Source organism: Psittacula echo, assembly GCF_963264785.1.
Source record: "Psittacula echo genome assembly, chromosome: 3".
Lineage (NCBI taxonomy): Eukaryota > Metazoa > Chordata > Aves > Psittaciformes > Psittacidae > Psittacula > Psittacula echo.
Window position 1 is genome coordinate 98,576,820 of NC_137736.1, and position 124,076 is coordinate 98,700,895.

The following is a 124,076-nucleotide window of genomic DNA, read 5'->3' on the forward strand; positions in this document are numbered from 1 at the left end:
TTAAGTCACTGATGTCCTTCAGTGTCTATTTGCTTGTGTGACTGCCTCTACTCGCTAGAAAAGTGTTAATCTCCCTCCACCACTTCTCTCCTGAAATAGAGCAGAATTACAAGTCCCTATAAACTACTCCAGAACTGAAGAAGCCTTTATTCCCTCTGTCTCTGCAAGGGTTGTCCTTGTCACATCAATTACCAATGACGTTTCCCTCTTGAGTTTCCTGAGCTTTTTACAAGATCCTCGGTGGAATAGGCAGGTGCAGACATTTTCTGATATTATAAAACAGGGTAACATTGTCAGAAAATGGTAGCAAATTCCCATACTAGTTTACTGTATGCCACAGTATCATCACAGTGGAAGCTGGGGAAATTTTTAGGAGGTTAGAAGATGGCTGCTTAGAAACGTATCAAGATCTACACCGACAATATACCTAAGAAGAATCTTAAGAGATGAAAACAAAAATATAACCTTGTAAGAGTGCTCACTTTAAAATCCACTTTCAACTCACTTTACCGTTTATTTTAGTTTGCACTGCTGTAATTGTGCAAGGAGGTGGGAACTTAACGCATTTCAATCATATGGCCCTGGGACTCCAGCTGCAGACAAATGTGAGTCTAGTTCTGTAGTTTCTTGCCATGTGTCTTGGGTGCTCAGGGGCATCCGAAAAAGCATTACAGACCCATGTCTGGGCATCTTGTCTCACATGTAGATATTTTACAATGTGCAGCACCATAACACAAGATTTGGTTATTTGGATATTTTAGCTGTAAGAACATGTTTAAAACTGCTGACTTCAATGTACCATTACCTTCCTAAAGGACAGTGGATTTTCATACATCTTGAAATACCTGGCTGAACTGAGGCCTTTGATAACAACTCTATCAGAAAGCATCAATGTTTCATCAGAAACTGGTCATTAAAAATCCCATAGGCATGTCAGGAGTGCAGGGATAAGCTCAGAATTCAATGGTGAACTGGCTGAAGGAGAGAAGCCAGAGAGTTGTAGTCTATGGGGCGGAGTCTAGTTGGAGGCCTGTATCTAGTGGAGTGCCTCAAGGGTCAGTACTGGGACCAGTATTATTTAATATATTCATCAATGATTTAGATGAGGGAATTGAGTGTACTGTCAGCAAGTTTGCTGATGACACTAAGCTGGGAGGAGTGGCTGACACGCCAGAAGGCTGTGCTGCCATCCAGCGAGACCTGGACAGGCTGGAGAGTTGGGCAGGGAGAAACTTGATGAAATATAACAAGGGAAAGTGTAGAGTCCTGCATCTGGGCAGGAACAACCCCAGGTTCCAGTATAGGTTGGGGAACGACCTGTTAGACAGCAGTGTAAGGGAGGGTGTATTAGAAGGGGGGTGGTCAGTAGGTCGAGAGAGGTTCTCCTTCCCCTCTACTCTGCCCTGGTGAGACCGCATCTGGAATATTGTGTCCAGTTCTGGGCCCCTCAGTTCAAGAAGGACAGGGACCTGCTGGAGAGAGTCCAGCGCAGGGCAACTAAGATGATTAAGGGAGTGAAGCATCTCCCTTATGAGGAAAGACTGAGAGAGCTGGGTCTCTATAGTTTGGAGGACACTGAGGGGTGACCTTATTAGTGTATATAAATATATAAAGGGGGAGTGTCACGAGGATGGAGCCAGGCTCTTCTCAGTGGCAAACAATGATAGGACAAGGGGTAATGGGTACAAACTGGAACACAAGAGGTTCCACTTAAACTTGAGAAGAAACTTCTTCTCAGTGAGGGTGATGGAACACTGGAACAGGCTGCCCAGGGGGGTTGTGGAATCTCCTTCTCTGGAGACATTCAAAACCCGCCTGGACACATTCCTGTGTAACCTTATCTAGGTATTCCTGCTCCGGCAGGGGGATTGGACTAGATGATCTTTTGGGGTCCCTTCCAATCCCTAGCATACTGTGATACAATTCACTTTTATATATCCATGCACACACTTCTTTCTTTCTTTCTACTCTTCGAGGGATATCTAGAACTGCAGGTAAGGAAAGTCTGCAGCTCACAAAAATCACTTCCCTAGACCTCAATAACCAGCTAATCCTATGAGCAGCTGCCTGCCCAGCACACACAAGCTGCCAAGCACTTGCCTAGGGACGCAGGCAGATGCGGCAGCACGCCCCCAGCTGTAACTGCTTGAGTGAGCTGCAGCAAGACTGAGTCTGTCTCCAGGATCTGCCATTTATCCTTCAATAACCCTCATTTACCCTCATTGGATTTGTCTATGTGACACAAGGCCCTGAAAAATGCCATCATTAGGTACATTTTCTTCTCAAAAAAAGGTCTGTTCTGTTCCATATATGCTCTTGCTATTCCTTTGGAGGTCATTTCAATTTACTAAATACCATAAGACTATTTTGCAATGCTGAGTGTTTTAAACCTTCAGCTGTGAGCTTGCATGCTGATTTAGCATATTAGAGCACATGGTTTCAGCAAGTGCAGAGCTGTAGAATTACCTTTACAAATGTTGTTCATCTGTCTGAATGCTGGCCCTGTCCCTTATTACTGTGTTTTATTGCCACGCTGCTGACAGCAACAGCCCGTCATATATTGGCCATCCCATCATCAATCAGTTCAGCTACACAGCAGAAATTAATTCTGTTTGGGGAAGACATCATTCAGCCAGCCAGTACTGTCTGGGATTTTTTTTTTTTCCCTCATAGCTAATCAAGAATCTGACATGTGATGTGCTGCATTTATCTCACCTCCTAATAAGCTGAGAATAGGGATGTCTTCTTGTTCTGATTTTTGTGTAGTATATCCATGCTACAAATGCACTTAAGAGACACAGCAATTTATAACCCAAGGGCTTTAAACTACAGTAGGTTTTTTTAAGGGGTGCAACACTGGGAGCCGAGTTTGTTTCACACATCAGGAGTGTCATGGACATGCAGAGAAAGGGACTCAGTCAGAAACTCACAGACTTCCTGTAGAAAGTGGTGGTTAACAGCATGCTCTATATCAGCTTGTTGAAACCAAATATCAGGCAACATTTCAGGGCACACAAGGAGAGCTTGAAAGCCCTACTCATGGGCCAAGGAATCATGAGTACGGCTGCTGGGGAATCCTTGAGTGGTCTTGCAGAGGAGTAGCAGTGTAAAGGCTGAATATCAAAGCCACTGGAACATATCCTGGGAGAAGCCAAGAGAAGTGATGTACCAAGGGAAGCTTGAGGTACTCTCAGGTGGGAGGAAACATCAGATTGTTATCTGAACAGACACCAAGTGAAATGGTGGAGACAGAGAAAAAGTGGGGCACCTTCAGACATGAAGAACAAAGCTCATTGCTCAAAAAAGCCAACATGCACACTGCTTTTTAATTTTTCAGTCCAAATGTGAACCACTCTAAACTAACACCTTGGAGCTAGAAAGGACATGGGGAAAAAAAGAAAAAACAAACCCTATTGGCTCCTTCTCTTTTTTCAAATCCACTTTCATCATTATATGCCATAACCTACAATTTGGAGTATATATACTACAAATCAGGGTCTCTGAGTCTGGCCCTGTGTGACCTGGACAGCCATCACAGCATGATCAGACAGTCTGAAACTTAAGCCAAGGGAGACTTGCAAACAGCTTGCCACAACAACAACTTCACTTTGCACAGGGCCAGATGAACAGTACAATATCTGCCCCTGTGCATGAAGAGGCACATAAGTTTTCAAGGCATGAGAAGGAAAGACAGGAGTTTAGATGGCCTCCTACCTTTTGCAATGTGTTAAAAACCAGGTCATTTCTGCAGTACAGGGGCTGACAGACATGCAGGCATTAGTTATAACACCGTGATGCATTATTAAATCCTCCTGATAAATATAAAATAAATAATCCATTTCTCCAAAAGGTTTTTACCAGTTTTGGAAGTGAAAGTGTCAGCAAGATTCAGAAATTAAAACTTAACCATGTGCCTTTAAGGATAAAAATGAACTAGCTGGAATAGAAGTGCAAAACCACAGCTCTAAAATAGATGGATGAGAAAAAATATCTTGCAGAAAAAGATCCGTGAAACTTTTTAGAGAATGTTAAAATAAATTTTCTATGATCTAATGTATAAGTTCTGAAGGTTTAGCTATACTAACAGAGTTGATCTCTCCTTTTTGTTAGTTATGCTTACACTGTGATACTTGCAAAATTCTCAAGCACCGCTAAAGCTGATTTGAGATTATCATTTCCTTAATTAATGATAAAAAGTGATCCCTGGTGAAATAATGAAAGGAACTTGAAATATGTAATTTTGACTTCATTGTTAATAAAATCCTTTCACCCAGATCTTGGCTAATATAAGTGTCCTGGGTTCAGCAGTAGCAGTCATTTTTCTCCTTCTTAGTAGCTGGTGCAGTGCTGTGGTTTTGACTTTCAGCCTGGGAACAGAGCTGATAACACCGATGTTTTTAGTTGCTGCTCAGTAATGTTTACGCTGAGCAAGGACTTTGTGAGTCTCATGCTCTGCCAGGGAGGAGGGGAAGCTGGGAAGAAGCAGAGACAGGACACCTGACCCAAACTAGCCAAAGAGATATTCCATACCACAGCACGTCATGCCCGGGGATGTAGAACTGGGGGCAGTTACCTGAAAGGGCTGGATCACTGCTCGGTTGGGCTGGGTATAGGTCGGCGGGTGGTGAGCAGTTGTATTCTCTTCCCTTGTTATTTCCCTTATCATTATTATTATTGGTGGTAGCAGCAGTGGTTTGTGTTATACCTTAGTTACTGGGCTGTTCTTATCTCAACCCGTGGGAGTTACATTCTTTCAATTCTCCTCCCCATCCCTCCGAGAGCTGGGGGAGGAAGAAGAGGGAGTGAGTGAACAGCTGCATGGTTTCTGAGTGACAGTCTGGGCTTAAACCAGAGCAATAAGGAATCGTAGACTTCCATTAAGAAAGATAACTTGACTCTGTATGCCTAATCTGGAAATATGAATAGCCCTATTAGTTTCAAAGAAGGAACCTGATAAAAGAAAGTTATTTACTGGACTAAAGGTGGGAATATGATTACATACCTTTCTGGATGAGAACCATGGAAGCTCAGATGTCCCTCTACGGTAATTCCACCCACAACAGTAGATGTAAGCATGGGTAAGTTCCAGACTAACATACTCTAGCCTATTTTTGAAGCTCATATGCCACAAAGCATGTGATAGTTGTAACCAATGTTTGTAGGTACAATTGACAGACAATTGCATCCCACTATAGTGAAATTAGTGGCCTAAGGAAGGGAGGCAAAGGGAAGCAGGCTTCTGTTAATATGAACCTTCTCTCCAAGCTTAGCTAGGTTTAGAGGCAGCATCCACTCTAAGGTTTGAAATGTCTCTTATCTTATCTGGGGACAAAAATTAACAAACTCTGGCCCTGCAAAACCTTTTGTAGTAAAGATCTAGACCTGTGGTCAGTGGGGGAAAGGAATACATTGCCATCAGCGGAAACAAGCCAATTTGTTGCCCTTCATGGTCTGATCTCTACTCTCCAAGAATGCTACAAAGTGGGCCTTGCCAGGCAAATGATGCATACATTTTGCCAGAAGCAATCTTTCTGCTTGGACTCCTATCCGAGAATTATGCCTTAATCTTTAAAAAATTGCTTTATTTTTATGTAAATGCATTTGCTTGTATAACAGAAATCTATGTAAATGCTATAACTGCATCTAGTTGTCTCAAAAAAGATTATTTAGGTCCATTTTATCTTCTAGTTAATGGCATAAGACTTTAGATGTCAATTTCCTAACAGAAAATATCAGAAGCAGTTTTGCAGTGCTAATCAGCCCTAGAAGGCCTTACCCTTGAACTAGCACTGTGACATACCATATAGGGCAACACTTCTGTCATCACAGAAATTCAGAATATGTCTTGAAACATTAAGTCATCCACAGATTATATCAAAGTTCCTTGCATGGCTCATTTGAGGTTTCAGGAACAAGACCAAGCTCTTCATTTTCATGTAGCTAAGAGTAGGAGGAAGTCTGACTTGAGCTCAGACTTCATGTTGAATGAATCATAGAATCATAGAATGGTTTGAGTTGGAAAGGACCCTAACATCATACAGTTCCAACCCGCCTGCCATGGGCAGGAACACGTCACAGTAAACCATTTCGCCCAAGGCTCTGCCAAACTGGCCTTGAACACCACCAGGGATGGAGCATTCACGACTTCCCTGGGTGACACATTCAAGTGCCTCACCACCCTCACAGTAAAGAAATTTTTCCTTATATCCAATCTAAACTTCCCCTGTTTAAGTTTTAACCCATTACCCCTTGTCCTGTCACTACAGTCCCTAATGAAGGGTCCTTCCCCAGCATCCTTGTAGGCCCCCTTCAGATACTGGAAGGCTGCTATGAGGTCTCCACGCAGCCTTCTCTTCTCCAGGCTGAACAGCCTCAACTTTCTCAGCCTGTCTTCATACGGGAGGTGCTCCACTCCCCTGATCATCCTCGTGGCCCTCCTCTGGACTTGTTCCAACAGTTCCATGTCCTTTTTACGTTGAGGACACCAGAACTGCACACAATACTCCAAGTGAGGTCTCATGAGAGCAGAGTATAGAGGCAGGATCACCTCCTTTGACCTGCTGGTCATGCTCCTTTTGATGCAGCCCAGGATATGGTTGGCTTTCTGGGCTGCGAGCGCACACTGAAGCCGCTTCATGTTCATTTTCTCATTGACCAACACCCCCAAGTCCTTCTCTGCAGGGCTGCTCTGAATCTCTTCTCTGCCCAACCTGTAGCTGTGCCTCGGATTGCTGTGACCCAGGTGTAGGACCTTGCACTTGGCAAGGTTAAACTTCATAAGGTTGGCATCAGCCCACCTCACAAGCGTGTCAAGGTCCTTCTGGATGGCATCCCTTCCCTCTGGCATATCAACCAAACCACACAGCTTGGTGTCATTGGCAAACTTGCTGAGAGCGCACTCAATCCCACTGTCCATGTCACCGACAAAGATGTTGAACAAGACCGGTCCCAACACCGATCCCTGAGAGACACCACTCGTTACCGGTCTCCAGCTGGACATCGAGCCATTGACCACAGCTCTTTGCGTGCGGCCATCCAGCCAGTTCTTTATCCACCGAGTGGTCCACCCATCAAATTGACGTCTCTCCAATTTAGAGACAAGGATGTCGTGTGGGACAGTGTCAAAGGCTTTGCACAAGTCCAGGTAGATGACGTCAACTGCTCTGCCTTGTCCATCAGTTTCGTAGCCCCATCATAGAAGGCCACCAAATTGGTCAGGCAGGATTTCCCCTCAGTGAAGCCATGCTGGCTCTCAGCAACCACCTTGTTGTTCTTCATGTGCCTTAGCATGCCTTCCAGGAGAATCTGCTCCAAGAGTTTGCCAGGCACAGAGGTGAGACTGACTGCTCTGTAATTCCCCGCATCATCCATTTTCCCCTTCTTGAAAATGGGGGTTATATTTCCCTTTTTCCAGTCGCCGAGGCCTTTCACCTGACTGCCATGATTTTTCAAATATGATGGTCAGTGGCTTAGCAACTTCATTCGTCAGCTCCTTCAGGACCTGTGGATGGATTTCATCAGGTCCCATAGACTTGTGCACATTCAGGTTAAGATGGTCTCAAACCAGATTTGGCTAGGTTTGAAATAGAATAACATGTTTCTACTTCGACTAAATCTTGCACAACTTCTTTTTTGTTTTCTTCTCCATCATTTATGATCTCTGGTTGTTTTGGTCCACAAAGCAAGCCATTCATTTCTATTTCTTCTTCATATTCAGTGCTTCTCTAATGCCCAAGACAAGTAATGTCTATTAGGAGAAAAACTAGCAGCAATGGGAGAAAAGCACAACAGTCAGTAATCAAAACCAAAACTGGACATTTAACCCCAGTAACTCAAATGAAAGGGAACATCTTCAGTGTCCAAAAATAACAGCCCTCACATCCGCCATGGTTTTAAAGAGAAGGAAGAAGTCATCTGTTGCTAATGCTAAAGATATTCTTAGCTATGCTATGTTTCAACAAGAAGATAAACCAAACTGTCATTTCTTTATCATAACTGAGTGGTAAAAACCCCTTTAAACAAAAGTGTGTTAAATAAACTTCCATCAAAATCAAACAGATATTTAGTAGCACAAGCAAAGCACAGATAATAAGAGGACATCACATTCTTGCAACGATTTTCAGTGAATCTACAGCATGACAAGAAACAGAGTCCCCAGGTCTGCCTCCCTAGCCTGCATTTTTGTCCAAATTGAAATGATGGCACAAGCAGGAAGTCTCAGGGACATTGCATCTTCAGCTTCTAAACAGTCAAGCAAACTTGTTCATTTTAATTTTGATCCTTTCAAGAGGTGGGATGCAGATGTGAGGCAAATCAAACACAATTATGCTTTGGTGTAAGGGGGATACTCAGAAAGCGGGGAAAATTAAGGAGGCAATAGAAGGCTACCATGGGGAAAAGAGGAGTGAAAATTGGAGAAAGAGAAGCAAAAAGTAGAAATCATAGTGGTATTGGAGAGAAAATAGGATGTGGAAAGAAGTCGTAAGTAATCATAACAGGGAAGAATTTCAAATTTCAGGGGAGGAGATCCCCTGACAGAAAACAGCATCCCTGCACTCTAGGTGGACATAGCAGCAGCCAATTGCTCAAGTGAGTTTGGAAATGCTGTGGATGGCTGTGCTAATGAAAAGCTTGGCTGAAAGCAGGAAGAGGAGTGGTGCTCTAAACCTCCAGGGCAGAGGAAGGTGGTAATTACTGGAGCTAATGAGACCTAGCTCTGATTTCAATGGCATGTCATTATGCTGGCATATACCCCAAAAATGAGATACAAACAGGAGATAAAAACATAAAGCAGGAAGAGCAGATGCAGGATAATGTCTGTTGCATATGAAAACTAAGAAATGTAAGGGTGCATTGCCATTAACATCATTAACAGCAGCACAGTCATAAACTAAGATAAATTCACTAATCAAAACCTGCAGCTTTACAAGTGTGTCATGTAAGCAGGAGTAGTTAAGAGAACTGAACAGCAAAGACAGTTTTCTAATGTAACTAACTATGCAATTCATTTGAAGAGTTAATCACTTCATATGAGATTATCTTCTCTGCTGGATCTGAAAAATTAATTTATCCAGAACTCATCTTTAAAGGGAAATACAGCTTATTCATGAGAACTGAGAGGGAAAAGTGGTGATTCAATTAATCAACTAATCAGCTAAGAACAAAAGGTCTTTAGACAGGTATGAAAACCAGAGCAAGCAGTGGTCCAGGATGGACCAGTTCCATGCAAGATTTGCTCACTTAGTGCCCTGTCCAGGGATGTCAACGACATGCTGTGCCTCAGTACTTACTCACATGAAGACTTCTGCAAATATTTGAAATAAAATCCATCTCTAAGTCAGAATTTACTGTTTGTGCGATCTTGGATTTGCTTCAAGCTGATGGCTGACTTTTAAAGTCACTGCAGCATATGCTTGCAGAAGTATTTGGGCTGAAGTTCTTAAGGAAGCACAGAAAATTTCACTGTCAGTAACCACACAGACATCTTTCTTAAAGTAATTAGGAAGATGGGAATACTTTGGAGATGCTAGTGTTCTGCTCAAAAGACATTCCCTTTACAGTGATAGGTCTAGAAAGGCTCCAGGTGATGCTGAGTTTAGTCACCCAATTCTGCCAATCCTGTACAATGAGCTCTTGCACCTAATGCAATTTTGATTTCAATGCATAATTCTGAATTGATGCAAAATAGGCATTCACAAGATCTCATGTTAGCAGGAATATTTTAGTTGAATTTTTCTTGTGGTTTGAAATCTACACCAGCTTTACTTGCTACTTTTGTTATTCAAAACACTTTAGGTGGTTTTGTTGGGTGCTTTTACATTTGCAAACAAATCTGCTTCCTTTTGTTTATGGCACCTGCAGGAAAACAAACATGTTTAGGAAAAGAGTCTTTTTTTTCCAGCTGTACTATAACTAATCCCCTGAGTTTACTGGTAGCCTCTTGTAAAGAGACAGCTTTTCTCCAACCAGATTTGCCTATTTCACTTGCCCTTAGTCATCATGCTTGTAGTAAGTGTGGGTAATGCCCTTCCCAAATCTTCATTCTCAAAGCCAAGCCATCATCATCTCAGTCCTGTACTGATCATTGCTACTTCATTCAGCAGCCAGAGGAGGGTGTAAAATCCATGGGGCTAAAGCTCATGAAAACCAAATAGACATGTTTATTCCAGTGCCTTTCAAATGCAGCTCTGCAGAGCTGATCCAGTGATGTGATGATGTGTCTCCATCTCACACTTCTTTTAAATACAGGGAAGGCTATTCTAATGTTACTTACTGAGACCCTTAGGACGTTTGGCTAAACGTGGTATGCTTTACAGGCACAGAGTGGGAGCTGTACTCAGAGCACTGGTCACTGATAAAACCATGGAGCCTCATTGCAGTGAGCCGTTTTACACCAGGATTTGGGTATTTCTGCAGGATGAAGCAAAGTCTTACAAAAGCAGCCACCTTATTTTGAAACTAGCCAGCATGGGCACACACAGCAGCATGACCTGCAGGAGTAGGATGCTTATGGTACCTGGTGTCCCCACATGTCTTTTTGGAGTCCCCATGAGCTCTGTGCTGCAATCACTGTGATGTGAGGTGTCTAGCTCGAGGCTACAAAAAGTTACCTAAAGCAGACACAGTCACAGGTTTTGTTCAAGAAGCCTCAGAGAGAACAGGGCAATTCTGAGGTAGAACTTTGTACACTTTTCCCTAATGTAGCCAGGTTTACTCTTACTCTGGAGTATGCACTCAAGACATGGAACTGTTCCTGAAACTCCAGAGACATGTGGATGCAAGCATGTCTTTTTTATCAGTCAGGTGCTTTTTAGCAGTAAGAAATTACCCACAAGGTTGTAAATCTGAGATAGGGAGACAGACAACAGCAACAGAGAGGCTGTTATGATATATAGTACACTTCTGCCCTCTGCCTTGTGTAGCATACATACTTCAGCTTTGTAACTTCCCGTCGCAGCTTGTTCATGGTTTGCTTGTTTTATTGTTGCTTTATGTAGGGGCTTTTGAAAGTCCTTGCCAAGAGGAAAGATCTCCATGAAACACACTGAAGTACAAACATTAGGGAAAGTTCAGATAGAGAACCAGACAGGGCAATGCTGAAAGGACATCTCATGGAATAGAGGACAGGGACTCAAAAATCTGATGATGTTCCCAATGTTATAAATAAAGCCTCTAGCAGAACTGAAATAGAGTCCAAGATCTTAAGCCATAGCTTACTAGCTTAACCACAACAGTGTCTTTTCTGTCACTGGCAAATCCATCTTTTGCAGCAGAGAACAAATGATGGTGTTACAGTGGCAGATCCTGAGGCTTTTTCCTCCAATCCATTTCAAAATGACTGTTGAAGCTGAAATACCATGTCTAAAAGATAATGAAGTTACCTTGGCAGTTAATCAAATATTCAAAGCCTCTACTGAGATCCCAAGTTACATGTTTTTTTCTGTTTTAATCTTGCTCTTTCAGAGAGTTTCAGGTGAAGGTTAAGTATTTCTAACCCACACATACAAGCTGTGCTCTTGCATTGCCTGATACATTTTTAAAACACGTTCTTCATTGTAGAAATCCTTCTTCACTGTAGAAGAGGGATTAAAAGAGGTCGTTTCTACTTGTCACATGGTTTCCCTGAGTGTCTTTGTTGATTATATACCAAAAGCACCAAACCTTTTCTTCAGATGACAGAGTTTATGCACCTGTATTTTGGGCATAAAGGGAAAAAGCTTCATTGGTTATGAAGTGCCATGTATATCTCAGTCAGATGCATGGAAACAAATGCTAGTGTCTGTGGTAAGTTGACCCTGCCTGGACACCAGGCACCCCTGCTCCGGCAGCGAGGTCCTCCGCGACTGCAGGTGGATATCTACACCTCCATGGACCCCCATGGGCTGCAGGGAGACAGCCTGCCTCACCATGGTCTGCACCACAGACTACAGGGAACCTCTGCTCTGGCGCTTACAGCACCTCCTCCCCTCCTTCTGACCTTAGTGTCTGCAGAGCTGTTTCTGTCACACAACACATTCTCATGACTCTCTGAAGCTGCAATTGCTGTTGCACAGTTTTTATCCCTCTTCTTAAATACATTATCCCAGAGGCACTACCGCTGTTGCTGATGGGCTCAGCCTTGGCCATTGCTGGGTTTGTCTTAGATCCAGATAGCATTGGCTCTGTCAGACATGGGGGAAGTTTCTGGCCGCTTCTCACAGAAGCCACCCGTATAACCCCTGTGCTACCAAAACCTTCCCGCACACACCCAATACATTCCAACCCTCACCTCTGTGAATCACATATTTAAGAATTATCATTGAAATTCACATTCAGCACACAATGTCCACCAAATTCACTAACTTCACTACATCAACAAAAATAATTCCACACACCAAAATCAAAGCAACTGTTATCCCAGGTAGCTGAGGTGCCAGGGCACTGACAAGCATTGAGATCCTGTGCCTGGGGACTGAGCCCAGGATGGCTGTGAATGTGTCTCTATTCTCCTATGTATCAGATTAAAGACCTATTAAATAGAGAAGATCCTCTGCCCTTTGTAATGAAATTACTTGCTGTTGCTGCTACCTTTAGTTGCCATTATTAGTGACTAAGACACACAAAACTGTCTGGGATGCCTTCCTTGAGAATTTAGACTTGCTAATGAGATCTCTCAACAATTAAAAAATAAGTTGCGTTCAAATGACCATGGCTGGTGAATTCTTCAGCACTGGGTTAATTAGTTTGTATTCTCAAACATGTGCTGTCAGCCAACACCTAACATGCTGCAAGCGTATTTTGCATCTTGAAATCTGCTCAGTTAGGACCATTTACAACATGGTCATCAACAGTCCTTCTGCTCCCATTTCAGAAGGGTCACTAGGCTACTCCAAGCTTAGCTCACCTTTCACTCAAACAGGTAACAACGCTGCTGCAAAACCCACGTGGGGCTACAGCCACCAAAGCAAGGTTTTCAGCACTGAAGTACTGTTTAAATTATGTATTCAGCTAGATTAGCCCTGTGCAAGGTCTGCTGTATTTTGGGGGAGTGTTTTTTGTACTTACAGCTCCAGGACAGAGGCTGGAGCTACTCAGCTGGGCAGAGGGATATTTCTCTCTATATATCTTCCATAGTGGATGAACAGCTCCATGCCAGGTCATGGCTGGCAGCTAGTACCACGCATGGCTTCATCCCACAGGCTTGGGAGCCACTGGGGAGCCTCAGCAGCACCAACAAACACAATCAACAAAGGGCTGCTACAGTCTAGGCACCAGGGACACTTGGATTTGGATTCAGGAATAAAAATGCTGCCCAAGTCGCACTGGGGGTGTCTAATCTCTTCAGTGGCTTTTGTGGTTGTGAGGTTCAGTGGCGGGGTGAAGAGGCATGGTCTTTCACCTGCTGTTTGGTCAGCTTATCCCAGTGCTGGGAAGGGGAACAGTTCACCTGCCATTCAAGACTATTGGAATCTAAGCACTTTGCCTTTGGGGACATAGGACAGGGCAATGCACAGAGCCTGGTTCTTTGATAACAACAGTACCTAATTTGGGTTTTTTACCATTTTTATCATTCCGTCCTTTTCACGTCATTGTGAGCCCCAGGTATTATGCCACCTCAGCCACACACACAGAGGAGATGGACACGTGTGCTGGCAGCTCCAGTATTGTTGATTCTCACATCCGAGTGATGCTGCCCACGTGTGCCTGCCAGCACAGCAGTAGCCTAGAAACACTGCCTGCACCAAGGTGTGGACGTACAAAGTCCTGCTTGTTGTTAACAAAGAGAAAGGACAGATAGAATCAATCATGGTGTAATTAATACATACCTGTCATTCTCCACCATGCGGAGTTATTAATATCAGCCCTTTCAAACCAGAAAAGACAGGAAGTGATTAAAACTGATATTTAAAATTAAATAAGAAAAGCATCCATGGCTTAGGAAGATCAGAAGAAATACATAAAACATGCAGACACTGCTGACAGTGGTGTAATTTTATTTAATCAATAACAAGAAGATGTAGACAAGGAGGTACTTGATTGCAGCTGTGACACTTCACAGAAGACCTTGCATTCCCAGCTCAAAACCCCTCTACAGTACATAGCAGTATTTTACTACAGAAAGTTATTTACCTTGTAAGGCACTTGAAACAACATACATTGCCAAAAAGCAGACAGGGGAAATTACAGAGATAGAAAATTTCTTTACTGGGTAGCACCCCCTGAACGTTTCCCTCATTAAAGTAATTAGACATTTAAGACAAAGAAATGTAGAAACCCTTGAGGTGTGCACATTTCAAATACAGTTGACATTGTTTTAGTACACAATAGGATTTGATTAGTACTTGCAACACAGAGACCCACTACAGAGCATGAACAACATTTGCAATTACAAAACCTATGACAGGTAAATGCTATTCTTTAGTGGTGTTTCAAAATTCATGGAGGGGGTTAGGAAGTAGGCTGGGATATAGCCTTCAGCAAGCTGACCAGGTCCTGTGAGTCCAAAATGGAGTCACAATACATATACTAATAGCGGGTGATGTTCAGCGTGTTACAGTGCAATGAGTGATGTCTGTGTAGCTGTAGCTGGAGAAGCGACCTACTTTGGAAATGTTTTCACCTTGAAATTTTCCGTCTGGAATCGCAGCCATATCAAACGCAGCAATCAGCGCTCTTGTGAGCTTTCTGTTTTGCCTTGGATAAAGTTACAGGGTCTCATAGATACTAAGTGTAAAGAATGGACCTGGAACTGGCCTAACTCTTGGCAACATCACTTAAAATATTCAAATGTTTACTGTAATTTTCACTTGCTACGCAGCTGGTTATAAAGTGTGTAATTGTATCCCTTGGTTCAGCGAAGTGAAAGATAGTAATTCCAAGAAGACATTAAAAGAGTTCACCCGGACAGCTGCACATAAAACTGCTCTGTTGCCCACAGTGGAGCTGCAGCTGGAAATTGTGACAAATTGCTCAGAAAATGACCATACTCCTGTGAAAATTGAACTCCCATGCCTGTCAGCAAAGTGTATTTACAACTCGCACACTGCTCCAGCAGTTTGCCTCTTCTTTAGCATCCTTTATTGCTCCATGTCTGCTTGTGTTCAAATAAGCAGGTTTTAGAAGTAATTAAAGTCTAGGGGAGCAAGGGAAAAGAAAATTTTCTGCTTTAATTGTTTTCCTGAAGCATATAAAAGTACTACATTTCTTCTTTAGAATGTATAATAAACTCACAGTAATTGCTCACTGTATCATTTAACTTTCTTAATTGTTGCAATAAAAAAAATAATCCTTTTCTTACTAGAAAATAATTAGGTAAATAAAAAATGCCGGGAAGGAGTTTTTGTTTAGACCCACACTGATGAATCAGTCACAGCTGAAGTTTTGAGATTCAGGTGTGTTCCCCTCAAGAGAGTTGGGCACCTCCAAATTCCATTTTGGGAAGACAACCTATAATGGTGTACATAAAATGACATATGCTAGCTATGAATACACAGAGCTTTCAAAAAATATGTATAGATACTAAGGGTTCTAGAAGGATCTCTGTTAACCTCATATTGAGGCTGCTGAATATTTCAACTCAGGAAAGCACTTGAGCATATGTTGAATTTTTGATTCAGCCGTGTACCTAAGCAGGAGCTGAATTCAATGCTATTCAGATGTATCTGAAGTTTAACCCACACTTAAGTCTTGCCACAGCCATATTTTCCATTACTGCCGTCGTAGTGGCCATCTGAGCTCTGGCAGTGAACTGAAGAATTACGAAGCACAACCTAATCTCCACAGGATGGCAAGTATTTTGCTTGGACAAAAAGTGTGGAAGTGGCTGCTGAATGTGTTTTAAGAACCAGAGTTCACTCACTAAATGTATAGGGAATGCTGATGGATGTTTTCCTAAGTGCGATTTTGAAATATATTTTTAAAATATTATATACTTTTAAAAGTTAATTATAAATATAAAAATACATCAATAGAAATAGAAATTTACCTATTTCAATGGGATGAAGAGCACTGGATGTTATTGTAGCTTGAACTGTTATCCTATAAAAAGGATTATTAGTATTTTATGTAACATTAAGAAATAACAAAGTAAATATGTTTTTGTCATGGTTTAAGCTCAGCCATAAATCAGCCACTCCCCCCCACTTCTTCACTCCCCCCACTTCCAGAGGGATGGGGAGGAGAATCAAAAGAATGTAACTCCCACGGGTTGAAGTAAGAACAGCCCAGTAACTAAGGTATAATACAAATCACTACTGCTACCACCAATAATAATAATGATAAGGAAAATAACAAGGGAAGAGAATACAATACCACCCGCAGACCAATACCCAGCCTGATCCAGCAGTGATCTGGCCCTTCTGGGTAACTGCCCCCAGTTTACATCCTGGGCATGATGTGCTGTGGTATGGAATACCTCTTTGGCTAGTTTGGGTCAGGTGTCCTGTCCCTGCTTCCTCCCGGCTTCCCCTCCTCCCTGGCAGAGCATGAGACTCACAAAGTCCTTGATCAGAGTAAATATTTGAGCAGTAACTAAAAACATCGGTGTTATCAGCGCTGTTCCCAGGCCAAAAGTCGAAAACACAGCACTGCACCAGCTACTAAGAAGGAGAAAAAATGACTGCCACTGCTGAACCCAGGACAGTTTTACATTAAGAGTGTTAAAAATAAAAATAAGAATCAATAGAATTCAAAACTAAAAGCCTGAAGATTTGGCATCTTTTTTGTCTAGATTACTTTTTTTTTAGTCTCTTATTAGAAGCTGCAGCTTTTCCAGCAATTGTTAAGAGAATTGTTACCCTTCTCACATCTGTGTGTGATCTGAGCTCAGACAAAGCCTCTAGTATTGATAGACTTTCCGTGTTGTGGCCTATATTGCAGCAACAAAAAGAACGAGCTTACAGATGAATTTGTCCATCAGCTGTGTTGGCTACCCCACACTGCTTGTAATCGCACTTGACTCCTTTCTATATCAAATTATCCCACCTTTATAAAGGTGCCAACCTTTATATATTATGAGGACTGTGTGAATCACCCTCCTCCTTAAAGAGAATGCTTCCCACGAAATGTACTTTGAGGAAGGAGCCTATCTGTCGTGGTTTAAGCCCAGGCCGTAAATTAGAACCACACAGTCTACTTCCCTCCCACCCCCCCAGAGGGATGGGGAGGAGAATCGAAAGAATGTAACTCCCACGGGTTGAGATAAAAACAGTCCAGTAACTAAGGTATAACACAAACCACTGCTGCTACCACCAATAATAATAATGATAAGAGAAATAAGAAGGGAAGAGAATACGATACCGCCCGCCGGAAAAGAGCCCGACAGAAAAGAGGACGTGCCCTTTCAGGTAGCTCCCAGTTACATCCCCCAGCATGACGTGCTGTGGTATGGAATACCTCTTTGGCTAGTTTGGGTCAGGTGTCCTGACCCTGCTTCTTCCCAGCTTCCTCTCCTCCCTGGCAGAGCATAAGACTCACAAAGTCCTTGGTCAGGGTAAACATTCTGACCCACAACTGAAAACATCAGCTTTATTAGTATTATTCCCAGGCCAAAAGTCAAAACCACAGCACTGCACCAGCTACTAAGAAGGAGAAAAACTGACTGCTGCTGCTGAACCCAGGACACTATCATAGAAGAAAACCATCAAGGACCTTATAAGACATGCACGTCCTACCCCCCCACACAAAGAAAAAAATGTTGTGTTACTACCTTTGCTTTCCTTCCTCAAAGGGAGAAAAAGGTTGCTGAAGACTCCTGCTGAGCCCTTTCACTGGAGAAGGGAGGAGGCAGCCGTACTTGAATATGTCAGAAATTATGTTATATCTTTGACATGGGGTTTTTAATACCCTTATTCCAGATCCTTTTCCATTGTTTTCCTTCTGTCTACAAAGAAATAAGTAACATATCCTGTCTTTCAGGCTGTTTATCTGGTTTATCCTGATTTTCTCATTCTGTCCAGGCTGATTTCAGGTCCCTAGGTAAGGCAAGGCCAGGTGCTTTTCCAGGCTTAGGAAGATAAATTCAAATGGAAAAAGAGACACACATAACTGTTATTTTCTAAAGTGCTTTCTCCTCCTTTTTAGCTTGGAAAATATGAGCACAGCATTCACTTTCATTGCTGCCTGAAACCTGCAACGTGTTATTTTTAAAGTAACTAGCATTTTGTTTCTGATCTAGCTTTGAAGCTAGCCCTCCTCTGAGCAGGAGATTGGACTTGTTCCCTCCTAAGGTCCCTTCCAACCTGAATCATTCTGCATCTCTATTTGTTTGAACACTACCATTAAAAGCATCAGGAGGTGGTGTGGTTTAACCCAGCAGGCAGTTAAACACCACACACCCACTCCCTCATCCCCCCCACCCTGGGATGAGGGACACAATTGGTAAAACATGTAAAATTTGTGGGTTGAGATGAAGACAGTTTAATAGGACAGAAAAGGAAGGAAAATAATAATAATAAAGTAATAAACAAAACAAGTGATGTACAATACAATTGCTCACCACCAGCTGACTGATGCCCAGCCACTCCCTGAGCAGCTGCCTCCAGCCAACTTTCCTCCTAGTGGATATACTGAGCATGATACCACATTAGTAACAAATCAAGGCTGAAGGGGTCCCAAGTCTATGCACACAGATAGGGAAATGTCAACAGGGCAGCATTATGTGGAAAGCTCTCATGCCTTTTCTGCAAGAATGGAATGACTTGGTGCCTCTCTGAAGTGCCTGTATGCTAATGCACACAGCATGGGGAACAAAGAGGAGGAATTTGGGGCCTGTGTGTGATTAAAGGGCTGTGATCTATAATCTCTTTGGGATCACAGAGATGTGGTGGGATAGATCGTGTAACTGGAATGCTGCAGTGGTTGAATACGCTCTTTATGAAGTATGAAATGGTGAGGAAGGGGAATTGCCCTTCATGTGAGAATGCAGTAGGAATGCGTGTAGCTCTACTTGTTCATGGACTCATGAACATTTGGCTCCTATCCTGGTATGGAGTCAGGACAGAGCCAAAGTGCACATGTGGTCTTAGGAAGAGGAGAGCATTCCTGCTGTCATAGTTCAGCCAAGAAAGTTGTCTTTTGCTGTAAATTATCTTTTCTGTGTTAGGGGGATCAAGTCAGGAAGAGACACAGATCACAACTGGTATTTACTAAAAACCTTTCATCAGTAAAGCTGTTATTGATATGTTATTGATAGCAACTAGCAAAATAGTCAATTTAGTACATTCTCTTATTTTTTCATACAGTTAGCTCTTTTAAAGACACACACAACCACTCACAGTACCTCTTCTGGAGCACCATTTGAAATGCCCACCCAAGTTCACTCAGATGCTGATGGCCATATTGATATGCCAGTGTCTTCCAGACAGGTGTTCAGAAATCTTCAGAGGGTCATTTCCTTCCTCTATGTAGTCCTGTATTCTGCATACAGCAGCCACTGCCTTCTTGGATGTTGTCCAAGCTATTAACCGGAATTGCACTGATGGCCTTGTATAGATCTGGCTAACTTGCTGCCCTGAGTTTGTCTGTTCTTGCAGATCTCACAAGACCACAAGTCTCTAGCACTTACTGGTACTTGTGAGACTTTCATGTACAGACCTTTCTGGTCTTTTATTTTCTGCTCACTTTCTCCATCCCCAAACATAGGGGACTCAAAGGTGTTATTCCCACAACTTGTACAGAAAGTACCTTTTTGATATATTTACTCCTTGAGGAGTAAAAATCAGTCAAAACCAGCTTTTCTTCATTCATCTCAACATAGGCCTCGACAATTTCAGCCTGCTTGTGTATTATGCACACAAGTTTTGTCTGACAGGCAGGATGCTGTGATACTTCAGGCTTTTCTGTGTCTACTAATAGAGCCAGTCCCTTCTTCTCCTGAAAACCATAGGTAAGGGGTGCTCCTAAGTGCTTTCTATGAAGTTTCAATATAAGAGAAAGCAAACTGGAACTAGGTAATAAGTGAAGGCTAACTTCTGGTTTGATCATTATAGTCAGGGTATATATTCTGGAACACAAGAATCCAGTTCAACAGCACTACTGAAAGCCAAACCAGAACACGTAATTGTTCAGTAATGCAGTAAAGATGGATGAGCGGTGAGACATTGTACAGAGCTGGGGAGCAAACATCTGTCCAGCCTATCTATGGTCTGGACATGTCAGAGCTTCAGGCTAATGCTGGTCTTGCTGAAGCCACTGACAGGATTGCACCTGTATTTCAAATATGCATATTTTGTGCATCAGATAGATGAAAAGAGAGGCTTATTCTAAGCAGGTCTGCACTATGAAACGCTGGGGCAAAGACAACAGTGAATAACTGCAGTAACCTGCAAGTATTTGTGCTAGACCACTCTCAAGAAGGATAGAATGCAGTGTCCAAAATAGACTGTTATGAAATCTTTTCCAACCTAGTCAGCCTCTGGTTTAAATTCTTTTAGTTATAACATAGTTACATCTTACCCATGGTGCTTCCTTGCAATGCACTTTTGTCTTCAGGAAAAATTAGAGACCAAGCTCAGACATAAACTTTCCAAAGCAAAGTACTTTCCTCTCAAATTTTTCATTATGATATAACAATACAGATGCTTCATCATTTAATGAGAGAGGAAAAAACATGATATGTGTCCCTTATGTCTGGTCTCAGTCATTTTAATAACTCTTTTCTGGGATGCACAGGATATGGCAGAAAGCACCATCCTGCCAGCTGGTAATTTGCAGTCCATTCCCAGGCCCAGATTCTCCCGTTAAACTGACACTATTCCTTCATCATCTTTTTGTTGTCTGTCTCTGCGCTTTTATCCCTGTTGTAAATCTTCAGACATTGCAATGGCCAGCACGCTTTGGCACGACTGTCATATGGCAAAGAGAGAGGTGTTATTTATGTGTGCAGGCAGCACTGAGAAATGTGACACAGCTCACCCCTCTCCTTTCAGACATCATCTGTCATTCAGCTAGAAAAAGCATCAGCAGTAGCTGAGGAGCTGACAGGCTGCATGTGTTAGCAAGAGCATGCACCTGGTGGCTCCTGCATTGAGCTCTTCCTTGGCTTGGGACTCTCAAAATAGAGGACTGGCAGCTTTTATGTATGTGGTTTCTTTCCTAATGCGCTTGAGTTCTTTTAATCTCTCACTTAAAACTTTAAACTAAAAATGTTGTGGTGTGGGAAACACCAGATATGACACTGCAAAAGGGAAAGTTATCAGCCCCTCTTCCCTCCCTGCTTTCAGTTATGCCGTTGGCTGTAAATGTTTGCGGAGGAACCTACAATTCAGAAAGCAAAAAGTTTCCAATGCAGTTCTGCTTCTTTTTTATCATGTAACTCTATCAAAATCAGATGGGAGGTGAACCAGTAAACTGCTTTCCTGCTGGAGGTACACAGAGGAGTGGATTGACAGCAACCACCACCATTTGTGTCACCAAACAAGCTCTTCACAAGACGCAGCCTTCACACCTGCTCCTAACCCTGACAGGTCAGAATTGCTTCTAATTAGGAGATTCACAATTATTTTGTCATGCAAAAGCAGTTTAGTGGATTGATACAGGGTAATGATAATTAATGACTCCAGGGTAACCAAAATCTTTCCCTCATTCTTCTGGGTGTCATCTCCAGCAGCACCTGCAGGCTTTGCACTTCCCCAGTGCTAAGAGCTGAGGCTGGGAAAGCCAGGGAGCTCTCGCTATACCCTGGAGGGGGCACAGGGCTGTGAGAAGTCTTAAAGCACCATATGTATTATGTTCTATTTTCTCAAACTTCACTTTTAAAGGAAGATGCTTACAGACAAATGTAATTGTTCACACCAAAAGAATCATAAACTTTGGGTGAAAGCATCAAATACTGGGTATCCAGTGATGTTAAAATATTTCTTTCACTCCTCTACTGCTCCCTGTGGAAGTCCATGGACAAGTTCTGGGCAACCTGGCCTAGTTCAAGATGTCCCTGCTTGTGCAGGGGAGTTGGTCGAGATGACCTTTGATGGTCTCTTCCAACCCAAACTATTCCATGATTCTATAATTCTATGATTCTATTTTACATGGTTTCAGTATGGCATATACCATGCCATAATGTTTTTGCTTTTCCCTTTCAAGTCTCCAAATAATAACTTACACACTTAGTACACTTGAAAAGTTCTGGAAATGGCAAAAAAGATGGGATGAGATTAGAATTGTTTCTGAAATGAACTGCACAAATACAAACCCTTGCAGGATGGAGCAATTTATGCTATTTATTGGGTGAGTAAACTTGGAATAAAATGTTATTTACCCCCAAGTCCACAGAATGGTCTTTCACAGAAATGTCAGCAAATACATCATGCCAGGTTTTCAGCAATCACTTTGAGCTACACTGTAGAGCAAGGGACATTTCAGCAGTTATTCTGAGCAAAGCAATGCTTTGTATCTGCATGCTTTCGCCTAAGCTATTTTACTTGGGAGTTGATGGCATAAGATAATAGAGAGCATGTCTATAAAGCTTGCATGATGTGCACTTGATGTTTTCTGAATGTGAAAGCTACTCAGATTTGGAATATAGACAAACTCTTTAAATAGAAGTGTAAAAGTCAGAAAAGGTCAGAGAAGCAGAGGAACAACTTCAGCTGCCCCCTAATCCCTGAGATAGAGATGGGTAAAGTGGCGAAAATGCATTTTCAGTTACTGCTGAAAATTACACAGCAGGAGAAACAACCAGGAAAAGTCTCAGTTTGTGCCAATAAAAAAGTGCCACTTCATGACAGGTCAGATCTTTGTGCTATTTCCAACCCTGTATATTGCTGGGTCATCTTCTCTACTGTCTTGTCCTCCTCATTTGTGCCTTATGAGCTCCTAATTGCTTTGCAGAACCCACTTCTTTCATCCAGTCGGAGGCTCTGCCATGTGCACCTTGGCATCACTATTTGTTTCTCACTTCTGGTGGTTTTAGAAATCCTGTCACCCGCATTTTGCTCCTGCTTTTAAACCACCACGTTCCAGCCCACAGTGGCATGAGGCTAGGCTGAACAGATGTACTTCATTAGAGAGGCAGCCCTCCTTCTTTGCTCCGTGTCTAGCAGCTATCTGTCTGTGTTACTTTAGGTCTTGCATTCTAGATTTTATGCCCTTCTGTGGTGTCTAGATAACATACTTTAAATTTATTCTCAAAGGCATTTGAGTCAAAAACAATACATCTCAAGCACAGCTGACATTAGTTGCCTATGCTATGAAACAGCCTCAAACTATTTCAGTGAACAGGGGGAAATAAATGGAGCTATCTAATCAATATAGCAGGCTGAACTTGAAGTACCCATCCTTTATTTAAGCTTCTTTGCTGAGAGTCACTGTTTTATTAATCTTAATCCTGAGAACTGTAGTAAGTCGAAAGAAAGTAATTACTGATATTTGCTACACTTAGCCAGGAAAGCATTTCTCTATTAGGAGTTCTGCAGGAATACAGACATGCTTTCGGGAATGAAGGGTCATCAGCAAAGGTGTTTTTCATGAAAAAAGATAAACTGTCAGCAACAGAAACCAGCATCGGGTGGTAAACAACCATGGAGAGGCACATGGGAACATAGCACTGCGCTTGGTGACTACGTACAGCCACACCACTTCTTCCAGCCATACACAGCTCGCCTGCTGGGAAATACAGCTCTCAGGATCAGATCCTGCTTTGGGTCTAAGTGAAAACAGAGACAAATGCCAAGTGCTCAGGTGTGTAATCTTCAGCCACATGTTGTACCAGCTGTGCTTCACCAGGGTAGAAGTTTCTCTGGAAAAGCTTTCCTTGGACAAACCTGAGAGTAAATATTTGTGCAGCAGCAAGTACCAAGCTTGTGTCTGAGAGGAAGAAGGCTTTGCATCACTTTTCTCCTTCTTCTCAACAGTACAGAAGCAGAATAAGATCCTCTTTTAGACATTTCAGCCCATGGAAACGCAGCCTGCTCTATTGCTGCTCAGCCTTGAGCACAGTGTCTCTCATAACATGAGCAGAGGGGTTGCTGTGCATGAGTATGGAACATAAGAATTCCACTAAGCATCAGTTTGCAGAGAAGAAGTTCTAGACTGTGATGTGTTCCTCCAGAATATTAATCTAGCATGGGGTAGCAGTGATGCTGCCAAAATACCCAGTTACCCACCATCCTGGAGACATCCTTGGAGATGTTCAGGCCAGGCTGGATATGGTTCTGGGCAACTTGATCTAGTTCCAGATGCCACTGCTCATTGCAGGGGGATTGGATTAGATGACCTTTGAGGTCCCTTCCAACCCAAACTGTTCTATGATTCTATGATCCTGTGATCCAGCAGTCATCTTCACAGGTAGCTCATACCCAGGGTTAGGAAAAAGCTGAAACCTGGCTGGTGATACCACTGCCAGAATGCTGGCTGGGCCAATGCTTCAGCATTGGTTAAGAATGTATGGGGGTGGAATCTAAACCAAATGCTTTAAAAACTGTTTGAGGTGCCTTCGGTTGTGTTTGTCTCATGCCTTCATAAATGATCTTTTGTCCTTTCATACCAGATTTTCTAGGGGAGCTGTAAGTCTGGGATGGGGAGGAAGGGGACATCTTTGCACATCTATAAGCACAAGGAAGGATCAGTGCCCATTCCTCTTCATAGCACTGCCTGTGGTACACCTGCTAAACTGTGACTGGTGGCAATCTGAAAAAAAAAAAGGCACTGTGTGATTCATATGCCAAAAGGATCTTGAAAGCTCCCTTTTTAAGCGGATGTGTAGCAACTCCTCTGCTGTTACCCAGGTACTCATTTCTCTGATAGTACTGAAGGGCACAGCTTGATGATCAAAATAATCCTGCCAGCACTGAGCAAAGAGGGATAGAAAAGGTGCTCTCCTGCATGAAGTCTGTGGGGTGACTTCATCCCATGCATGAATGCTGGACTCCTGAACTGCTGGAGCGTCCAGCCATGTAGAGCTCAGAGGCTACAAAAAATGTGTTATTGACTCAATGTGAGAAAAGCAGTCAAATCCCTCTGTTAGACAATATAAAGCCAAATGGCTTGTTTCCTACAACATAGAGCAGCTAGGCAAAAAGGAATCCTTCCCTCTGCAATTGCCATGAAAAACTGAGAAATCTTTTCCTGGTTTGAAGTCCTGGGTAAGGACTTCTGCTTCAAGTGCCAGGGCCCCACAGAAAGCCCCTTCTAGAAATCTTTTATTTATGTATCTATTTATTTATTGTGGAAATACATTTGCAGGGCCTGGATGTCTGGGACTGGGAACCAGCTGTTTTCTCAGAGTTCAGTCCTAGCACCACGGCTGTCTCTGCAGCACAGGCAAGCTGGGGAGTGGCAAACTATCACCAAAACTCAGCCAAGCTCGCCTTTCTTTGTTAAATTTCACTGGGGAATTCATGTTTATGCATAGGAATCTAAGGGATCACCTGCCTCAGCCCCTTGGTATTAGGCAGCACCTTGAATGACAGAGACACTGGAGAGGTTTCCACCCCACTGACTGCAGCCAGCAGGATTCAAAGGAGAAAAAGTCCCAGTGGCTCCAATTTACTCCTGCCTGTCAAGCAGTAACCATCCCAGACACAGTGACAACTGAACCCCTGAAAGAGAGTACAGCACCACAGCAGTGTTCATTCTCCTAGCAACAGCATCAGCTGCACTCATCCAGGTATTAACAGTCCTTACATGCAGACCCAGTTGCCCTGAGGGATGTACTCACATGTGGAACAGTTTCAGGTCATAGAGCTGTGCAGAGAATTGCATCTGTACTGGGTAAGAAAGTCATAGTGACTGGCACAAATTTGCTCAGTCATTAAATGTGGCTCATTTCAGCTGATATATCTGAAGCAATGCTTGTTATTACATCTGCTCAACTCATGTATTAACTGATTCAGCAAGCCAAAACACAGTACAAGTATAAAGCCTCAAAAGAGTCCTCCAAAGAAGCAAGATTTTGGTAACAACTACAATTTGGAATCTTTCTGGGAAATTGGAAAAAGTCTGAACACTGAAAAAAAGCATTTGTAAAGGTCAGTCCAGCTATGGACAGTCTGAAAGAAAATAAATAAAGTTAGGGGAGATCATTTCCTCTTATCTTTATCCATCTAGAAAGTAGGTGTTCAGCCTAGATTTTTGTAGATGTAGACTCATCTACATTTATGTAGCCAGCAGTTCCTCATCTCATGTCCCAAGGCAGGTGGGATGACTTCTCTCTGGAACTGCTTATCTCTGCCATGTATTATGAAGGAAACTGAGAGAGGTGGTGGAATGTAAATGCCTGACTCTTAGGTAAAGCTGTGTGAGCCAAATCCTCTCTTTAGTGGTCATTAGCTCTTTCCTGCATGTCAGAAAACTTCTCAACTTGTGGAAGTCGTGATGCCTTAGTCTGATCATAACTATGTTCGTGACCACACATGACAACACAAAGGTTTATTTGCAGCTGCAAGGCTGAAGAGCAGCTAATGCTCCATCCCCAGCAGACTGGAGAGAACACAGTGTAAAGAGCTTTGGCAATGTTAACTTACAACTCTTGACTGGGCTGCACTGGTCAATAAGGGACTATGGGGCCATGTGCAGGCTGTGCTTCCATTTCCAATACTACATTTACTTGTAAAAGCAGCTCTGTTCCAGCAGCAGTGCTGCAGCGCATAACACAACATCCCGACCAGAGTCTGCTCTGAATGACGGCATCTTGCTTTTTAAGTACTTGCATGTTTCACCCTTCCTGGCATACTATATATTGCTAGCTTTATACTGAGGAAACAGCTCAAACTGCTGTAAACTGAGAAATACGTGCTCATGTGGTGTGGTGGGTTGGGGAGAGGGAAGGTTTGATGCTGTAGTGGAAATACAGCCGTGAGCATTGATAAATGCAACTTGAACATTATCTTTGGAAAAAGAGGTCTTTTTCAGTGTCCTAGCATACTGCCCCTGCCAAAGTCTGCTAAATAAATCCAGGGACTCTGTCAAAGGCAGATCCACAAAGCCATACCCACAAGGAGCTAATGCTGTAGTACAGTGCAGGACAGCTCCATCTGTAGAACGCTAAATTCCCTCTTGCCTGTCTTCATGCAGCTTGTAGGGCCAGGGAAATCACTTCTCCCTGAGATGCTGAAGACAAGCTTTTCCTCCTCTCCCTGCTCTGTCTCTCCATATGCTCCCACTCACATTTCTCACGCTATGCTCATCACCTCTTCATCTCACCACTGCTGGCTGTTCTCAGATCATTTCTAGTTTGCTGCCTGGTCACACCTGCAGGAAGACATAGTTAGGCTCTTCATTAGCACTTTCTGAAGCTAGATCTATGTATTGCCGTGGGTGAGAAGTACCTTATACCACTCTGTGATGCATTTGGATAGCACATCTGTGATCCTGGAAGAAAGATGAGAGCAGCAGCAAAGACAATTGCTATGCCTGCAGTACCATCCATATGTCTATAGCCTTCTGGACTGCAGAAACCCAGCTCTGGAGTTGATCAGTATTCACTTCATCCATTGCCTAACCCTGCATGCTTCAAAGAGTAACAAACCTTTCTCTCAGTGTGTTAATAATTCTGCTTCTCCATATGCTGAATGTTTCACACCCATTCTGGGATCCAGGAACTAAGAAATGTTACACATATATAAAATTTTACCCAAAAGAAATGTTGGTGTGTCACAGAAGCCAGAGTGCAGGAATGCCCTGCTTTGACTACCATGGGATCCAGGAAGGAAACATGATATTAACAGTAAACTTTCCAAAGTCCGACATTGCCCAGGGTACTCAAATTGCCTTCCAGGGCAGCAAAGCTAAATTTAATTGCAAATTACACCATTTCCAGGAGGAGAACGTAATGGGGGTTTACAGCGTTCAACAAATAAAATTGCCTGAAACACCCAACCTGATGCTTGTAGAGAAACACATCAGTGTTGTTTCATTCCAGTTATAAACATCCTAAATCCCAAATCACAGGATTTACCAATGGCATTTTCCTTCTTTAATGAGAGTCATCACTAAGGTGCAAAGTCATTCCAGCTAGCTTGAATCTTCTTAAATAGGAAGCTAACAGAAAGGCATGAGTTCTTTAGAGGACAATCCAGATCTTCACTGGAGTGAACTGCAGTCTCTTGAGGGGGAGAAATAGCACAAGCCTTCATAAAACCTCTGGTGACGGATTAGGAGCTATTGTCTGGAAATGATCCAACAAATTCACTACAAAGTATTGTTGTCAGCATGAAATAGAAATGTGATAATAAGAAAAGCTACAATAGCCCTCAGCTTATTTATGTTTAATATTTCTTACATACCTGCTTTCTGTTTCTGATTTTTGACTGCAAGTCCTTCTCTCTTTTTCCCTCACCCTCTTTCCCTACTTTACTTTCTGACACTCATTTATGTCCGGCACCAGATGCCTGTTCAATATCCTATGTTCTCGGGGCTTGCCTCTCTCCTCCCCTCCTCCTTCCGTTTGCTGTGAAAGCTGAGGGCCTCAGCCTGAACACTCCTCGTCCTTGTGAACAAGGGTCTGTGAAGCAATTTATGGGCATGTGCCCTAGGGAAAACACATTCCCCTCTCATAAAGCATACATGTAGAGAAGGAACAGGAGTTACAGGAAGAGGTGTAGGGGACAGTGCTGAGTGGTGAGCAAAGTTTCTCTGCAGCCATTGCCTCTAATGCCCGGAAATCACAGAACTGCTCTCCACAAGTTTTTTTCATAGACAAAAAGAATAAGGCACCTGTATGAGAAGTATCAGAAGACATCCAGAGAAATTCAGCTTTTTCTGTCATCCCTTGAGGTCTGAGGCAGGGGACAAGCCTTTCAGGATTTTTTCCCTTATTCCTGCTGTCCCATTGAAAACAACACCTCTCCTCATGCACTGCAACAGGGGCTGGTGTCCTCTCCACCCACTGTCATTCACACTCAAGCATGAACTCTTCATACTGCAAGACAAGTCAGTTTCCCCACTTTTTCTCTCATTCATGTCCCGCTTTTCTCATTTTCCTACACATTTTATGTCATGCAAAGACTTCCTGCCATGGCATTACAGACATGCATTTATACAGGATCCTTACAGATCATCAGCACACAATACATCTAGTTCAACTGTCCATCATCAACATCTGGCCACTCTGTGTGGATAGTCTCATCCTGGTAGGTTTTGGACTTGTGTCAATACCATAAGCTCCTGTTTCTCTATAGCCTATAAAAATTAAATCAGATGGAAAACATCATCAGCCTGAGGTGTTTCCCAGAAGGAAATATGCTTCTCCCTGCCCTCAGCTTATTACAAGCCAATCCCACAGAGAGGGTACATAACATCTCTCCTGATAATGTCCATGAATTCACTAGGACATCCTGCAGTTCCCAGCAGTTTTATGCCAGGCTCTCCGCAGGAAACTCCAGGACAGGAAGCCACAGTATAGCAGAAAGCAAAGGTACCCCGTCCTGTAAGAGGGCAGGAGGCAGCATGTCACACACACCGGTCAGAACACCCAGGGGGTAAGCCTTCTGCAGAAAAAACTGTCTGAGGAAGCATTGGCTGAACTGGGCCTTTACTACCTCCACTGCAAAGCCTTACCATAGCATTTGTTCAGGCTAGAAGTCATAACGGAAACTATCAAAATGGAAAAGTTGGCAGAGCAGAGGAGCTAGCAGCGATTTATCCATCAGTACACACTAAAATTGAACGAATAGAAAAAAAGCTTCCCTCTCCCAATAAGAAAGGTCAGATGAAAAATGAGTAAGATGAGAGAAAAGAAATTTTCAGTCCCTTCTGCAGCTCAGCAGTCATAAGCCTTACATTCATTTTAGTTATAGAGAGATGATGTATTAATTAGGTTTAGCTCAAGGCATGTCACTTTAATTAAGTATCTATTCAAACTAGGAAAACAAGAAAATGGTTTCTTTTCTTTCCTAATTCCTCATCAAGAGCTGAATATTTTCTTGTATCACTTCAAAGAATAACAAACGGTTCTTATTAGGACTGATGTCTGAAATCCTTAACGAGGCACGGAAATGAAATCAAAGCACAGACTTGTGCAATACACGGTTTACAAAGATTAGTCAGATACTAGACTGAGAAAATATCAGCTTGTTTAAATAGCTCTCTATTTCATAGCTGACACGTGACAAAATTCCCCACGGTATTTGAAATATCACAGTGCTTTCTGTGAGCCTTCTCTTGCAGAATTGCGCAATGATTGGTGCCGTATAAATGCTTCCAGGAGGATCTGACATGCTTCCGAATAGCAACCAGACAGCCTGCCAGGTAGAAGAAGAGTTTAAATTGCCAGGATATGACTCAGCTGGTTCGTTCCTACTGCCCTTGGCTATAAATACAAAAGCAGTGGAGGGATTCATTTCACATGCAGATTGTAGGTGCTTGAACTAGTCCCCTAAAATAAGGGCCAGAGCTCCCCACCTAGAGCACAGAGAAGGAGGCAGGTGTCCTCAAAGGTCTTCAGAGGAAAGAAGTCTGCCTATACAACTGTCTTACACAGCACTTATCTTATACTGATATCAGGCAGAAGTAATATTACCTCTGGAGGTCCTCAAATTAATTATTGCTTGACCTGTGGGACTTCTCCAATTCCTTTGTGAGAGCATTTTGATATAATCTCTATTTGGCATACAGAGAGAAATGAGTGGCCTGCTTGAAAAGGTTATTCCTGCCTCCACTGTTCTATTTACCTTGGGGTACCGTTAAACTTTATCAAGTTACCTGTGGGGAGGGGAGAGGAAGGCACATGTTTAGAGGAAAATAATTACAACTAAGGCAATATGTGCACAAGGTACACAAAAGCCAGGCTGCTTCACAAGCTGCTCATAGTTTTTATCATGTAAACTTGGAAGTCTACTTTGTTCTCCTTCGATTTTACATAGCACTTTGTGTGATGGAGACAGGAATCTTACAGAGATGTTCACATGATGTAAGTGATGAAGCCCTGAGCCTGAACTTCCGCAAAAATCTGCAGTTCACTTTAAACAGATTCACACTGACAGGAACATGCAAAACTTTAAATAGAAAATAAATGTGCTTTCCACTGTCCTGTTCTTGGGCGGGGAGGAAAGGATAAAAAACAAGCTACATGTAGAAAAATTACAGTCGCTGGTTAGAATAAAACTCTTTACAATGGAAGCTGAAGAGGGCCTGTACAAGGAGGCTGGTTGCAATGACTGTGATATATTGCATCTTTTCATGCTTTGCTTTTATTATTATAGTCTGACTTCATTTGTTTGGTCCTAACCATTCATGCCTTCAAAAGGCAGTTTGATTATTTGTATTTATTCCAAAGCAGGAGGATTTCAGTAAAGTTCATGAAAAAGAAACTAATAATAAAGGCTTGAGCCTTTTGGATCATGTAATCAAATCTGTTCTTGCAAGCTGTGTGTGAAATAGACTGGCAGCTCAAGGCTTATGAAGACGGTGAATATGTTTGGTCACAACACATCAACCACTGACTTTTTTCCCATGCATTTACCAGTAGGGAAGTTTTACAAAATCTTGTTGTTTGTGAGGCTTACAAAGCCAGCTTACAAAGGAGGTCACCTGTTAACAATGCAGATGAACTCTGAAACACTGTCTCTTTTCTCCAGCTATTGCAATATTGTGAATTTGTGCAGGAAGTTACCTCCTGAAGAATAGTGTAGAATGGAATAGAATTGAATAGAATGGAATATAATGGAATAGAGCAGTTAGGGTTGGAAAAGACCGTAAGATCATCTAGTTCCAAGCCAGGTCCGTGGGACCTGATGAAATCCATCCGCGGGTCCTGAAGGAGCTGGCGAATGAAGTTGCTAAGCCACTGGCCATCATATTTGAAAAATCATGGCAGTCAGGTGAAGTTCCTGACGACTGGAAAAAGGGAAATATAACCCCCATTTTCAAGAAGGGGACACTGGAAGACCCGGGGAATTACAGACCTCAGAGGAGTAGGGGGACTTCCTTGAGGACACCTGAGAGAGGAGGGTTTGAGACCAGTCCTTCAGATAGCAAGCCTGGGAGGTTACACAGGTGGGCAGAGGCACCAGGGATATTGCAGAACATGTGAGACCAATGGCTGGGAGTCAGAACACAGACAGAGCCTTGGGTGACATGGTTTAGTGTGAAATGTCCCTGCCCATGCCAGGGGCGTTGGAACTAGATGATCTTAAGGTCCTTTCCAACCCTAACTATTCTATGATTCTATGACCACCTACTGACATGAAAACAGGTACAAAGCGCAGATGTAAAAAAAAACCAAAGGATAAATTAGTATTTATGTATACATCCTGAAGAGCTGCTTTCTAAAATCTCTCAGTAGCATAAGCACGTAGATGCAATACCTCACTAGAGTTACAAAAGACACTGCACCTACCTGGGATCACAGCAGGAACTCATACCTCTGTGGTTTTGCCCAAAACACCTCAATTGCATTTCCAGTGTTTAAAAAATTGCTGTAAAACTGCAGTTGCAAGAGTGCTGTTTTGATATGTCATCTTCCCAGAAGCAGAAAGAACCTAGCCAGCATGACAGACATCAGTACTTAACTGATGTAAACTCAGAGGAGCTGTTCTGCACAGCAATTTGAACTCATAGGGTGATACTCAGAGCCAACAGCTGCAATCAGCTTCAGAGAGAATTTACACATCTACTCATAAAACTATTGCATTCATCCTCTGGTATAATTTGGTAAGTGAGATCTTTTTTGATCCATCAGCTTTGAAATAGAAAACCTTCCAACACACAATTCACCCTTTTCTCACCACATCTGTCTAGGTTCAGTTATTAAAGTCATTCAAACGAAGATGCTTTATCTTTTTTGATTCAGAGCTGGCTCCATTTCAAGTGCTCACACGTACCTTCTTACGGGGTTCTGAATCAAAAGAAGTTAAAGCATCTTCATTTTAATGACTTTAATAAGATCAAAAAAGGGTGGAATTGTCATACATGGAATCTCTTACTTTTTTGTGTTGTTCTAAAAGCAACACCCTTTGGGATCATCTCGCTTGGCAATGATTCAATGCAAGGAATTGCATAGTTAGGGATGTAATTGTACTCTGAAAGAGTTACAAGGAAGAGAAAGAAAGATAACTTTTCTGTTTAGAATGTTGCTTTTTAAAATTATCTACTACCTCCAATGAAAAATCTCTAATACAGAATAGCACAATAGTCCCAGAGATAACAGTGCTTACCTCTTAGGTTAATCAAACAAGGAATGCTCCGTACTGAGCAAGATATAGCAGCAGCATGCATAGTATTTTGTCAGTTATTTGCAGAATTGACTGGGTCATATACTCAAACATGACCTCATTACATAGATGTCTCAGAGTTATAAGAGATAGCTTGCCTGCTACATACAACATAATATATCAATACTGCTTTTTTTACTGGGCATTGTTCATGACTATGTAAAATCAAACCTGCTTCTTCACATCAGATTTGCAAGAATCCTTTGCTTCAGATGTACAATTTGTAAAGCATTAGGGATCCAAAATCAAATCAGCTACCTGTTCTTGAAACAGTTACCATCTTTACCTATACCTGGTCAGACAGTTTTCTCTCCATTTACCATCCACCTTGGATCACTCTGTGGGAGTAAACCGAATGAAAGACCTGACAAAAACTTGCAGCATTTTTTTCTGTAGGAACTCAGAGGAGTTCCACTGTAGAGATGTGCAAAACTTTCAAGAGCGAGTAATTAGAATGGCTGTCTCAGTACTTTGTGACCAACTTCAGATGTTTCTTACAGCTCTGATGTGAACATTTTGTTTTAGAAGTCAGCCCCTCCAGCAGGTCACAGGTAGGAAACCAACCTGTGCAATGGAAATAGCTGCTGAATAGTAATTGTTGCTGTCCTGCACACTTATGCAGAGGAGATGGCCAGTCTCAGTAGGAACAAAGAATTCTTTCTAAAGAATAATCAGTGAAGGAAAAGAGTAAGAATAAGCTAAATTGTGCCTGATACGAAATCAATGTTGACCATGCTTTGAGGAGGTTAGACTAAAGACCCCCTGACATTCCTTCAGCTTGCATCACCTATGATCTCTGCTCAATTCACATGGCTACAAGGCACAGGATGAGGGAAATTCACCCCAAATCAGCTCATAGCAGCAACTCTTGCTAGGCACAGGACTTGCCAGTACACTTCTCCTCTGCAAATGGAGAACTGGAGGGAAATGGATTACACCAATTAGTAGCCAGGCTGTGGGAAATGACCTGGAGCTCTTGGCATTTGGAACATACCTCCAAGGTCAAGCTGCATCATGAGTGGCCTGACTGACAGAAGGGTCAAAGGAGAGTCAGGAGAGAGGGGAGACTGCCATAGACAGTGCTTCAAACTCTGACATGGCTTGACACCTACTTACAGGTTTCCTTGTGAAGGACAGGTCCTTTGCCTTAACATGGCACTGCTTAGTGATCTGCAGTATTGACCTTCTTGAGAAGAGGAGTGAATTGCATTTCAATAACAACCAGCTTTTCAAAGAAAAAATAGGAAGGATGCCTCTATTTGAACACAAACCATCTTCCTGAACAACAACAAAAAGGATTCCACAGAACTGGTATGGATTTTACTGTGGGCTTCATGCTGCTATTCTGCTTCAAGCTCCATTGTACTTGTTTAAGTTTGATCCACTGCAGAGTAAATGTGTGTGTTTAAGTGAGACAGAAATTAAAGTAATGATTCTTAAACAACAGAGTAGCTTCTGATTTAGTTTCAGGCAATCTCAGAAAGATGAACACATCTGTGAATACTGCTGGTGAGAAACCATTCAAAATGAAATAACTGAAAACAATCTAGCTGGTCTGGCTCAAGCGTGCCACGGGTGGCCTGAGGAAAACTCTCTAATTTTTCTTTGAAATATTTCTGTAGAGATCTTTTGTAGCAGTCAGAATGGTTTAAAAACAATAAATTTTGAATGACTTCTCTTATTTTAGCAAATTTGTCTGTGTACCTGAGCTATAAGAGATGCTCGGCTATGCCAAGAGACGCTCTAGTATGCCAGAAAATGCAGAAAGGGCACATCAGCGGGTTTCAGGAAGGATGGAAACAAACACGGGAGGCTGGGTCGCACCAAGTGATGCATGTGCCCTGTGAGTGCAAAGCGAAGCACTGATTTGCAATCCTGAAGGCTTCAACAAAAAGTGGTTAAAGTGAATCACAGAAGATTGGAAAAATCTTAGAGTAAAACTTCTTATATGTTGTAAAAAATGTATATGTCTTTTTGTGCACATGGTTTTACTTTTTTCCCCTAATTCTCTCATATCCCACCGGGGGCAGGGAGTGAGCAAGTGGCTGTGTGGTGTTTAACTGCCTGCCTAGTTAAACCATAACAATGTCATTAAATCCTCGAGAAGAAAGCCAGGAAAATCAAAGTATGCTGGGGTGGGCTTGGAACTAGATGATCTTTAGATCCTTTCCAACCCTAACCATTCTATGATTCTATGATTGCCAGCAGCAGCTGTATTGCTCGAGAGCAGGGAAATGAGTGTGCACCTCTGCAACTGTCACCTTGTGGAACTGAGCTGCTGCCAGCAACTAAAAGTGTGAAGGGTGTAGCAGTCTTATCTCAAGAAGACAGCTGCAGTGAAAAGTGTGTTAGGCTTACAGAAATTTGAGGAATATGAGTTCAGACCATTGAACTCATTTGGATGCACACTTAGCAGTAGCAATGGATGCATGAATCAATATGCTTTGTCATCACAGGTGACACACAGAAAGCTGGAAAAGGACTTAGTCTTGTATTTTCTTAGCTGCCTTGCTTCCTGCTGTTCTTCTGGATTATTATTAGATTTATGTTAGGAAAGTCCATTGTAAGTGTAGGTTGTCTAGACTGTCTAATCTGGCCTGGAACTGGTCTGTAGCAATCGAGTTCACTAGTGAGGTGGGGACCTCATGAGGAGACTTTTCTGATATCTTTTTCCAGCATCTTTTTGAAACAATGCTGATTCCAGAATGGTACCTGGGATTCCAGTGTGGGTCTGACCGATCAGGCAATGGTAGAAACATGTCCCAGTTTGCTGGTTGAGGGACATCTCCAGTTCTCATCCCTTCACTTCTGCACAAAGCACAATGGCTTAAAGCTTGTTTGTTTTATTTTTTCCTAGAACAAAATGAAACATTCTTAATGTGTTCCTTTTATTTTTTAATAGTATTCACTATGCTACTCCAGTGACCTTAAAAAAAAAAAAAAAAAAGCATTAAAAATAGTCAGTGTGTACTGCAAAGCAACATTTCAAAATGACAGCAGTCTGTAACGGCTGGGGCATAGGACCTTGTGGACTCTTCCACCCCATCCATAATCAGGGTCAAATCTTTACATCTGGCTGCAATAATACCTGTCCTTTTTATTCCCTTTTCCTTAAAGACACTCTGTAAAAGCACCCCATTTCCTCCTCCTCTCTTCAGCAGCGTTTCTGAGCAAGCTGTAGCCTTGTGCAGCTTTATAGAGCAGCAGTTTTAGTGAGAAGTTTTACAAGAGGTGGAAACCATGAGCTCTTCCCACTTTTCATTTCCTTATTTGGAGAATCAAGAGTTTTGCTGTAAAATACAAAGAAAACAACAGTTCAGTAGTATTTAGCCTTGTGCCACCATGGGTGGGAAAAGGAAGGAATAACAAAAGTCACCAGGGTGAAGAAATACACAGTGCTTTTATAAAACAAATAACCAACCACAGAAAGAAAACTAACCCTCTGAACAGTTTTAAAGGAAAAAGAACTTTCAGATGTGGATGGGTCCAAAGAAACCAAAGACACGTATACAGTTACATGCCAGTCTGTTTGTAGCCATAAGAGCACAGATGAAGTCAACATGAAACAAATAAAGCCAGAAACTAATTTCAGGATACCCTTTGTTTCCTCAAGAGTCCATTGCTGCCCTAAGGGAGAACAGGCAGTGAACATTCAATAGCATCCCGGGGAAGCTGTACTAAATAACACAGCAAAGGCTGTTCACCTGTATCATACTGGTATTTAATCATGAAATTTTATGGGGTTTTTTTTGCCTTAGGACACTCACCTCACTCACTGCAGCAAGTCAACATGTGGCTCTCTTCTTGTTGCTCAGTTTACTCCTTGACACATAGGGTAGTATTTAAGCCATGCCCTGACCATCAAAATGTTTGTATGGATCAATCAGTATCACATGGAATTCTCCACACAAAACCCCTTTGTGTCAAGGGAGCTTTTTCCCATTTCACAGGCGGGAAGGGAAGAGACAAGACAAGATGCAGAGGGATATTTGCAAATTCTGAGTCCCCAGGTTGGGGGACCCAGAGCTGGATCTTTGAGGTCTCTGGTATTAAATAGCACTCAACATACATAGTCTGGGAAAAAAACAAACATCTTCCAGTGACGGAAGTTTCAGCTTTCAGCATGCAGGCTCTGAGTCACAGTTCAGCTATCCAGAAAATAAGGAGCATGAGAGCAAGGGAATGTCTGACTGAAAAACATTCATGTGTTGTGTCTATGGCAGGGACAGGGGCAGGATCCAACTCTCTGAGGAAGCACTGGGGCTCTTGGTGTGTGCTCATTGCTTTACCCATTGCACACCAGCCAACATCTCTCACAAAATGCAGACTATAGTCCAGTCCTTATGGGCTTTTCAGAAAGCATTGCAGAGAATTTGTCATCAAGGTTTCATATGTGTAATCCTGGAAAATACATATAAACCATTCCCCGCTGACTTTCAATGTATGTGAATATACAGTTCCCTGGTAGAATGAACATTTTAATGTGCAGATAAAACAAAAATGGGGAAACACTTCTCTTAATGTTTGGAAAACATGAAAATAATTTGCAATAATTCTACCTGTGTTCCTCACTTAGCATTAGCCTTAACCAGTGTTACACAAACAGACGGGGTTGGTGTAACACCTGCATTTCTTTTCTTTGGCAGACAAATAAATCCTCTGTCCTTCAGTGGTGACTTCTCAGTTCCTACAGAGAGACTGTGTCCCCTGGACTGTTCAGAGCTGGAAAGGATCTTCATGTCCATCCTGAAGACACTTCAAAGGCCTCTGAGCACACAGGCATTTGGCACCTCCATATCCAGCAGACTCCCAGTGCTTGAGTTAAAAGGAACATGGCGAGTGGTTACACTTCTGCAACAGCCCAAAATTTTAGTCTTGCCTTGGCACCTGTGGGACAGGGCAGGTTTTGCCTGGACCTTCGTGTAGTTCTAAGCTGCGCTCGTATCTTGGGATTTGCATGCTTTGTGGGTGACTTGTTTGTTCATCCATTTGTGTGAATAATACATGAATGAAAGACACTTGAGGCTCCCTCTGTCATAATGAGAATATGTCCATTGTAACCTGCTGATTGATTCTTGAATTCCAGCCTGGCAACACAAACAAACAAGGTAAACACTGCAAAAACAAAGCTGGAGATTACCAACTGGCACTCCTCCACTGCCCGCCTCTCAGAAACAGTGCTGGCATTTATGATTATCTCTGCAAGCCTCTCTCAAAGCCCCCATTCTGAGTTACTCTGTAGACTTTTGAATGCTTTCAGTGATGCCTTATTATTCACGAAATTAATTACTAAATAGCATACTCAAATGCCACTGTATGCACTTTGCATCTAAAATCATCTCTTTATTCAGTCCAACAGCCCACTCGGGTACATAACATCACCTCTCTTCCCATTTTTGCAACAAGAGAGACACAGGAGAGTTACTTTGAACTGTCAGCCTTGGATATCCATGACTGCTGTAGAGTCCTAATGTGAAAGCAGGGAATTGTATAATTCATGACCATGAGCCGTCTCCATTTGGAATTTTCTCCCGAGGACACTACTCAAACAATACAAAAGGCAAAGCATTTGCTATTGCAAGAACCTCATCTCCAGGCTGTACGCAGAAGATGCAGATCTCCCTCACCCCCCAGTAAAGCCATCTGAGGAATGAAGATACAGAAGCTGAGAGTGCTCAGGTCCTTCAGTGAGCCACCTGCACCACAAGCCTTCTGGCCAAAGAAAAAGACCTCTTTTCTTGCCATGTGATTTAGCTTTTCTGGCTTTTCTGGCCACTCCACACTGACTGCATTCTGTGGCTGGCTTGGCATCTGAAGCTGCACATTGTAAATTGAGCCATGGTACATGGCCAGTAAATGAAAAACATCACTGTAACGGATCAGTGAGCCCAGCACGCTGCAAACTAAACATGATTTTATAACCCATTTCAGTTGTCATTGTGTAATATGTCTCTGTTTTGAAGGCATGGTCATGCAGATGCTTTCAAGCACAAGATGCTGAGAAGCCCTGGGCACTGTATCAGTGTGTCTTAACTACATGTATCTTACCTTTCAATGGCTGATGTTCTGTCTGTTTAAGTGCTCAAAGCAGGCCAGTGCATGGCTGTGTGCTGTGCCACCACTTCCTTGTATTACCCACAGCCAGGCTTATCCTTTTCAGGCAAATATTCCTGCCACGGGATGTGGCTGGTGCTCTCTGTTCAGAGGGAGCTCAGTACTTGTGAAAGACAAGAGATGCCCTGTACATGGGAGCCTTGCAAGCCTGAGCAACCAGCAAAGGGCACAGGAGCTGCAAGGCAGGAGAACCTCCCAGCTCCCGCGCCTTCCTGCAGGTACCTGCATCAGGATCAATGCCTCCCAGCAGCTGTCAGCAGGATCTTCCTCCTGTGCAAACGGCCAGCTTGCAGTTATGCAAGGCAACAGCTCCTGCACAGACTCATAGCAGCTCCAGAGCCAAACCCTCATTCCAGCACTGTACTCTGCTCCATATTCTGTGGCTTAGTCACCTTGTCCTATCCCCTCAGGACGGAGAGCCCTCAGGGTTTGGGTTAAACATCCTGATGGATGCAAATGTTGAGGAACATCTCGACCTGGTTGAGAATGCAAGACAGAGGAGATCTCCTGAATGCACCTTCTGTCTCTTCCTATCACAGGTCTCCATCTCCTGAAATCTCTTTATACTTGCAACGTTATCATAATGCAGCCTTTGGAGCCAGCCTTTCCCGTGGGGTAAATGGCTAGCCTTGAGTGGCTTTTTTTTTTTTAGTTATTGTTGTCTGCAAGTTTGAGAAAAATGAGAAACAGGCAAGAACAGGTTCAAGCCTTTTCAAGTTAAAGAGGACTCAGAAACCGTGTTTCTTATTTCCTGAGAAAAAATAAATTACTAGAAAGAATTCAACCTTTTCTCATACCCTGCCTTCTAAGCCCCGACTTATCCGTATCAAGGAGCAGGTATAAATACCACAGCAGCAGGTGGACAGTTATTTCAGGAATACTTTCAGTTCTTTCTTATTCCCCCACTCAGACCGATGAAGGATGTTAGTCCCGCTTCTAGGCGCCCAGCTCTCCTTCCTTCTTCACTGGGGAGGTGTCACTCAGCCTTGTGAATTCCCCTTCTGGAGACAGCAGCTCCATTCTGGGCACTGCAGCACTTGAACATCACACTATGAAAGTCCACGTTTCACACCTTTCTTCAAACAGCCACAGGAACAGAGTTTTATTTTTGATGCTAAAGATGCTCCCCAGGCTTCTGGCTTGAAGCGTGTTGGCAAGGTCTACCAACCTGCGTGCGACAGGGGTGCCAGTAGAGAAGATAAAAATTCATGAAGTGGCTAAGTGGAAAAGGCTCTGTTTTAAGAGGAAATAAAGAAGCTGGTCTAGAAGAATAACTTCAGCTCTCCTGGTGACTGGGTTCTTGCTGCATTAAAAAAAAAAAAAAAAAAAAAAAAAAAGAGATTTTAGACATTATTTCCAGGTATCAGGAAAATAACATTGTAAATGCAAAGACTTCTCTGAATGTGAATGGGGCAGGTGGCAGAAGGAGGTAGAAGAGGGAAGAAAGGGAGAAATAGATGTAGAAGTGAATATGACATTTTCTTGTCCTGGGTGCAGAAGGCTCCACGCATAAGCACTCACATGAACACGTATTGAAGCAAAAAGCTTTTCTCCAGCTCCGTCAAACCCAGCACCTGATGCAGTCTGCAGTACCTTTGCGCTTCTCCACAGACACCAATGGCCCATAATTTGGGATGGAAGAGCTGTAGTTCTTTGAACCATGTTATTTAACTATTGCATGACTCCGCTTAAAGAAAAACTCAGCCTGGAGGAGCACACAGCCTCGCAGTCCTAACCTCATACCTTGTAGCATGTCACTACATTATTCATGAATAACAACCTCCTGCAGTGTGGTCAAGAACAGAGCTGTACAGGTAACACTGGGATGTGCCATAATGGTACAGCAAGGCTTCAGCACCAAGAACCTTAGAAAAGCCTTTAAGAGGTGAAGTGACACTTTGTTGATGGACAAAACTGGTGGTGGAAAGAATAGGAGGAGTTCTAGGAAGCAAGATAACAGTAAAGATTATGAATTGAAACTCATTTAACCTTATAGGAATTTGATCCCCCTTATCTGACTATTTTTTTCTTTCCCAGAAACTAGAGATTTTTCATTTCTGTTATTAACTGTGACTCTTTTACCACTTAAGTGAAAATTACATTGACTTTATACACAAGACCTCAGAAACTTTGTGTGTCATGAAACTCTAGCAGAGCAGGGCAGAAATACCCCAATAACACTAAGCCCATTAAGAACTGAGTTCTTACTGAATAAAACATGAGAATGAATAATGTAGTCTGCACAGTATTCCTTATGTTATTAATTTGACAGTAAGTTTAATTAACTTAATGCTGCCTTAAATTTTCCTTGTCCTTACTCTGCAGAATCTCAGGGTAGAAATTCCAAAGGACATTATAAGAGTTTCAGAGAAATCACCAGGTATTGGTGCGGGTGAAGAGGAGACCGCTGGTGTTGTTGGGAATGTAAGGCACAGGCGACTGTGCAGGAGAGTGGAGGACAAACTTTGGTACCTTGATCTTCCAAAACCATCAGCAATTAAACAATACACAAGGCTTCGGGGGAACCACAGATCTGATTTTTTCCACCAGCTGAGGTCAGATGAGGTAGATTGGGAGGATGTGAAGCGCCCTGTGAGCCTGTCCTTAAGGAGTGTTGCTGACGGAGATGTATGTCATTGGAGTCACACAATGATTATTGTTCCAATGAAAATTTACACTTCTCAACCCAGTTCAGTGGCTGACTCATCACAGAGTCCAGAGAGCTGCCAGGTGCCAGCAGGCAGCATGAGAGGCATCCATTGTGAGGAGAATCTCCAAAAGAAAGCATGCTGCAGCAGCAAGGGCCATCATTAATAAAACGGCATCTTGCCAGTTGCTCGGATGTGAGTGTCCTGCTGATGCTGTCTCTGAGATCTCAACAATGCCATGATCTGACAGGTTTCTCCTCTCAAACAATTCACACACAGGGCTGCAATCGTCCTCCTGTAGCTGGCACTGGCAGCTTTGTGTACCTTACATTCAGCCACTAAAGATCTGCTGTAGGGAACATTCTTCACTTGCTCTCCAGGCACAGATGCATTCCAGAAGGAGACATTCAGGAACTTCCCTTTGATCTATATGTTTATTTGGCAGGGCTTCAGGTATAGTGGGCTAGAACCAGTCTACCCTTATACAAAGGGCAAGAGCCTGATTGCCTTAAAGCCATGGAGGTCCAAGGTAGTTCAAAGGTTGTAAGTCATGGACAAAAGCACTCAGGGGAGAAGGGACCATGCAGAGTTACACTGCGTACTTTAGCTATTCCAGCAGCTAGATCTTGTATGGCCCAGTAAATCTGGGTACACAAAATTTACCTCTGTGATCCTTCACATTTTTAGTGGATTTTCTGTAGCAAGCACAGTGTGCTGTATTGCAGACCTGCTTTCTAGCAAACTTCACCCATTCCCTCAAAGTTTGCATTGGTAAATTGAGTAGCTAAGCTGCTGGCTGGCTGCCAAGCAGCTCTTTTCATTGCACCTACAAGACAGGATTGTCCTAAATAGGAGCTGTCACTGACACCCAGAAAATTACTTTTGTCCAGAAAACAGCACATGTATCTCTTTGAGGAGCCAACCTCAGGCCTGTGGAGCAAAATTCCAGCATCCTCATCCACATCTGCATCAGTGGGTTTTGATTCCCAGCCTTCATCCTTTCCAGCATCACAACAAGGGTGGTTGATCCCCCTCTGCAGCCAGATGGTGAGTCTCCTTCACTGTGAAGGAGAAAAGGCACCACAGTCCTCTCCTTCTTTCCCTTCAACAATGTATATATCCCTCTGCGGCACAGATAGCCTGGCAAGAAGTTGCTTACCCAAGGCTGGTTGATACTTCCATGAGGCAAGAAGGTACCAACATGCCTGGTCTCAGCCAGAAACTGGTAATAAACCTCTCACATTAATGCCTTGTATCCGTATGACTGGTATATAGCTTGCACAGTACTAAGAAACATAAGGTTCATAGCTAACAGGTGTTTCACTTTGCTATTTCCTTTGCTATTTCCACCTTACCTTCTCAGGAACAGAAGAACCTTTCAGCTCTTGGTGGATTAATAATTTGTTCATTATCTCTTCAAGAACCTAAGAGGACACCTGATCTGCCACAGAATGAGTGCTTCCCATATGGAGAAGGCATGACCTTCACCATGGGTGAACGATCTACCAGAAGCAGGTGTGAAGGAGGGACCTAGGGAAGATTAAATCTAAAAGAGATTCCATGAAGACCTCAAGAAAGGCTTAAATATGAGCATATTTAATCAGTCTTGAAATGCAAAGTGTGAGCTGGGCAAGCAAGCAAGACAGTGCAGAGTAAGGAGACATGATCTTGGAGTAAATCAGCAAAATGTAATTTTCTTCTGTTTTTCTTAAGATAGTTTTATAAATCTGTATGACAAGACTCCTCTGTTTTATGTCCATTAACTAACTACGTCATTTGCTTTAACTGGAACGTGGCTTGACTTTTAGGGGATTTCATTCGGTTTCCACCAGTAGAGGGACTGGTGTTCTGAGGGTGTTAGTGCAAAGCCCCTGAGGTCTCTCCCAGGCATCCAAGGGCACCACATTACACCTCCACCTGGCTAGACAATCTGGAGGACTTACCTCTGCTCCTGGTATTAGGTATTCCCCACTCCCAGTAAATACCAGGCATTTCTTCAGTAATTGGGTGGCATTCACAGTGAAACCAAAAAAGAGCAAAGGGCAGTTACCCAGCTAAGCTGCCAGGCACTGGTAGCTTCTGAAATCAAAGAGAGGTGTTAAGACTGTCGTATCATCGGTAGAGACAGGCTCCTCCTAAGCACAGTCTTAGGACAGGGGGCTGACTTTAGATCTCAGGCACCTTTGGAAAACCTGGAGTAAGGCTGCTGCTTCCCTTCATCAAGCTCAATTTTCCCATTTGATTATCAAAGAACCAGAGACTGGCTTCCTGCCACCGAAATTAGCTTTTTATCCCTTCCTCCTCCTAGTACAGCACCTACTTGCAGCTATATGGCCTGCAGTTCAGTGCAAAAAGCCCTCACATCCTAAAAGCAGACTTTCAAAATCTATAATGATGTATTTTAGCTCACTAACGTTTAGGTTCACTCCAGTATTAACTCCAGCACAAACAAGAGAAGATCTACCCACTGCACAGCTTTGCTTTATGTATTTCAAACGACTCTATTTGCAGTTATAACAGCAACGGTTTCCCTTAAAACAAACGTTTGCCACTTCTTTTAACATTTATTCTTTACATATAGTTCCTTTTGCTAGAGGCTGGTGGATATTCCTTCTCTTCACTGCTTCCACGGGAAGGTGAATAGCTCCCTCAAGTGCCCCATTTAGTCCTTCATCTATTGGAAAAGTAGAGTTGACACCTCCCTGGGGAATCTCTCTGTCTCTTTTACAATTCAAACTGCTTCTTATGACAAAGCAGCTGGAATATGAATCAAAAAAATCCATAGCCCAGGAGAGAAATTACCATCCAAGCTGCAGCCTTTCCCTCCCTCCTATTTAAGTGCAATAGAAATGGGAGAAATGCTCATCCAAAAATCTGGAAGTTTGGAGAAGGAGGCTTCTAAGTAGGGAAAGAAAAAAAACAAACAAAAAAAACCCCTAAGAACATGTTTAAAATAATTTCTTCATTGCAAGTAATTTTTTGTATCTCATTTTGTAAGCTTTCATTCCATGAAAAGTGACATTACAGACATCAGTGGTGTGAGAATCTCACACTTCAAGCCAACCTTTCTTTGTCTGGTAGGAAACCCTGTTAAAATAGATATGACAAACAATAAATACTGCTAAAAAAAACCCAGAACATTTGTCTCAATGAAACAGTATTCTTCACTTCAAGCTGAATTTGCTAGCATGCGAGTAACTATTTTCCACAAAGAATTCTTTCACCCACAAACCCTAGATGTTACTCAGGGCCATGTCCTGGCTGGTTTTGAATACCTCCAAGGATGGAGACTCAACAACCTCTCTGGGCAACTTACGTGAGTGTCTGACCCTCCTCACGGTAAAAGAGTCTTATGTTTAAACTTTATCCCTTTTTCTTTTATGGAAGACAGCATCGAAAGCCTTGCTAAAGTCAAGATCATATGCACTGCTCTACCCCTCTTCTCTGAGCTAGTAATTTCATCACAGAAGGCAACATTTGATCAGGTGTGACTTCTCAAACGTGTCCTCTCCATTTTGGAGGGTAAGAAGGTGTAAACAGCATGTGACAGCCACACCAGTTCGCCTCAGAGCCAGAGAGAGGTCCCAGGCATGTTTCATTGACTGTGTATACGTGGCCACAGAAGTTTAGGTAGGCTGTAGGAGTTTTCCTGGAGCAGGCATAGCTATGTGCTGTATTTGAATGCTGTTCAAATACTGCAAACAAGGGGACAAAATATGTCTCTACTTTTTCAGCTGCTGCCTAGCAGCTGCATGAACCTGGAGCATTTGGTCCATTTTCATGATCACTCCCAGAATAGTCCATTTGATCAGTATGCATATGTGCATGAACATCTCTGTGCATGAAACAAATGTATGATAACCAAGAAAAGGCAGTTGCTGACAACTGGAATGTGATCAGAAGCTCAGTCCTGAATTTAGTCAGAGATTCAGTTATTTGAACAAGACAAAAAGATGCAAAGAGGAAGGCAAGTGTCAAAACTTCACTGCTTCTGGCCTTAATCAGTTTGAACATTTATATTTGCTAACAGATTCAAAAATCATTTGGGCAGTGTTGCGTTTTGATTCACTCAGCATCATCTCAGTTCTAGTTTTGGGGGCAGAGACTCTTTTCACAGCCTTCTCCATTCCTTCAGAATGAACTTCTAATTCCTGAAGGTGCCCAGGAGAGCTCGGCCATGCTACCTTGGCCCGGAAGGTGCATGGGACCTTCGTGTGCAGGAGGTGTGGGACTCCAGAATGCAGGACTTGCAGGACAGCCACCTTCCCAGCAGGCTGGTGCTGCAAACAGAAGTGGTTTGACTGCACAAACCTCCTACAAGATGAAGGCTGGGACTGTCAAAACAGTTCTCCACAGCCTGGTTTCTATCTATCAAACACTCTGTTAACTTTGCAGACTGCAGCCAGATGAAAAACAAGACGGATCTACTTATTCCAAGGAACCATTGCCATACACTTGGTATTGGCTCATACCCAGGGCAGGAGGTACTGCCCAAAGCCACTAAAAGCTCCACTTGGCCAAGTCCCTACTAACCAGCCACCACCAAGTCCTGCATCCCCTGCAGCTCTTGAAATGGGTAAAATTCCTCAGAGTGGTCAAATACAGACTTGTCCAAATTAAAAGAGGACATGAAAAGTTGGTGAAGGTGGAAGAAAATTAACTTCGAAAATACGTAAGAGCTGCAAGTAAAGTTGTGTCTATGTATCAGTCTAATGGGTGAGGTAATTATAAGGTGCTTGTGAATGTTAACACAAAGTCACACAGCTCCAGCAGGTCTGGGCTGATTTTACTCCTCAGCGTGCATGTCAACTGGTGAGATTCCTTCAATGCAGAAACTACAGATCTGGTAGGAGAAGCTGTTCTAACACTAATAATAACTGATGAAGTTGCATAATTACAGGCAGGGACTAGTAAAACCTGGATGCTTCCAACTGACTTGCACCTTTTGGAGCAGTGAAAACAGACCCGCCAAGAAGCCACATTAGCCTCTGTGAATTATGAGAAACACTGAGACAGCAAATGGATAACACAGAGGAATGCAATATAGACTGTATAAAAGGGGAGGCAAACATCTCAGCTTTTGGACTGTTGGGTGATAGGAAATGATGTAATGTTCCCCCTGCCCCTGCTCTTGCTTGCATTTAACATGCCCACCTTCTGCTGCCAAGTGCACTACTTGAATGAGGGAAACCTGAGCCCCGCAGCCGTGCTGTCCAGGGGGGTACGTGGCCAGAGAGAGCTGACAGCAGAGTGCTAGGGCAGAGCCAGCCATCTGACAAGGTCACAGCTTCCCACAGTGAAGGACAGCAGAGCAATGCAAGCTGGGAAAACAGGAAAGACTTCAGTAAAACATTTGGAGAATACAACCCAAATATGATGCAGCTAAACCCAAAGGTCACCCAGCTGCAGTTCCAGCACACTCTCATCCATTTTTTCTGCATTATTTTTACATCACAACGGTGTTCTCTTCCTCTAAATCCTCTGTAATTAGGGAGTGCAGACTTGAGTGCTTGAAAGGAGCAGACTCAGAGGACTTGAAGGAATTTAATTCCTGCTGCCAAGAGACTGAGAATTTCAGGGATGCAATGGGTTTCCCTGACACCTAGGAACAAGGCAGCATGTTCAAACAAAGCATATGCTTCAGCAGAGAAGCAAGATCGGCTCTGCTAAACCAAATCAAGCTGAGGACCCCTCACTGCCCACCCTGATTACTTTTTCAGTCACTGTCTTTTTTGGTTCAGATCGCTCTAACCAGCTTTCTACAAGATGTATCTGTCCTAGAGGAAGGTAACCCAAAGAAGGGTCAATGTGAACCTATCACTGACTTTTAATTATGAGCACAGACATAACCAGAGAGATAAGCTGTCTTCAGCCATGCCCATCCTGGAAAAAAAAAGCTAATGAATTTTGTTCTTGTCTTCAAGTGCACATACAGCCTCTCCCAGCTCTATGCCATCTACACATTTAGTGAGCATATTCTCCCATCACAAATGGAAAACACCAGCTGGAGTAAGACCTCGGACAGACTACCACACAATCTAGGTCTCTGGGTCCTTCCACACTGCAGTGAACTGCTATGCCCTTGACTCTAGGCCTGCCCAGCTGCTAACTGGCTTCCATCAAACCAAGCTCCCTGGCTTGCATTGGAAAATACTGCATCGGACAGTGCCAGATGCCTCACAAAAGTTAAACAATGTGACATCTACAGTTTCTCTTTTATCTATAAAGCCTATTACTCTGCTACAGAGGAAATTGGATAGTTTGATGCAAGTCACCCAAGGCTATCGAAAGCCATCAGTACTTATTTTCCAGCATGTTTCACTGTGTTACATTCACATGCCATTAAGGCAGATCCAGGCTTCCCCTGAGCTGGGGGAGCATTTGTTTAATCACAGAATCAGCTAGGTTGGAAAAACCCTGGGCTGACCAGGGTAGCAGCTCTTCAAGGGGGTGTCTTCTATAAAGACACCACAACTACTTGAAGCAGCTACTCACCATGAAGGGAGGCCAGGCACATCCAATGCCTGGTGTGACTCCTTTTGGTGAAAAGATTTGATATTGCCTAGCTCAGGAAAGGTCAGAAGTGTGGAAAAAGAAAAGAGCTATTTTAGTGCTGGCTCCTAGGACTGAGGACCCCCAAGTCCTGGTTTTATCCCTCACGTACGCTGTTATTTTTCAGCGAACACAACTCCATTTTCTCTACAGCCTGAACTTCCCAAGGGCTGAGTGCACGGCTCAGTTCCAAAGCTACTGACAGATCTGCTGACCCAGACCTTTTGCAAGCAGCACTTAAACAGGTAACAAAGATAGTGGTAACAGAGATGGGTAGTGCAACAACAGCACATCACCCTCTCTCTTAAGTGATGCTCAAAACAAGAGGCAATACTGGCTCTTTTCCCCCAACCAATATATCTTTCCTGTTTAAATGTGCAATGAATAACAAGAACACTTACCACTAATAGTGTTACTTTGTATTGCAGTAAAACGATAAACACTGTTCCCAAACTCATATATAGTATGCTTATGCATACATAAGTCTAGACACACATGCACATATATACATACACAGAGATGCATACATGTAAGAACTACTGCCATGATCAGTCTCTCAGAATCCGGGTGAACTATAAAAGCAATACAAATAGTTTCACACTATTTGCAGTGAAGTCTTTTATTCAGGCTGTACCCATTCAGATCCCTTCTCGTTTTCCTCCACATGTTGCCCCCCAACATCTGCAGAAATCAGCCATCATTGCAAAGGAAAGGACAGACAGATGAAGATTTCAAGCAGCAGCAGAAGCTGCAACAGGAGAAACTGTAGGAAACAGGAACAGAAAGGCCCCTCACAGTGCTTTTGAACTTCACAGCAGATGGAGACCAAATATCATTAGTCCAGAGTGTGATACAAGTTCAGAAGAAAGTGAGAGGGGAAACAAAAAACAAAAAAACCCACAACCCAAAACAACCCTCTCAAAACCTTACTGAATTCCCCTTAAGGAAACTCAATTACCAGAAATGGTGGAAAGTCTTAATACACACCACCTCAGGCTCTCTTCCTGCACTTTGAATATCTGCTTTCCTAGAACCAATGAGCTAATTAGTGCCTGTGAAATCAAAAACAGTTTTCCAGAAATTATCTGCCCTGCAGACACAAAAGACAACTCTGTATTAGGAATAAACTATCCCTATTGCTGTGTATCTATTGCTCACACACCATTCCCTGTCTCTGTAGACAGCTGTGGAATTTCTTATATTTTAACACATGAAATTTGGAGTAAGGTAAAAAAACCACAAACCAAGCAGTGGAACACCTGTGTATACATGCCCTTCATTAGGCTTCTTGCACTTCAACACACACTTGAAGAAAATCTTTCATTACATTTTAAGGATTGATTAATTATGACATACCATCTCACAAACTAATTAATTAACTAAAAGAAAAAAAAAATGTAGTTTAGTTTGCAGGGTATTTCAGCTACTTGCCTCAAATGAACACACCTGATGCGCTATAGCAACTCCAGAGTTGCTATAGCCACTGCCAGCTTTGAGTAGCTTGCCTCAGTTGTAGCTACCTCCAACTAACAATACTTCAGATCCCAAATCGCTGCTGACTGGGATAGCATGTATGTGAGGCATTATTTCTTATCCAGCTCGAGTATTTTTCCTAGGCATCCTTCAGTTGTTTTAACCAAATCAGAATACATCCACCAAACGGATCTGTATTAATGCTACTTAGAATTTTATTGTCTGTTTTTCCATGAAGGTCAATTATTTCACTGAAGTATCACAGTAGAAGGTCAATTATTTCACTGAAGTATCACAGTAGAAGGTCAATTATTTCACTGAAGTATCACAGTAGAAAATGATATAATAATACACTAAATAGAAACTGGGTCAGTAGATAACACAGGAAAAAAAATCAAACATAAAATAAACAAACATAAAATAATAAGAGACTTCATCTTTTTAAATAATTACGGAGTAAGATCCACCCTTAATATCCACCAGAGATGTCTTCAAGCACACTGGCCACAATGTACCCTAACACTTGAGATACCTATGGGACATGAAAACAGTCAGTTTCTGAATTTGAAGGCTGGCAGTGGTTACAATATTATTACAAAAATGCACTTGCTTTTATGGCATCTCAAAACAGCTACAAAACTCTGCACCGATAACGACTGCATCAAAAGGCAGCAAGTCATCTAATACAAACTCCTTTTACTGCCATTAAAATCCCTGCTCCTTTGAAGCTCTTATCTGTAAGAAGTTGTTTACACATTTTTCACGGTTTTTTTACTTTCTCAGAAATCCTGCTTTTGGCCATATTGACTAATTTTAGTAAGTTTCCATTCTTATGCATCTTTGATTATTAACATTGCAATACAGTATGGGTAAGGAAGTTTTTTATGCAGCTTTAAGTTGATTCAGGCAGTTCCTACATCAGCTCTGGGCCCTTAAATTACCAACTACACATCAAATGGATCAACATTGCTTGGCTGCAACATACTTTGATTTAGGCAGAACAGTCTAAAACACAGCACTGTGGTACCTAGGTAATTAAAGGAATCTCCGTATGCCTAGTTAGTTTCAAGATACCTAACACTCGATCACTAATTCTGTTTCTTCATTAAGTGAAATAACAAGAAATAAATGTTTCCAGACCCCCATCTTTGGAAAGGGGCATGTCTGCCACTTACATACACCACCTATATATGCCACCCTGGCCACAGTCCTTCATGTTGCTGTTCACACTCCTCCCACCCTATCTGTGACACCATATTCAACCCCTTACATGGATTTCTGTTTTCAAAGAAACTATTTTTTTTTTTTCCAGCTGGGAAGTATTTGGATTACAAAGCCATAAGCATTGCTTAAGTAACTTAAAGCAACTCCCTGCCACTCTACAGATTGTTACTGCACACTCTGGTCAGGAAATTGGATGCAGCCACCCTCCTATTCCATACCTGTTCTTCATCCTTAAAGGAATACTATGGGCTTTAGAATTATCCTAATGGCAAACCACTGCTTTCTGTCACATGTTACTTGTGAATACATCTGAGAAAGGCAGTATTTTACATTCCTCTCAAAGATAAAAACTATTTTGCCTTGGCTCCATCCCCTACTGAACTACACTTAACATTTCAGATAGGGTATAAAGGAAATACTGGTCTAACAGCAGGATCTAGTTTTGCCTCCATTCTAGTCCAGTATTTGTACTAAAATACCATCTCCATTTTTCATTTTTGACATCAAGTCACTTTTGTCTTACTGTTCCTAGTTATTTAGAGTTAGGCTGGTTAAAAAAAATTCCTCTGTATGAACCTGGAACATTATCATTCCACACAGATTTTGAAAGTTAAAAAATAAGATTAGAAACAAACCCACAGGCTAGAAATGAATTATATTATCCAAATCATTCAATGCTTAACAAATCTATTCAAACTGGTTACTTCTGCAAATCCATTCAAGCCATTGAATAAAAACAATTCCAAGCATATCCACAAGCCCAATCTGGCATGCTGGATCAACAGCACACAGTACTCAGCTATGTGATACCACACAGGATTGAAAATAATTTATTTAAATTCAGAGTGACCTTAATTTCTGATTTTTCTTAGTACTGTCAAAAGACTGCTGTAATACACTATGCTAGTTTAAAGTTCCTTCATTTATTACCCTACCTCAAAACTGCATACGATTGACTGTTTCCCCACATTTCATATAATCCTTTTAAGTCCTTAGTTCATGTTTATATGATATCACATTTTGAAATCCCACCACAGACAAGTGTTCATTATTTCCTGATAAAACCACATTATCATTAGCCAAGAAAATAGCATCTTCAACAAAAAAAAAAAAAAAAAAAAATCAACAGGCCTACAAAACAAACAAAAAATGAGTAACAGTAACTAACAGCATTTGGAAATTAAGTGGAAAATGGACCATCATCCAAGTTCTATATCATTACAAAATCAACAGCATTGTAAGGCAACAAAAATAAATATTAATTTGTTAGTAGAAGCACTAGTCCCCCCCCCAAAAAAGTGACATTTTCTTGCGTATTTGTTTATGTAGAGATCAGTTATGGCCACTTCAGGAAGATGTTATATGCATGGTATCTGTCCAGGCTTTTCACCACAGTGTGAGTTCATGTGTTTTTAATCATGCAATGAAATCCAAGGAGGGAAAAAAATAACATATATGCTATTGTAAATTGACTCCTAAGAAGCTTTTACATTGCGATCCTACATTATAGTTTAGTCCATGAGTATATGTAATTTATCAAAATGGTAACATATACAGAAAAAGACTACAGAAGTTTTGGGAGACATTTTATTAATGTACAATTTCATTAGCGATGTACAATAGACAATTTCATTCTGTATGTATTCTGTCTCCTTGAAGTTTGGTAAATGCTTGTTCATATATAAAACTACACAATGCTTTTTTTGCAAGGACCAGAAACTGTGAAAATCTAAGTGCTACAGTATATTTTGTAGTGAATAAACACGTTGTCCAGAAGAGTTACCAGCCACTTCAGTGAAGCACTTCTAAAAATGTTTCTGATCAAGTTCAAATGCACCTGTTCATAAATAATGATTGGTGGGCTCATCTCCATTATATTGCTAAGGACAACTGTCTCCAACATAAAATACCGTTTCAATACATTTCTCCATATGGTCAACTAGATAATCTAGTCATATTTACTTTTAACCAAATTTACAAGTAAAGTAACTTCAGAATTTATTCAGAATAATTATTTTTCAACCAGAAGCTTTACTTCGGACAACGCAGAAATATATTGCAAGTGACATTCTGCAGCAGAAGCTGGAGGCTTGGAAACAACTAAGGACTAAAAGATCAGCAATACACACTTTTACAAGAACTCTGACCATTCTGAATGTTAACGTTAAAAACAGGTATTTCAGTTTGTGCGTCCGTCAAACAATCAAAACCTCCACAAGAAAATGAAAGCTATCCCACAGAACACAGTATTTCAGAGAACATGTTAGACACCAGCATGACATTCCTCATTTCAAATTGGCAGCTGAAATTTAACATCCACATGAGCTTGTTTTGCTAAGCTTACTATTTCGGAGAGTTTCACCACCTGAAAAACAGAAAATAAAGACTGACTTGAAAGCAATCCTAACTTGAATGAGCTGGACCAAACTTTTTAAACAAAGTAATGCCAGAGAATCACCAGCAAAATCCAGGGCGGGGGAATTATTACTTAGTCCAGTGCTTCTTAATCACTTCTAAATGAAAGGTCAAGTCTATTAGAAAACATCTCAACAGTTATACAACGTCTGGTTCTCATTTACAACCCAGTATCTTGATGAAACAATACAAGTTTATGTATCTTTATGTGAACTTTATGTACCACCCCGTTTTCTTGGGAGGTGCTGGGGTACCCACTCACAAGAGATTCTATATATTTAGAAGGTACTTCTCCTCTGAGTTCTTGTTGCAAACATTTCTGGATCTTATTTTGATACCTTACGGAGCCTCAACTTGTCTTGCACAACAACTTAAAAAGTCTATTAATTATTTCCTGCTTAGAAACTTCTGAGGTATAACGGCTTCTGATAGCTTCTGACTACATAGTAGCTCTCCTTACAAAACATGTACTTCAGGCCCTGATAATGACCAACACTGATTTATGCTAAGCTATATTTAGTTAAGTGAATGGAGTTTCAACTTCTTAATATTCTGCAACAGATGCTATGTTCTGAAAATATTCTTAACTAGCTAACTTACCATTTTTGCAGCTTCATCCAAGTCATCACACGCAAGGATTTTGAGGCCACTAGCTGTTATTAAAGCTTTGGCATCATCAACTCGTGTACCTCAAGAAAGGGATAAAATGCCACTTTTAATGAACAGGAGACTACTACCACCAGAGCATTCTCCTATTTTCTAGGAAGCCTGTTCCAAAAGTAAGTTTGTGAATAAATCTAGAAGACAACAACTTCAGCAGTTATAAAAGCAGGAAATGTCTTTTTATTAACTTGCCAATCTCAACATCTAAATTCAAGGTTTGCCTTACTTACCCATAATCTTCAGACAACCAGCTGCACAATATATAAGCTCAAGAACATTTGTCAATATGGACAGAATATGTTTAACATGTATTGAAGCACACTCACCTTGCAACCGTACCACAATAGGTATTTTTAGGTCCAAATCCTTTACTGCCATAACAATGCCTTGTGCTATCACATCGCATCGCATAATGCCACCAAAAATATTTACCAGTATGGCCAGTACCTACAGAACCAATGACAATATTCATATTAAAAATCGCCAGAGGCACATCAGATAAAAGTACCACTCAGCCTTTCAGTGTAAGGAAAATTCAAACTTCTTAAGTGTAGCAAGGGACTCTGCAAGACAGGGAACATTTCTGTTCTAAAGAACATCAGCAACAGAAGTGCAGTTCTGTCAAGTCACATACAGCAGAACTGTTACTTCCAGGAAAATGCCTGTCCCAGGAAATTTCCACATTGTCCTTCAATCCAGCATGCATTGCAGGCAATCGCCATTTCTCTTAATAGTGTCTATTCTTTGTACATGCTTGAAAAGGCACACACTCATTTTCTGTATAAAACCAACACTGTATATTATTAATCGTTTTTAGAATATTCTGAAGAGAGCTGATTGATTGTCATCAGACAGATGAAACTCCAGCAAAGTTATTTAACAACTTCGTCTGTCGACTGTTTATCTCTCCATTTCTAACATTACTCCAGCAGAAGTACTTCCCACACTAGTACCTCCACATACTGAAGAGCCAGGCAAAAGAATGCAGAAAACTTATAAAACTCATGCGTGAGAAACTGATTACACAATTTAAAAGCTAGCATGCTTAGAGGTAAAATCTCTGAAATATGTTTCATTCAGGACAGAGCCTGAGATTAAGGGAAAGTATCTTCCTACTGAAGTGGTGGAAAGGAGTAGCAAAAAGGTCATAGTCAGTGATGAGGGACTGAATAAAGGAGGGGCAAAAATACACAGATAACACTGAAGGACAGAATAAACTTAACAGGACAAAATATTCATGTGCAACTGCTTAAGAAACAGTATCTTGGTTCTCATTATCCTGCAATTAGACTAACTCATCTATGCGAGATAGTTCTTGCTCCTGCTACTAATGGGTGGAAGCAACTTAGATTGGCACCCCAGAAAGCTATTCCAAACAATGCCTGAACTGAACCCAGAGTGGCAGCCAGAGTGCAGTCCATGAGACAAGCGGTCTGCACTGCTCTCTGACTTTTAGCAGAAAGGAATCCCAGCTACAGTCATCAGGTTTTGATAAAAGAGTGAGCACCTGAAGGAAGGCAGAAAGGGAAAGATATATTAACAAGTCTGTTTGGACACACTCTGTTCTTGCATCAGCAGAGAACTGGCATTGTAAGAACTTGTCCCAAATCAACAACTCCCAGATTCTTCCTTGTTTCTTCTCTTCTCTCTGTAATTCAGGTGCTCTGTGCCTATGTCCCTCAGTTTCCCATCGGTTTGCTGAAAGAAGGTGAAGAAAGAACAAGCCTTATGAGGAGCAGCTGAGGGAACTGGGGTTGTTTAGCCTTGAAAAAGAAGGCTGAGGGGAGACCTTATCACTCTCTACAACTACCTGAAAGGAGGTTGTAGCAACGTGGGTGTAGGTCTTTTCTCCCAAGTAACAAGTGATAGGACAAAAGGAAACTGCCTCAAATTGTACCAAGGGAGGTTTAGACTAGATATTCAAAAAATATCTTCACCAAAAGAGTTGTCAAGCATTGGAAGAGGTTGCCCAGGAAAGTAGTGGGGTCACTGTCCCTGGGGGTATTTAAAAAGAAATAGATGTGATGCTTAGGCACATGGTTTAGTGGTGGACTTGGCAGTGCTGGGTTCATGGTTGAACTCAATCATCTTGAAAGTCTTTTCCAATCTAAATAATTCTATAATACCCATGGAGAGTGTGTCAGACCCTGCATTTGGTAACAAAAATCTTTCCAATCGCGAAAAGACTAAGCTTCTCTGTAACATCACTCATCATTTGTTTCTGGCCCTTTCCAAAGATGAGCAAGTGGGGGATGAAATTCTGGTGCAAAAGTAGCATAACATTATCAGATCCTGCAAGTCACTCCTGCCTTTTTCAGTTACCTTTTTTTTCATATTTTTCTTTCTTTTTGAAAAGTCTCAAACTACCATTAAGTCCCTACTGGGATAAGCATTTCTATGTAGACCAGCAACCCAGTCTTTGCATTGTCTTTCTGGGATGGTAAAGCTCTTCCTTTAGTTTCAACTACTTTATTATTTTAATAATATTCAAACACTTCTGATAAGCTTTCAATAGGATAAAACATTAATTTAGTCCTTCCAAGGTCATCACAAAATTATTTTATCTTACATTATATATAATTAGTACCTTAGATATTTATTTGTGCACAGCACAATGAATATTCATCTCTACAACTCTATGCACAAAACAGAACCAGCTGCAAAACAGGCCCAAAAGACAAAAAGAAAGGAGAAACCCAGCTGAATACTGCTTTCGGTTTAAACAGCAGACAAGAGGAATTTCTGACTCAAAGATTTCTAGAAAGATTCAAATACAGCTGTAACTTCAACCAGAGGGTATAAAAGTGCTTACTCAGTACACAGCCAAAGACTCTATTTTTTAAAAAAGGGGAAAAATACAAAAATTTTTCAAGCCCTTTTCATTTGCACCAAAATTAAGCTAACATCTCACTTTTCTTTCCTTTTTTTAATTTTATGCTCCTAAAAACATGTGTTCTGGAGAACATGCACTAAGCATTGTCTTTCAAATCACAACCTGGACCTTGATACACCAACTCTTCCCTCACCTTTTTATCAGAGGTAATAAGCTTAAAGGCTTCTGTCACTTGCTGCACTGTAGCACCACCACCAACATCAAGGAAGTTTGCTGGAGTTCCGCCGTGAAGTTTAATTATATCCATTGTGGCCATAGCTAAACCAGCACCATTGACTATATGAGAATAAAGATAACATTTAGGAATTCAGTTTATAAATCCATTAGGTCATTTAAATTTCATCAAATACAACATACCTAAGCAGCCTATGTTTCCATCCAATCCTATATAGTTGAGATCTGCTTTTGCAGCATCCCTGTCTCTTTGATCTTCCTGTGTCCAGTCCTGCATATCAAAGATCTTCTTCTGACGATAGGCTGAATTACTGTCAAAGTTTATCTTTGCATCCATACACATCACTGAAAGGAAAAAAAGCAAACCATCATTTAATATTAAAATAATAGCTCAACTTCTACATAAATACGCTGAAGTATGTCAAGTCAAACTTGGCAGCTGGCTCATGCAGTCCAAACTTACACTTTTGCTGGAAAGACAGACTTAGCACTGCATATAAATAACAAGATTCTCTCAAGTTTACCCACAAAAACAATTAAACCCTTTAACTGCAGGGAAGATAAATGAAGTTCTTGAAACACCTGTCCTGGGTTCAGCAGTAGCAGTCAGTTTTTCTCCTTCTTAGTAGCTGTTGCAGCACTGTGTTTTTGACTTTCGGCCTCGGAACAGAGCTGATAACACTGATGTTTAGACTGACCAAGGACTTTGTGAGTCTCATGCTCTGCCAGGGAGGAGGAGGGGCCGGGAGGAAGCAGGGACAGGACGCCTGACCCAAACTAGCCAAAGAGGTATTCCATACCACAGCACGTCATGCCCGGGGATGTAACTGGGAGCTACCCGGAAGGGCACGTCCTCTTTTCGGTCGGGCTCTTTTCCGGCGAGCGGTATCATATTTTCTTCCCTTGTTATTTCTCTTATCATTATTATTATTGGTGGCAGCAGTAGTGATTTGTGTTATACCTGAGTTACTGGACTGTTCTTATCTCAACCCGTGGGAGTTACATTCTTTCGATTCTCCTCCCCATCCCTCTGGGGAGTGTGGGGGGGGGGAAGTAGACTGCGTGGTTCTAATTTACAGCCGGGGCTTAAACCACGACAGTACCTTAAAAGCAAAGAAGCTTACAGTAAGCAGTTTGATAAACCTGGGTAATTTATGCTTCAATAATTAGCATTAAATTAATTTCTACAAAAGATCTCTGGTTTGGGTTTTTCTAATGCCTCTTAGTTTTCTGCTTTTAATGTGTGCGCCCCTATAAGCACACAGAAACACAATGAAAAAACATCCAAGTTTGAAGAAAAGTTGTCAGAAGAATACACACAAAAGTAAATTTTACTTAGATATAGCGGGTGTTGTGGAAAACCTAGAGTATTCTTTACATCAGAACTAAGTTTCTGTCTGTACAAACGTAAGACTTCATCTCTATCCCTCACTACATATGATATAAAAATGACAAGGCATGAGAAACAGATGGGAGAGACTGCTCCATACTGTTCATTTAAGCAGCATTATTTAAAAAACAGCCTAACACAATAACAGTAGAGTAATAACAGTATAACAGTAGAGTAATTGTAAACTTTGATGAAGGAGCTATTTTCATATTCATGTTTAAAACTGTTGTACTTGAGTTCAAGTACAAACATTCTCCACAGATTTGTTTATTGGTGAGAGGGGAATTGGTTCTAATTGAATATTAACTATTCTGCAACTAGATGTGCTAAAAACCTTACAAACATCACCACTTAAACACCTATAGTCTTTCAATACATCAAATATCAAATTCTATCAGTCATTCTGATGCCCAAGTAGTAAAGGCAGGAGATTTCTAGAAGGTGCTACTATTCTGGTTACTTTTTCAGTACCAACTTTGAATACACAATATGGCTCAAACTTCACTTCAAGCCTTTTGAAAAGATCCAGCTTCTAGAAATGCTTTATCCTGGGTAGTCAAACACTCAAAAGTGGAAGATGTGTTATTTTAAAATAAATAAAAAAAGAAAACTTAAAAGTAAGTTATTTAAACTTAAGACCCTACTTAGCAATTCATGGCAGATACCTACCATGCCTAGATTTTCAAATTCATATGCTTTATTAAATTTGGTTTTGATCATACCATGTTAATGCTAAGTCCTCTTGCTGTATACAGCTGAAATTTTAGCAGTGCAAAGCAACTAAGATCTATAAAATGTCAAGCTGGTACATGAACATAAAGAAGAAACGTTACCAACTCCTGATGAATCTTCCACCATAGGATTTATTTCTATCATGGTAGCATCATATTTCAGAAAGAGATTATATAGTTTGATCATATTTTCAGCTGCTTCATCCACCAGATTAGGAGGAAATCCCATTTTTTGGGCAAGCTGAAAGTAAAAGATCCGTTATCAGTTAACTGATACTCGGGATTTGATTTAGTTACGAATTAGGCAAGTTCCAGTTTAGCTATTATTACAGTGTCAAATGAATTTGTAAATGCAGACCCTCTCCTGTCCTCCTGGAAACAAAGTAACTCTTGGGTTTTAAGAGATTGTTTTCAATACAAAACACTGCACTTACCCTAAAAAGGAACTAGCAAGAAGTCATTATCATACACCTTTACAAGCTACACAAAAGCTAGATAAAACACTGCCATGCAGAGCTGGATTTGCATTGTCTGTCACCTGAAAATACTTAAATACCTAGTTCAAATCCATATCAAAATGCCAAAAGGGTTTAAGACAACTCAGCAGGTTGAACACATGCACACTTTACAAAATGTAAAAGCAACCCCCCCCATCCTCCCTAATGTGTACTAGTCCACATTAACAATTACCCTAACAGTTTGCTCCTTTTTTATGCCTTCCACTATATCAATGGGCTCCTTAATTATTGCATCAGGATTCTCTGCAGCAACATCTTCAATATTAACACCACCCTGAGAACTGCCTATCAGCACAGGACCCTGGAACAAAAAGGAAAGGAAAAAAAAGCATAAGTACTTTTTATTACACAATTGGAATATATTCTTCCCATAAGATTACCTCACAGCAAAATCTTCTTGTCAGTTGGAAAATGTGGGCATTTACTTCTCTGAGAATGTTACTATCTATTCAATACATCTAAGTAATAACATAATTTTAATAACAACTATGTAATAACAACGTTTTAATAACACTTTCCAAATTTTAAGGCGTATGTTTGGTCCACTTTCTTTTAACAAGGAAAACTTTCCTTTGTATACACTGTAGTAAAAGAGCAATTAACACAGACATACTAGTTTTAAATTTTGATAGACAATTCAACTTAGTAACCATATGCATTTCATCTTCTAGGTTGTCACCAGAAAAAAACATCTCCCCTTTCTCCATTCACCCCTACACAAACACACATCAAATGTCAGGCACTCATGTATTCATTCTGCCATACTTCAAGAACAAATCTAGTTCTGCAGACCTAGTGACAAGTTATTGCACGCTACTCCTGTTCAATAGAACAACACTGAAAGTAAGTCATGGAGTTCTGACAAAACAGAACTCAATTATTCAATAATAAAAGAAATTAAGAAGCACTGCAGCAGGTTTTGTTAGCTTTTTTTTAAGAAAAAAAAAAAAAAAAACAAAAAAAAAAAAAAAACAAACCAATCTAAATCTCAACAAAAACCTCAAAGACTCACTACTGGAACCTAAAAATCTCTCCCCATTGGAACAGGCCTCCAGTTTACAGTAAAGACATACTTGTATCATCTCAACTTGCTGTCTCTTATCATCACCCGCACATGGATTATGACATACAGTGTACTAAGGCAGCATTTCCTATCAGCACAGGTCTTTAACATTAAAAAGCCTTATAATGATTAACAATTAATTACAAAAAGCATGACATTGGTTCAGAGAACATGCTCAGTAACCACACCACTTATCACCATCCTTCCAAATAGAAACATATAGATGGTAAATTATTCTACATCTAATAGCAAGATTCAACACAATGAACATTTCTGGATATTCATATCCTGAACCATCAGGAAGTTACAAAACATTATAAAAATAACTCATCGTTCTATGGAATTGACCAAAGTGAATAATTTTGCTTAAAACATAAGAAATCTTGCTCCTACTGGCAAATAACACCCAAGAAATCAAGTTCCACTTTCAACAGACTATTTTACAGACTGTTTTCCCTTTAAAGGAAGAAGAAAACTCTGTGTTATTCAACCTTCACACTTCCTTCTTTTGAAAGGCATTTCCTCATCATAAGCATCCTAGACAAGGTACAGCAATTACAAGCACACTTAAAAACATGACTTCAAAAGGCAGCAGTAAAACCAAAGCACATCCCTATCAAAAGACAATAACCCACACGCTCAATATACACTAATAAGATTGATTTTTTTATACGAGATCAAGAACAAGTCAGGAAAGTATGTTTCCCTTCTTTATCTGATTTTCTTAAATCAGTTACAGCAAATTCTGTTTCCATTAAGGATGCCTGCTTATTGCTTACACAATTTTAAGATCATAAAATCCAGCCATTTACAGTATTTTAATGCCACCTTGTGGTAAGTCTGGAGTGTGTACTGTAACATTTGGATCTTCCATGCTCTATTACAGAGTACAACAGAATGTAAGTGCCTAAGTCACATAACTGTACTATAACACAACACAACTGATATTTTCCTGTCACAAAGTACACTACACAGACGGAAAGAGGAACAAATACAAAATTTAACTCTTCATTTTGCATCAAAAAATAAAAATGCAAGACTAGATTCCTCATTCCTCCACATAAAATTATTTCACACTGATGCGGGAGATACTCCTCTAATCACCAAGAATAGCACCTGTGCAAACTCTTAAGCATTGGAAAGACCAAACTCAGTTTTTGTTAAGCTTCAGAAAATAAAGTTCCAAGATCAGCTTTACTTTGGCTTTACTGAAGTTACCAATTTGTTCTTTGTGCTCCATAACAGAACACTAGTCTGTCAGAAAATACACTCACATTTCAGTAAATGGGTTTGAATTGTAGCCTAAAAAACTACATACCCACACATACAGAACATACACATGGAGTAACCTCCAGCTGTCATCTTCCTGAGAGTTCTGAAAACCAACCTCTAGGCCCAAATCTTCTTACTAGTTCCTGAAGAGTACTGGCATAAGAAAGCTACCAGTGCTCTCAAAATTGAGGGACACATTTGTGCACCTCTGGGACCCTTCACACACTGAAGAAAAAGAATGTCCAATTTATCCAGGACCACTGGCTCTTCCAAAAGGCTTTTACTTATCATGCTCCTGACACTCTTAAATAGCGTGTACATGTTCATGCACACACATAGCTGTCTTTTTAAACTAAATTCTAGTATGAGCATCTGATAGATAAGTGCAAACTCAAACTCAAATGAAAATAAATCCCTCATTCCACCCATCTCCCCTTCAGCTATATGATTCTGAACTTCAGTTGGAGCTACTTATATTCATTTATTATTCCTTAACTTTAAATGGTAGCATTACATCTTTAAAGCATTTAAACACTAAGGCAATCATGTTGTTAGAGAAACAAAATTTAGCTTATGCATATTCCTGATTTTCAAAAGCAAGTGACCAGTACAGTAAACTGTTTTGGTATTTGTGGGTTTTATTTCAGCTATAGCAACTAGTTTACTTCTATTTCTAATATTACTCACTTGAAAAGACCTTTCCATTGTTATTGCAAAATAGTATTCTCTCCTGGGATATCTGCGCTCACAGATAAATACTTGATTGCATATCCTGCCTTTTTCTCCTGTCTGCTTGGTAAACAACTTCTTTCCAATCATTTTGGAGGAGATGTCTTTTGCTTCTTCTGGACTAGAATAAAAGAAGCTCAGAATGTGACAAACTGCTGGGGAAAAAAAAACAGAAGTAGCATTTAAAAAAAAAAAAAAACTTACCTCATTTTTGTTACTTTGAGGTATTAAATTAAAACACTGATTTTAAAGTAAGCAATAGGTTCAATTCATAATATGAAACTTTCACATTTTCCTACTTGGCTGGATAATTCAGAAACAACTTACGAAAAAACTATTTTCACTCCTCCTTTGAGGCCACCTTCAAACGTTCCTTTTCCTCTACCACCAGCTAAAACCTGCGCTTTTACCACCAGATCCTTTGAACCTAGAATGAAAGAAAACCCAAAACTTGTCATCTGTGACTACTAAAACAAATTGCCTCAGGTAGAATAATAAAGGCTGTTTTCATTTTATCGCCCCTTTTCCACATTCACTTCCCTCCTCCCCATCCTGTCCCCCCGATTCAAAACACAGATGTGTGAACAAAAGATGGTATTGTAACTCACACAGGTTATTCCAAAAGTCTCAAACCACCCACCAATTTCAGCTTTAGGCTGTTCTGTGAACAAACCTTGGTGAGTTAGTGTCCTGGTTGGTCCAATAATGTTGATGTTTTGATACATCTTTAAACCATGTTTAAATCACAAATGATTAAGCACCCAATAACAACTGATTAATATCTCACAGACTATTAATAAGATGACACTGAGAATCTGATGTACAAAAATCCAAGATTTTCCTCAAACAAGTACAAACACTCTATTACTGTAACCACTATCTTCTCAGCAATGATATGTAACTGTGGCACTTACCCAAGTCAACTTGCAGGTCCATTATGGCTTCCATTCTGCAGAGCACTGATGCATAACCTTGAGTGCTCTGCAGAAGTCAGAGGCCTAAGCAAATCTTCTATTTTTTCCCCAGAGTAGGCAGAGTAAGCCCTTTAGTTAGCTCCAACTGTTTAAAAATCCTTAACAAAATATCATTCTAAGTAGGGAAGACTATGCATTTGGGTTTAAAAAGTAGAGGGCATCATCAAAAAAAGACCAGGATGTTCAAGACATAAAGCAATGAAGTAAGTTCAGTTCATCAAGTCATTTAAGGTGATAAAGGAAGAAAAACGAAGACCTGAGTAGTTACCCAAGTTCAATTACAATGAATACACTGCAGACAGCAACTAGACTGCAAGTGAATGCTGCCCATTCACTTTTGTGCAGCACATTCCATCTTTTCTTATGCCACCATTAGCTGAACCACTCTGGTCTTTACGAGCAAAGGAAGAACTTGCTGTTCTCTTCGATGTGAAAAGGCAGCCACGGGAAAGCCTAAGAAAACCGCAGTACTCCAGCAAAACTAGCAACTATACATACTGAAGGTTATGGCAGACACAAATACGTTATTTCCTATTTTGACCTGCATCCTTCCTGGCCAGATAAATTAAACTTGCATAATATCACAAGCTAGGGTGGCTATAAGCAAAGAGAATGCTCAAGTTACTACTCCCAACCAGCTACTTGTAAATCTTCCTTCTTGGCTATCTACCTAACAACAGATGTCTGAATTCACAACTGATACAAAGTCTGTTGACACGAAAAGCATGAAGGTTATAAACATGCAAGTATATGTTGACTTACTGTTTAACAACTATTTACAGATAGTCTATTATCTAATATTTAATTCAGTTCCTGAAGACAACTCTTTCTTGTGGCTACTAGGTACCATCAATCAAGTAAGTTAACATGGTTTATAGAAGACTTAACTTTTACGCAATTACTTTGAGTACACAGCTTGCTTTAGAAAACACTAAGCCTCACACGAGAGTAAGATTATCAATAGTAGCTTCCTGGGTAAATGAAGCCACACACTCCAACACACGAGCTTAAAAACAAAGTTCCATCCATTTGAAAACAATTTACCTTGTGCGTACACACAAACACAAAATGTGGAGAAGCACGACTTCCTAGTGTTAGCATAAAAGAGAGAGCAAAATATTTTATTGTCTGAGTTAGGAAAAAAAAGAAAAATAAAATAACACAGCTTTCTCACTGACAATCTACCTAGGTTTTCTCACAGGGCTCTGAAGTAACTCAAATATTTAAGATTTAAAATATTCACAGCATTATTTCACTATTTTGAGCTTTCTATGGAAGTCTGATATCTGACAATGATTCACAACAGATATATTTAGTAATCAAGACTAAGAGATTTAATTTACAGTACACTAGGAAGCTCAGAAGAGAGGGTCCTGTTTCTCCACCTTACATCTCCTACACTAAATACAGAAAGTAAAAGCTATTTCTACAGAGAAATTTTCAAGAAGGCAGTAAAATTCACCCACAGGCACCTTTTTTGTAGTTTTTACTTCTCCTAGCAATAAAAACCAGTATCTAAACAAGTCAGAACCAGATGCCAACTAAAGCTCTGTTAACATCTCAGCTGGAACATGACATTTAGCTCTGCACACAATTATGAAAGTAATTTACACTGGGAAAGACTGGTTGCCAGGATTATCACTGAAATTAAGACCTTCACATACAGGAAGGGACTAAAAGAGCTTGGCACTCCTTTAAATCTATCAAAAGAGAACAAAGCAAGTAAATGATCCTGGTCTTTAGCCATACCTGGTGAGGGACAGAGCAAGAACACACCACTACATGTACACCATACTCTCAATTTCCTGTTCTATACCAGCCAAAAGCAAAAGCCACCTACCAAGGAAAGTCAGTTCTAAAAAGGGGCACTATCTTCTTTACACAGAAGATAGTGAAGCCTGGCAGAAAACATGAAGGAAGAATGCAAGAGTCAAAAGGAATTGGGCAGAGTTGTTCCCTCTGATATTCTGAAGGCAACAATTATTACAAATGCTAGCAGGAAACAAGAGGTATGGACTGCAGAAAATAGCCAGGATGTTCTTTCGCCACTATAAGAGGCAAAATACTGGGCTAAATAAACCACTGCCCTCATCACATACAGTATTTCTTAAGAATTTAACTATTATGCATTATTCGACTTTGGCAAAACATAAAGTCTGAAAAAAAGGTGTGAGAAACAACCTCAAACTTTTTGCAATCCATTTTGGTCATAACAAAGTCATCATTGCAACAGAATGGAGCAATTGTGGCATTGAGCATAATAGTAATGACTCGTAATTCGTTTTCCTACGGCACTGCAAGCAAACTTGCAGCTTGACTGCATAAACACGTAACACTTCAAGAGCTATTTGGCCAGCTATGCTTACAAGTAATTAAGCTGCACAGACGTACCGGAAACTAAATTCAAGATAAGACGTCCCAAGAAAACCTTAACTTAACCCATGCAGAAAGGTTATTGTTCAATAAACTTCATTTTTTCCCTACAGCTCCTATTTAAAGCGATCCTGAAACTAAAGGGCAGAAATGTTTGCTCACACACCTCATCTGCAGCTGCAGTAATATCACAGAGAACTGCTGATACACAGTAATCCAAGAAAAAATTTGGAAACCAGCAGCTAACATTTTTCTACTCAGTATCAACAGTTGTGCCCTTCTGGTTTGCTTACACTGCTCTGAAATATTGCTGGGCTTCTGTTTCAATGAGAAATAGCAGTTTCTAGAGCAGGTACTCACATACAAAGTTAGGACAGTTTGCACCAGCCAACACTACACCATAACAGCAGTCCTACCCTGCCTCCTGTCCTCAGCTTTTCACTCCAGCCTCCTTTCTTGTGCCAGCATAAGTGTTTGCACAATCACACGCTGGAGCATATCAGAAGAGTGACACTGCTGGCAAAAGGCACTGAAGGCAAAAGCTAACCCACTGGACAGTACTTTTGTGAGTCTGTGTACTGTGTGACAAGCACAGTGACAGGAACACTGAAGGGAGCAGGACAGAAATCAGGACATTTGCTCTTGGCCACAGTAACAAATTGCAAAGCCTGAACACAGGGCACTAGAACTACATAGCAAACCTTTAGTACAGCTGTCTCAGGCAAATAAGCTACAGACCAATACACAAAACTCAAAACAAGCATTTGTTAAGAGCTGCATTTCCATATTAATGGCAGTTAGCACTAAAAGCATGTGGAAGTAAAAACAGTCTGAAAAGAACCAGGAAATGTTTATAAAATTAAGAGTAGATACCAATGAGAACAGGTGCCTGAAATCATCAGAACACTGAGTCAGCAACAAAAAAATTTACGCAGTACTAACACTATAGGTTTCACCTTCATCATTTATTAACTAGACAGCAAAAGAACAATACAGCCAGGAAACAGCCAGATCTTCATTTCTAGCAGGGCTGGTATCACTTTATCAGAAGGAATAATTTCTGATTCCATAACCTAAGCCTTCAGAGTGGGAGAAAGGTCTCTTTCTCCTTAGATACTCTCATAGATAACAGGTGCATGCATGAGTTATCTATGTAAATTACAATCTTATGATAACCTTAAGAAGCAAGGTTTGTTGTTCTATTGTATCTCTGGAGTTTTCTATGCAAGTAGAAAGTCTCATGATTAGGGCAGACAAACTTTACTAAAATGGTCTGTTTTGCAAGTTTCCATTCTGACTTCTGATAAATATTGACTGCAGTGGCAGTACTGCTTTCCACATATCATAAACACCTTCATAACAATTCTGCAAGCCTAATGTGTTCTGACAAAGCAAACAACAGTAAAAGGCAGCAATGGTTAATAACATAGTGCCAATCAAATTCTCAACTACCACTCAACTGCAAACTTACCCTGGGAGAGAGACAGAGACCCATAACTTTCACCTCAGTTACGCTATTTGAAAGCTTTTAGTTCCAGGAAGACTCTCCATTTAAAACACAAACCATTTTTTTCTTGTTGCACAGATATAGTAAAATCTCTAAGTTTAAACAGTACAGTTGTATTTACTGGAATTAGGGAGGGAAAAAGATGAACATGTAAGTAACAATGTACTATCAACAGAAGTCTCAACATAAAGAGCATGACAACCTTAACTCTGCCAACACAGGCAGAGAATCTCTTCAGAGTATACAGTCTTTGTTTTGTTGGGAACAGCTATTTAGAATTTAACTGACCATTACAGCAGATTTTCTTTTAATGTAAGACCTGCAGCATTTCTGCACATTTACCACCTTAGATCATCATCCATATCCTACAACACCTGAATAAATGCTCTAGAGCTTCAGACTACAGACAACCTAAAAGACATCACCTAACATAGTCTAGCAGATAACTGAGAAACAGGGAAAAGAGATAATGGCAAAACAACCAAAAACTATTAGGAAGAGAAAAACCTAGATGTGAGCTTTCAGTATGACACAGAACAAAGAAAAAAAAAAACATAAACACAAAACAAATAAAAAAAATAAAATAAAACCACCAGCTTAATCAGAGACTACCAAGAAAAGCATGGCATACACAAGGAGGAAATCACCCCAGCTTTGGTGCTACAGCACCTGGAACACCTGTTCTTTTGAAGAACTAGTAAAGAAAAAAACTATTACTTAACCTAAGAAAAACACTGCACATGTTGTACTAAACTTTGGTTTCTGATTAAATCAAGCCTGAGATGAACAAATCTATAAATCTACCCAAGTTTACTCTTTCTTTTTTTATTAACAGATACAGTTTGTATGCTTAGGCAATAAACAGAAAAACAAAGTAACAACACCGAAAAGAACTCAAAAGTCAGAAAAGAAACATCTGACAGAACTGTCTGCAGGAATAGAGCCAAGCCAATTACTTGACTCACTCTGTAGAAAGCATACCAAACGAGATCATTCTTTATAATCCACACTGATAACGAGATGGACTAGACCTCTTAAACTGCAACAGCAAAAGTAGCAGCAAATTCAAAAACTCTGATATAGAAAGGTGAAATGTTATGCACCCAGTTTCTCAACACTTCCTATTCTGAACAGCTTTTTATTTTACTGTGACAATCTGCCATGAGCATAAAGCTGTGGTATTCACTATTTCAAAATCCTACAAAACTACCAGAATACAAAACCTGCTTCAAGATATTAATCACTTCAGAAATCTTAGCTCTCAAATCCTCATGTATAGAAGCTTATACTATAAAAGAAAAGCAGACTTTTCTATACGCATACAATATGTGACTCTCTTCCACCCAACTGTTAACAGAGGGAGGCGTCAGGAAGCATCAAGTCTTCAGTTACAGCAATACATACACTTTCATAGGTGCTGTCTTAACAAATAGCAATACATTTCAAAGAGTGTGTTCTGCTGAGCTACCTGATATCACACTGACAAAGCATCTGTTCTTCAAGAAATAAGGCTTTAGGTTTATTAGTCGTGTTATTGATAACAAATTCGTATCACATTCTAAACCAGCACCAGTCACAGTGCCAGCTGGAATGCATGCATAGGCTGAGAGTACACCATATACACTTATAGAGTCTACCACCAAGACACACTGCTGCTGCCTCTTACCAACACTGTGGAACAGAATTTACCCAGCTCGCTTTTTCACTCATGCAACACATGAAGAACCACATATTGCAAAGCCCACAAATAACCAAAAATATTGTTGGGGTGGGGTTTTTTTTAATCAATAAAAGTCTTTAAAAGACTTCAGATGCAAGTCTTCTCAGCTGTGAGTAGAACGCATTCTTTCAGCAGCACAAATAAGATCTGGAGGTCATGAATGGAGACAGTGAACTACTGGAGAAAAAGTAAGTGAGCAGTGAGATTTACAGGAGGTCCAAACCTACCTTCAGAGACTGAATTACTCAACAGTAGTTATTTTAAAAGGGTCATAGTTGCACGAACCGGCATACAGTAATAATTTACGGGAAATGAGATGGAAGACTCTTTACAGGGAAAAGCTGCTTGGGGCAAGTAACAAATTCTGGTGATGACTCTCGACAGCCGCAAATGGAAAGAAAAAGCTATATGCAAACCAATGCTGTAATAATGACAAAAGACAACCCTTCCATGACCCAACAGAAAGGATTCTTAAAAAACAGAAGCAAAGAATTAACCATTTGCAGAATCCAGCTAGAACAGAAATCTGAGTTGAAAGCAGCACTATAAGAAATACGACAGCTGCAGCAGAAACCAAATTTTTAAAAAATAGCAAAAATATATATACATTTTTTTCCCTTAAGACTCAAACCAGGTTTAAGTGAGCTGTCACCATGGCTAAGAAGTTGCTCACAGCATCTAATTTCATCTCAGTTTCCTTAACAAAAAACATTAGAAAAATGTTAGAGAACAATGCAAGCTCAAAAACTGTTTTTTACTCCACATACATTTCAAAATTACATGTAGGTAAACAATCTGCTCTCTTCAGGATATTTTAGTCTTTAGCAGAAAAAACATTTAGTACAAGAAAACTGAGGGAGTGGAGAGGAAGCAACCTTTCTGGTTTCCAGACTATTCTAACTTCAGACCTCAAGATAAGTATAACTTTGAAATTCTAACAAATTTCATCATTTTTGTTACTTAAAGAATATTTAGTGCACTATCCTAACTAGTGCTCTAAGACAATCTGCAACATTCCTATGCCTTAGCTTGATTCTACCACACCAGCTACCTCACAGTGATAGTAATCATCAGTATGGTTAAGCTTTGGCTTTATTCATGCAACGGGCTTACACTGATTTCGCTACAGCCACAGCTAAACCACAATAATCTCTGATAATAAGATGGTTGTGTTTGTTATACATTGGGATAAAAAGTTACCCATTTCTAAGTGAAGCGAGGTATTTGCAAAAGGAAAGAAATTCAATGCCAAAACTCAAGTTTACAGAGAGCAGGTTTCTGACTAAAGGTTATCAGGAGCATGTGGATCACCACTAGGAAAACAGAGCAATCAGTGTTACCTACTATCTTTGGGAGGGTTTAGACAAACATGTGAAAAAACAGTTTAACACCAAAAAGAAGCAAAAGATAATCTACCTACTGGCAACATCTCTTACATTACAAAAATAAACAATGAGCAAGTAGACCAAAAAAAGTGAGATTTTTTTCATTATGCTAGAGATTGGGTTTGCTTTTAAAGTACATACCAGAGGTACTAGTGAAAAAAAAAAGGGGGGGGGAGGGGGGCAAATGGTCACAATAACAAAGAAATCCAAAACACTGGAGCAAAGGATAATCTGTCACCATTCAGAATGAATTCTAGACAATGTTTTAGCTATGACTCAAAAATCAAGCTCCTTCACTGTGTTCTCCTTTTGGGAAGTCATCCCTTCCTCAAGTACCAAAGAAAGCCACAGCACCATAGTCAAGTATATGGCTGAAACCAGCAGCCCAGAATTTCTCTATTCCAGCTTATGAAGGAATGCAAACTCATATACTTAACTTCATTTTTCTGATCCCGAATAAACTGCATAGGGCCACATACTCCTTTATTTGGAGGCATACCTATGACACCACATGGATGAGACAGTTATAAGCCAGCAATCAGACACACCTGCTTTGCTACAGGAACCCTCTCTGAACAATGAACAATACAAAGGAATCATGACCTTCGAGTTTCCCTGCTCGCTACTAAGAGCCACAAGCAAAGGTTGCCTTATTTGCCACTAGTAGAAGTTCTATGCAACATATTAATGTAAGCAAGGGGGTATGTCCGATTTGTGAAGTTTAGATTACGCTACAATGCAACCTGAACAGAAGCAGCAGGTCTGAATTTTAAAGCATTCCCAGAAGTACTTTAACACCTTTCTTTAATATTAATGAAGTTATAATTTTGTGTCATTTATTCTCTAGTGGGAACAAGAGAAAGAAGGCAGGCAGGCAATACCAGAATTTCTGGGATACCATATCTGAAGGAAAAGCAGCTTTTCCATTCCTTTCTACATTATAAAGCAGTCTCAACTTGCTTTAGGAAAAAAAAGGTATCTTTTCGTGACTTGATTTCTTGCCTTAAATGTACATATGAAGCTGAAATTAATCTTACAAAACCTGTAACCCTACGAATCACTACAAATGTAACCATTTGGAGGTGAAAGAGATTTAGGATTTGCTTACGAGAACAGAATACAAGTAATATCCTTTATTAAAGCTTTGTGATAACCCTACTACATTTTTTCAAGGGAGGGGGAGCTTTAAGCTAAAAAAAAAAAAATAAAAAAAAATCAGTATTAATGGCTCTAACAACAGAAGCCAACTTCTACATCACATCCCAATTAAAACAAAATTTTACTAAGACAAACAGTAGGTAAAGTAGAAATTAATACTAGGCAGTCAAGTCCAAAATTAAAGCTCAACTCTAAATACAGTATTTAAGCACCAGGAAAAGGAGACTGGATTCTCTGCCATCAACAAGCCAGGAATTTAGCATACGAACTACAAGCCATTAAAGTTCTCCCCTCCTGCATGAGGCGGCTGCATTTTGCCAGAACAGCACATTCACAAAGGTACAGGATTTTACTTGTCTTCTGCAGCCTAAAGGCAAGAATGCTTTGCATCTTCTGTTCTATATGAGATCTTGGACTACAGAAGCCTTACCTGCCACCACCACTGAAGCTCTTCACGCAAGATCTCATCTAAACTTGTTTGAGAGTAAAAAGACATCAGGATTTGTAGCAGAGTCTACTGCTCATCTCAAAGAGGTTTGTGTAGCTGTATTAGTCTAAGCTAACACAATTTATACCTGCCCCATTCCTTCTAAGTGAGACAAGTTACTGGAAGAGTATCTGCAGCATTCAGATATGGAAAAGATGATGCTCAAAATACAAGTTCACAGCCTTTAATGGAAGCAAGACCAAGTCCTTCCCCATTTCAGGGTCACAGTTTAGCTTTGTAAACAAGTCTGAATAAAGACACTCTCAGTTAAGTAAAACTAGGTCACAACTGATTTCACTGTGTGAAAGCACACTGCTTGTTCTCTGAGCAATCCTAAGCATTAGAAATCATCAGATTAAGATAATGTCAGCTTCAAAGTAAATACTCGAATCTACAAGAAAGTTGCTTCACAGGAAAGGCTCTCTTTAAGAGAAGATATGTTCATAACTCCAACAAACATCTTACCAGGAAAGACAGAAAAAGTAGTTACACTTTGTATCAATCCCATGCCTAAATTGTACATGTTCTATACCTATTTCTTTTGCTATTTTGTAAGCTTCATCTGGTGTCTTGGCAACTAGTCCATGTGGAACAGCAATGCCAGCCTCCTGCAACAGTCCCATGCTCATGTACTCATGTAGCGACAGCCTCCTCTGTTGCTGTTGTTGCACCTGAAATCCATGATTATTGAGTATTCCTGGGCTTCCACCAAGTACCTGAAGGAAGAGAAAAACAGAAAACAGAAAAACAAAAAGAACATGACTCTGTTGGGGAAAACTGCCATCTTAACTTAGGTTAAAAACCCTATACATTAAAAAAGTACAGTTTACTGTATCAATGCAAACACCTGAACACTTAATCCTAAACTTGTTGTACATTACCCTTCCACATTAGTCATTCATGTCAGGTTTGGTACTGGGGTTTGTGAGGGTTTACTAAGGCAGTGGGAAAGAGCCAGCGAAGCTGCTAGCACTGACAGGATTAAAACACCCTTGAGTATGTGGCTGCCATTTAAGTACTTAAAGGAATATATCTGTAGGGAAAAGCGCCTTGAAGAATTTTGGAAGTATAAGAGAACAGAAAAAAAGCACACAGAATAGGTAATTCAAAATTTCTGGTAGACTGCCTCTGTCTGCCAAACTTGGGAAGCCTTGGGAAAGAGGGGCAGCAGAAACTGAAAGAAACTTGCATTTATTCTGGGGATTGGTTGGGGTTTTTTTGGTTGGTTGGTTTGGTTTTTTTTAATATGTACCATTGGCACAAGTACTACATGTATTGGGAAAGTTTTAACAGACTGGATTTTTAAGGTTTCATTTCATCTTAAATAAAGTAAGCACGCAGACAACACAAAAGCTTTACTATGGCATTTCAAGCTAGCAAATCGACAGAGCCTATTTAGCCTCCAAAGGATTCTTTCTGCAAACAGGAGGCCCCTTCCTTGGCATGAAACCCAAGTGAGAGGTGCTGACCGCTGTAGCTGCTGCTCCTGGCACTGACTGACCAGCCCTGAGGCTGTGCGTAACACGAGAGGGGAACTCGAAGCGACCTTCCCCCGTGTGTGGAAGGAGAAGAGAGTCCCAAGGAACATCTGTTACACACTTCAGCCTCCCTCGCTCTTTGATTTGCACTGGTTTTCTGAGGTTCTTCAGCCAAAAACATGACCATACCCGTAAGTCATTCACAGGAAACAACGGCAGAGACTGGGGAATTGCGAGCTGGAAGAAGAGTCTCCTGACACAGCCCTATTCATCCTATGAGTAAGGTGACAGCGGAGATGACAACATCGAGATTTCCAGGCCAAGTTAGGCAGGCGGAGTTTGAAAAGGAAGGAAAAGGGGACCACGCACTCAAGACCTGCCACAAGCAAAAACAGCAGCTAGGGTGGCACAGCACGTACGTCAAAGGCAAGCGCACAGCCTGCCACCAAAGGCAAGCGTCAGCCCCGCCGTCACGACAGGGCGAGGCAGGTCAGAACAGGACAGGACGGCGGCAGCCGGACTAGACGGCCGGTCCTCCCGCCATCGCTTCGCAGCCTAGGCCGGGCCCAACCCTGCCCACTCCGTCCCACCCCCGCTCCCGAGCGGCCGCTACCTTCGCTGTGGCGGTGCCCAGCGCGGCGCGGAAACCGCTGCCCCTCAGCCCAGCCGACGCCCGGCTGCAGATCATGGAAGCCGCCATGGCTGAGCACCTTCGCTCTCAGGTGCCCCTCCCGGCGCGCATGCGCCACCACCGAGATGGGGTGGAGGGTACAGAGGGAATGGGGTGGAGCAGGAAACGATCGCGCGACTCCCCTCCTTCAATGGCAAGCACCGGCGACGCGGGAGAGGCGCGACTCTATGGTCTCCGAGGGCCCCGTCCGTGCCCGATCGATTGTGCTGCCCCCTGCCGGGGCGGACTGCGGCAGGGCGAGCAGTTAACCGGCTTCCCAATCTCTTGGTTTTCAACGACTTTGGTTTAAAAAAAGGGTTGTTTTCTGACAGGGCTCCTAAAAAAAAGTTGTAATTCACCCACAGCCTTCTCACCCACGTCAGTTTCAGCTGGCACTGTGTGTGTCAGATAGGAGGAGAGGGTCTCTTCTACTAACACTACCCCCCCCAAGTTCTGCTTCAAAATGGAAAAATTATCAATATTTTTACTCTGGTTTTTATTTCTTTTTTTAATTATTATAATTTCAGGGTGTCTTCGCGCAACAATTCAAACACATCCATTATGAATTGAACTGAAGACCCAATATTTCTGGGCATGCGCTGGCAGCCTGCCTTCACTCCCCCTGTACCAGCCTCCTCTCCCCGTGACACAAAGCCTGTGCCTCACACAGCTCGAAGCTGTGTCTCTGCCGTCACAGTTTGGTATGTATACATTCAACATGGTGGCCTCGAGTCACATCATTAATGAACCTAAGCAAGGGACAGTTGTCTCTACAGAAACCAGAGAACAGGCTGTGTGACTCATGAAGAGGGGAAGCTTCTTCCTTTAAAAGAAAACAGTAGAAAAAGAGTAGTGGCCTGGGCAACCGTAACGAGAACTGTCCTCTACCAATAATGAGGAAAAATGCAGTTATTTCAGTACATCATGTGTGTCAAAGCTAGATCTGATGTGAAGGAAAGACATGCTGGAGCTGAAATTCTCCTGAGTTTTGTAACTGGAATCATCCAATAACCAGAGGGTTTGTTTGGTTTTTTTTGTTCTGAAACTGAAAGTGCACTATCATAGCTTCTCCTTGGGCTTGTATCGCAAAAAAAAAGAGTTACCATAGTTCAGTTACTTTCCTTCAGATCTTCCGGTTTCCTAGTGTTATTCCTACCCCTCAGCACTGCAGTGAGCTCAGCACAGTGCTCAGCTCTGTACCTCTTACATCCAGTCGTGCAAGGGAGGAGTTCACGTCACTGAACCAATAACCAGGTGTAAAATTTTGACAGACTATCCAAAATTTTCCAGTACAGCTGACTAAAGACTTCCTTCTGCCAAAAAGGGCACTTAAACTTTGTGCTGTTTCTCTCCTCTGTACACATAGTGGCTCTTTGCTAGTGTGTTAGTTTTGGCTGGGGTAGAGTTAATTTTCTTCACAGTAGCTGGTATGGGGCTGTGGTTTAGATCTGTCCTGAACACAGTGTCCTGGGTTCACCTGTAGCAGTTATTTTCATCTTTCCTAGATGTTTTCATTATTGCTGACCAGTGCTTACACAGAGCCAAGGCCTTTTCTGCTCCTCTCTCTATACCACCAGTGAGTAGGCTGGGTGTGCACGAGGAGTTGGGAGGGGACACAGCCAGGAACAGCTGACCCCAACTGACCCAAGTGATACTCTGTATGATATGGCATCATGCTTATCATATAAAGGTGGGGGAAGAAGAAGGAAGCAGGGAGATACTCGGAATTATGGTGTTTGTCTTCTCGTGTAACCATTATGTGTGATGGAGCCCGGCTTTCCTGGAGATGACTGAATACCTGCCTGACCATGGGAAGTGGTGAATGAATTCCTTGGTTTTCTTTGGTTGCGTGCATGAATTTTGCTTTACCTCTTAAACCGTCTCTACCTAAACCCATGAGTTATCTCAGTTTTACCCTTTTGATTCTCTCCCCCATCCCAGTACAGGGGGGAAGTTAGAGAGAGGTTGCTTGGTGCTTAGTTGCCAACTGGGGTTAAAGCATGATAGCGCTTTTTTGGCGCCCAGCATGGGGCTCAAAGGGTTTGAGATAACAACAGATTTGGTTGGAATGTGCTAGAATGAATTTGTAGCTGTTACTGATGTTTAGCTATTAATTGGCAGGCTCCTATGCTTGGCATGGGACTTAGTTGCCATACTGTATATAGTCTACTGCTTGTTTGTGGCTGCTTATTGCTTTTGCTGCTTGCTGTACTGCTTATCATCTTACTGTGCTGTGCCTGGGAACATTCTGATAACAGCAGTGGCTGTGCGCCTGTGCTGGCTGATGGCCATGGCACCGCTACTGCTTCTGTGCTGCTTTACTGGCTGGAACCCCAGTGTGAACTTGAGTCAAAGGGATGAGTCCACAGGTGTGGAACAAGTGTGCCTCAAAGTGGCGGTGGCCGTGGATAAACCCATGCCACAGCAGGTATATCCCTGGAGAGACTGTGGCTCATAGATAAGGCTCCATGTGGAAGGTTGGTAGGTGTAAGATTCAGTGTGAGGAAAAGGATTTTGTTTATGAAAGTGACACTTCACACAGCTAACCTATGGAGAACCTTGCCATGCATGCTGCAAATGATGGAAATTTATATAGGCTTGAGTGGAGTCTTGTAGGTTTAAAGAGGAGAAACCAGAAGAGGGTTAGTAAATACACAGAAGCCACCTCTGCCTTAAGAAGTCACTGAGCCACAGATAGCTGGAGAAGAGTAGTCAAAAGCCCTGTCATGATTTCTTGCCTATTATAATCCAGACATCCACTCTGGACTGCCAGATACTGTCCTAGATGGATTTTTGTCCTCAGTAAATGGACACTTTTATATTCTTCTGTCTCAGTCTTCCCTGGGATTAATACACCTGGAAGTTTCATAGAAGTTGGAGTACAATCCATCACTGCCAGGCTGAGTTGTCCAAGGTCATTTAAACTGTTAATGGTAGAGCTACAAATAAAACAGAATTGTCTCACCTATACTCATTCTGATGACTTAATCTTGTCTGTACACAGCCGAGCAAAGAGATAATTAACAACCAATGAAGACAGTAGAACTCTCTCCATGCGACAGCTGTGATTTGTCCTATTGCTCTTGCACACAATTATCCTCTATGAATCGTTGTGAAGACAGTGACCACTTTTGGATTGACAGCATATCTTGATGACAAACAGTACTCTTAATGGAACCAGATATGAATGATAATTCCATCACTGATGTAAAAATGAATATTCCAGTATTTAAAAGTACAGGAGTTCATGATAGTCAGTGAAGGTTATAGGAACCAACATTTGGGGTTTTTGTTCACCTAGGCACTTTCTGAAGTATAATATTAAAAGCAAGGATTTTCTGTTCTATGATAAGAAACTACATAATGTAAAAAATCTCATAGGTCTTGTAAATTCTTATATGAAAATGTAATGAAGAATTGTTTGGAGTTTAATGTGAAGCCAGGATTGTGCAGGATGATGCAGACTGTAAATTTATAATAAAGGTAAGGTCAGGGCATAGGCAAAGGTAAAGTAGGCTAATTTCCCTTCTGTCATTTGGAAACAACTCTTTCTTAAGTAGAAGAATTTGTGGAAAGTCCGGTATTTCAGCTGCAAGTGAGCAGTCTTTATTTTTCTTTATTGAGTATTGTCCATAGCTTCATTGTTGGTCACTCCATCAAATCACTAAATACGCTGACAGACAGGCCAATGACACACTGGGGATGCTGTGAACTCTCGCCTACTTTTTATCCACAGATAAAAGTTTTCTAGCAGTATACTATTTGACTGTGACAGCCATGGAAAAAGAAGAGACCAAGTTTAGATGCACAGCCTGGACAGGAAGTCAGGCCACATGAGACTTGACCACTGACCCCATCACGTCAACCCTTCTTTCTTCTTCCTCCACTTCCCAAGAAGTTCAGACAGGCAGATCAAAATAATTTTTTCTTCTGCAGTGAAATTTGGATAAATATGGTGGCACTGAACTATGAAATTGGTCTTCATCATCGTAATACACTGACTACATCCTTAGGTCTGAAACCTATCTAAGCTTTGGAAATCAGATCAGAGGCACATAGCTCAGGGTTAGGGTTCAACAGCTTATTGTTCATGCTAAACTAAACTGTCTATTTGCAGGTAAGAATCAGTGCAAGATTATTACCACATAGGGCCTACACAAGTACTAAAAATTAAAAGTATTACTTATTAGTGTTTTGTTGGGGATTTTAAAGAGTTGGAGCAAAACCTGTTTTCTCACCCATCTTTCATTTTTCTTTATTATTAGTAAAATGCATTTCGTAGCCTTCAGGAAATTCTAGATGAACACATACAAAATTTCAAATCTGTTATAAACTGATAGGAAAAGAAAAATTATTTGACAAGCAATTAATATTAATTATCAGTATGAAAGTGTATTTGCAATTGCAAAGAACTAATATCAGGGAAATTAAGTGAAAAATCTCAAATTATAAGAAAGCAAACTAAAGCAGAATAGATGAATTGTCAAAAATCTAAAGATCACAAGAGTTGTTTGCCACATGTGTAGATGGGAGGGGGGGGAAGCCTGGATTTAGGGATCAAGAGATAACACATTTTTACATCTTGGCTTAACAAATTACATGACAACCTATTGAACAGGAAACTCATGTCAGCTATTCTGTGATGTTTTAACAAGCAATGATAGGAATATATAAAATAATCAGAGATATCTTGCAAGGACCTGAGTGCTCAAAGTAATGTGAGAGCAAAGAACAAAGTCTGGTTTACTGTAAGTGGGCCAGACTAGATTGGATAAGCCCGTTTTATCTAAAAAATCCAAAACACTCATTGCACAACATCCTAGTAGAAGATACAGCTACCAACTTCATGCAAGACTCAGCTTATAAGCATGTCGGTATTTATTCCTGTTGAATCAGGACAATTTAGTGATTGAATCTAAACTGTAGAGCCTAAAAAAATTGCATTTGGTTTCTCTCATTTTGTCTAAAGCAGCTACTCTTTACATTTGGACTACAATATCAAAAAAAAAAAAAAAACAACAACCAAGCCACAAAAATTAAATGTGTACTTAACATTTGCATTGGCACTTTCAAGTGTAAATCTTTGCACCCTTATTAGTATATGTATCTTTAGTGTAATGTTGTACAAGCTTTAGGAGAAAAAAAAGAAAAAGTCTCAGTCATGGAATTAGAATCATAGAATAGTTAGGGTTGGAAAGGACCTTAAGATCATCTAGTTCCAACCCCCCTGCCATGGGCAAGGACACCTCACACCAAACCATGTCACCCAAGACTCCATCCAACTATCCCACAGGAAAAAGCTGTAGTTTATCAACCCTTCCTAATTACCACCTTTCCTAATGTTAGAAGTGGCATAGTTAGAGTGGTGCTCTGGCTGTATTTACCTGGTCAATGCAGAACCACAGCTGCATAAAGCATCCTCATAAAAAAAATTCTGGCACATGACTGAAGTCAAGTATCAATAGTACAGCCTAGCACAGAAAGGGGACAAGAGCTTCTGTCTTAGAGAAGAGGGTGCAGCATCCTACCATGGCAAAAAGGGCAGGATTTTCACCCAGAAATGCAGAGACTATAACCTCTCTTTCCATCATTTCACCTCAGAGGCAGCAGATGCCAGCTCATTAGATCATGTCTTGGCTTTACTATGGTTTTGACTGAACAGGCATTTCTGGTGACGTAACTCACTTGCTGATACTGAACATGACAAGGGCAGATAGTCCTGATTTCTCAGCTGTGAGGCAAAACTACCTCCCAGTTCTAACTGACAGCATCTTAAAGAAAAGTAAGAAGGTACTTTAAGCTGAAGGGACTGGAATATGCCATGTGAGGGGAAATACTCAGGTTGTAACAGGAAGCCTTTAAAAAGCTCTGTGCACAAAATGGCATGTGGATTTACCGACACTAACTTGAATATATTTTCATCCTTTGATCACTGACCATCTTTTTACTCATGAAAGGCTTTTTTGTTCCCAAACCCAAATTATATTTTTCCAATGTATCTCCTAGAAATAAATGAATAGGTTTTGCTGAAATTACCCTCAAAAGTTGATACACAAAGATGACATGCTAGAAATTTATGGCATTAATATTTATGCTTTAGTATATTTGCAAAAACTAAACCGAAGGAATCAGAAACTGCTAAGCAACTTCAACTATAGCTGGTATCTCCACAGGAAATACAAATCATCCACACATACTCAAATTTCTGTAGCACTGTATGTGCCAGGAGATCCCAAAGGACTTTATAGATCCAGGTCTCTCTAATTTTACAAGCTTTGTCATCTTTTCTTGGCTTTAGGGGCATAAGTGGTCTTAAAATTAGCCTATATTCTGATACTAAGTTCTATCAAGCAGTAACATTATAGCAAGAGATGATTTATGATAAGAGATCCAGTGATTTAATGGAAGCATAAGTATCACAGAAATATTTCTGCTAAAATAGAAGTGAGGAAACAGTTAACAATGTTAAATTTTAGATTTTCAGTATTAGGATTCAGGGTAACAACCAGCTTCTTGAATGCAAGTGAGGGAAAATCCATCTTCCAAGCTCACGTTTCAGTCCGTCTGCTGGCAGGACTTTGATGCCATGCACTGTTGTCCTGAATGACAGCTTTGCAGTGTAAAATATTTAAACTTAATCCTTACATCTCCCAGTTCATACTTGTGCTAAGCAAATGTGAATATGCAGTAAATTCCACAGCCAGGGAACCACATATGAGATGCTCAGAAAGATGGATGTTTTCTGGTTGCGTAGTTGCTTTTCAAGCAGCTTTTGTACATTGTGTTCTTTCCTGGTCTGGTTTCTCTCTGTGCGTTCTTCTTAAGGAATGGCTGTATAGTCATTTCAATCTGACATAAATCTGGCCTATTCATAACATGATTAGCCCTGTCACTCTTGTTCCCAGATGCTCCTACTTGCTGTCTCCCTTGTGCCAATTCACTCACTCACGTACTTGAGCTGTAAATGGTATCAGAGAACCCATCCTGCTGATAAAATAATCTTTCCCCAGTTTGCTGAGTCAGGTTTGGCTTTGTGCTGTTTAATCTGATCTAATTCTGTCCCATCCCTTCCCTGTGCTGCCCACAGCATGCTAGAAAACAAATTCATTAAAAAAAGTGGGGCTTTTTTTGGAGCTGGATGAGTTTACTCATCCAATTCACCTCACAGCCACTTCAATAGCAGCAGCAGCATGAGTAACCTTGGGCCTGAAAAGTAGGTGCCTCTGCTTCAATAGCAGCCTGGACACATGCTGGTTTGAATACACTGCTTTAGCTGTTCACCTCACAGAAGTACTTTGTCAGATGAAAAAGCCTATAAATCATAATCTTGCGAGTCTTTCAACATACTACTTACAATAGAAGATGCATTTTTACTTTCTCATTCTTGGCTTCTTCCCACCCCTTCAGTATATGTCTGTTCACTATCAAACTCATAAATACTGGCATATATTTACTTCATAGTCTGTGCAAAACCTGAGTGTGTATCTAAATAATTCCTAAAGTGAAACCGGTTAGAAGAGATTCAGTCAACAAAATGCATTTTCATTTTATTTTCATAAGTATTCTTTACATTAATGACCACAAATGTAAGATGAAAAAAACCCTGAAACTATTAAATACAAACATCTGTATAAAAGCATTACCGCAAAACCTTCCTTACAAAAAATCTTAGCCAAGTTTGTAGCTTCTTTTTTAAGTTTCAGAAGGGACCCCCTGGTACCAGACTCCACCCAAATGTGGGCTGACTCAAGGGGCACTTCTTAAGATCAACACATCTACCGTCAGAGACCATCTGGCACCCTGGCCTCCACGGAACTGAGCTGCGTCGTCTTTGCCTTTAGGTGCCCCTCATTTGCACAAATGCTTTTCCAGTTCTCAGTGGCCGTTCCGTGCATTCAGAGGGCGGACAGCCGGCGGCACAAACTGCAAACCTGCCTCTCCTCACCAGCCCGCATGGCGCAGGGCACTGCTCCCCTCACAGGCTGCCGGCAGCCTCCCTGAGCACAGCGCCCCCTAGCGCCCGGCCTCTGATCGTTCGTTCACCCGCGACAGGCTCGGCCCTCAGCGCACGGCGGCGCGCGGGCTCCCCCCAGTGGCAGTGGCGGCGCCGCCGCCGCCGCCACCACCCTCCGCAGCGCGCACGCGCATCCGGCGTACTCCCCCCCGACCGCGCCCTGCCCTCCCCTCCCCAGGCACCGGCCACCCAGGATGGAGCCGCGGCCCGGTTGGCGGAGCCGCCCCCCACCCGCCGGGCCTGAGAGGGGCGGAGCCTCCCCGAGCGCCCACTGCTACCATGGGCGAGCCGACGCAGCCCCCGAGGCCCGGGGTCGGCGTGGGGGTAGTGATCATCAGCGCCGCGCACCCCGGCTGCGTCCTCCTGGGCAAGAGAAAAGGCCCACTGGGGGCCGGCACCTATCAGCTCCCCGGAGGCCACCTGGAGTTCGGGTAGGAGCCCCGAGCCCCCCATCCCACACCCTCCCCGCGGCCCCGCCGGTACGCGCGCCGTGTCCTGAGGCGGCCGTGCCTTTATCTTCTCGCAGGGAGAGCCTAGCCGAGTGCGCCGTGCGGGAAACGCTGGAGGAGGCGGCGCTGCGGCTGCGCAACGTGCGCTTCGCCTCCACTGTCAACTCGTTCTGCACCGCCGCGCGGTACCACTACGTCACAGTCCTCATGAAGGGGGAGGCAGAGCCAGGCGCGGAGCCGCGCAACCGCGAGCCTGAGAAGAACGAGGGTGAGGGGCGGCACCCGGGGGGGGAGGTGCGCCCGTTGTATCAATACACACGTTGGAACTCGGTTTGCTGTTTGCCTCTGTGGTCACACGGTGTGACCGACCGAGGGCAAGGGGTGGCTGCCGGCACTTTTATTCCGCAGAGCTGAGCAAACGCTCACCTCTGGTAGGGTCAAGACTTGAGGAAAGTAATGAATTTAAAATAACTGTGTTGGTAATTTCTGTGCAGTCCGACCAGACTTGCAGAGGCGGAATTGTTACGTGATTATCGTACAATTCACGGAATTGTTTGGGTTGGAAGGGACCTTAAAGCGCATCCAGTTCCAACACCCCTGCCCTGGGCAGGGACACTGTCCACTAGGCCATGTTGCTCCCAGCCCCCCTCCAACCTGGCCTTGAACACTGCCAGGGATGGGGCAGCCACAGCTTCTCAGGGCAACCTGTGCCAGTGCCTCAGCACCCTCACAGGGAAGAATTTCTTATTTATATCTAAGCTAAATTCTAAATCTCCCCTCTGCCAGTTTAAAGCTATTCCACCTAGTCGTATCTCTACGTGCCCTTCTAAAATGTCCCTCACCAGATTATTTGTAAGCTCCCTTGAGTCACTGGAAGCTGCTCTAAAGTCTCCCTGGAGCCTTCTCTTCTCCAGGCTGAACATGCCCAGCTCTCTCAACCAGTCTCCATAGGAGAGGTGCTCCAGCCCTGTGGACATCTTCATGGTCCTCCTCTATACTCGCTCCAGCAGGTCCACATCCCTCTTGTCTTGGGGACCCCAGAGCTGGACACAATACTGCAGGTGGGGTCTCAGGAGAGCAGAGTAGAGAGGGAGAATCACCTCCCTTGACCTGCTGGTCACACTCCTTTTGAATCAGTCCAGGATATTGTTGGTTTTCTGTGTTGCAAGTGCACATTATTTCATTCTCTGGCTTTTTCTTTTTGTTTTTCCTTTTTTTTTTATTTTTTCCCTGCAGGTTGGGCATGGGTTAAGTGGGATGAATTTCCTCCAGCAGATCGGCTGTTCTGGGCCTTACGCTGTTTAAGAGAGCAAGGTTACAATCCCTTTACAGAAGAGCTTGATCATCTGAAGGGGTACACGGGAAGTCACCAATTGGGGTAAAAAATAATGGCACATGATGTAACAAGCCAAATGAAAGACCTGCTTTTTGGTGTAAAAGAGAAAAGGATACCTCATGTTCTCTCTGCCTATGTGAATATACCACCCTTTCCAAAGCCAAAAAGATGCCAGATGTTTCAGTGCTTTGACTATATTTCATGTGACAGTTGTCTCTCATTCCACAGCTATTTCTAGCTGTTCTGGTTAACAGTGAATGTTTTCTTTTATATATATCTCAGAGTGTTTTATTTGGTTAATCTTTATATGGATGAGCAGCAGAAGTCAGAGCAGAAGTCAGAGAAGCATACTCCCTTGCTAACAGTTGCAGCATCAGGCTCAAGAGGAACTTTTTTAAGACAGTGTCCTGCTTTTTATGTAAAACTTTGTGTATCATGCTGCTTTCCTTATAATTGTAAATAGATAAATAATCATAAATCTTAGACCAATTTTTAAACTTAGCCTTGTCTTGTAGCTTCAGTTAAGATACTGTCATGAACAAAAGTCACATTCTACAGACAATGCCTCAATTCTGCAGACAGCAGTATATACTTGAAAGTCAGAGTACTAGAAACATGAAAAGGATTGTCAATGTTAATGATGAAAAGTTTATTGAAGGGGGTGATGATTCCCCTGTCCTTCTTGCCACCCTCTTTCCTAACAGAGTTCTGTTTGCAGACTCAGTTACATTAAAATTTACCCGAAGAAGTGTTCCAGATCTCTACAGTTGATCTTAATTCCTGATCAGGTTACTAAACTCTTAATAGTTCAATTAGAACTATTAGAACTGAAGAGGTGCCTAAAGTGTTCTGCTAGGCTGAACACAAATAGGCTGACATAAATAACATTGCACAAACTAATCTTCATTGATAGGTGTAGCTCTACAGTAGACAGCTATACTTTGGGGCTAAAGAGGGTTGTAGGTGCTAAACAGCACAGTAGGTGTAATTCTGTATGGCCACTGGATTTGATAGAATTGTTCATTTTCAGTTTGATGTGATGAAATGATTGAGTGTAGGCAATGAAATCATGGTATACAAAAATTTGTACAAAACCAATGAGTTTATATTTTTAATTTTTCTAGGATCTGTAACCAGATTTGATTCTTTTCCAGCTGTAGTTCATTAGAACATCAGTAATTCATTTTAGGATATGAATTTTTAAAAAAATCACCAAATGCCTCCTCATCTTTTTCTCTTTGGGTTTCTTTTAAAACACAGGTTTTGTCTGTTCCCAACATAACTGTTGTACAAAATGTTCTGAGATATCTTTAATTTCCTTTGAATAAAACATAAGCACAGTATTTAAAGATTAAAATTGTCTAAAATAATTAATTGATTTCTCAGTTCTTAAAATAAATGAGCTTGAATTGTTTAGAGCTCGGAAATGGCTCTTTTTCCTGAGAAGCAGACAGAGTGATATGAGGTGTAAGGATGCTGCTTAATAATTACAAGCCTCCTGCTTAGAATGTGAAGTATTAACTACATGCTACTTAGGACGTATTCTTTCTCTGAAGTAAATAAAGAAGATAATGTTATAAAGCAGTTTTGAAATGGGAAATATCACTGAAAATTCCGTTACCACTGTATCTTTGTAGAAAGCTTTTTTTTTTTTTTTTCTATTCAAAAGTGGAGGTTTTCTTCTTGAAAGCAACTTCATGTACACTGAAAATTATTCCATTCAGCTATCAACAAGAGGCTGTAGGAAGAGTTGACAGATGTCCTGCCCATCTGTCTCAAAGAATAAAGGGGGGGGGCAAAAAAAAAAAAAAATTACAATTATTTAATATGATTTAGTGCAATTTTAAATTTTAGAAGGCATCTAGCTCCTGATGGGGAAACAGGGGTCACTGTAGAATGGTTTGTCATGCCATAAGTATTTTGATACCATTAATGGTTATATTCATTCTATCTGTTGTAAATACACAACAGTTACTGAAATGAGGACGCAAAAAGTATCACCATATGTCAGGGCTTCTGCATCCTTTCTAAGTGGACTGATGAAACAACTACAGTGCACTACTGCAATCAGCTGTCAGCAATCCCTAACTTAAATAACTAACTTTGTGTGTATCATGCATTTGTACTTTTTTTTTCCCCAGGAAGTTTGATTCTGAGTAGTTTTTAGCTGCTAAGGCTCAGTGCTTTCAACTAAATGTTATGTTTATTTTGATTTTTGGTACATTTGCTAAATAGGAAAATCTACTGGGTACACATTTAAGCCACTGAATAACAGAACACTCAAAACTTTATGGTTTGCTTAACTTACTGTAATAGAAAAAATTCACCTAAAATAGCATTATACTTATCCAGTATTGAGAAAAATACTCCTGAACAGCATATGGTTTGGAGCACTGATGTAAAGAAACTCATTAAGATGCATCTTATACCCAGAGTCTGATTTTATGCTAAGTGAACTGTTGGCAGAGCTGTTGTCTTACCTGTTTCTTAGATGTAACACACTGGTTCCATTTGGTCCCTTTTAAGCCTTCAACAGACTAACAAGTAACCCAGGAGAAAAAAACCCAAAAAGTGTTCATTGCTTCTGTTCATCCTTATGTCTGGAAACAATCACCCACCTCCACAGTGAATCAAATGATAAAGCCATGTAAGAGTTTTGGATAGACTGTGCATTACACTTCCCATCACTATTAATTATCTCTCTTTGTATTTCATGCCAAGAAAAGTATGTTCTTGCAAATGAGAAGACAGAAGAGACTAGTGAGCTGTGGCTATGTCGTAAGATGTGTTGAGAGAGGGGCATTTATGGAAAAAAATACTAATCCCATGGTACAAAGCATTGAGAAGCTGCATTTTGCAATTTTGTGTATGATTCTGATAACACATGTTTAAGAAAAAACAATGTGAACTAGAACAGGGGTAGCCAAGCTTAACGAGAATGATTGAGATGGGACAGGTGTATTTGAGTTAACATGAATTAAAAATTCATGTTAATACAGTCCTCTATGAAGACATTGGGGATAAACTCCAAAGAGGAAAACAGGATACTAAACAGAGGTAAAAATATAGATTTATATGAGTAACTTCAGACTGCAGAATAGAACTGAAATTTTAGTAACTCTAAAAATGCTTCCAAAAGGAACAGCTGAGACGAAACCAAACTCCCAATTTCTCTTAAAACAAAAAAGCACTGCCCCATATTATGCAACTGAACCTGACTGAAGTCCTTTTCATGTCTACATCTTTATGGGATTTGTATGTATGTTGGTCATATGTGGCAGCATTACTGACAGCAATACTTGGAAGATTCTCCTAGCAAACGAGGAAGTACCTGATTTATCAGATACTTCTTGTGAGGAATCTACAAAATGGCAGTGTGGAGTAAATTTCTGATCTGTCCTTCAGGAAGCCTTGCTGCAGGGCAGAAACCTGTAACTGCCATGAGCAACAGTTCACATTAGTTTCTGATCTGATCAGAGGTTTACTTAAGAGAAAAGTAGCCATCGTAAAATAACTCCTTGAGCAAAACAGACAAAGGAAAGCAAAGCCAAGTGCCTTTGGAAAGATGAAAGAACATTGTAGCTGAGGCAGGAAATGCAACTGCTGAAGCAAACAAATCAGCAGGTTCAAAGAACTGAAAAATTATAGACAAGAATAAAGAATCTCTGAGTACTTTGAACTGGAAGGAGCTGAACCTGCAGTGTGCCCCAAAGCATGTCATCTCCAGGGGCCCAGGATGCTTAACCAGAAACCTTGCAAATGGATGGGCAGTCTACATGGCTGCCTCAGGGTCTGCCCAGTTATGTGTGTACCTGGCAAAGCTCAGCTGAAAAGGGCAGGCTCTCAGTTTGTGACTCCTCAGTTGCTTCTAATACTGACTTGGCATTTTGCAAATTACAAGCTTCTGAAACTCCAATCAGAATTCAACTACATACTGGGATAAAATGTGCTGATGTTACACAGTAACTCATCTAAGATTTAATTTGCAAAAAGAAACACAAAGTTACATCAAAGCTCAGTTTATTTATGACAAATCATTACATATTACAATAATTACAAACTTTTTCCTTACACCTTATTCTCATGTTTTTGTTCTCAGCTCAAAAACATGGATTTAGGCAGTGACAAAAAAAAGGTATTAAAATTATAAATGTCATGTCTCATTTCTGTGCCATAGAAAAGGCTATCATCAAAAGAGTAAAGTTACTAACAAACATACATGGGGATTCCCCTTACACCTTTTTTCCAAGGAACTTTTGTCATCTAATGTATAGTAAATATATATATGCACACCATGTCTCTTGCAAACATACGCATTCACACATTTACATAATCGCTGGAAATGTGACATCTCTCCTCCAGCAGAAAGCTCCCAGTCATTTTACTTGAATATCTAATGCAAAAAAATATTCTAAAGTCCGTAGTTTATAAATTAGTCACCCTATTTCTGAGCCAGCTGTTATCTTCTCCCTACACAGGGCCACCAGTGTAACAAAATGATATTGTGTCTTACGATGAACAGCACCCAACCTACCTTTACCACAGGAAAGGTCTACTAGGGATACTGTCCCCCTTGTACCTAGTCTGAGTCACTACTGCTGCTTGAAGAGTCTGTTGACATAACTTCTACATCATCTTCATTCTCTTTATTGTGTCCTGGAGGCTCCAACATGAAGTCATTACTATGATTAGGAGGTAGCATGTTCATTGACATATCACTTGACTGCCAAGGATACTGAGGAGCCAGTACATCTGGAAAAAAGGGGCATTATCAAACAATCAGCTTTGTATATCAACAAACGCAACAAGACAGCTCAGCCAAAACTCCAGTTTAAAATTAATCTTAAAATCCTTCCTGAATTCTGGACAGCTGAAACCCTCCATCACTGTTAAAAGCCCACACTGCCTGAGAGGCTCATTTATGTAGATGGCTCTTGATCTCTCATCACTCCTCTTCAAAACAGTATATATGCATACAGAGCTTTTCACCTTCAAAGCACAGTTTGAACTGCCTTAACATTCACAACCACAGGCAGTAATGAAAATGATCACCCCCTATCAGTATGCAAAAATAGATAAAAACATTAGATTAAAAAAAACCCTAAAACCTTAACATAGACTATAGAAATTCAAAGTGAAAGGTTTTATCCAAATTTCACTGAAAATACCTTGGTTATTGTTTTTCCAACAGCAAATATGGCACACCAAGAGCAAAGGAGATGAGGGTTCTACTACAAAACCAGGGCCACAGAGATACTTGAAGTGGGAATGCCCCACTGTGCCCCAGCCAGGCCAGCTTCAGTTGCCTCTGACTTCTCTCCCCTCTGGCTGTTTCTTCTCTCCTACAACTTGCAAAACCATTACACACTGTACTCCCTACCAACCTACCCTCCTCCCACACTTCTTAGTCTCTCCCTTCCTTGCCCCCCCCAACAGTTCCCATTTCAAAGCTGCACTATGCATCTATATGTCATTTCTTCTCCCTTCCTTTTAATTTATGCTCCTACTGCTGTGCTTCAATTCTTCTCCACTTACTACCAGGCACCACAGCTAAGACTATCCCATAGAAGAAACCAGCTATCTCCCACTTACAGCAAGAATTAAAAATAATTAGGTAGTCAGAAGTGAACAAAACCCCATGCACATGTCACTTTGAGTACAGAAAAAGAGTGCACTGTCTAAGCAGGGGCGTCATCTATGGGATATGTATTCTCACTCAGGTGCTATCTAACTCAGAAGCACAGTCTCCACACACATAGTAGCTTCTGATCTTCAAGTTCTTCACGTATGAACTACAGTTATAGTCCCCTAATACCAGATGCATTACCTAGCTGTACAAATCCAACCCACAAGCAGATACCAGGGCAAAATGCAGCCTTTGTGCTAGTTCTGTGCCAGCTTTAGGATGGCAAGCAACAGTACAAGGTGGTCTCATCCCACATTTGGTGAAGTTAAACAACTTTATTTGAACCAGCTGAGAACATAAGCCAGTGTTCTACATTCTGTGGCCATACTTCAATGCTGGAACCAGTCCATTATTAAACCAGACCTCCAAGTTTTGAGGCTAGCAAGCAGCACAGTGGCTGGCTTGCACACTCACTAAGGACTCAGTAACCGGGAACCTCCTTGCAAAGGTCTCTAGAAGGGCTAAATCCCATAATGAGCATTCTCAGGACATGCCTCCACACACCAACAGATGCAGGATCCCTTACAAAATGCCGAAAAGTAGGGCAAAGAAAGTAGGGCAGCCTCTACTTTCTTTTAAATGAAGTTTTGATATTTCCTTTTTACCTGTTAGTCTAGTAATTAAGAGGATTTCCTCTGATATAGAGATACAGATTCAATTAATTTTACTTAGGTGTATAAATCCCACATTTTCCAGCTTCTCAAGGAAAAGTCCTGAAGAGTGGGCTTTCAGTTCTTACAGAGACACAACTCAAAAGGAGCAAATCTACATCCTCTAAGGCAGAGGAGCCAGCCAGAATGGCCTCTACCAAAACTTAAGCAAATAAATGCTCAAACTCCATGAGAAAGACACAACCTTAACTAGTACTCTGACCATGTTTCAGAAGAACAGAAAAGGCAGTATATGGACCCATTCTCAGCATTTCCCTGGTGGGTTGCTATAGACAGATGTCAAGGTCCCACTCCTATTAGCTCACTGACCCATTTTATCCAAGGCCAGAGGTTTAGAAACCAAGATGGTGCAGAACTTCAAGGCACTTCCTAAGAGGTGATAATAGGATTAGAGGTGACGAGAAACACTAAATCCAAGTTTACTATTTCTCCAACGGAGTCATAATACAGAGGTTTTTAAGGTATTCAGTACAATTTTTGAAAACAAGCTTTCCAGACCTCCTGAAAGTGGCTTAACAGTCAGGTAAGAACTGTTACAGATCTCTTATGAAACTAAACTAAGAATCATCCACAATTTAGTCTAACCATGGCAGATTAACGCTGCACAGGTACAGAACCACTGGATTCTTGATTCAGTTACTATAATTTAGTGCTAAATTCTATTTCAGCATGAATGAATGAATCCCACAACAATCAATGGAAGTGCCCATTTCACTAAGCAATTAAGGTAAGGGACTTTTAAAGCTCAATTCCTACACTCAAGGTACTACATCACAAGCTGTCCTTTGCAACGTCTTTTCAATCTAGAACTTCTAAGCAAAAAGTCTTGCTATATGCAGCATAGACTTAAACGAAAGTAGCGGGTGACAATAAACTCTTCTTCCAAATACAGCTTTCACAATCCCATACTTTGTCATCACTACTAAGAAAAGATTGCTTTGAAAATGCTGCTTTCTAATATCATTTGATATCACTTAATTTACAGCAATTTAAGTGAATTGAAGGGTAATTCAGTGACTTTTGCTTACACTTAGTTGTAGTGTCTGCAGTATGATTTAACATGAAGTAAAATTTATGCAATTTCTAAATGTTAACTCTATTTACTACATGATGGCTGCTAGGGAAAAACACTGGCCATAATTTTCATTATTTTTACTCTGATCTGCCTTTGCAAATGTGTAATTGCTATGACTGTACAAGGAATAAAGAAAAGCAAACGAAACAGTTTCTCTTACCTGGCAGTCTGCCCGCAGCAAGTGCATCCCCTGGTAAGTGTCCATTAACTCCATTGGTGGATGGGTTGTTCATCTGACCCAAGAGACCACTCCTCATTTCCAGATCTGTAGGATATGGCCTACGTGGGTCCCCTTTAAAAAGAAAAAAAAAAAAAAAAAAAAGTTTTTTAAATGTTTAGCAATTGTCTTGCAGACATTAACTTTTTCTTCAGTGCCTAGTTTCCTGACCAAAAAAACCATACTCTGATTGCTTAGATCAGCAATGAGCATAACATCTGTTTTGTTAAAATCCAAGTCTATGCCTTTCACTTAGACTTTCTTTGTTCATTCAGACCTGGCAGAGAAGCACATTAAAAAGCCACAACAACAAAAAAAACCCAAAACATAAACCCCCATGTTTAGAGGGTATCTTTGCTCTCCCTGCTACTTCACAGATAAACAGCAAGGGCAGGAATTGGGAAAAAAAAAAAAAAAAAAAAAAAAAAAACAACTCTCACATTCTCATTTTGGACAAGAAGGATAGTTCTCAAAATTGAAACCTGACATGATGAAAGCCCTGCTTCTGGCTCTACTGATTACTAACATCCTCTGAAAAGAGTATTATAAGGGACAGGAGGGAAAATAACTAAGGGAGGTTGTGAATGCTCCATCCTTGGTGGTGTTCAAGGCCAGGCTGGATGAGGCCTTGGGTGGTATGGTTTAGTGTGGGGTGTCCCTGCCCATGGCAGGGGGGTTGGAACTAGATGATCTCAAGGTCCTTTCCAACCCTAACTATTCTATGATTCTATGATTCTAAGCACATGGAAAAGCCTTCAACATACTTGGTTCTAACTTACAATTGGGGCCAACATTCCAGGGAAAAAAGCAAACAAAGAGCAGAGGAGGACAGTCAGTTAATGGAATGTGAAGTTTCACAGCCTTTTGGAGACGTACATTATAAAGTCTACAGGACTTTGGATATCTGTTTTTCATTGAAAATATAAGCTAGAAGAGGTGAAAACAATGTTATTCTAATAAACCCCAGAGTTTATCACTGTATAAAAGCATTGTAAGAAAAGGTAATGAACACGCTTCATTACAAAAATAATCTGTTGCCATAAACATGATGGTTACCTGGTACCCATGTGAGAGGGGCACACACAGCATTGCTAGCACTGATTCTATGGGCATATTTAATTATTTCTTCAGAGGAAATGGCACCTGGAAGAATGGAAGAGAAGTTACTATATTCACAAGAGGCTGCATCATTCAATTATTTCAGAATACTGGGCATTAATAGCTAGAAGATTAAGAATGTCATTTTGTCAAAAATTAAGAGCATGTTTCAAATGCAGTGACTACTTAGAGGATTCTTAGACTATGCAAGGCCAACCTTTACAGTGAACTGATTTTACAGCCACAAGTTCAGTACACCTTCAATGGCAACAGATCTTTAACGCTGTGAAAAACACAAACCAATCTCTTAAGCAGTGTACTTGACAAGCACAATTTGTAAGAAACTTTTAGCACCTGCTTTATTATGGAATTTTCTGTAGTAAAGAAATTTTTTTGTTGGTTTAATAATTGTAGGGCATACATGTAGAAGCCTTTCTAAATATGTGCATGTATTACGGTAACATAAGCTTAATTAAATTGCTTGATTTTTTTTAGATGAAAGAGGTGTAACAAGATGATAGAAGACACATAAAGAAAAAAAAAACCAAACAACCAAACATTAAGAAAATGCCTCCTCCAAAAAAACCCAAAGAAGTAAGTTTCACTTGGTAAGTGCCATAATGTCAGAAATTGTTACAGGTACAAACCAATACCTAGCTATACCTACAAACCTAGCTAGCCAGTCTTTCAAATACAGTGGACGCATACACAAAGCATTCTCTTCCTTTCCTCAGCAGACCTGCTGAGGCAATTTGGTGAGAGGCAGCTGGGTAACCAGATAGACTGTTATCAGTCCAAGAAGAGTGTTGAGACACTTGAATTCAAGTTTAATATTAAAGACATGTTTGCCACCAAAAAAAATATTAATTCCTGCCTTTATTCTGTTTATAGGTTCATAATGAAATGGAAATTTGTTTACACGCAAAGCATATGAAATTTGTAATAGCAGATGAAAATAAAAACAATAACACTAACTCAAGCTCACGAGCAACTTTCTTTACAACTCTATTTACGTAGTATGTATAATCATGGATACCCACCTTTTCTTGCTTTTTCAATTGATTTCAGCTTTTCCTTTGCCTGATAAACAGCTGTTGCCTAGTTGTAAAAAAAAGAATAATAACAAAAAATGAAACAAACCAAACTTCAAAGCATCTTTAATTTGTAAACTGCACAAAGTCAGCTTCATGAATAAACCCTTGCTTTTAATTGCATTTTAACAAAGAAACTGTTCAGTGAACATTTTCAAAATATACAGAAATAAAGTAGGTTTGGAAGAAAATTAGCATTATAAAACAAAACTGAATACCATGATAACTAAAGAGTATTTGACTACCGAAAAAAAAAAGCCAAACCACTAAGCTTTTATGAAGTTTTAAATATTTAAATCTTCTCAAAACACAACACCACTTCCTCCAGAGCCACCTTTTCACAAGTAGATGCTCAAAAGCAAACACATCATTATGAACTTACCAGTATGTGCTCTGCTTCTTTTAGTTGTTTCTGCAGCTGCTGAATATCATTATCCCTCTTTTCTACTACCTTTTCTAAAAGCTGCATTTCATGATGGATTTTCCCCTGATCAACTGCCAACTTCATTAGCTCTTGAAACTCTCCATCTCTCTGAATCAGCAGTTCCAGGATCTATTGAACAAGAGTTTTGCAGAACTTTTAATTTAGCTAAAGTAACAATACACCCTCAATCATGCTGTAAAGAAGAGCCACTGACATTCATAGAGTATTTCTGTTTGCATGAAAATGAAACAAAATTTCTTCTCTCTGTTTGCAAAAGCAGCCTAAGAAGCATACATCAAAATGAACAAACAAACAAGCAAACAACATGAAGACCAAAAATGCCTTTGTAGTGGGGCCAAAACCTAATCATCACCATTAGCTATGCTCAGCACAGACAAGAATACAGGGAGAAAGAAGGTGGTGGTGGGGATATAGCAGCATTGTGCTTACACAAAGAAATACAGTTTAGAAAGTTAGCTTACCTGGCTCTCCTCTCCTGGTTGTGGAAGCTTCTGGTTTCTTGAAATTGCCAAAATTTCAATTAGCTCCCTGAAAGGAAAACTCAAAATTGGTGTTTGCGCAATTTTCTAGGTCATTATTTGTAAATCACAAGTCATCCCCAAATTGTCAGTGTACTCGTATCATTACAAAAGTATGCATGGACTTGAGTATTTTATAGTACAGTGTTGGCAAGGATTTCTCAACTAAGAGCAATTCTATGAATAGTCTCATGATTGAAGCACATTTTCTTTGTTCTTTGAGCTCATGAAGCACTTGTACATTTATACTCAATAAATGTGCTGAGTTCCTGCCAAACTATGTAAGACAAACAGAAGCTGAAAGAAGAAACAGCAAAATAAACCACATTCATATCCTACTTATACTGCCTTTGTTTGTTGTAAGAGGGTGTGAAAGTTGTCCTCACCATTTTACTTCTCTACTTTTTCTCCATTTTTTTCCAAACAGAGCAAGTTTCACACTTGGGCTTAGAGCAATTAAGTCTACACTTTCAAGAACCTGAAGAGTTTGCTGTGAAACTACTTTTACTACAAGTATTTCTACAATAGTATATTAGTTGTATAACAAACACATAGAAATACTATTAAAAAAACCTAATAATCTTCAGGTGCTTGGTTAGAAGTGCTTCTCAAATAAACCTCTTGATCACACTTCCAGGTATCCATTTACTTTGCCACCATTTTGAAAAGCCATCAAGAACCTTGGAGGGAACTCACTAAGCAACAAGACCACAATGTAAAAAGGCATTTCTGTAAATTCAGCAAACTTATTTGGCTTCTAATGGCATGAGTAATTGTCTGAGGACACTGTCCTTGGAACAGATTCTCTGCTTGTTTCAGCGCAAACAGCTGAGTGGGATGTATGACTCGTTCAGCAGTGGGCCAGAACCTTAAAATGAAAATAGGTGGTTGTTAAAATGTCTGAAAAAGCTCCTCACCAATAAAGCTCTGAGTAACTTCTTGGTCTATGTCTCCTGGTCACTCATGAGCACTAAAACGATTTTACACAACTAGAAAATAAAGAAAGTTGTCATTATCACTAAAGCTTTATTCTACCTTACCACCCACTGAGCAGTAGCAAACAAAATAGTATGAGTAGATCAGCTACCATCACCAAAGCTGGTGGCATGGAGGGTTGTAATTCTGCCATGTGTTAGCCAGAAAGCACACAGACACAGATTCAAAACTATGCAAAGGTTACAGACTGTTGCTTAATGTTTGCCCATACCAGCAAACCAGCATCATGACCGGGAAAGGCCTAGCTCCACAGTGCTGCAACAGTTTGCTGGTCAACAGGCAGGATTCACTAAATGCTTCTGAGGGTTTCTCTGGATTAATTATTATAGAATAGTCCAAATGGTCTAAATGGTCCCAAGATTTCAAAAGAAAACCAGGAAAAAAACCCACAAAAAACACAACAAATAAAGAGCAATGGGATTTTGTTTTATTTCTTTCTCCACAAACACGTGTTCTCTAGCAAGCGCATGTCACAATAAAATCTAAACCTGAAAATAAAACCTAAAATAAGAAAAAACAGGATCAACTGACCAGTGTATTTTCCTTGTTGTGCCAGGAGTAATAACACAGAGTGAGCCAGCCACAACGGGTTACTCCATGTGAAAAAGTTTTCCTAAGCTCCTACTCTCCGGAGAGGAGGAAAATGACTAGGAACCAGTTTAACTGCACCCCACAACATGGTGGCCAGCCTGGGTGAGGCTCATCGGACCAGCCCCACAGACCATGGAAAAAGTATCTGAGAATTGCTATCACTCCAAAGGAGGGCTCTGCAGTCTACTTTGAGTGAGTTTAACACTAATACTGGCAATGACCAGAACGGCTTGAGTCATGCAACACCATCTACAAATTTCTGAGTGAAACATAATTTTTAGTGACTAATAAAAAGCCTAAAATCTAAGGGGGAAGGGGAGGGAGATGAGTGCATGCACGCATCTCCCAGGAAACACAGGCTGTCAAGCGAGAAAGCAAATTAGGTGGTAGAATGTTCTAAGAGTAACAGCATACTCTCCTGCTGCAAGAATAATAAGGTAACTCTGGGGTCAAGGCTGCGGAGGGGAGCGCAGGGCCGGACCAACTCCCTCCCCTCCCCTCCCCTCGGAGCCGGCCTGGGGACGACAGGAGAGCCGGGAGACGCGTGCACACGGGCCTGACCCTGATCTCGCCCCGCACACCAGCGAGCGGTCGGCTCAGGCCGGGCCTGGCCGATCTGATTCGAATTCTAGCCGATCCCCTCCCAGCCCACCCCCAGGGACACCCGCTCCTCCAGCCGCCCTCATTGGAGGCTCCACGCACGTTCAACGCCAACCTCCGTCACCTCCACCCCCCGGCACTCAGCCGCCACTCGGGGCCCTCCCATCCGAGAACAGGGGGCAGAGCGCGGTACCTGGCCAAGAGCTCAAGATCCTCCAGCGCCGCCAGGAGCCGCTCCCGGGTGCTGCTGCGCTCCCCTCCGCCACCCCCGGCCGCCGCAGCCGAGGCCGCCGCCATCACGACCCCGGTAGCGGACCCAACCCAGAAACACTTCCCAGCGGCGGCGCCAGGCCCGCGAGGGCGCCAGGCCGGGCAGTGCCCCCGTGCGGTGAGGCTGCGAGCGGCAGCCGGGTGGCGGAGCACGCATGCGCAGGGCGGCCTGGCAGTTGCTGGGTGGTTCCTCCCTCTGGCCCAGGCGGGAGCGGGTAACGGCTCTCCTGGGGCGCCGGAGGAGGAAGGGTCGGGCGGCAGTGGGGACAGGGGACGTGCATGTGGCGCAGAGCCCTGGGTGTGAGGGGAAAGAAGGTCACATTTCCCTCAGTGAGGCCAGATGCGTTCTTGTAAAAACCCCCTCCTGGAGCTGGGTCGTTACACAGTAGGGGTCTGTGCTTGTTGCTGTTCTGAATGTATTTCCAGTCCCCGGATTTCCACAGAACAGCCTCTAAATGAGAGTCAGATGTACGCTAAAAACACAGAAAACAAACGGCAGAAAAAAGGGCTTGCCACTAAATTGTGTCTGAAGTTTTTTAACTCGAATTTTGACAGCTGTGATAGACCAATGTCCTTTAGGTGTTTTTTAGCAGATGGAGGATGAACTAACGGCTAAAGAAAGTTAGGGAAAATGTAATAAACCCACGGAGCTTTAGATGAGCACCAATAGCTGCGACCTGGGCTGTCTCTCCCGCTGGTGACAGGAGCCATGACCTGCCTGACATGCCGATGCCATGGGTGCAGACGTGTCCAGCCATGGAGGTTAAAGGCAGCTTTTTGTCCGCTGCAGAGGCCCGCACTTTGTGATGGGGCAGGTAACGGATGCAAATACTGCCAGAGTTTCAGCTTTAGCTAAAAAATACCATGTTTTTCTTGTTAATGTTGCTGTCTATGAGCTGGCGCTGTAAACAGGCCTCTAACCCTGGGTGGGGTCACAGAGAAGCCAGTGGAATTTTTTATGTTCATGAAGGTTTCAGTAATGTGAAGAGACTCGGAGGGAAGCCAGGGTGAGGGCAGATGAGGGAGCACAGAGTGAAAGCTAATCTGGGGCCAGGGTTTATAACCAGGGCAATCACTTCCACAGAGGGGCAGTGAGTCCCCAGACCTCATGTCCTGCTGCCAGCAGGCGGCTGCAAAACCTGCCAGCAGACAGCAATTCTCTCCTGATTAGAGCAAGCACTAGATGAATGATAACATCCTGACTGCGCTGGTATTTACCCTGATTATCTTTTTATCCTCTGCAAAGTATGTCCCTGAGAAATTTACACTTATTAAAAAAAAAAAAAAAAGGCAAGAAACTCATTAGTTGGTGATTCTTTTAATTGTTGTTTAAATAAACGATTCAGCACAATGAGATTTATGATAAAGCCATGAGATTTGGCAACCCTGAGGAGAAGATAACCCTGCCAACAGGAGTTACTTAAAATTCATTTGCAATATACAACAACCCTCAGTGTTCTGATTGTAGATAGTTTGGGAATTCTCTTTAAACTACATAGCAGATAACATATCATCAAATAATTCTGCCCTTTAAATAACTTTTGGTTGCTCTTTTGTTTTTTCCCCTATGTTTCCCTGATTTTGTTCAAAGAAAGATGTAATTGGTGATGCGGTCTGGTTGTGCATTGTCCTGGTTTAGCAGTAGCAGTCATTTTTTTCTACTGGTGCAGTGCTGTGTTTTGACTTTCGACCTGGGAATAATACTGATAAAGCTGATGTTTTCAGTTGTGGGTCAGAATGTTTACCCTGACCAAGGACTTTGTGAGTCTCATGCTCTGCCAGGGAGGAGGAGAAGCCGGGAGGAAGCAGGGACAGGACACCTGACCCAAACTAGCCAAAGAGGTATTCCATACCATAGCACGTCATGCCCAGGATGTAGAATGGAGAGGGCCCGGAAGGGCTGGATCACTGGGGGGTGGGGGCGAGATACTGGTTGGTGAGTGGTTGTATTCTCTTTCTTGTTATTTTCCTTTATCATTATTACTATTAGTGGTAGCAGTAGTGATTTGTGTTATACCTTAGTTATTAAACTGTTCTTATCTCAACCCGTGGGAGCTGCATTCTTTTGATTCTCCTCCCCGTCCTTCCAGAAGCGGAGGGAAGAAAGGTGGGGGGGGAAGTGGACTGAGTGGTTCTGATTTACGGCCTGGGCTTAAACCATTACATGCATCCAGTTCACTGATTTGTAAATGTCTGTATGGGTGCATAAACAGAAAGAAATAGCAACTTTAAAAACAAAGCAATCCTTCTGCTATATCATTTTCTTCCTCATATCCATGTTGACATCTGAATTATTTAGATCTGCAAGTACTTCTGATGGGCCGTAATACTAGTTTTGCTAGAGCTAAAAGCTTGTGGTGTTAATAGGACACCCAGACTTGACTAGCCAAGGAGTGAATATCAGGTGTGGGAGGGTCCTGTAAGCTGATTTTTCCCTCTTACTGTGCCCAGGGGCCTGTTCCCTCCCTTCTTAGTGACAGCAGTACTGCTCCCACCCAACCAGGCCAATACTGCCAATCCTTCACTGGAGCAGCCGCTCTTCTCTCCCCACTTGTCAAAGTGCTGCCCCTCTTCCAATCAATGTGCTTGATACTGCTCAGTCATAGAATCACAGAATCACAGAATGGTTTGGATTGGAAAGGACCTTAAAGCTCATCCAGTTCCAACCCCCCTGCCATGGGCAGGGACACCTCCTAGTAGACCAGCTTGCTCAAAGCCCTATCCAGCCTGGCCTAGAACATTTCCAGGGATGAGGCATCCACAGCTTCTCTGGGTAACCTGTGCCTGTGTCTCACCACCCTCACAATAAAGGACTTCTTCCTTTTATCTAGTCTGAATCTATGTTTTTTAGTTTAAAACCATTGCCCCTTGTGCTATCACTACTGGCCCTCATAAAGAGTCTGTCCTCTTTCTTTTAAGCCCCCTTTAACTACTAAAAGCTTGTTACAAGGTCTCCCCAGACCCTTCTCTTCTCCAGGCTGAGCAAGCCCAGCTCTCTCAGCCTGTCTTCATAGGAGAGGTGCTGCATCCCTCTGAGCATCTTCATGGCCTCCTCTGGACCCTCTCCAACAGGACCATGTCCCTCTTGTGTTCTGGACTCCAGAGCTGGACACAGTATTTCAGGTGGGGCTCACCAGAGCAGAGTAGAGGGGGAAAATCACCTCCCTCAACCTGCTGGCCACATTTCTTTTGATTTAGTCCAGGATATTGTTGGGTTTTTGGGCTGCAAGCGCATACTGCTGGCTCATGTTCCAGTATCTGAAGCAGGGATATAGGGATGCTGGGGATGGACTCTTCATTAGGGACTGTAGTGATAGGACAAGGGGTAATGGGTTAAAACTTAAACAGGGGAAGTTTAGATTGGCTATAAGGAAGAAATTCTTTACTGTTAGGGTGGTGAGGCACTGGAACGGGTTGCCCAGGGAGGTTGTGAATGCTCCGTCCCTGGCAGTGTTCAAGGCCAGGTTGGACAGAGCCTTGGGTGGCATGGTTTAGTGTGAAGTGTCCCTGCCCATGGCAGGGGGGTTGGAACTAGATGATCTTAAGGTCCTTTCCAACCCTAACTATTCTATGATTCTATGTTGAGCTTCTTGCCTGCCAACACCCCCAAGTCCTTCTCCTGAGGGCTATCAGTCCAGTCTCCACCAGCTTGTATTTGTGCTTGAGACTGCCACAACTCAGGTGTGGGCATTTGCATTTGAACTCTCCTCCTTGTCAAACTCCCCTCCCCTTGCCATGGGAATGCAGCAGTGGCTGGGAAGTGCAAGTCAATAGAGACTTCTGCTCTGGCCTCTATGTGGGAGGACAGGGTGAGACCAGAGACAGAGGGAATGCCTGCCTCTGCCAAGACGCAGAAAGTCATTCAGACTATGTCAAAGGGGTCATCTCCTTTGGGACAAAGGGAAAAGCTGGGTGAAATGGGCTCATGACCCACACTTGCCCTGTGGGTCAGTTGCTTTAAGCCTGAGAGGATGATTTGCTGAATAGACTTTTAAGATTTGCTCAGACAAAACAACAGAGCCTCTGTTTCCCCAGTGTTGGTTCCTCTGTTTCCTCAGTTCTTAGTACTTTCGGCCTTCTTTCCCCTGAGTAAACTTTTTTCATACTTCTGTTGGTTTCGAGCCAGATCTGCTTCTTTAAAGCTCATGCCTCTCCTGAATAACTAAGCGTTCTCAGTAGTCTGAGAATGTTTTAGTTGTGTGGCCATGAATGTATCTTTCTGTCCACAGTGATACTATTAGATGTTTCAGAGCTCTTTCAGATTCTTTTCAATGGCATACTGGATGTATCAGGAAGAACCTGCTAACACAAGCAAAAGTAGCTTATTATATCTTGTTCAGTTGAGTCTTTTCTCTTCCAGAATGGGTCTTAAAGTGATGATCTGCAAAGCAAAATGATTCCTTTAGACAGATCCATGAGCAGCTGAGCTGATCTAATAGTTCTCCGACACTGAGAAGCTGAGATGTTGCTAACTCCTCAACCACAGATTTTAACTGTCCTTTCGCTCCTCCTTGGTGTTTGCCATGTGCTTCTACGAGACACGTCAACTCAATAACAAGACTGAGGAATATTTAATTTGGGAGGGTATGTTCATTTTCTTCTGGGTTAGTGAGTGAAACCTAACCTCATCATATTGAGCTTCAGAGTGTAGTTTTATGTTACAACTAATTTAGGATGACTGTGGGCTAGTGCTGAAAAGTGCAGTCTACTCCATCTCTCCACAGCCATGTATCTCATCTTGTTCTCCCTTACATGAGGTCCAGTGACTGTGAGACTGCAGAACAAGCCAGGTGAGCAAACGAGTTCAATGGAAAACTATCATTTTTGGACTTGATTTCTGTCAGATGAGCTCATTGAAGTAGTTAACTTCAGAGCTGCCATTGCTAGGTCGCTAGACACAAGGGAATATGTGGCCAGCAAAGGGAGCCAGGGATGCTACTTTTATTCCTAGTTAAGTGAAATTCAGGCCTAGGATTCCTCTGGTGCAAAGCCTTTCCTTCCAGCACACTATTGTGATTTCTTAACTCCTGGTGTTCCTACGTTACATTTCATATACTAGAAGATCACTCTGGAACTTGGAAGTTGAGTTTTAGATAATCTTATATAAGAAGCCCAAAGCAGGTATGTGTTTCATTTTCAGTCTGTATCTTTTCCAGGCTACAGTGCTTTTCAACTGTCTTTTATTTATACATTCCAGATGCTAAATATCAAGAGTTCGGTTGGTAAGTGTTCAGTAAACCACACCTTAAAATAATAATGGAAAACAATGACTAGAGAAGATACGTAACTCCCGAAGGCTCTCAGGTGTCTGGACACGTGTAATAAAATATTGCAACCAGTATAAATAAAAATGCAGGAGGATAAGCAATGAGAGCAAGTAGGGAAAAGGACAGAATAAATACTCATTTCCACTTCCCCTATAAATAAAATCGTTTCTGTCAAATATCAACTAAAACAGAAGTCAAACAGCTTGGAAGGATGCCACAGCTGTACTTCGGCTTGTGGAGATGAGAATAATCATCCCTTATTTGTCAGGCTGTCTTTACACCATTAATATTTTTAAATATTCCTGATAAATCCTCCATTTCTTATTGCTATTTAAAAAGAAATCTTTATTTCCCTGCTCACTTATGTTAGATAGTGATTTTAGACCAATGAGATGAGAAAGAAAAAAAAAAAGAAAAAAAGTGGTTTTGCTTAGCTGGTGTAATTCTAGAATAGGTTAAAGATGAGGTAAAAATAGATAATACTATAAGACAAAGCTTATTTTTTTTGTGGAAGAGGTGTGAAACACTACTACATATGGCCAAAACCAGAGTTTGGTACGCCATTCCAAACTGTTCCAGCACAAAATTAGCTCTGCTTTGAGTTATATTAAGCCTGAGTTACATTAGTGTAAATTTGGGCACAGAGCCCTCAAGAGAGGAAGTCACCCAGGCAGAAAGCAGTCATGGTTTTCAGTCTGCTGGAGGGCTTCTTGGGACCGGTGTTGCCTATGAAGTAGGAGGTGTTGAGTGGGAGAGAGAATCAAAACTGGCCCTGGATAGTGAGGGGAAGGAAAGAGAAAAAGGAGAAAAAAAAACCCCAAAGAATGTCCTTTGAAAAGGGAGAGCTTGTTTGACAGCTTGGCCACTAGAGATATTCACAATCCTGCCAAGTGTTCCCAGGAATAAAGGAAAATTTGGGGGCAATTAAATATGAGCTCTTTTCCCTCACCAAGCTTAAAGTTAACACTCACTACTTCACGAAATTAAACATCCAATTAGGGATAATGAGACTCCAGCTGTAACCCCCCAACATATATTAATTTTGAGTCTTCATTAAATTAAACGTGTTTATTTGGAAAAAAAAAAAAATCTTATTTTCCTTGCGGCTCTTGCTGTAACCTTTTAACCAAACACTACTGGGACACCCACACAAGCTTTTATAGAAGCCAGGCTGAAATTTAGAGTTGTTTACTTCCCCTCACAAAAAAAAATCCAAGGGCAGCAATGACAGCCGCCGTCCCTGCTCTCCCACATGCTGAATTCCAGCTAGGCTGATAGAAGCTGTCATTTACTGGGGATAAATCTTTTCCCACACCTCCCTCATCTTTTTATTGTGGCCCATTGCCTGCTCAAGATAAAGCTGTTACCTCTTCCCATTTAGATTAGGTCACCTGTCTTTTAACTGGGTGAGTTAATCTTCTGACCTCCAAGATGCACAAAGATTTTCACCTGCTTCACAGTAATGCACCTTTCAGACAGGTTTTCAAATACCTGCAACTGACATCAGCTTCTGCCCATGGGATTCAGAAAGAGCAGAACACCAGCCAGAAACAGATGCAGCTGACTTAAATTAGCTGCAAGGACTCAGGTCTAGGGTGAAGATAGAAAGGAAAATTTATTTAGACACATACAAGAGCAAAAATTATTAAAAAAGGGTTTCTCTCCAAGCAGTCGGAGATGGGTAGAGGTAAAACTTCTTGTGAAAAATGAGTCTTGGGAGAAGTGAGACAAGCTTTTATTGGCAGCTGAGGAAACAGTATGATAAACTATTCCAGAAACAATTACAGAATGACTTGTACTCAGCAACCAAGCAGGATCCCATGGGAGATTCTGAAATCTAACAAAGTATTAACAGGGCTGGTTCCATGTGCAAATAAGGGGAGAGTTCATAGCTATTAAGCCTGGGAAAGACTATTATGATCAGTAGTAGTCTATCCTGTCTGAAGTGGGCCTTACAATTACATTCATGGATTCTCTACTTCAGGACTGTGCCATTTATTTGGACATTAACATATTAGGCAGAAAGAAACCCCACTGGAATGGGTTGCCCAGGGAAGTTGTGAATGCTCCATCCTTGGCGGAGTTCAAGGCTAGGTTGGACGAAGCCTTGGGTGGCATGGTTTAGTGTGAGGTGTCCCTGCCCATGGCAGGGGGGTTGGAACTAGATGATCTTAAGGTCCTTTCCAACCCTAACTATTCTATGATTCTATGATCATCTACTTCCAATCCCTCTGCCATGAACACTCTCTTAAAATTAAGCCTTCTGTGCATAGCTATCAGCCTCACTTCCTGGTGACACAGGACCTGGTTCTATATTACAGGCCTGCAGCAAAGAAGAAAAGCAAGAAGGCAGGGAGATAAAATTAGTATTTATTTTTTACTCTCCTAAGTAATCGTGTATTTCAATATGTGACACAGCAAATGAAACATGGATTCTGGTTCATTTTCATCTGATGGTGGGATTCTGTGGTGATGCCACCTCTGATTAAAACTTTTAATGAGGTTGGGACATAGAATATTGCTCTCCTGTGTAGATTCTTTTATGCCTAACATGGCTTGGGCTCGTCGTATACATTTTCTTCCGTATAAGGCTGTAGAGTTTCCCTCTACTATATTCAACTGCCTTCTTTCACGAAATATGTAGGGACCCAGTATGTTTGAAACTGCTAGCTGTAAGTGAAACTGGGCTCAAAATGGCCAGGAGTTATTTGCAAAGGGAGGACAGACAGACACCCAAGAGCACACATACACTCAGAGCATGACTGCATCACTGTAATTTGCACTGAAGCTAAAAATAAACAAACAAAAAAGTCTGATTTCACTGCAGAATGTCTTTCTTAATTGTAAAAGTTCAGCTGGGCTAGAAACCGAGTTAACCACATTTTAATGCTAAGCATATCTGAAGACTCATGCAGCAAGCCTAAGGCAAGCGTGTTCTCAGAAAGTAGGCTCCACACGAGGCACTGACTGCAGTCACAACAAATCATTTCTTTTGCACAGCTAGAACTTGCAATGGGGTGCAAAGGCCATGCACACTGTGGCATGAGTGTGGAAAAGCAGAAAATGCAACCACTATCCCAAATGAAGATACGGAAGCTCTGCTGCACTGCTGGTGACTCAGGCCTGCTTCTTTCAACCCTGCCAAAAAACTCAGGATACCTCCTCTTTAGAAATCCCTGGCCGTGTTACTGAAACTTCCCAAATTATGTCAATAAGTGCACACATCCTCTTTACAGATATTGGCAGCATAAAAACACAGAAATTGAACAATTCTGTGAGGAATAATCTGGAGCCCAGGGTTCCTATGGCTCCATTACATACTCAACAATAGCTCAGCAACAGATGCTGCAGGGAGGAATCCGGCAGATGTACCACACAGAGGAATTTTCACTGAAGCAAATTGACTTCAGTGTGAAGGATGTTGGAAAGCTCATGTTTTAACTTGTGTGGGAGGAGAAGAAAGGTTCCCATGTTTCCACCACAGCTTCTATCAACTCACAGTGGGACTCAAACCGCTCTGAGTAGATCCTATTGCCTGGGTGCTTGGGGGTCAGGGACAGAGTTAATGGTTTCTCTGTCCAATGAATGTGGATGATTTTATAGATTGTAATCACTCAAATGGGATCCTCCTGCACTTCAGGGCCAAAAGAGCTCTCTTTACTGCTTGACTATAGGCCAACTGAAATCGCTTTTGTTTGTGGAACAGGGAAGGGCCAGAGCTGTGACCTATGAAACAGATCTGTGAATCTCTTGGCTTATAAATGCCAGGAGAGAAAGGATGGGCCCATTCTGACAACGGTCTGTAAAAACTCTGACCTCACAGTGAACAAAATGTTAACTCCTCTTAAAGGAGTGGCTAGACTGCTGCTCGAAGAGGGGAAGTTCTCAAGTAGGTATTCTGTCATTTAGGAGACATACTTCCCTACCGAAAGCAGGCTTCATCACAGCGTTTCCTACTATTGTTGCCTAGCATCTGGATTACTGCAACTCCCCTCCAGGGGGCTGGTGATACAGATTCTCCAAAAGCTTCAAGAAGGGAATTAGATTGCTCCCTTAGTAAGCAGAATTTCCCGGAGGGAAAGCACATTGCACCACTGTTCCTCGACTTGCCCAAGCTGCCAGCAAGAGCCAAGAACAAAGCTGGTTCTTGAATCTGCAAGGATCTGCAAACTCATTTGCCATAATATAGCACTAAAAGGCTGGCAGGGCTCTGACGCAGGAGTTGCATGCGTTTAATAATGTGCTTTGGATAGCAAAGTCCAAGAAGATCTGGGGCGGTAGGAAACTGAGCCAACCTGGCAGCTTGGTGTTGCCAGCACGCTGCGATACTACTCCTGCCTCCCCTGGCACTCTCCTGCTCCCAGCCGGGCCTCCTGCTCCTTTCCTGGCATTGCACTGTGTGTGGTGCTCATCTGACCAAAGCAGGTGACCAAGAAAGCTGACTCAACTCGTAACCCCAGCAGACCACTCACTCTTTTGCTGGCTCTGTTTTCTGATGTGGTTAGCAGGACAAACTGACCCGCTTTTAAAATGAGTGAAAGATAAATGCTGGAGTTGCTGCAAGGCAAGCATTAATGGCATGTGCCTGTGGGGGAGGAAATGCAGGAGAAAAAAAGATGATCAGCCCCCTTTCAGCAGCAGTAAGCTGCTAAATTGCATTCAGCATCACATGAAACCCACCCTTGGGCCTTGCTGGCTGCCAAGTCTTTTTTTTTTTCCTTTTCTTTTTAATCGCAACCCCCTACAGTGGGTGATATCCAATCTATTTTGGGACCCTGTGTACAGTTCAAACAGATTTATTTTAAAGGAGGTATGGATGATGGCAACCCACTGGGCACATAACAGCCCAAACTGTACCTCAGAGTATGATTCCAACACAGCATAAGCTGCTCTAAATTTGGGCTACTGCTGCCTGATTCCCCTCCTTCCTCACTCACACATTTCTTCTTTTCTGGCACGTTCTGGGCTTATGTCTTGCATGGCGTTGGTGGCAGTGGAACCAGAAGACAAAGCAAGCTCAGGGAGCTAATGTAGCTAGAGCCTAACCTGTCAGAAAATGGTTTGTTTCCTCAGGAATCTGTTTTCTGAATTGGACCACTGCAAAAGTGCATCTTATGCAAGGGAAGGGGCACAAACATTTAGCTGATGGCATAAAGAAAGGAAATAAAGATACTTTGCCGTTTTAACAACCTTTTAGTTTTTTTCATATGCATGGTAGGTATGTTTTCAGGCTTAGACACTAGGAATGAAAGGGAAATATTCACAAGGGACTCAAGCTGAGTTTTTTAAAGGAGGTATGGATGATGGCAACCCACTGGGCACATAACAGCCCAAACTGTACCTCAGAGTATGATTCCAACACAGCATAAGCTGCTCTAAATTTGGGCTACTGCTGCCTGATTCCCCTCCTTCCTCACTCACACATTTCTTCTTTTCCGGCACGTTCTGGGCTTATGTCTTGCATGGCGTTGGTGGCAGTGGAACCAGAAGACAAAGCAAGCTCAGGGAGCTAATGTAGCTAGAGCCTAACCTGTCAGAAAATGGTTTGTTTCCTCAGGAATCTGTTTTCTGAATTGGACCACTGCAAAAGTGCATCTTATGCAAGGGAAGGGGCACAAACATTTAGCTGATGGCATAAAGAAAGGAAATAAAGATACTTTGCCGTTTTAACAACCTTTTAGTTTTTTTCATATGCATGGTAGGTATGTTTTCAGGCTTAGACACTAGGAATGAAAGGGAAATATTCACAAGGGACTCAAGCTGAGTTTTTTATTTCTAGGCAGGTACTCAAGGACTGTGATTCATGAGCTTCATTTAGGCATCTCTCTCCCCTTCCAGGCACAGAGGGAGTTAGTCTGTGGTGCATCCTTTTCCTAGTAACAAAACCAACCAGTGGGAAATGAGAAGGCAGAGGAGAACTGAGATTCTTCCACTTTTCTGTTTTAGACTTCTGCATGTGTGAGACCAGAACATATTTTGAACCCTACTTCCTTTCAATCACCTCTAGATTTAGGTAACTAGCTCTTGCCCTGGGAACAAATGCATCATGCTAAAAATCGGCCTCTGAGGAAAAATATGCAATGGTTTGAATATCCACCCAAGGAGAAAAGAGATCAGGGTTCTCAGAGGGACAGTGTTCAAACCTGCAGCCGCTTCTCCTCAAACGGGAGCTTCTTAGACCAGAGCTAGGAGGCTAAGCTGCATGAGCTTTCCCTCTCACTGCAGAGACCACTGGACAAAAAAGCACCAAAGAATCACAAAGCCAGGAAAAGCACAAGCAATAATAGGAAGCCCAACTCTGTACTCTCAACTCTCAAGGTGCTCCCTTGAGAGATGGAGGTCCTGAGCACCAGTCCTTGATTCCAGCATAGATTATGGGTTTTTTTATCCAGTAAGTCCTTGAAGCAAAACACATAAGGAAATCCAGGGCAGGGCTATAGGGAAGGTATTAATTCTCCTTACTCACTAATGCCTTTGATTTTTCAAGACACAAGACATTTGTACAGTTGCTAATAACACACTGCAAATGCCCAACAGCTCCAAGCAGGAAAGAGAATGAATGCTTTGTTATTCTAAGAAAATAGATGTGTATTTTTACTGTAGTCATAACAAAGGAAGCTTCAAGCATTCCCCTACATGCCAGTTGGGTTGTTTTTCTCATCACAGATATTCATATCCCTATGGTCCGTAATGTCTTTCTGTGTTCATATGTGATGCATTCTGACAGGTTTTTTACAGTTAGAATTTGGTATTTCAAGAAATCCATTCACAGTCTGGCTTTGAACATAGCACGTGAAGTTACTTTAGCTTCCGCATCACTTTCCATTTTATTTTCAGCAAACTTTGGTTAGCATATTCCTGAAAATGTGTGAAACCTCAGTTGGAAAGGACTTGTTTCAATTCCACTTCTGCTAACAGGAGTTTGTCATATCTCCAAAAGATAAAGACAATGGGTTTGACTGAAGGTTAGATTCTCTTCCTACATACTTTTACTTCTGGAATATGAGTGCATGTCAGGTGTTAGGAAGTGAACACATGGTGTTGTTATTCCACCAGGAAGCAGGATTGCCAGAGGTCAGTCTGAAACTGTGGACATTGCATGGCTAACCTGCTGCTGATGTTCAGATGTTGAAACAAACCACAGCTTTTTGTTTTGATAAAAACAAGCCTTAAGGTAATCGGGAACATGGGATTAACAGCAAATACTTGTACGAGGTCTGCAACAGACAGGCACTAAAATAATGTAAAAAAGCAAAACTAAAGTCTTTCTGCAAAATTTTCAAAGATTTTTAAGTTTTACGGGCAGAACCTTTTTCTGACTGCTCATGTCAGACAGAATTTCCATATCATTTCCTTGCATGAATAATCTTAAAAAACTTAAGTACTGAGTACTCCTCTTGTTTACCAACTCTATAGTATTAGGCTACTGTTTAGAAAAACACTATTCTGTTCTTCAAATTCTGCATTTCTTGTTTTCTTGGCACCTATGTTCAGGCCAGGAAGAAGAGCTGGGTAAGAAGGAGGGTTATGGATTTAGGATTGTATTTCTACAGAGTCTGGCATGGTCCTCTCCTGTGAGGCTGCACCTTGGTACCTGGATTGTGTGTTTTGGTGAGAAAGAGGCAGCTGTTTGTCTAGGGAGATGACAGAACCAAAGGCAGGTGTGAATGCACTAGACAGGAGTTTTATGTGGGTCCTAATGAGCAGAGGACATCAGATAGCCAGGGAGAAGGAGAAATCTCATAAGGATGGGACAGCCTTTTTACAAAGACAAAAGCAAGTTTGTTTATGAAATACCTATGCTTCATGAAAAGTATATTTTGAAAACTGTATTCCAAAATGGGTGGTGAGACTTAACAGAAGGAGAAGGATTGAAGTCCCTAAAACACCACAGGACATGTGGCTACACGCATAATGCCATAGGTCTGGAATACCTGACATATGTCCCTTGCTTGGGGGTCTGGAAGAATGTGTCATGGTTGTCTTTTGGTCTGAGCTGATTTCCCATGAAAAAAAGGTGTGAAGAAGTGGGTGAGGCAAAAGGATAGGCTGGTGCATGTCTAAGGCTCACCCTGACATACCAGACAGACGTATGTGCCTGGACTTGGGACTATTGTGGAGGCACTCCTGACTTCTGAAGTTTAGACATACTCCATCAGATTCTTTGATTTTTCTTGCAGCTGCACGTAACAGAAAAGTATAGTCAGTGCTGGTGGGGAGAGTATAATATAGTGCCCGCTCCAGCACTAATATCTAACCCATACTGGTGGTGCAGGGAGTTAGAGCTGTTGGGCGAATGTGGAAGGATACTCTCCTGTGACAGCGGAGTGGTCATATAAGAAGCCACCCAGTAAGTTCATTCAACTGCCCACAGCTCTGTAAGTATCCTTCCTGCATCCATGCTGGATACAATTTCATCCTTGTGGAAATGCTCCAGGAGCAGTAGAACTATACCTTATATATATAAAATATATACACTTTATTTAAATTTTACAGGACAAAATGTCAGGGCTTGGAAGGCAGGGTCTATAGAAGCATTTGGCAGAGTTATCAGCATCTAGAATAAATGTACTTGTGCAGCCCTAGCACAAACACATCCCCGAGTACTCTGTCCTGCATGACTGGAATCTGCCAGGTACTGTATACTCAGACCACAATCTACCAAACATGTGCTTAATTGCAAGCAACCAAGTCCAAAACTTAAAGCTAAACACAGGGAGAGGCATGTTATGGAACTGAGGGCAAAATAGCTCAGCACTTCACATGGTCAGCCCTTGGCAAAATTGAGCCTTAATTTCTCGAAGTACCATAATTGCTCACACGTCTTTGAAGCTTGAATTTAGAAATGAGGGTGACTGTTATTTTGAGGTGTATGACTCAGGCCCTGAGTAACCAGAACAAAATCAGAGACAAGGGAGAATTAGAAGCACAAGGGATACTGTGGGGGAAGAAGCAGACAACTGAGTAAGAGGGTTCCTGGGGTGAACTTGTCACACCACCTGCAAATGCCTATAACTCACTGCCACAGCATCATTTCCATTACCATCTTTATTACCAGATTACCTAAGTGTGATTTATGAAGCACCTGGGGATAAGAATTACTTCTGATCCCAGCCTGGCCATCTTCCCTCCTATTGTAAATGAGTATATATCTCTTACTGGGGGCAGGGCAGGTGAGGGATTATGAAAGGACTTTGGTGAGGTTTAGGAAACAATGACATGTAAATTATTCTCCTGTCATGACATTTTTCAGGGTCTGTTAACATGTGACAGATTGTGCTGGTTACTTTTCATATCCTGTGTTCCACAGGGCATTTTGCATATATGCTTTATGTGCACAAGTTCATGCCTACAAAGTGGCTCTTAATGCAGGATTTTCCAATGCCAGTGTTGCCATATACATAACATATGAAATTCTGATTAACATCTTGGACCTGAGCAAGATTCTGTGTTCTTACAAGACACAAGAGACAACTTATATCATAGAATCACAGAATGGTTTGGATTGAAAGGGACCTTAAAGATCATCTAGTTCCAACACCCCTGCCATGGACAGGGACACTTTCCACTAGAAACTTAAACAGGAAAAACATTCAGGATTTCAAAATGCCCTAGATATCAGTGATACTATATCTATTGGTTTACTGTGATCTATTATATGATTCTATGATACATTTATTTTAATTATGTATGAACTCTTAGCATATTATTTTTGTTGCTTGCCACCTGTCTAGCACAAGGTGCCATGAAAAGACTACATGGCTTTTCATGACCTCATGTCAATACTGTGTTGCAGTTTGAGCTAAAAAGGAGACATACACTAGTAAATGTGAACTGTAGCTAAGATCTGTCTTCTGGAGGGACGGCTGGTGTGAATCTGAAAGGCAGTCTTTGATTCTGCATTGGCAATGCTGCTGAATGGCTTCATCCATTTCAGAAGCAGATGAGGCGACTCTCTAAAGGTCTCTGATGGCCACCTGCAAGCACTCACGTAAGTCACTGATGAAGAATGACAGTTCAATGAGTTTTCAGTATCTAAGTTTGTGGACGATCAAAACAATGAAAACAATGCCTCAACTCCCACTACCACCAACCCTTGAGCAACACATAGAATCATAGAATAGTTAGGGTTGGAAAGGACCTTAAGATCATCTAGTTCCAACCCCCCTGCCATGGGCAGGGACACCTCACACTAAACCATGCCACCCAAGGCTCTGTCCAACCTGGCCTTGAACACCGCCAGGAGTGGAGTATTCACAACTTCCCTGGGCAACCCATTCCAGTGCCTCACCACCCTTACAGTAAAGAATTTCTTCCTTATATCCAATCTAAACTTCCCCTGTTCAAGTTTGAACCCGTTACCCCTTGTCCTGTCACTACAGTCCCTAATGAAGAGTCCCTCCCCAGGATCCTTATAGGCCCCCTTCAGATACTGGAAGGCTGCTATGAGGTCTCCACACAGCCTTCTCTTCTCCAGGCTGAACAGCCCCAACTTTCTCAGCCTACCTTCATACGGGAGGTGCTCCAGTCCCCTGATCATCCTCGTGGCCCTCCTCTGGACTTGTTCCAACAATTCCATGTCCTTTTTATGTTGAGGACACCAGAACTGTACACAATACTCCAAGTGAGGTCTCACGAGAGCAGAGTAGAGGGGCAGGATCACCTCCTTCGACCTGCTGGTCACGCTCCTTTTGATGCAGCCCAGGATACGGCTGGCTTTCAGGGCTGGGAGCACACACTGAAGCCGGCTCATGTTCATTTTCTCATCGACCAACACCCCCAAGTCCTTCTCTGCAGGGCTGCTCTGAATCTCTTCTCTGCCCAACCTGTAGCTGTGCCTGGGATTGCTCCAACCCAGGTGTAGGACCTTGCACTTGGCATGGTTAAACTTCATCAGGTTGGCATCAGCCCACCTCACAAGCGTGTCAAGATCTCTCTGGATGGCATTCCTTCCTTTCAATGAACCACACAGCTTGGTGTCATCAGCAAACTTGCTGAGGGCGCACTCAATCCCACTGTCCATGTCACCGACAACGATGCTGAACAAGACCGGTCCCAACACCGATCCCTGAGGGACACCACTCATTACCGGTCTCCAGCTGGACATCGAGCCATTGACCACAACTCTTTGCGTGCAGCCATCCATCCAGTTCTTTATCCACCGAGTGGTCCACCCATCAAATTGACGTCTCTTCAATTTAGAGACAAGGATGTCGTGTGGGACAGTGTCGAATGCTTTGCACAAGTCCAGGTAGATGATGTCAACTGCTCTACCCCTGTCCATCAGTTCCTTAGCCCCATCATAGAAGGCCACCAAATTGGTCAGGCAGGATTTCCCCTTAGTGAAGCCATGCTGGCTGTCACCAGCTGCCTCCTTGTTTTTCATGTGCCTTAGCATGTCTTCCAGAAGAATCTGCTCCAAGATTTTGCCAGGCACAGAGGTGAGACTGACTGCTCTGTAATTCCCTGGGTCATCCATTTTCCCCTTCTTGAAAATGGGGGTTATATTTCCCTTTTTCCAGTCATCGGGAACTTCACCTGACTGCCATGATTTTTCAAATATGATGGCCAGTGGCTTAGCAACTTCATTCACCAGCTCCTTCAGGACCTGCAGATGGATTTCATCAGGTCCCATGGACTTGTGCACGTTCAGGTTTTTAAGATGGTCTCGAACCAGATCCTGTCCTACAGTGGGCCTAGGGTCCTCATTCTCACAGTCCCTGTATCTGCCTTCCAAGACTTGGGTGGTGCGGTCAGAGCATTTGCCAGTGAAAACTGAGGCAAAGAAGTCATTAAGAACCTCAGCCTTCTCCAAATCCTGGGTAGCCAGTTCTCCTGACAGCTTCCAGAGAGGGCCCATATTGTCCCTAGTCTGTCTTTTATTCACTATGTACCTATAGAATCCCTTCCTGTTATCCTTCACATCCCTAGCCAAGTTCAATTCTAACTGGCTCTTAGCTTTCCTCACCTGGTCCCTAGCTTTCCAGACAACATCCCTGTATTCTTCCCAGGCCGCCTGTCCCTGCTTCCACCTTCTATAAGCCTCTTTTTTCCTTTGAATTTTCCTGAGCAGCTCCTTATCCATCCAAGGAGGTCTCCTGGCCCTCCTGCCGCACTTCCTTCTAGTCGGGACGCAACACTCCTGAGCTTGTAGCAGGTGATCCTTGAATATCAACCAACAGTCTTGGGCCCCCCTGCCCTCTAGGGCTGTATCCCATGGAACCTTACTAAGCAGGTTCCTGAAGAGGCCAAAGTCTGCTCTCTTGAAGTCCAGGGCAGTGAGCTTGCTGCATGCTCTTCTCACTGTCCTGAGGATCTCGAATTCGACCATCTCATGGTCACTGCAACCAAGGCTGCTCTGGAGCGTCACATTTCCAACCAGCCCTTCCCTGTTGGTGAGCACGAGGTCAAGCATGGCACCTCTCCTTGTTGGCTCCTCTATTACTTGCAGAAGGAAGTTGTCTTCCACACACTCGAGGAACCTCCTGGATTGCCTGTGCTGGGCCATACCATCGCTCCAACAGGTGTCAGGGTGGTTGAAGTCCCCCATGAGAAAAAGGGCCTGTGAGCGTGAGGCTGTTCCTATCTGTCTGTAGAGTGCTTCATCCACAGAGTCCTCTTGATCAGGCGGTCTGTAGCAGATCCCCACAATAATGTCTCCCATCACTGTCCTCCCTACGATCTTAAGGTCTTTTCCAACCCTAACTATTCTATGATTGTATGATTCTATGAAATGTATCCTTTGAATCTGAACATGGAACATTTTACTTCCTGTGGTGTTGTATGTCTTTTCCTTAACCCCACATTAGTTAGGTCTGAGCAGGTCACTGCGTGTTTGGTATGTCCATCACTGAAACTATAAGTTAATTAAAAGGCTTTATTCTAGAAAAGCACAATAAAACCCTGCTAGCTTTAAAATTCTGGTAGGCTTCTAGCTACTTTCAACAATCCACACATCTCCTGTCTTGTGGTGAAGGCCTCATCTTCCCAAAACTGAATGGTTCATACTATGAGTTTTCTGAATCGGGGCATAGCAAAGTGCAAACAGAAATATAAATTTCAGTTGGCAAAAGAAATAAACTAAATGTTTTAATGTGCATTCCTGGTGGCTTTTACTGTCTCTCTTTGTCTCAGCCACAGTGTATAAATAGCCACCAGATCTTCTCAAGTATTTGGAAGTCTGTGGCTTCACAGAACAAATACATACGAGTATGCAGAGACTGATGTTGTAATAATTACTAATCATATTGTAGTTTTACATATATAGTACAACATACTATATACCTTCATTATTACGAGTTATTCTGTTGACTTTGGCACATTTATTCATGTTAGTAGACAAATGCACTGTCCTCCCTATACTGGAGAAGTAAACAGTGAATGTCCCCTGGAACTAGAATTTGAGTGTCCAGACTATTAAACTGGAAGAAGGAACCCTGGTAAGAATGATCTTCTGAAACTTGATCTAGGGTATGCAGCCTTTCCCCACACAGTTCCTATTGCAGGTAGATATAGATATATATATATATATATATATATATATATATATATATATACAGTTGCAGTATGGTAATCAGCCAGCAATCAGCCACCCTCTTTGGGAAGATAAGAGAGTTTAACAGAATGGGTAGTCACAGTGGGACTCAGTGGGATCATAAGCACATTTAATTTACTAGCATAGGCATAGACTTACTATCTTGCAGTTGCTAACTTGGATACAGCTAATGTGAATTTGTGAATATAGAATCTCCTTTAAAGTCTGACTAATTATTTGCTGCTTTTGCTTATCCATTTTGTTCTTTTAAAGACTTTTTTAACATCAGTTCCTCCTTCACCTTTGAAGCCCAGCTGTCAGCATTTCCCATTTCCACAGCTCACCCTTAAAGTAGGGTAGACTACTTATGCTCCCCTAAGTAGCAGCGATGTCAGCAAGTATTGCAGAAGCAATGCAGAGCTGGAAAGAAAGACCTGAACTCATCTTTGGCAGGCTTAAAAACCTGTCATTTCTCAGTGTAAGAACAAGCCTGTGTAAGAGAGCATTAGTTCAGAATGCATTTTACATTAAAATTCAAACACTGTCATAGGAGAAAGATGCTTTTCTTTTTCTTTTTTTTTTTTTCTTCTTTTTTTCCCCCAAAGGAACACATTCCAGTGCATATTTTGATCATTATTTGTTCTGCTTCTTATAGAAGTCTGTGAGGGAAGAGTCAAAATAAGAAAATATTGCTCAAACAAGGCAAAACTTGAGTAATTGAGTCAATATATGCTTTTTTTTAGTCATAGATATATATTAGTCAACAGTTTCAAACATGTTACAACCTGCTGTTCAGTCCTTAATTACTTTCCATTCCTTTTCCTTATTGCTACTCTTTTATACTGTCAAAGCATCTGGAGGCCCAGTCCTGACTGAGGACTAAGGTCATCATTTTGCTCACACAAAGAACTTAGGCTTGGTGGGTTTATCTTTCTTCCAAAATGTTTGTTCAACTGTGGGTATTACTCAAACAATGCAATGCTATGAATGTATATTTATGATTATCACGGACAGATGGTCTTGAATCAGCCCACTGTGTTTTGTTGTTTTAATAAATTATATGCTTTAATTAACAGAAATCTCATCCAGACATTTACCTATCAATTTTCCACAGGCTTCCTTTGCCCTTTTACTTGTAACAGGAGCCATTTCACATTTAGGTGCGCAGAATATCTATATTAACACAACCTTTTGTTGGTAATTTTGAAATCACCTGTGAATCAAGTGCTTACAGGCAAATAATTATTCTCTTGGTGTACTCATATGATCATGAAAAGAGCTGACGTTGTCAGCATTCCTTGCTTTGCTGTAAGTATTCTTCCCATTTTACAGAGGAGGGCAGTAAGAAACAGTTTAGTCCCTAGTTTTTGAAAGCTGTTATCAAGCAACTTGTACCCTCTGCGTGTATCTAAAATGGTGGGACAGAGACTTTTCAGTTCCTGAAATGTACCCTGACCATGTTATAATTGTGTGAGGGAATAAGATTCTGATGTACAGTTTTTGCTCCTTCCTGCATCATGGTTTCCACTGGAAAGAAATTCACATATATGGGACAAGAAGGGTCTACCATGTGCTCCAACTGGTATCCACTTGGACAGGCACAGGATCATGACAGGAGAGAGCACAATGAAGGGGAACGACAGAGGAGGAGGGATGCACCCCCACAGTACCCCACACACATTGCCTGTTACCAGTGACAGTAGATACATAGGGTGAAAAACTTCCATTAGGGCTGGCGTCCAGATAAAAGAACTTCCTGGCAAATATGACTAGGGCACATTTTTTTGATTGGGGGTTTTGGTCTTATTCCAGGATCATTCCTTCCCTCATTTCTGTTTGTTTGCTGCTACAGAACCAATGTGGATACTATATTACATATTTGTATTACAGTTGCAAAATATACTCTCCTTTTTAGAAAGCAACTTTTGATAGCAAATCTGAGAAAGAAACAAATTTCCTTCCTATGGTCAGTTCATCTACAACCTCTCTCTACAGCCACATTTTCCTGTCCCTGATACTCACCTACAGATCATAAGAGGTTTTTTTCTGTTTGTATTTCCTTTATTACTCTTCATCTATGACAAGTATTTCAGTTTCCCTGAAGCAGACTGGCATTTGTTCTGGGATGTTTCAAGGGGAGCTAATTTACATCAGGAAATTGCTTCAAGGTGATCCATCTGGGACACTCAAAAAGTCTGCATACTCTGTATGTGCTATGTAGATGCATTTCGTTATTTCTTTTGTACTTCACACATCACCTCTGGCTCACAAGCATCTTCCCACGATGACCAGTCTTTGTCTTTTTCATAGCAAGTAGGCAATAAACACACGGTTGCCAATTGTGGCATCCCAAGACAACTGGGAGGGAAGAGTCCATCCCAGCTTTATCAACAGCTGGAGACTAAAGAGTACTCCTGTGGGTCAAGGCTATCTTCCAGCTCTGAGGAAGAGTGCTAAGGGACAGAAACAGGTCCCTTCTTTGCTTCGAGATACTGTGAAAGGACTGCTCAGAATATCCTTCCTTCTTGCACAAGGTTATTTTTTTTGTGCCAGGTCCCAAGCTGGAAATGCAGAATGCTTCATTTACCACTCAGCATCAAGTCAATGGGTGCCGTGCAAGAACTTCAAATGGATTAAATAAAAGCAGTTCCAGCAGGGAATTTACTGACACATCCTACTTTGCTGACTGACACTAGTCAGATGCAGAGCTACATATGTTCCTAGTCACAGGTGAAACAAAACACTCTATTTCTGCAAAGGTCCATTTCCCGCTCCCTGTCCAGCTTTGATCTCAGCCAGAGAGGGAAAAAAAATGAGATTCTCTTTCCTCCCTCTTCCCTCCATCCAACCCCTTTTTTGATCAGTTGAACTGATCAGGCCAACAAAAGCAGTCCTTCAAAGAGGCTACACAACCCTAACAAACATATGCACTGAATCTGCTAATGCCATGGCTCACTTAGAGATATCCATTCTTTCTGCCCCTGCATCTTTCTCCAGAAACATCAGTAAGCTTGTCATCTTACACTGCCCCTCAGGTATTCCATTACATTCCTTAAAACTACCTTTTTGAGAAATGCTGACAACAGCTGTAGCTGTCTGTATGCTGTAGACTGTCATGCAGGTCTGTTATGATCATAGAATCATAGAAACAACTAGGTTGGAAAATACCTTTAAGATCAAGTCCAACCATTACCACATGACTGCCAAGTCCACCACTAAATGTTGTCACTAAGGGCCTCATCTACATGGTTTTTGATACCTGAGTTGTCTGGTTTGTCTGTTCTGTTGTCTTCAGTTTGAAGTTTAACTGCTCAGTCCTGAGAGGTAGGGATCTTCTGTCTTGTGTCTGTACAGCACACAGCACTGTGGTGTCCTGTGTCTATCACTTCAGGTTTCTAAAAATGCATGCAATCTAATTAATCCTAATTGCTCTTCTCCATTTCTAATGCGTAATCATATTTTGTGTAATCCTAGTCCCCCTGCCTAAATGAGTATGAAATTATACTCACACCAGAAAAGTCTGCAGGGATGGGAAACAAAAACTATTTCCTTGACTCTCTTTAATTTTGGGGACTGCAGTGTGTCTCAAGGGCCCCTACACAGGCCTTTTGTGTCCTGCGTCTATGGAAGTGTGATAGCCACACTGTAACAGGCTACTCAAACCCACCACCCCTACAGATTTCTACTGCTTCACCCCAAAACAGGCAGCCTCTGCCTGTAGCACATTCAGGGAGTGGAATTTCCCAGCCAGATTTGCCTTTCGTATATCTCTTCCCAAGCAGAAAACAGCCAGCTTGAGATGGTATTGAGAGCACAGCCTTGCTCCTGTGCTAGTGCTTCCTGAGGCAGATACGAACCTGTTAGATGAATGCCGTGGTTATAACCACAGTGTTAAAAAAAGATCATGTGTCACTGAGTATCTGGTGATTGCTCTGTAGTGAAGAGAAAGCTGTCTGAAGCTGTGCAGTTCAGGATGTGCTTTAGTAGCAGTGCAAGTATATACCCGAACAATGTGTTAGATTAGAAAAATACACAAACTGTTGTGTGACAATAATGCAAAAGAATCTTGTAAAAGTACTAATGCTTCTATGGAGAGAGAAAAATAGGGCATACTGGAGTATGAATGGGCAGGCCATATGTGCAGGGTTACTGGTTTGGTGGAGTTCTGAGAAATGGCATCCTGTAAACTGTCTTTTCAGCATCTGTTTTTTCTGAATGCTGTTGTTTGAATGCACTCCCAAAGCACTGGACAGACTGAACATAACTTGCCATCAGTCATAAAATATTGCTGTTCAGGCCATGAGGATGTGCTGCTCTTTACAGATCGCATCCTCACTCACCCTCCTCCAGAGTGACACATGGCTCACCGGAGGAGATGGACAGCTGGGAGGGAAGTTCATGTTTGTGGGGGCTGTGGAAGTGGCTAGGATTAACTGTCCTACAGGAGGGTCTGCCTGAAGACTGTTCCCACAGCCCTTTGTGGACAGCAAGTTCCTGTCCCCAGGCACCTTAAAGCAATGTAGGAGAATTCACGGCAAAGCAAAGGGTCTCAGGGGATCTGATTCCTGGAAGCTCCCAGTTCGACTGGATCCCCACTCTATGAATCTGTAAAATTTGTCCTTTTTAAAGCCACTGTACACAAAAAACCCTTCCCTATGTGACACTTCCCATTTCAGCCCCATGTTTCATACGTAAGGCATCACGAGGTCATTTTTACTACCTTGCTGGCGGCTCAGTGTCCCTCTTCACCTACTCCCTACTTAAAAGGTATCATAATCACTCGCACCTCCCATTCTCCATAGAGACACACCAGTGTACCCCAATTTTTCCATTAGGATCTCAATTCCCTTCCTGTGCCAAGGGCTCTCTGTCCATACCATTTTCCCTTGCCAGCTACCCTCCTACCCAGTGAAAAGATTTTGTCTTCCTCTCATTTTTCCTGAGGTCATGGCTTAGCTGACCCTAATTTCCTTATACTAAAGACTTTATGCTTTTCTCTTCTTTTCAATCCAGGCTCCCCCCACCTCCTTCCCTCCCTACCTCCTGGGCTGGGTTGATACCCATTCCCCCACTGTTCTTACGGGGTTTTTCTTTTGTCTGGGAAAGGAATTATTCAGAGTGTGGGTGTGTTCCAGCTGTATTGAAAGGATAAACAGAGAGGATGGATGGGCACTGTTATCTTGGAAGGTGTTAATGGATTTTTAGTTCACTATACACTTAGAAAAGTGCCTGAGACTGCAGTTCTGATAAACATAGGGGAAAGGCTCTGAACCCTCTTCACTCTTTCTTCTTTCTTCATTATTAAATATTTACTAAAATCAAGAGGGTTCTCCCAATCCACTCATACCAAGAATACTTCCTGAAATTCGAGAAATAAATGGGAAGTTACTGCTTTAGAGAAGACAGAGGTACCATGAAGCTGAGTGTAGGGCTCAAATACTCAGTCCATAACTCATACAAAACACAGGGTGCAGCAACTATGCTAATATAATGTATTCAAAGATGTCTTCACACTAAAGAACATCTTTTTAGACCTCCTAAACCAAAACAAGGCAGCAGCCCCCATGCATACTGAGAAAAGCATCATATGCCAAAACATGTCTACCCACTATTTTTTCTTTTATAATACTTACCACTTTCCTCTTAATTTAGGTTTAAAACTAGCATGAAAATTGCCTTAACCTCCACACTCCCAGTCTCATTAAATCGTCTATTTAATTTTCTCTTTTTCCTCTGGTTTATTTATTTTTGGCTCCTTCTCCTTCACTCCTGGTTTGTATTTATTTGTGTTTGTTCTTGTTTTTCAAATATGGGACCTGCTTCTATTGTCTTTCCTCAGGCAATTCTTTATTGAAAGCAAATGGCAGTCTTACTGGAGAAAAGGCAACGGAAATGATCCATGGTTTTCATATCTCGCTTCTGTGGCAAACTGCATGCTGGTAGAGATATTCACCAATACACAAGTAGGCTCAGATTTGATCACAGATGACTGGTTAAATACTATGTTTCCATTTACAATCTATGTAAGGAATTTATTGCTCATAAAGTTTTCTATTTTTAATCTATTTCTAAATGGTTTCCACTCAAAAGGGGCCATAGTATTTAGGGATCTAATTCTTGTGCTATGAATTATTGAAGACTGAAGGAAAACTGACTGGTGTGCTGGCAAGGTACATACATTAAAACACTGAACCATGCCTTTCACTGATGATGGCTTCTTATCGATCATCTGAGTGATGCAATTTGTGTAGAACCCTCTGTATTCTGCTCTGTCACTTCCAGAAATGGCCAGGTGTTTCTTGGGATGTAGATTTTGGTAATCTTAACAGGGGATTGCAAGCTCCTTTTTTAGGAGAGTGAAGATGGATGATTTATCTCTAAGGCAGTCAAGACTCATAACTGCACATCTTCATTCCATGGGAATATTGCTCTTGACTTCAGTAACTACAGAACAAAGTCACAGGCAGGATGACAGATCTTCTTTGTTTGTCTAAGCCTCCCCAGAGCAGATAGTGGAGAATTTTTCTTAGACTGAGACTACAGTTTTCTCTCTGGGTCTTCATGTTTCTTTACAAATTGCCATTACTTTTATTTTTCTTGCATTATTTATCTCCCTAGTGAGAGTCTGAGCCATCCTGAACAAGTAGGCAGTCACCTTGCCACAGCTTGGTTTACCCTGTGCTGGTGCACTCAATGCTGCATTATACTGGATACAGAGAAGTTCTTACCAACAAACCACAGGGATTTCCTGTGGAAATATTTCTTACATGTCTTTCAGCTTCTTCAGTGTTTCATTTTTGTAATCATTACTCCAACAACCAGCCTCAAAAATATAAAAGAAACTTGATTTGTTATCTCTGTAGCTTTAAATAATTGGGAGAGAAAAATATTGGGGAAGATTGTTTTTATTTCCTTTTTTTTTTTTTTTTCCCTCTATAACCAGGCAAAAGTTGAGGCTTGCTGGGGAGTAAACATCTTTCCACAAATCCATTGGGATTTGAGAAGGTGATCTTGCAAATTTTCTTGAAGGAAGTTTTAAAACAGGTTTAAATTACTGCCAGATACCTATTTTTCTTTGGCCCAGGGAGAATACTTACAAGCAGTATGCTACAGCCCACTCCACATTCTGTTGTCATTATAACCATGGTTTAAAATTCTCTCCTCTTCTTGAAATTGTGAGCAATACTGGGAAGTCTGAGCTGTATGATGTGAACAAGCCACTGTCTGGGGACGCATGCTTATCGCTCTACTTTACTAGAATTACCATATCACAAAGGAAACCTCTCTCACGCCAAGCATTCCTTGGGAAATCTTTCCTCCTTCCTATTAAGCCAGGTGATCTTTTTGAACTTACAAATGTTTTAAAATATATATATTTAAAATATATAAAAGGTGCTGGGCTATTATACAAGTCTGTAAGTTGAGTAGAAAGGTAACTAAATGTCCTAGCATCTTAATCTTACCTCAGATGCAAAGGTAGGG

The 124,076-nt window shown here is 41.7% G+C and overlaps 3 protein-coding genes across 13 annotated transcripts; 1 reads left to right on the plus strand and 2 right to left on the minus strand.

Annotated features, from left to right (window-relative positions):
* Window positions 1–48,828: 48,828 nt before the first annotated feature.
* On the minus strand, window positions 48,829–74,821 carry SUCLA2 (succinate-CoA ligase ADP-forming subunit beta). 3 transcript variants are annotated; one of them, XM_080612166.1, is made up of 12 exons: window positions 74,680–74,766; window positions 74,256–74,442; window positions 73,121–73,304; window positions 63,312–63,411; window positions 62,943–63,105; window positions 60,093–60,221; window positions 59,505–59,643; window positions 57,465–57,626; window positions 57,241–57,383; window positions 54,541–54,661; window positions 54,152–54,240; window positions 48,829–53,501 (listed from the first exon to the last, which is right to left on the minus strand). In XM_080612166.1, the coding sequence occupies exons 3-12, from the start codon at window positions 73,215–73,217 to the stop codon at window positions 53,427–53,429; spliced, it is 1,218 nt and encodes a 405-aa protein (XP_080468292.1). In that variant the 5' UTR covers window positions 73,218–73,304; window positions 74,256–74,442; window positions 74,680–74,766; the 3' UTR covers window positions 48,829–53,426. The 3 variants fall into 3 exon arrangements, 2 of the variants coding, with proteins under 2 accessions (XP_080468292.1, XP_080468291.1); XM_080612165.1 differs by lacking the exon at window positions 74,256–74,442 and having other exon boundaries at window positions 74,680–74,821; XR_013956356.1 differs by lacking the exons at window positions 48,829–53,501; window positions 54,152–54,240; window positions 74,256–74,442 and adding an exon at window positions 55,722–55,912 and having other exon boundaries at window positions 54,543–54,661; window positions 74,680–74,821.
* Window positions 74,822–75,413: 592 nt separating this feature from the next.
* On the plus strand, window positions 75,414–96,796 carry NUDT15 (nudix hydrolase 15). Of its 9 annotated transcripts, none has more exons than XM_080613345.1 (6): window positions 75,414–75,437; window positions 78,473–83,181; window positions 83,277–83,467; window positions 84,436–84,577; window positions 91,561–91,619; window positions 93,778–94,316. In XM_080613345.1, the coding sequence occupies exons 2-5, from the start codon at window positions 83,030–83,032 to the stop codon at window positions 91,571–91,573; spliced, it is 498 nt and encodes a 165-aa protein (XP_080469471.1). In that variant the 5' UTR covers window positions 75,414–75,437; window positions 78,473–83,029; the 3' UTR covers window positions 91,574–91,619; window positions 93,778–94,316. The 9 variants fall into 9 exon arrangements, 4 of the variants coding, with proteins under 4 accessions (XP_080469471.1, XP_080469470.1, XP_080469469.1 ...); XR_013956435.1 differs by lacking the exon at window positions 75,414–75,437 and adding an exon at window positions 95,764–96,796 and having other exon boundaries at window positions 76,154–83,181; window positions 93,778–93,890; XR_013956436.1 differs by lacking the exon at window positions 75,414–75,437 and adding an exon at window positions 95,974–96,796 and having other exon boundaries at window positions 76,154–83,181; window positions 93,778–93,890.
* MED4 (mediator complex subunit 4) lies at window positions 88,520–97,893 on the minus strand. Its single transcript, XM_080613342.1, has 7 exons — window positions 97,717–97,893; window positions 95,280–95,346; window positions 94,756–94,926; window positions 94,323–94,380; window positions 93,241–93,327; window positions 92,128–92,259; window positions 88,520–89,287 (listed from the first exon to the last, which is right to left on the minus strand). The coding sequence occupies exons 1-7, from the start codon at window positions 97,818–97,820 to the stop codon at window positions 89,115–89,117; spliced, it is 792 nt and encodes a 263-aa protein (XP_080469468.1). The 5' UTR covers window positions 97,821–97,893; the 3' UTR covers window positions 88,520–89,114.
* Window positions 97,894–124,076: the final 26,183 nt, after the last annotated feature.

What these genes read in the sequence shown, in the direction of transcription:
- NUDT15 (XM_080613345.1), top strand. Translation starts at nt 83,030, where the DNA reads ATGGGCGAGCCGACGCAGCCCCCGAGGCCCGGGGTCGGCGTGGGGGTA. An exon ending in GGAGGCCACCTGGAGTTCGG is followed by an intron (nt 83,182 to 83,276) that starts GTAGGAGCCCCG and finishes ATCTTCTCGCAG; the next exon opens with GGAGAGCCTAGCCGAGTGCG. An exon ending in CGAGCCTGAGAAGAACGAGG is followed by an intron (nt 83,468 to 84,435) that starts GTGAGGGGCGGC and finishes TTTTCCCTGCAG; the next exon opens with GTTGGGCATGGGTTAAGTGG.
- SUCLA2 (XM_080612165.1), bottom strand. Translation starts at nt 74,766, where the DNA reads ATGGCGGCTTCCATGATCTGCAGCCGGGCGTCGGCTGGGCTGAGGGGC. An exon ending in GGAGTGAAAATAGTTTTTTC is followed by an intron (nt 63,106 to 63,311) that starts GTAAGTTGTTTC and finishes CTTTTATTCTAG; the next exon opens with TCCAGAAGAAGCAAAAGACA. An exon ending in AAAAGGAGCAAACTGTTAGG is followed by an intron (nt 59,644 to 60,092) that starts GTAATTGTTAAT and finishes TTTTACTTTCAG; the next exon opens with CTTGCCCAAAAAATGGGATT.
- MED4 (XM_080613342.1), bottom strand. Translation starts at nt 97,820, where the DNA reads ATGGCGGCGGCCTCGGCTGCGGCGGCCGGGGGTGGCGGAGGGGAGCGC. An exon ending in AACCAGGAGAGGAGAGCCAG is followed by an intron (nt 94,927 to 95,279) that starts GTAAGCTAACTT and finishes CTTGTTCAATAG; the next exon opens with ATCCTGGAACTGCTGATTCA. An exon ending in AATTGAAAAAGCAAGAAAAG is followed by an intron (nt 93,328 to 94,322) that starts GTGGGTATCCAT and finishes CCATTCTTCCAG; the next exon opens with GTGCCATTTCCTCTGAAGAA.